The following is a 144179-nucleotide window of genomic DNA, read 5'->3' as shown; positions in this document are numbered from 1 at the left end:
CATGCAATAATATCATTTTACCTGCAGCAACAAAAAGAATTCCTGCCCCCAGGATGATGTTCCTTTTGCTCTTATAGAAACGACTAGCAGCGATACAAACCCCTCCCATCAGGAGTAGGATGGCACTGAGGATTGGGAAGATGTTGGAAGCCCTGACTACCCCTAAACAGAGAAGACAAAAATAGAAAGAAAAGATTGTTGACAGGTGGGAAACAATTTAACTAGCAAACCAGTGAGTGTATTCTGTTTTCTGAAACTCATTAGAAAGACATTGATGACTGTATTTCATATCAGCAACTGAAGTGAAAACTGCCGCTGCTGTGCACAGCATGAAATCAAATTGCAGTTTTTCTAAGAGACCAGCTGATCAATGAGTTCGCTCTAAACCAGCCAGGATTTCATTTAAAAAAAACCTGGCAATGTAATCCAAATACACAAAACTGAAACTAAAGGCCCATTGGAACTCTTCTACCTGCCGTATGTAAATGATTACATCCATATTTATCAAAATTTATAAGCAAAATTTGCATCTACATGCCCGCATAGGTCCTTTACATCAACTAAAGCACGACTCATTACGTTATTAAAATTGCGGCAACACATGTCCTGACTGCTGGAAGAAGTGTTGATATCATACATTAATAATGAACCCATATTAATACTGAACTCATTTAACCTGATGAGTACAAAAACAAAGAATTATCTTTTCACACGATGTAGTTTCTGAGAAAAATGATGTCCAATGATGTCAATAGAACACAATAAATTCACAATTGAATAACAATGTACAAAAATACTCATTGTGTGCCAGAACACAGAAGCATTTTTCTTGAGTACGAAAACAAAATGAGTAATCATGTTTAGCAGCATGGTGAATCTTTACTGCCACTATTTTTTCTAATATGACTTCCGTAACAAACATCAAACAATTTTATAAATATCTGAACAATATGTTAGTATGTGGACTACAAGCCCTTACAGAGGAAAATAATATATTGTGGTCTAGATGACTCAAAATATGAAATCCACATATATGGACACCAAGTCCTAGGAGGATACAGTATGCACCCATCAGCTTACTCATCAGTAAAATAGCAGCTCCCAACCATTGAAAAATAATACTGGCATCAAGGCCCAACAGATCACCTGTTTTTCCAGATATGCAACAAATTTGTGGGGGGGTTTATCCCAGCTCAAGTCCCATCATCCTACCAAGCTGCCAGCTAATCGTTTCTGTAATTGTTACGCAACCCTGCTAGCAAACCAACAAACCAAAAGACAAATGGTCACAGATGACAACATACGTCTCCGTGGTGGAGGAAAAAAAATGCTATGCTAATTATAGCACGCAGAATAATGGTCACAAAGAAAATAAAGAAGTGGACAGCTGTGCCATTTCAAATATAATAATACTCAGTGGAGACGTTTATATCTGAGATCTAGAAAAACCATTGAATAAAACTCATCTCAAGTGGCCCTCGGTACCATTCACACACACACACGCACGCACACACACATTAAAGCTCCTCTTGAAAATTAGGCCACGGGAGAGAAAATGCCACCTAAATGCCAGCAAAAGGCCTCATTGTAAACAGAACATAGCTTTTTTTCATGTATGTGCAGGCGCTCTTGTATCTTATCACAGAGCAGAGAGATACTGTATCACTGCAGGGCACTGAGTATGAACCAGGGCACCTCATCTCCGCTGGTTTTCAGCAAACATTGTCACATGTTTATTTGTCACAGAGAGGATCTTCTGCAGGATGAGGAGGTTTAGAAAGTAATGCAGTTTGCATCTTTTTAATGCTGGTTTTGACTTACGTAGAACATACTCTGCCCCATCATGGTCAAAGTCTGCATCTTCTGGGAAGTGGTTGATCTGAGAACACACTCCTCTCTTCACTCCTAAGGTATGAGAGAAGAAATAGGAGGTGACATGAATTCTAAGTGTTATGAAATAAGAACAGAAAATAACTTCCTTGTTGAAAAAAATGAATTGACACCTAAGCAGTCTGAAATTTGTTAGAAGTCGAGCCTAAATACTGGGTGATAAACCTCAAGTTAGTAACATGACATACTTGTGTTACACACACACATGTGTAAATACATACAAGTATACAGACACAGACAGACGGATGGAAGGACGCACGCATGATGATGACATCACACCACTGTTGCTGATGGGTGGATTGTAAGAAAGACGGATGGTGGTGATGGAATGAAGAGAGATGGAGGGAGGGACGGACAGATGTGGGATGAGCTGGTCTCGTTCTCATAACTATTCTATTTCCACAGGTTGGTCTGCAAAGAAACAGATGGAGGTACAAAGGGACGGGTTGTATGGATCAGTGTTATTATCTCCAGACACACAATCAAAAGGCTTCAGACTCGTGTGGTTTAATATATTCAAAGAAATTAGATACTGATGTGTTGCAAATGTACGTATGTTATAGTTTAAATTTCATTTTTATGTTGTGACACAGCTGTGCTGAAAGTTTGTTTAGGTTTGATCAGAAACAGATTTGCCTGCATTCCACGTTTGATACTGGGAGGAAGCCAGAAGAAATCCAAGGAACAGACTCAGGCATCCAGCTCAAGTACGTGTAAAATCTAATCACTATATGATATGAATTGTAGAAATATTGATCTGATCTTTAAACACACAGTGCAGAAACATAATATTATGGAGGCTGGGTTGACATTTCCACCACTTTCCACTAAGAGCTTTCCATATCTCCTCTGACTCCAGAACAAAGAGCTACATCATCTCTACCAGTTCCTCACTACATAACATAAGATTACACAGTGCAGCATCAGCACCACTGCAGTTTAAACTGATTTGCAAAAACCTGTTTTTATACATTCATTCTATCAACTCACTGGACACATTCCTATTGTAAGGCTTGGAGAACTGACAGCTGACAAATCTATGAGATCAGGCTTGACAACAAAGATTGAGATCTAACGTACTGTAAGAATAAAAAAAATCTCACAAAGTAGTCATGGCTAGAGACGAGGACAGGACAGGAGGCATCTATATCTACAGCATAATGTGACACCCACCCACGGGCATAAATCTTTTAGAGATAGCATGTCCTGCATTTCCAGTCGAGCTCCACCTCACTGCATTGCCGCATAACTATTGAGCATATTTTCCTGGTGAAATACTCCAAAGAAATCAAGGATACTTGACCTCTAAGTCATGCCAAGGCACTGTCAGCTTTACTGCATCCCAATATGAGAGAGGAAGACTGAAGGAGAGGAAGTACAAGGACGGGGAGATGAGGATGAGGAGAACCCATTGAAAGATTAAGTATAATATTTGGGAGAGTAACAGAAGGACAGTGAGAAGAGAAACTAAAAGAGTATGGCAATGGAGGAAGTGGGTGGGGGTGAACTGCGGCAGTGCTGCAAGGGCAAGAGCTTATCTCTAATTGGCTGCTTTGCAATCAGGAAGCTTAGAGATGAAGACAAATTAGCTTTGTACAAAGTCCAAGCTCAGGACGGGCTGGGGATGCTTTACAAGAGGAGCCAAGAGGTTTCCTGGAGACACAAGTGAGCGAGGAACTTACTCACACCACCTCATCGCCTGTCACTTCTACAATGTTAATGTCACTCCGGTCTTTACTGTCAGCTTAATGTTTAATGAATGATCATCTCGTGCTGCAGCGACAACCTGAAGGCTGCCAATTTCGGCAGCTTGATCCGATTGGAGCGACAAATCGATATGCTTCAGGGTAAACTTGGACCTTTTGTTCTAGGCTTCGGGTTAAATTTGCAGCCTGAATGAAATATTTTATTATTTAATTCTTCATTTTGAGTTACGGTTCAGTATCACATTAGTGCAATTATCCTAAATTGTTTTGTTGTTGCTACACACGGATCAGCAGCTACGAATGGAAAGTGTTGATGCAAATGATCGCTGATATCAGGGCTGCAGCTCTGTGAACAAAGAACATAAACACTAATAACGAAAAATATATTTCCACTTCAAATATTTGGCACAACCAAGATAACTAAGGCTTTCTTTCCATGGCAAGGAGTTCATTTCAGCGGCAGTTCATATCTTTATTTCTCTGGTACCTCTGGGGTTCAGCTGCAACCACTCATTTGGGTCATTGTTCAGCATTAAAATCAAAGGATTGCAACAATCCTAAAACAGAAATCTACGTTAAATCGCAATTTTCCTGCAAGATTCCTACATTTGTGTTAAATTTATCAATGCACTGCTCCTTCAGGAGACTAGTGCCAGGTCTCGAGTCGATTCAGTTTGATGGTAGAGGTGATCATAGGCGCAGATTACGTAACAATATCACCCCATTATCACTTAGCAAAACACATTTTCTCCCGCATGCATCTCCATGTGTCTTAATCCATTCCATAAACCCAAAATGTCTCCCAGAATATCTCCTTTACCTTCGAGGCAGCATATTCTCCACAGTCCAGAGTGGGTGAGTGCCCCAGGATCTTTCTTGTCCTTGTTATGGGGGTCATCCTGGGTGACGTTGGCTGTGCTATTGCAGATGAGGGCACGGGAGTACAGCCAGTAGTCCGTCCCTATTGCAACCGTCATCAGGCCAAAGGCAGCGAATGCCCCCACGGTGGTGAGAAGGATTTGGATCCCCTTCTCACACACCATGCCTTCATAGAGCAAAGACAGGAGGGAGAAAGGAGGGAGAAGTACAATAAAGTGATCATTAGTGGTGCATAAAAAACCAAACATGTATTGTGGAGATGGAGAATAACCAAGCCGATGCAGTTAATTAGAAAAGACAGCAAACATTCAGGTGAATGATGAGGGGTGGTGGGGAGGCAGAGAGGGAGGCAGGGAGAAAAATCAAGAGTGAAGATGAGGCGGATGTGGGAGGTGCACAAGTGGCTGTATGATGTGTCCTTGGAGGAGAGTTGGATGACTCTGCTGACTCCTCTTAACAAGACAGAATTGATGTGAAACACAATAGATCACACCCCCCCAATCTCTGTGTACTCTATATTCATGACCCTGACACTACTCTGTATCAGCAGGGCTGGAGATGAATGCATAAAAACCACACACACACACACGCACGCACGCACGCACACACACACACATACACACACACACACAGGAGATCTACCATGAGATCACCTTGTAGCAGTGACAGTCATTAGAGAGTGGGCTTTTATACAAACATCGAAACAATCATAAATAATCTGGTTCACTTAGATCTCCCCAAAGTTGTCCACACACGTGTGAGATATGTTCTCCCTTCATGCAGATGAAACTGATGCTGACCAAGACATTCTCATGAAGTTAAGACGTACCTGACGGCGAATTTCTATCCTTCGACTCAATTTTGAAATCTTTCTTTTCCTCGTCAGTGAAGAACGTGCTGTCCCCTCAATCCGGACAGCATCCATCGACTGTTTTCACCTGCTCCCCTCTGTCTTTCTTGCACTTGTTTTCTCTCTTTTCTCTTGTTCTCTGTGTGTCTCTTTATCGCAGGAAAGCTGTAGGTGGTGGAGGCTAAGACTCGGACAGTTGTCCTTCTCTGTGTCACTTTTGTTAGCAGAAAACTTTCACCATGGTCCCTGCTGAGTTGTGATTGTATGTGGAAATAGAGGAAAAAAATTGTATTAATTTAAAGGTAAGTATTAATCCAAGATATAACAAAGAAAATGATGCATGATGACAAGAAAACATTTTAACATTCATGTTTTTTTATTTTCATTTTAGAGTTTAAACTGTATTTTCACTCCTTCAGGGACACAACAGATATTTTTGTTTTAAATATTGAGTACAGATTTTATTCATTGACTGTTTTTTGTTAAATATTTGCTCTTGCTTCTTTTGTCCTCTGCACACAGGACATCATTGTTAAAGAGAATTACTGCTTTCGCTTTGCCACCCTGTATAAATAATGGTTGAAAGAATGAGAATGAATTTTCCCCATTAATCAACATATTGTTTATTCTGTGAGATTTCCTATGTCCTTTCTGATGTCGAGATGATGTCTTATCTTTGTTTATGCAAGCATTTATATCCGGGGTTATAGACCCATTAGCAAAAGAAAAATTGTTCAGGAGAAAGTTTGATATACACTGACTTGCACTGAACACATAGTTAACTGTAAAGAATATAAAGAATATGCTTTTATCATGTCACTGATTATGGTGTTACAATACATATATATACTGTGTATGTATATATATATATATATATATATATATATATATATATATATATATATATATATACAATATCATGTTTTGAGAAACACATTTAAAATTAAAAAAAATCTTTAAAGGTTGAAACGTTGCTCTCAATATTCAGGACTAGTGAGGAGGATTCACAGGATAATGTTTATCTGTAGTAAATTCATTCTAATTTCTGATGGTGCATTACTAGAATATCAAAACCACTTCAAGTAATAATATTCTAATATGCTTTTTCATTTGGTATTTATCTAATATTTAAGAAATTTAATATTAAAATTTCAATAATTATCATTCAACTACATATCTCAGGCCCACATCCAGGAGCACAAACCCCCAAGCTGTTCAGTTTCATGAGATAAAAATAAATCAGAATATCGCCAACGGACTAGATGCAACTATGTTTACTTTTGATTTGGCTTTTTTTTAAAAAGATTTTGAATTTACCACATTTAAAAAGGACTTTTCATAAAGTGCTCTGATCAGATAAAAATCAAAATTTGATTTGATCAAACACCAGCGAAACAAAGTACATTCTATTGGCTTGTGCAACGTGATTTATACTAGTTGTGCAACTGCTTTCATGGTGGCATGCTGTAAGTGGTGACTTAATAAAATCTGAGTGTTAGCATGAGCATGTTAGCATGCTGATATTAGCATTTAATACAAAAGATCCTCTGCACTTAACAGCAGTCGGCCTCACAGCGCTGGTAGCATGACCATAGAGCTCAGCTAAAGTGGCTTAAATGATTAGCCCTTCACGAGAATAGTAATTTTTTATTGAACATTAAATTAAACATCACATAATCCTTACTTTAGATTATTTATTGATTGGTATTCCTGTTAAAAGAGATGAGAATATTCATACAAGTCAGTGTTTGAGGCTAAAGACTGACTGATTCCATAGCTGGTTGTACTGCATCTAGCCTGAATAAGAGGAGCAAGTGGGGTGGAGGAAGAGAGGACCAACCCGACATTGTTACCATAGCAACATTGAATTCCAAAGTCTGGATCAGCATAGAGCAAGGATGGGGGGGAGGCAGAAGATAAGGGAGAAAGAGGCAGAGAGAGCAAAGCAGAGAGAAGACAGAGATGGGAAAGAAAGAGGCAGAAATGAGGGAAAATATTTTAAATCCCTCACATGAGCGTTGACTCTGAACCCAGAGAAAAATAAAAGACAGTCCACGGTGCCAATATCCTATCAATAGATTTGTGTGTGACCACAGCGGTGATCCCAGACACACAAATGTGCATGCACAGACAAACACATACAGTATGAGAAGAAGGCAACAAGCATCTGACGCTATGGGAGGAGAGAGAGGGGTAATCTCTTCGTTAGGGCTTTCTCTGTGTGACTTGAAGAAAAATATGAGGATGTTCAGTCATTATTCATCAAACATTATTTAGCAAACATAATGCAGTGCAGTGAAGTCTGTTAATATTTCATGATGCAATATGGCACCGTGATCAAAATAGGTTACATCCTGTTTGCATTTTGAGACCCAAAACTGAGCTGTCTCACAGACAGAAGGAGCGATGGAAGAAGAGTGTGTGTGTGTCTGTGTGTGTGTGTGTGTGTGTGTGTGTGTGTGTGTGTGTGTGTGTGTGTGTGTGTGTGTGTGTGTGTGTGTGTGTGTGTGTGTGTATGTGTAAGTATGTGCGTATGTGTGCATTTCCTCTCCAGTGAATCTGAGGATGGGTCTAGTCCAATCTTATGAATCCCAGCAATGTTCCCCTCAGCTCCCCCCAGTCAGACAGTCAGCCTTGCATTTCTGCATTCAGGCCCTTTATTATATAAACTGTCAAATGACACCACCGCTGTGAGGTTATTTTATACGTTGTGTGTTCATATGTGGAAGCGCGGACATCAATGTGATTTTGCATGTCTGCGTTTCTGTGTGTGTTTAGTATGACCTTCCAACCCTATCAACATCCTGCTTCTCCCTGAGGAGAGCACATGTCCCAGAGGCATTCCACTGTCTCCAAGGCCTGAAAGCTTTGTGCTATGAAGCTGTGTGTGTGTATGCAATGTAATATTTAATGAATGACCTTAACAATAACCCCCAAGTTATTTCCCTCAGCAAAAACTCCCCTGTGCAGAGAATCATAATTGTCATTTAATTATCAGTAATTTCTATTCTCCACCAATAATTAAGAGAGAAGGGAATGAGAGCAAGCGTGAAGGAAACTGTGAGTTAATCTAAATGGGTTAGACTGGGTTAGACTGCACAGAAACCGAGTTGGAGAATCAGGGTTTTGCTATTTTTCGTTCTTTCTTTCTTTCTGCAAAAGCCGCAAGGATGGTAGAGTCTCAGCTAGAGAAGGAGGAAGCAGATGATATTGTGATAGATGAGGAATTATTAAAGACGGTTCCCAAAAGAAAACACACTAACACAAGAACGATATAGTGAAGGAAATTGCTAAAGAAACACCTGAGACACCTACTGATACAAGTAGCTCTGAGACCGAAAATGACAACAGTTTGAAAAGAAGCCATAGCAGAAAAATATGGTTCGCAAAAGATAAAAAAATTCCTGCAAGACACAAAAGATTCAAGGGCAAAAGTAGAAAAACATTTTTTCCTGACCTAAACATGTTTCTGGATAGCGTCTTTTTTAATTTAAAAAAAATCCAGAAGTGACCAATCAGTTTTTACGGACCAAGAGGTTTTTAGATTGAAGAAACTAATGACAAAAGTAAAATGGATGACTGTGCAGAACGATTAGTGGTTTATTGAATTTTAAATTTTTTAAAACCTGTGTTTTTTTTTTAGTTTGATAAATGTAAAAAGGTTAGATGTGTTCTTTTTTCAGGAAACACACAGTACTGTTGAAAGTCCTACCATTGTTTGTTTTTGAGAAGTGAATTCCTTTTTGCGTGATCTCTTTTGGATTTGGTGTTAACGTGATTATCTTATAATTTGGCTTTTATGAATAAATGTGATTTTAATGGTCAAAAAAAAATTTTTCTTTCTTTTTTGTTGCAGGGTTTTCTTACATTTTTCGGCCTTCCCTCTTCCCTCAATAATTTAATGCTTACAAAAAGCAAACATTAATGTTGAACTTTTGTTGTATGCGATTGTCTAGACAACAGTATCGTGTATTAATGTGAACATTTGTGAGAAACAATAAGAAATGCTTTAACATGTTGTGGTTTAAATTTGGGGCACACAAAAACAGTCAGGCAGCAGTTTTAAATGAAAAGTAATGCTATAATCCTATCGCACTAACATAGGTGCTGGGTTTTGACAAGGAAAATGAAAGCATGTAATAAAAACATAGTACTTTATTATGTTTATTTATAAGACCACATAAAAAATGGCTAACACATAGAACATATGCAGCAGTGGTGCCTTTTGGGTATTCTGTAGTTTTTATCCTTTCATATTTGTCATTTTTGGGAATTTGTTTTTAGTTTTACTGTTTTAAGGATTGTGAGTTTGTCCAGAGTTTAGCATTACAACTGCTGAACTTATTTTCAAAAATTGTGCAGATGCAACTTTTGCCGTCTAGGAATTGTCACAATATATTATTTTATGCATTTCCATGACAACAATTTAGCATATTTTAAGAGTAAAGTCCTGGTTTTGTTTTTATGACACATCTTCACAGTTTGTAAATGTATTTTCATGAGTTTACATTAATGAACTTCAATATTGATTTTTGACTGAAAAAGATTTTATACATGCCTCTGTGACGTCCGACTGTTTTACACAGCCTGTTGAAGGCAGGAAAGTTGTGCCTGTAATTTACCTCACAGCTCTGTATAACTGGTCAAGAACACCTTGTGTAAAATTCAAACATGCCCAATGAGTTGTGGCTCCAATAATGCAGCCATAAATCACAGAGGAGATTTGAATTTTGTAGCAGCTGCTCCATTAGCTATTCATTGCATAAATCAACTACCAAACTGCTTGTTGAATAAATGATGACATCTGTAATATTTTCTTTCCCACACACATGAAAGGTAACAGACATGCATGGACATGTGGGAATAATCTAAATGCAGATACACAACACCAGTTTAACCGCAAGTCACATTAAATCGACTGTGCATGTCCAGAAGAGGAAATTCAGCAGGTGAAAATGACATAAGCTATTACTGATTGCTTGACCAGAGGGACACACACACACACACACACACACACACACACACACACACACACACACACACACACACACACACACACACACACACACACACACACACGGCACATAAGAGCTGCTTATGATGACAGCTCTAAAAATACAAGCAACATGCAGTTTTCTATTCTGAGTACTGGAAGACAGCAGTCAACATTAAAAGAACATGCTTAAAGATTCAGGGCAGTGACTCATGGATTCTGGGATGATTTCTCTACTTAATCAGGAGGAGCTACACACCTGAGCTCATTGCTGAGCTCCCACAGCTGGCACAGGCAAATATTTGCATGCATTATAAACACACACACACACACACACACACACACACACACACACACACACACACACACACACACACACACACACACACACACACACACACACACACACACACACACACACACACACACGCGTGCGCAGGTGCATAGAAAAAACATGTACAAACAAACAAAAACCTTGGCATACAAGCACATATGTAGCCTTAAACCCCTGTGACTGTCAAAATGATGACAATAAAAAGAAAAATATCAGAAAATAGGTCATCTTTAAAAGGCCCTTCAAAGAGCTGAATTTCAGTGAAACCCATGTGAAGAGTTGGGAAAGATCAGACCGTATGTGACCAAGCCTGTTTGAGCAGCACAGCCCAAGGAGGCAGTGGCAGTAACACCTCCATCTAAGAGGCTCCTAAAATAAATTGTCTCAAGATGACCTGATGCTCATGAACCCATGAACATATGTCTGAGCACATGCACATGTTCATGTGCTCTCCAGAAGTGGATTCAACTCCAGATCGCCCTTTGAAAGTATGTTTCCATACAGGACGAAGTGTGTGTTATTCTTCCAGAAAACAAGAAGAAATAAAGTGAGCATTGGTAGATCAGATGCTTCATGTGGTGCAGCTACAGATTGGAGTCCTCTTTCTTTTGAGTAATGGTTATTAATGTGGTCTGTCACTATGTAACAAATGATCCCAAACAAAGTCACATTACAGCCAGAGGCCCTCAAAGACATCAAATCACTGCCAACGCAGTTCTGTTTCCTCCACATGTTACTGCACCTAAGCAAAGATCACATCATAGTTTGACCTTCATAATATAACTGCTTGGCCAATGAAAACTTTCCTCCAGAATTTGGAATCACACCGGCATCATTATCAGATCTAGATCAGGAACCTGAATCAGTACCATTTCAGCAACAATTTGATCCTAGTCCCAAGTCTTTATTCCTATTGTCCTCCCCTGGTACAATGTGGGTAATGAAATTTTATAGAGAGCCTTAATGTCCTATATAGAATATTAAGTTTGGAAGTTACTGCTGAGGAACTATTTTACTAGACTTATGGTCCTTCATTCAAATTCTGGCTTGTGTGTATAATGTTGTTCAAAAGAACAAACTTTATCTCAAACCATCATGCACGTCATGTAAAGGTTTGTAATGCTTTTGATTTCTAGTATGTCTCAGTAACAAATTTTCTCTGAACTCTATAAATTTTAACAGTCTGGGTCAAATCTGAACTACTGCATAGATGCATATCGGTTTTAAGTGTGTGGCAGATCTTTTAAGAATGTTGCTATGTCATGTTTTTGCCCATATATTGAAGTTAGTAGCAATTAAATTACAAGCAAACCTCTAACAACTGACCACTCAGTGCTGCCACACCAGGGCCACTTTGTGGCTTTACCTATGGTTTTCGATCTCATTTGATGCTTTCTAATGATAAATAATATATATGACAAACAACCGAGAAAGCTCCTTTGAGGATAGGTGGGGAGTATGTTAAAAAAAAATCCACTGAAAGCAAATTAAACATTTGTTAATGAATGTGTTTGTGCTAACAAATCAGGTAACAAATAATTTATGTCACATTCATTTTGACATTACAGAGCCAATTTCTCTTTGATGAACCTCGTGTTGAATGAGCTGGTTTTTCTAACGCACAGCAGTGACTCAGACACATCTGCAGCTTTTTTATAATGAGTTTAGACAATTTGCACACAAGTTCCATGTTGTGTCTCCAGTCTGTTGAGCACATACTCCTGTCAGGCATGCATATCTGTGTCTGCATTGTGTTTATGTTACATGCCCCTGCACAGACGGGTTGTTTCAATGCATCACTCACATTATATGGTTCAATCACAAGCTGTTATAAAACTCTGCCCTCAGATGCACTAACCTGACTGGAGTACTAGAAAACACCAAACCTGGAGGTTAATTGATGCATGACTTAAAGCCACTGAATTAGAATTAGAAATTACACAGCGCTGGATAAAAGCCTCTGCTCACAGGATTTATAAGCAGGCTCGTGCATTGAATCAGCAAATACACAGAGTCAGAGTTTGACTTGCACTGCTTTTGTTAGATTTGAACTTTTGGTGTACAAAAGTTTGTATGGATGATATTGTTGCAATGAGGCTTCATTTGTGTAGCTGAACAAGTAGTATGAGGTGTTATATACCCTGAAATAATGTAAATGAATTCAGGTATCTGTCACTTCCCTTCTTGCAATGTTGGGTTCTCTCCAGAGGCCCCATTTGAAGAGGGGAGGGGACATTTTGAAATCGTATTGCGGACCATAAAGAAAAAAAAGCATTGATACAATAGCTGCATGACAGATATGATGATCTTTGCAGAATTTTCAGTCTCAGAGAAAAACAGAGGGAGTTAGAGAAGCACCCAACCAGCCATAGAATTAGACTCAAATAGAAAAAGAAAATAAAAAGAGAAGAAATCTTCAGAAGCCTCAGATCATCTTTCTGATTCCTCTGGACCGTTTCAGTATTTGATGATTATGATTTGGTCAGCACTACAAGACCACTACAGTCTGTGTGGGTTATGCACCAGTATTGACTGCAGTGAGTCACCTTCCAGCATAAACAGTGGATGATGGACTCCTTCTAGGGGTTTTGATGCTAATCCAAAATCTACGGAGATGATCATCAAGGCCACGCGGCGCTCACACAGGACAGACAGCGTTTAACCACACAGGAGGCGAAGGGGCTGGGTGGGTGGAACCGGCAGGCAGAGCGTATTACTACGACTCGCTGATGGAGAGGTGAGCAGTCTGACTTCACCCTCCACCGAAAGAAAACCAAATTAATTACCTCTGGCAGCAGGAGATGGGTGAGGTCATGTGATCGCCCATTTGATTTATTTGTTTGTTTGTCACCAAGATATCTGGAAATTCTTTAAACATTTCGTCCTGTGTAAAAGTGAATGCTATCTATCTATCTATCTATCTATCTATCTATCTATCTATCTATCTATCTATCTATCTATCTATCTATCTATCTATCTATCTATCTATCTATCTATCTATCTATCTATCTATCCATCCATCCCTCAACACAGGAATTACGTGCGAAGTCACGATGGTGTTCAACTCCTTCTGAAGTCCCTGCGTGTGACACCGCCGCCACGCCTGAGTGAACAAGTTGGATCTGCATTACAGCAGGTGCTGATGCAAACTTCAGCCGCCCCTCCTGAAGATATGCAGCACCTAAATCAAAAGCTCAGCTCTCAGGGAAAAGTTGTGCTGTAGTCACGCATGAGTCCACATTTGCCACTTTCACAAGACTATTATAAACTGTGATAGAACATTCAGAGCTGCACCTGTGATGGCCTGAAGTTCCAGGGGAAACAGGTATAATGCACCGCTTTTTTTTTTTTTGCTTTTGCTTTTTTTTAACAGTACATGGTGACTCCTGAATGCTGCAGTGCACTCTCCTATCCCCAATCCAAGAGTTTGCATCCCACCATTAGCCCTGATGTGATCCGATAATCAATAATTGATAGGGTGCCAGATGTTTAGTGCCCCTTTCCTCCAGATTCATCAGCTCATGTTAGTTAGAAGAGACAGTCTGCAGACTTAAAATAAATAAATAAATGTATTACCGGCTCCAATGTGAAGCTAAGATGTTGCACCTGGAGGAGTTCAGCTGCAGAAGGTTGTGCAGATCTCAGATCAGACACATCCAAGCAGAGAGCAGGGGAGCTGAGAGTGTGCAGAACTCCAGCATATGCGGACTGCAGTGCATTCATTAATAGAGTAACCTACACACATCACCCTGCCTGCATCAGCTCCACGGTGGAAAATGGACGCCTAGCATCATGCAGCCGGCACAGAGAACAACCAACGGGCTGAGACACAAAATCACGCGTTGGACACATTCCCAGGAATAGATGTGAACGTGAAAGAAGTCCAGCTGGCCATCTCAGAACATGCAGCAAATATTCTAGTCCCAGCACCTGCGGTGCAGATGCAGGGGCAGATTCAAACCAGCTATTATAAGGGTTTCATTTGCATAATAGACGTTGCAGTCGCTAATTATAGGCCTAGAGAAAGAAAAAAAAAACAAAAGGTGGAGAATTATCGTTCAGCGTTCATTCAGTGAGAATGAGAATTACTATCATTATTTCCTCCCCCCCCCACTACATTCCGTCTGCACTGCATGGAGTAGGCTAAGTTGAAGCAACGTGAAGCAAATGAATGTTTCGTTAAAGAATTACAGTAGATGAACAACGATGCGTTAAAACTGCAAAGTAAAAACAACAGTGTATTAATAGTCGTTACAAAGGCTTGGAGATGTCTTACCTGCAGGCTGTGATTTTTCAGCGATTCGCAGCGCGTCGCACTCCTGAAGAGAAGATGATGGGAGGGAAGAAGATAGGGGTCGGACGGTGGATGGGCTAAATAACTGGTCGATCGCAGCAAGGAAAAAAAAAATTTAAATAGTTGAATAAATGGGGGTGAAAGAGTTGATCAAAATAAGAAGCTAACGAGAGAATGGATTTTAATTCCGGTGAAGGAAAATTAAAAAAAAAAAAAAAAAAGCTAATCAGCCAGTGATTGAAAAGGGTTGAGGATGCATAGAAAGGGCTAATACAAAACACGTCACAGAGCACGGATTTGTCTACAGAGGATGCGGCCGCTGCTTGTGTGTACTCCGGGAGAATGCGTCTCCCCCTCCCCTCTGGCTCCAACGAGCGCTGGCCTGCCTGTCTGCTCCTCTCTCGGTTTCTCTCACACTGAGCCCGACGCAAGCAACTTGTCGCATCCCAACCAAAAAGCTCCTTATGATGGGGACGATGACGGACAGTGGCGCAGAAGACATGGGACGAAATCTACCGGAGAGTATGTCATAGTACCAGATCACCGGACGAGGGTTTAATAGCCTCCATAGTTTTACCCTCGTCTTTCTCAGATTGACAGAATTGTGCTTATTGGAGCGTGTGCCCCGCGCACAGTCCCGTGCCCGACATATATATGCCCCCCCATATATATATATATATATATATATATATATATATATATATATATATATATATATATATATATATATATATATATATATATATATAGTACCTAGCAGAGAGAGGGGAGGATCATTGAGTCAATATCTACAGATCAATATTTATACATCTTTAAAGGCAGGAAATCAACATGGCCTGTTTAATGACTAAAATATACTATTGTTGCATAATGGTTTAGTCCAAGGATTTCTGCCATGTGGAATTTCCGCCGATTATAATACAGCCTTAATTATGTCACACACAGATCTATAAAAAGGTTACACACAGCAGTTAGGATGCACAAAACTGAGCATACAATGACCTTCAATAGTTTTAAAATGGCTTTGCAGCACAGTTCACCCCCACCCCAACCCCGCCACACACACATGTACACACACACACATACACAGAAAGGGGTGAGGGAGAGCTGGAGAGAGCTAATACAGAGTGACAGGTCTTTCATGCAGTAATGGTGATGGTGAAAAGAGAGATCCACTCAACCCACACAGCCACACATGCACACACCAACACATGGGCATACACACGCACATATAGAGACTGTAGCACAAACCACTCACGCATACAGTACACACATCACCACCAAAAAAGTGGCCACACAACAATTTAATGTCAATAAGCTGTCAGGTTTCATTTAGTAAGAGAGATGCTTCACATACACACTTTTTCATATTGTCATTAAATGCTGTTCAGCTTTACTATTCAAGATTTTATTACATGTATGTTTGCTATATTAACATTATTATAATTTTTATTATATTGTTATTACATCATTATTATATTTTATATTATTATTATTATTGTTATTATTAATACTATTAATATTCAAACTAATATTTGTGCTAGCATTAGTGTTATTGGTAGTAGTATTAATAGCAGTAGTAGTAGTGGTAATAGTAGTAGTAGTAGTAGCAGCAGTAATAGCAGTAGTAGTATTAGTCGTAGTATCAGTACTAGTAGTCATAGTATTAGTGGTGGTGGTGGTTGTAGTAGTAGTAGTAGCAGAAATAATAGTAGTAGTAGCAGTATCAGCAATAGTAGTAGTAGAAGTAGTAGTAGTAGTAGCAGTAGTAAAAGTAGCAGTATTGACAATAGAGTGATAGTAACAGTAGTGGTATTATTATTAGTATAATAATAGTAATAATCATTATTATTATTATTATCATTAGTATTACTATTATTATGGTTTTGCTGTGAATACACCCTCACTTCAACTACTCGTCTCTCTCCTGTTGACCTTGACTAAAAGCAGGTAGTTGTTCTGTTAAGTCCCAGAAGACATTCACCATAGACGGGTTTTACTTTCCCTGCGCTGTTACAACTCAATCTGATGTCCCAAATGATATTTTTGGTTTACAAAAGGGCTGGTTATGTTTAACAATGTATAACCTTTGCAAATTCAGGCGTAGTCATGCACAAATATATACACATAACACCCTGATCAATCCTTGCCTTCAGGCTGTGGTGGTTTTGTGACTGGTGAGGGTGTTGGTCAACACCCAGCGGCTCGCTGCAGTGCAGGCTGCAGTCACTCACCATCACAGAGACCAGCCAGAAAAATGCTGATTTTCAGATTACTGTATTACAAATATATGTCAGACTCTAATCGCAGATGTTCAAAGCAAATGATTGGATTCATTTACACACACACACACACACACACACACACACACACACACACACACACACACACACACACACACACACACACACACACACACACACACACACACACACACACACACACAAAGTATACATACGTATACATATGATTCAGAAGTAGACGACAAGAGAAGGTAAACAGGACAACCTCCATGTTGAAAGTTTTATTAATTTTTACAGGAAAGTGACAGATGTCAGTACTTTAACAACAGTTGTCTTATAAAAATGCTATTGAACTTACGCACCAGTTCCATTGAAGCGTTGAAAAGCATTAGTTTTACCCATTTTATGTTGACAAAGACGGTCATGTGCAGGACTCTTAATGCGGAAATAAAGCACAGCTACGAGATTTTCATGTAACCGCATCAAGGCAAAGAAAGAGGGTGAGGATAGAGATAGAAACCCGAAGAGATGCCAAAGAGAACCGCTACAGTTTAAAGGGCACCAAATGTGTTTAAACTGTTCTATAAGTGAACAATGAACCTTGATTTTGGCTGCCATGGATGGGAAGAATTAGAAAGGGAAATATCTTGATCTTCAACAACTACTGTTGAGGTGACCTTGAGAAAGGCACTTAACCCCCAAACTATAACAGCTGACCCACAATAAGGAGGATGCAGTTATACTGGGCTTCACCTCAATAGGAATTTGTACAACTACGTGAAGAAAAAAGGAGTGTGGTTTTCAGAACAATACCCACAGGCTTGGTCAATGCGTAGAGCCGTGATGATATCTAGATGATCTCACATTTTATTCTGCCCATGCCACAAATTTCCTTAACTAGCGGTGTGCTTCCATCATTCCAGGATCACAGTGATGATGACAACCAGAGATGACACAATGACACAACGCTTTACTGTCACCACACACAAAACCATATGGAAAATGTGCGTCACTTAAAAACAAAAAGATAATTCCAGCTATTTTTGGAGGGAAAACCATAATCAAGATTGCTATGGTATGTTTTTGTAATATTGTCCAGTGTTTCTAGAGCATCAGAAAATAAATGTTACTAAATGAAAGCAATATAATATATCCATGTGGGATAACTGCCTGCAATGCAAAGAATAACTTCTTATCTTTGAGATAATGTAAACATCCAACATATCATTTAAAGTATGGATGTGTGTTCTGTAAAGCATAACTTTACTCATTTATAGCTGCAGCAACTTAATGGTTAATCAAGAAGTCAGTTAATAACTTTTTTTAAACAAAATATGGTAGAACTCATCATGTAGAATTTGATTGAATTAAATACATGAATACATTGAGCCATTTGACATTACCAAGGATATGTCCCACTGTATTTTTTTCCCCAATTCTCGCCATTAAAAAATCATAATAAAAAGAAAACTCATAATAATTCACCTTAAGCTAATGAGAAACAACCACATCTACTTCTTTGGCTTTCCAAAAAGCTGTTAAAATTTTAAATAAAGCTATGAGTTGTACTTTGTCTGCAACATAATAACAAAAACAAAACATAGCAAAACAGAGGACCTGGATTTCACAGACAGTGGTATCAACCATTGATAATTAGTTTCAAAAGTTTATTTTCATCACTTTTTTTTTATTCGAGATATACAAATGAACAGCGCCAAAGCTTTAAAAATAGTTTTAACCAGTCTGAAAATAAGCATATCCATGCACAGTTCAAAATGGCATGTCCCATTGCGCCTGACATTCATAATTCTTCCCCTGGATGGACGACTGCTCCCCCTCATCAGTGCTGCACCATCAACCGACACACAGTGCAGACCCCTGAGGAGGGACAGTGCATGAAATAAGAGTGAACTGGTCCAGTCAGTACTGACAGTGGCCAGTAGAGGGCGTCAGATGTCTGTCTCAGCGTCGGGGGGTCCCTCCTCCAACCTTGCGTGAGCAGCATCCTGATGATATGTATTTTGGTTGTAGTATGCCTGTTGCAGTCATCATCCAAAGCAGAGTGAGTCAGACATTTTCTTGATGTGCCAAAGCTTCATTCACAATTTACAGCAGCTATACTGAAGTCCTCGTGTGCAATTTTCCAGACAATAATTTATAAATTGTACAAATGTGTAAAACATTAAGTTGATTTCTCTTTAGGGTATTTCAGAACATTCACATACAGTCTTCTCATTTCAGGATAACTATTGATAAGCAACATCTCAAGCTAGTTATATTAATAATAATAAAAATAATGCCAATAATAATAAGTTGAAGTGACTCCTGTGACTTAATCGATGCAAAATGTAAAGAAGACAATAATGTGTCTTATATTTGGCTAAAAATGAACATAATCCATTAATTGGCATGAATGTTGTATTTATAAAACTGTTCTTCCTGTGTGTGTGATAAGTGTTTTACATCATATATTTCTAAGTGCATACCGTTTTCCTGCAGCACTGCAGTATCTTCCTTATCATACCGCAGCCCCTTGCTCTCCCTGCCTCACCCTCCCTCCCCATTCTCCTCTGTCACTCAGCCTAACCTCTACAGTCTTTTTAGCAAACAATTTCCCTTCTTTCAATACACACTGAATTCCTCTCTTTGCTTTTCCACTCTTCTTCTGTTTTAATCTTTCACGGTTCCATTTGAATCTCCATTGTCTTCTTAAAATCTTGAAAAGCTCCTTTGTCTCTGGTTCATATTGTTCAAACAGTTATACTCTCAATGTCTGACACTCTCCATCTTCCATAACCTGTACTCCAAGTTCATCATTGACATGCATCCATCATCTAAATTTACTGTATTCATGATTATGAGGAATCACAGTGTCTCTTCTTCTTTTACAAGTCTCCCTCTTCCTAACAGGGGGAGGCACTCATGTGCATGTGTGTGTGATAGTGAGGAGGGGGTACAGGTGATGGAGGCACAACCATTGGGAGAGCCTGTCCTTGGGGATGTGAGGAGTGCGACCTGGTCAGTGTGTGTGTGGCGGGGTAGCCAGCAGGCTGTGTGGCCATTTGATAGATCCCCGCGGAAGAAGGCCCAGAAGAAGGGGTGCCCTGACTACCGGTCTGGAGCTTGCCTTTGGGTGGCCCTGGGGGAGCCTGATTGAGCTGAATGGAGATATCGCTGGAGGCTTCGGAGGTGCTGCGGCCTCGCTTTTGCGGGGGCCAAGAGGATTCTGGATGGAGAAACTGGCCACTATAGTCGCTGCTCTCGGATAGGCGGGGATGGTAGAGAGCTGGGTGGGGTCGGTACATCTCTTCCTCGGCGTAGCGCTTCATAAACAGATAGACTGACATCACCCCGGCCCCCTGAGACCAGAGGGGTGAGACGAGCAAGCGGAAAGAGACAAGGGTAATTAGGATGTGGCAGGAAGAGAGGGATTGTGTTGCATCAAATGAACTGAGCACTAAGACAAATACCTGTTCAAAGAACTAGTAACAAGTGATGGGTGAAGATATTATTAGATCAAAAGTGAGTGATAAAAAGGAAGAGTTAAGTGAAACGTACAAGTCTGAGAGATTGTGGTTTTGATGGCTGAGGACTCAGAAGGACGAGGGCATCCTTTGAGCTCTTTCAGGCTCATAATAAGGATTGAAAAGGAAACAAAGACGAATGAAGGACACAGGAGAGCAATGAAGAGATGGATGGAAGAAAGAGAACAGAGGAGGAGAGTTCACACAGAAATGTCCACTGCAGCACATTAGGAGCAATGCTGCTGATGATGGGAAGAGGCAGAAGGAGTGTTGGGTGGAGGGAGGGGGGGGGGGGTTTGTTAGGTGAGGCACGCGTGCACACACACACACGCGCACACAATGCACACACATGCACTCACACAAACCCTGCAGGTCTCCATTATTGATATCTCCGTTGTCCACAGAATAGTAATCACCTTACCTGCTGGTGCATTTAGCATGTAGCATATTATAAAAATGCAAATACATTCTCTGAGTGTGAGCTTATGAATACAAATGGACAGAGAACCCCCCCCCCCACAAGTCTGACCTCTTTCAGCAAAAAGGAGGAGGCAGCAAAGGCGAAGGACCAGCCGTAGTGGTAGTTGAAGAACTGCTCGGGCTCCCTGGGCCGGTTCATCACCTCATCGTTAATACTGGAGATGTAGAGCACCAGGCCCACCACCAGACTGAGGCCTGCACACAGCACATTAACAGCAACAGTGAGCCTGAGAGAAAATGAAAAGCCGATAGGAGAGAGAGTGAAGAGGTCATTATATAGCAATTTAGCCAGGCGAGGAATTTAAAGAGACCGAGGGAGCAATGGGATGTGGCGCGACCACTCGAAGCAATTAGCCACCAAAACTCCATCATTAATAAAGAGATGGGAGTGAGACCAGAGAGTGTGTATATATCACAATATATCACAATAGATTAAGAGCAATGAGTTGCAGAAAGGACAACTTCTTTAATGCATGGAGATAATTAGGAGAAAGGCTTCAGGAGGATAAAAGACAAAAGATTGGTTATAATACAAAAGAAAAACATTCAGGACTCTTTCTTTAATAAAGTGAAGAACTGTGAAACACTTCCTGAGATAAACTTCTGTTGGTGTAAACTTCTCCTTGCATTCTGTATGACTTTATCTATATTTGAACAAGACCACAATGTTTTCCTAATCTTAGCTACCTGCATTAACATTTTATGGTTTGACAGTCTGATCCTCATCGGGTCAAAAACGTGAAAACATTTCCTCTACATGGTCTTTTGCTATTTTGAGTTTAGAAACATTTAAATTTCTACCTGACAAGGTTGTCTTGAAACAGCCTATCTATCTGAAACAAACTTTTGTTTCTTAAGTTGACCAAAGAGAAATGTGCTTTTATTTTCATAGTATATTTTTTGATTACTTACTGAGCTTGTGCACTTATAATAGAAGGTAAAGACTTAAATAAATTTGTAAAAATGTTCAAGTGGCTCTGCAATGCTGAAGACCATTTCAGAAGAAGGTCCATGCCGCTTGCATTTGTCAATGTATTAAACGTCTCTTCACTGGAAAGCAACACATACATTAAACATCACATACTCACATACTCTCCTCCTGCTGCAGACATGTTAAATACATGAGATGCAACATATGGACATCGCTGAAAAATCAATATTCAAAGAAAGCTGCATGCTGTCAGCAGCAAATATGAGTATTTTTAGCTTCCCCTGCAATATTCAAATGTAGCACAGGGCAGTCAAGCAGTTACGCTTTTACATAAACAGCTAGCCTAAGAGGTTGTGCTGTCAATTTTAAAGTTAAAAAAAGGGAAGGAAATGCAGAAACCTTGCTATTGTCAATCATGAAATGGAAGTACATCTTCTTCTAAATAAGTAACGCAAGTAAACTGAGGGAGACACACATGCATGTGCATGAAAAGAGCAGACAGGGAAAGAAAATAGAAGGGAAAGATATATTTAAATGATGTGCCTACAAGTGCGCACGCATATGCAAAATATGGTTCGAATAAAAGAGCAGCAGCCACCTCTAACTATGGTTCAACAACTGTAGGTCGGTCTTGTGTTTGACAAAGGAAGATTAAACAGAACAGAACAAACCCAGAACAACATTTACCACCTTAAAAGGACGATAAGGTCCTAACACTTTCAAACCACAACGCCGCCACCACATTCAATGATGAATGATGAATGACGAGCAAGGGTAGTGCACGGGTTTGAAGCAGAATCTCAACCACTGAAAAAAACACACTTGTTATACTTATTATCAAAATGCCTCATTAAGTAAAACAGTGTGACACTTCCAGCACAACAAACATTATATAACCCCCCACCCCCCATTATATAATGCCTATTATTTTCCTACACTCTTTATCAGCAAGTCCCTGTTCTGAGGATTCGGAGCTGCAGACTCTATTTGATGCTCCTTTGAGCTCTGCAGCGCCGAGTCTCCTCTAACGCGTCGACTGAAAGTCTTCGGAGAAGACGAGCTCCAGTTTGGCTCCTGGCAGTCTTTACCACACACACACACACACACACACACACACACACACACACACACACACACACACACACACACACACACACACACACACACACACACACACACACACACACACACACACACACACACACACACACACACACACACACACACACCATGAAATGGGAGCATTGCAGCCACCTGCTGTTTCAGAAGGTTAACTACACTAATGCAGAAACTCATGCAGAAAAACCCTGTTGGGACATTTTGTGTATTTTCACTTTTCATTCTCAAATTGAGAAATTTGCTTTTGAAAGCGAGCACAAGATCACTCTTTAGCTCCAAATGGGATGGAAAGTCAAAAATAGAGTAGAGGAGACATCTCATTAATAGTCACCTTTTCAGATGACAGCATCAGCGCCTGCATCACACACTAAAAATAGCTCTGCCACGGAGTGCCTCCCTGTGTGACACCGGACAAGCCGAGCTGTTTAATCCATCACAGAGCGATGGGGGGGGGGGGTAATGAGTAATGGGTCCCACCTGAAAGGATGAAGAAGATCCCGGACACGAATGCGAGAATAGTGCGCTGAGGTTGGATGTGTCCTATGTTACTGATGATGAAGGCGGTGAAGACGAACAGCAGCGACACCATTGGGAAGGGCGTGGCCGTCCTTACCATCTCTGTAGGGAGGAGAGGCCGCAGTGTCAAACACAGCTAGGTGAAGTGAATGATGACATTTAAAGGCAATCAGGGTCAGTTAAATAAAACTGCATTATGAGAACCAGTATTCACAGTGGTGGAATGTTTAAATAAAATCTATGGCATTTGGTAAAACATCTGACTGATTTGTAATGATGGGAAAAATGTAAGATATGTTGGAAAAAATTATAATGAGATATTTATTTCAAACTCTATTCTATACAGACCAAATGAATAAAACTTAACCTAAATCTGAATAAATCCCTCACATCCATTCAAGAATTTATTTTTTGGAACAAAGATTGTGCTTTCTAAATCACCTCAGTGACATTTGTCTGTCTAAACCTGTAATATTAATAACTGTAGCTTACTTTCTTGACGTCGATGATGTCTCTTAGTACTAACAGTGAAGTTAATTATCCCTACAGACTCTCAAAAAGCAGATAATGAGATTGATCTTTCTCTTACTGAGGATATTTGCAGTGTTTTCAGTGGTGATCTCTATTTCAGGTTCTGTGAAGTACTCTGACGCAACACATCTACCGTTTTCTGATCCTGAGAGGAACACACACACACACACACACACACACACACACACACACACACACACACACACACACACACACACACACACACACACACACAGAGAGAGAGACATTATTTGTTGTCTGTTCGTTAAAATATGTGGTGTTTTAATCTTCTACAGTCATAATTTCATCTTTGAACGTGAATGTAAACTGCATCATCCTACCAGCCACAAAGCAAACTCTCCACAGGCCTGAATGCAGAGCCATCTTCACCTCCATGCTCTGGTTCTGTTGTAGGATGATTCCCTCCACCATGATAAGCCAGTAGTCCGTGGACACGGCGACCCCCACCAGCAGGAGCCCGCAGGCTCCAAACACTGTGGACAGGATAGTCAACGCACGACTGCTACACGAACTCATCTGGGGGGCAGAGGGGAGAAACTGCATGTGCAAAATGCAGAAATAAAGATGTCGGTGCATTTGGAAGCAGGGTAAGAAGGGGACGTGATACAATAATAGTTTGTTCTGCATGAGGAGGATCATCACTGTTAATGCAGCTGGTTTCCATTCGTTATTTCAACTCTTTCTTTCTAGCTTCAGTTTTGCTTTAACCATTTTTATGCATTCATGCAAGAGTTTTCATTTACGGACAAAAGATTAATATTGTTCCTCTTGTGCATCTGGCCTTCTTTTAATGAGGAAAGACCGGCTAGAAGATGTGAATACCTACAAGTCCTCCAGCAGGATCTTGGCTGACAGCGTCTCTCTGGCTGCAGATATTTCACTGGTGGATGCTTCCTATGATAATACCTGATATCTCACAGACTTAGCAGGTCCTCTCAGCACAGTGAAGTCACTCTAAATGAAATGTGACAGCGTAATAACTGGCTGGAGGAGGCCAATTATGGCCATGAAGGAATGCACCTGCTCTCCATTGAGGCATAAACACAAACTGACAGTCGATCCTCGGCCATTCAAAAAAAAAAAAAAACACACGTGGTCTGATGAGTAGAAAGAAAACTTTTCCACCATCATCACACATACTGGGCTGTTCAAAGCCTTATTTGGAAAGAATGAAGGTTTTATACTAAAGTGTGACTCTAACGAAATAGCTGACATAAGTCAAGGGAGGAAATGTTTTCAGAGTAAAGCAGATAGAGTATCAGTATCTACAGTAGAGTACTATCAGGGATAAAGGCTGAGCTATTATGTGTAAAAACAGAGCGATGAATGATGATTCATGGCACGTTGAGGAACAGATTGAGGTCTTCCTGCAACAGTAGATACAAACAGCCACAGTAAAAGATTTGTGCGAGTAGCTAACTCTGTTGCTGTCACATTGTAAATGATCTTTCTTTATTATTTTAAGTCAATTTTTTTTAAAAGTCGGCTGCGTCCATAGATGACGTGTAAAATTGGTGTCAGAGAGTTTGAGGAAGGGTGAGCTTAAAGATGAGTAGGGGTCAATCGCACTTTCCAGGAGGTGAACGATGTGCATATGTGGTCATGAAGGCGTACAAGTTGCGACAGCAGAAATGTAAGCGCCTGAGAGGCTCAGGCAGACCGGTTCAGCACCATGGACAACACCCTCAGCTCTACCAGCGGCTGCCAAACACAAAATACAACCCTGTCTGAATGATAAATTATGCTTACTGATTTATGATAGAAGTGAGCTCAGATTAAGTATTCATTTTGCTCACATCACCCAGTACTTTAGAGAACTAGTACTGCTTTTGGAGGCCTTGAAGACCTGGGATTGAGAATGAAGGGGAAAAGAAAAGCTTTGTGATTACAGTACCGTTTGAGACAGGCCCCCCAACTCCCTCTCCCCGAAAGTAATGAACCAATTGGATTGGTTAGATAGGAGCCACATAGGGGACAAAAGGTTTAATTCTCTCTAATCTGTCACAATCTACAGACTGACATCACCTCTAAAGCTCAATGAGATGAAATATACTGAAGAGGATGATGTGTGTGTGTGTGTGTGTGTGTGTGTGTGTGTGTGTGTGTGTGTGTGTGTGTGTGTGTGTGTGTGTGTGTGTGTGTGTGTGTGTGTGTGTGTGTGTGTGTGTGTGTGTGTGTGTGTGTACATAGCAGATATTGGTTAAGCGAAGAAACCTTGCCCCCCAAAAATGGAAGGAGTATGGAGGAAGGACGCGCATGAAGGGGACGATGCGCCCATACCTGAGTGAAACTAAGCTGGTTGACCATTAGGAATCTCAAAACGACCCTGAGAGCAAAACCAAGAGGGGAAAACGAGACTTTTTAACGATTAAACGCAGATGTCGTGACTCCAAGGCTTGTTTCATGATTTGAAGCATTTCAGCTGCGCAGCCACATTTTGGCTTGGAATTTTTTTATTTTATTTTTTTACACCTAAGGGACACGCATTTCAAAATTCACATCCTGTAAACTCTTTTAATGTACCTTAAACTGTGTATATATATATATATGTTTATTAGTGCAGGGCTGACAGCGGTAAAGTGCGCACAGGGTTTGCTTTCGAAGCCTCCTCCTCTCTCCTGCAACACGCGGAGTTTGGAGATGATAAACAGAGCAGAAAACATGTGAGCGACCCTCAGCCGAAATTTAGATGGAATGAAAAGGAGAGCTGCGACAACAAAACCGACTTCCAGGTAACATTTAACTGTGGCGTTCCTGTGCGCTCTCAACGAATTGTTGAGTCTTTTACGCTGAGCGCCATACGAGCACACGTTGTGATTGCAGTCCTTTTCGACAATCACACAATCACACAATCACACACACACACACACACACACACACACACACACACACACACACACACACACACACACACACACACACACACACACACACACACACACACACACACACACACACACTTACCGTTTGAAACGAGCGAGCAGCTCGACAGAAACGCATGACTGTAGTTATTCAAAGGGAGAAAATACTCACCCTGCCACGGAAGTCGTGCGCACACGTCAGTAGCCAAGAAACCTCACAGCGTGAAGGCTGGATGGGTTTTTGCGCTCTTTCACTCCCCCTCGCTCTCTCTCTCTAACTCTCTCTCTCTCTCTCTCCCTCCCCCCCCCTCTCTCTTTCTTTCTCTCTCCCCCTTCTCTCCCTCTCTGTCTTGCGTTTTCCCCTATAAGCCCCTCTCTTTCTCTCAGTGCGTCCTAGACACTGCGGTGGATTGGTTCATCGAGCTGCGTTGGCTACAAAAGAGATCTAACGAGAACGCAGGAGGAAGAAATGTTAGGGAGGGAGGGAAAGAGAGAGAGAGAGAGAGAGAGAGAGAGAGAGAGAGAGAGAGAGAGGAGAGAGAGAGGGAGAGAGAGAGAGAGAGAGAGAGGGTGTTAAAACACTTGGAGAATTTGTCATCTAATAATTTTCTGCATAGATTTTTTAAGTAATCTGTTTTTATGTTTGTTTGTTTTCAATCCAGTCGATAATTTTTTTTTCTGTCGAGAACTTTTCAAACAAACTTGTGAAAAGTACCAAAAAAAAAAAGATTAGATGGAATTATTGACATCACCAAAGTCAGAGGTTAACTGCTGACCTCAACAGTTTATTCACTCAGGATCAAGTTCATCAGCTGAAATTAGATATACTGTAAGGTGAAATGGAAAAGAAAAGAGAAGGGATGGTGAGGTAGAATTGGGTGGGATGCAGGTTCATTAAATAATCAAAATCAGAATGAAATACAAGCAGGAAACATCGGAAGCTTTTTTGTCATTGCAGTTCATTGAAAGCTTTCCTTTGACTCCACGTCACAAGTTCAGATGAACAGCAGCTCACAACCTCTTTCTTCCTTCCTCTCCTCTTCCTCTTGTCCCCTCCTCCTGTATCTTCTGTAGATCATGTCCTTTGGTCTATTTTTAGGTGACTGGTGGAAGAACCCTGTATTTTTAGCAACAATATCAATAGTCTACAGCACACTCTGACCTCAGGGCATTAGTGAGAGAGGAAGGCAGAGAGAGGTGCACTGGTAAGAAAGAACGATTGAGGGGAGATAGAAAGAGATACGTGGAGAGGAAGAGGAGGTAATAGTGAAGAAAAGGAATGATATCATGTCACAGTGACAGTGAATGATGGATTACACACACTGGAAGTGTACAATGACAGACAGATGAAGGTTGTGATGAGGAGTTTAAATCCAGATAGGTGTTTGTCATTTCAAACATTAGAGATATATAATAATAATGATAACAAATTATAAATGGAGGATATAGTTTTCTTTAAGATAAATCGAATATCTTGCTACTCACTACTTTTTCCACTACTACAGAATATATCTGTAGTTATTTTTTAAAGAAAAGAAGAAAAAAAAAGTCACATTTATCAATAGGATAAGAAACACAGACAGCACCAGCTCATGTTTTACCTTCAAACCTGTGGAACAAAATTCTGGAAAGCAGATATAAGATGGTCATCACCATCACCGTGCTTGAAAAAAAACAACTCAGTAGACAATTTACACCCAGAGTAAAACAGACCATAACGCTGGTGCAGAGGCCATGCTTGTACTGATTGTGAGGAGGGGGGTACTTCAGAGAGATCATAGTGACAACAGTAAATACTGACCAGATGATTCATAGAGAATTACATCAAACAGTGCAGTAAAATATTTCAGAGCGGTGCCAACAGAAAACAGAGAGGAAGAGAGCGATGAAGGGCAGATAGGGAGGAAGAGGAGAGAGGGGGGGGGGAGTGGCAGCAGGGAAGTTGATGAGATTTTACGTGAAGGTCAACTTGTTATAACTGAGATCTCTGTGGGGCTGTTAGTCCCACAGTGATGCTGGAGCCTGAAGGCATGGGGGGTGGGGTGGGGGAGTGGGGGGGTCGGCCGCTTCAGAGAGGGAGGATGGAGTGAAAGTGAGACGCCTGAGATGTGGTTTTGCTGGTTCGACAACTAGAGCGTTACAGTAAATAGAGAGGTCAGCATCTTCTCTGTGTGTGCAGGCGCGCGTGTGTGTATATGTGTGTGTGTGTGTGTGTGTGTGTGTGTGCACGGTTTAGCATTTTTGAGCGTGAGCATGTGTGAAAGTGAGGGACTAAGCGTGACTGAGAGGCGTGTGGAGAAGATTAGCAGCTTCACACAAAATCAACAGAGCGAAGCATTTCACTGTTTCATGATTTATTTCCTCAGTTTATTTTCATGTTCTTCTTTCCAGCTCACAGAAACAGACAGAACGTCAGCTAACAGACACACAAGTGCATGTTGTGTTATCTATTATTCCATTCAAACGGAGCCGTGTACATAATAACTGCTCTGACCTTACGGCTGACTACTATGACACACACACACACACACACACTCACCACAACCAATACATCCTAGAGACGTCTGAAAGGACGCCAACCATTCTCCGTTTGAAACGACCTCCTGGTTTTGTTAGATAAAAGTTCCTGAAATGGGATAATTTAAGTGTATCCTCGGAGTCAAGTCCCGATAACGTTTAATGGCAGCGCTGCTAATATTTTTCCGTGTATTGAACCGTCCCAGTGGGCCTCACTTTTAATTACACCAAATCAATGCAGCGAGTGCATCATTACATAGCAAAAGGCTTAATGCTCTACGCCACAAAGAGAGAAATCATGCAAAAACGTATTTGTGCAGCTGCACAATGTCCTTGAGGAGAACAGAGAGGGTGTGTTGTGATGCAGATGAGCATCATTCTACAGTGTGTTCAAGAATAATAGAGACAAAATAAATAAATAAATCACGGCCTAGACAGAAATATTCTGTTCTCCAAACCTGTGGCAGAGACGAGAGGATCGTCTCTGAGTGGGAATCGACTGGAGGCAGCACCGTTGGCTTACAGTAGCTGCCACTGCATTAACTGCACCCACTGCACTGTTTTAATGTCTCTGTGGGTCACGTGGGGTCACTTCTGTCACGCTGAACTAAAAAGGTCGGACCAGGCCGCTGGACTGGGTTCGCTTTAGGTCGCGTGCAAACGCTAACACACACACACACACACACACACACACACACACACACACACACACGCACACACACACACACACACACAGAGTGAGTCATGTCGTACTGGCACAGATGCTGAGATTTTATACACTGTGTGTTTATGAAATGTTTGATTGCAATAAAACTACAAAGTAATGTATACACTTGTGTGCCTGTGAAATGGAAAAGTATTAAAAAGTAACTCGATTTAGCTACTGCTAAGCCTGTACGGCTATATGAGAGCAATCTGTAATAACTTCTCACAGCACAGGATGATGGGGAAGCTATAAATGAATCCTTTGTTAAGTTATATGGGTACATTTTTTATGAATGCTCTATAATCTAAAAACAAGGGTGGTGTGTAAAAGCAATTAATTCCAAGAACTGCGCATGCAAAGGAATTCATTTATCAGGCTGATTCTACACTAATAAATCTCTAAGATGGAAATCTACATTAGGACACTGGTTTTATCTGCATCACTGCAACTATCAGGAATAAATAAATACATAGAAGAGAGTGCATGAATATAAAAGTATCTTGGCATTTTCTTGTAAACTTCAGATTTGTGTGAGGCACATTCTCACGTTTGAATTCTTTTAGATAATTACTACAAGAGCGGTAACAGACTAGTCTGGGTACACTTCGAGGGGATCTCGGAGCAGCTTTGGGAGCCATTTTCAAATGGAGGTGAGAGATGAGGTGGCAAAGTCTGGGTTTATGAAGGAGAAGCCCTGGAAGTCCTCCTGGTTAATAGCTGCTAGGACGTCTGGGTCGGACGGAGTGAGAGCCGACGGAGCTCCCGTGAAGAACTTGTCAAAATTTTCCCCTTTTTTTCCACCCTAGTGAAGAAAGAGAGCAGATTAAATGTGCATATTCACACAGTCGTGGTTCATACTGATTATATTCACACCATCATCAGTCCCCTGAACAAAATATATTACGTCAGGAAAGTCATTAGAAAAAGGCATCACCTCCATAACTCTTTTTCTCACTCAATGTCTCTCTTTCTCTCTAAGGAGTTTTCCACCACATCTACTGTTGGAAGAAAGCTGCTCGTATCTTTTATCCTGCTCCGGTGAATGACAGTCGTTCTGCTGGATAACATGAATCTCATTTTGCTAATGGGCCTGGCCTCTAACCTCTGAGTATACTCATCTCACTAAAGGCACAGCCTCAGCATCGGCCAGCGGGGCTGAAAACTGACGTACTGCAAGCTAATGATGGCATGCATTTGCATATGGGAGAAATCGACAGGTAAGGTCAAGGGGTCATGCCTATTATGATTAGACGGTCTGTTCCTGAACGCTCAATGCCCATCACTTGGAAACAGCAGAGGCGTTAAAAGAAAGAAATGACAGAGGAGAATGTGGGAGAGGAAGGGAGTGGCAGGGAAGTTTAAACAGAGAGAAGAGGCGATGAAACGATCAACGCAACGTGGATGATCGAGAGAAGTTTGGAGAGAATTCAAGGAGAGCAAAAGAGACTGAAAGACAGATTGGGGAAAGTTACAGCTTTAACGTCCTAAAGATGTCTCAGTGACAGAAAGAAAGATGGGAGTGGCAGGAAAGAAAAGATTAAGTAGACAGACAGAAAGAGAAAAGTAAAGAAAGACAAAAGAAACACATGGAGCCTTATCCATCTGTTCAACTGACAGTTCTGGGTTTGAAGGGCGGCTGGATCTCCAGTCTCTCCAGACGATCCCAGTCAATCCAATGGAAAAACAGATGTTCCTTAATCTCCGTTTCCGCATCCACTCCTCCACCGAGCCGTTTGGCCGGGTGCTTCGTCAGGAGCTTGGGTAAAAGTGATGAAAAATAAGGAAAAGTGTCGAGAAAAAAAAGGAAAATATTAAGGTAATTATGGAACACAGGTGAGTCTTGTTTATGCTTTGGTAAAATGGACAATAATTTGTGACAGAAGCTTTACTCCATTTCCAAATGTTATTAAACTGCAATGACATTTAACATTTTGGCATTTGCATAGTGATTACGTGTATTTTAAAAAGAACAGTTTGACATTTTGGAAAATAAGCTCGCTTTGCTGAGTTATCTCTATGCTCACTATGAATCTACAGGCAGAACGCACGAGATAACAGCCCGCCTGACAGAAAGAAAATAAAAAGGGTAATTAGTCTTACTAATAAACAGAAAATGTCAAACCAAAAAGTAACTACTTATGGTTTTGAAGAGCGTTATAACGTGAAGCGTTACTTAGAAAAAAAGGAAATCAATCTGCAATTAGCTAAGAAAGTGAAGGAGGAGTATTTTTTTAACAATGTGCGTCATTACGTAAAGCTGTACTTTAATGTTTTTAACTTTTCATTATTGGCTGTGTGTTAAACACAAGATATATTTACTCTGTGTGTGTGTGTGTGTGTGTGTGTGTGTGTGTGTGTGTGTGTGTATGTATATATATATGTGTGTGTGTGTGTGTGTGTATGTGTACATATATATATATATACACACACACATATATATATACATATATATATATATTTATATTTATATTTATATATATAAAAAAAAGGAGGTCACTCACGCCTTTGCAGATGGCGACAGCTTCACGAGACAGACTTTTTGGATATGAGACACTCTGCTCCATGATGGACTGAAACAACTCCTCCTCGTCAATACCATCAAACGGTGGCTGGAATGAAAGTATAGAGAGAGAGGAAAAATAAAAAAGAGAAGTCATGAAGCCCTATGAGCAAACTGAAAGCATATGTATTGAAATTACAGCTCAGTTGTGTGTCTCTTGATTACAAAGGATGCAGGCTTACAGTCCTGTGCTCAACTCTGTTAAGAATAAACTGAGAATTACTTGTCCTGCCAGCATTTCATACAGGAGCACTCCATAGGACCACCAGTCCACTGCTTTATCGTAGGGCTGATACGCCACAATCTGCAAAGGATGCAGAGAAAAGACGAGAGGATAAAGGAGAACAATGGTAATGTTAAGATAAGGAAGAAAAGAAAAGACCAGGAGGGTGAGAGCGAGTGCAGCTGCAGCAGTGTGCTGCTCAGATGACATGCTGCTATCACAGGCAGCTGGAATGAAAGGCAGAGAGAGAGGAAATTCACAACCAAATATATCATAAGTCTTCCACAATGGCAGATGCAGGGAATCAATGGGAGTTTACATAAAAGAGTCAATACCCAAGGGGCTTCAGAGGAAGGTTTACAATATCAAAGACGTGCACAGCAGTCACTTTTTCTCAACGTGATGCAAGTCAGCAAAAAAGAAAGAGCTCGATATCACCTTCTCTCTGCCTCTGAATACTATTTGTTTATGATGACTCAAGAGTGAAATTCAAGTATAAGCATTTCAAATCGTTTTTTAAGGTAAACACCATCCAGATTTGATATTTTGCATTTCAAATAAATGTCAAGCAAAACCTCCTCTGGTCAGATTTATCGGTCAGGTTCGGAGAAAGGCAATTAATATAAGGTCTCGAAAGGACAGCCGCAATTTCTTTGCTAAAGCAGAAGCGCACAGCTCCACTCACTGAATCATGTGAGGTTAATTATTCAAAAAATGCTGACAAGGTCAGAGAGGACTGGGATGAGAGGAGCTGCACACACACACACACACTTTGGGGAGGGGGGCGAGGAGGAATGTGAAATCTACAGGTCAAACACGGGGGGGCTCAGGGGTCAGGTTAGAGCGTGAAATAAGAATGGGGTTGGCGTACCTCAGGGGCGATGTAGTCGGGCGTGCCACAGAAGGTGCGCGTGGTGTCACCCTCAAACACGCCCTCCCTGCACATGCCGAAGTCGGCTATCTTTATGTGGCCCTCGCTGTCCAGCAGCACATTATCCAGCTTTAGATCTCTGAGGAAGGAGGAGATCGATCACACAGGACGGACTCAGTTTGACAGGCGACATCTTTATAACAGTCATGGGACACAAAAGACATGACAGATCTGTGTCTCCTCTGCACAGCATCCGACCAGCGTATGATGGAGGAGCAGGTTTCCTCTCTACCTGTAGATGATGCCTTTGCTGTGGAGGAAGAAGAGGCCGACTGCTATCTCTGCTGCGTAAAACCTGAAGGGGGCAGAGAGAATAGAAGGGATGAGCGTGTGGGAAGGGGGAGGGGAGGCTTTATTTCTCAGAGAATTGGCCAGGGTTTTTCTTTATAGTGAAGATTAAGGGAATGAAGCTCAAGAAGGTGATGAAAGAAAGAGTAACCAAATAGATGAAAGACAGAAAGATGAAGAAAGAGAGCTGGAAAGCAGCAACAGAGAAAGAGTTAGTTAGAGATGATTGATCAAAAAATGATTGTAAAGATGGACCCCAGGGGGGGATGAAAGATGGGATGAAAAGATGAGATTAGTGGGTGGAGAAAATCAGAAGAAAAAGGAGAGGGTTTGTGTTTCTGGTCATTTTAGCTTTCAAGAACCGTTTGGGATGATGAACAAATCTAACAGATGTGTGTGTGTGTGTGTGTGTGTGTGTGTGTGTGTGTGTGTGTGTGTGTGTGTGTGTGTGTGTGTGTGTGCGCAAAGAAACAGACAACAAAAGGAGGGCAGCAAATGAGACGGGATTGGGATTGAAGGAGAAGAGAGCATCTGTTTGACTACATACGCTGCATGAGGCTCTTTGAACTTGCCAACTATTTGAATGTGAAACATCAGGTCTCCTCCATTGACGTATTCCATCACATAATAGAGGCGTTCCTGCAGAAAACACACACACATACACACACACCCATATATAGAAGCCCCTACACACTCCGCACATAATCACCTCTTGTACAGATTAAAAAGCAGTCTGTTAAAACCTCTCCTGCAGGATGGAGGACCTTGTTAAAGAAAGCAAGTTAATTATTAAATTTATTCATCAAATCTCTCAGGGAGGACCATCAAAATGTCAGCCAGGATTATGGACAGTTTAATGAAAGTTGAGTGGTTCAGGATCATCTTTCACACAAAGAGACCAACACACACCTTAGTCTGGAAGGCACAGTGGAGAGATGTGAGGAAGTGAGGGCGAGAGGGCAGCGCCAGAACCCTCCTCTCCACCATGGCGCTCTCCGTGTCCTCATCCTGGAAGAGAACATCTTTCTTCAACACTTTCACCGCAAACAGGCTGTCGGTGCCCCGCTCCTCTGCCAGGAGAACCTGCAGGGACAAAAAGAGGAGATAAAATTATTTACAGAAGCTCTTTATCCTCAACAAGACTACATTAATTTCACCGTTAAAGAGCACTGAGAGCGCAGACAAAACTGTTTAAAACTGACCAACCTGCTTTAATCGTCACTGTGGTGCAGAAAATGACACTGATGCATTTTTTAAAAAAATCATTGCAGCTTAAAAGAAAGATATTTATGAATGAGTGTGCATGTGTTTGCATGTGTATGTGTGTGTGTGTGTGTTTATTATTGATGAACTGAACTGCCAGTTATGGGAGGCCATCCAGGGTGAAATATGTGTAACACAACCATTGACACAGCAGAGCAGCACAATAAGCCTGTGTATATATCCAGGGAAAAGATACACACAGAAAGTGTGCACACTCATTCATACTTTCTGTGTGCATGCACACACAGAAAGTGTGCATGCATCTATCCACCCCAACAGTGGTGCAAAATATTTCTAGATTACTTGGACGTTATTCAGTGTGACCAGTTGACAGTGAAGGTTTTCTTTTATCTTTATATATATATTTTTAACATAGTCTGGTCAAAACATGGAGTACTTAATAAAAGTGTAAACTTTTAAAGAGTGAAATGTATGTTGTGTCAGTTTAACAGGAAATCATGCGAGCGCTGGGAGCTACATAACTCTGTTGTTTTTTCAAAGATGACAACGATTATTTGTACTTATTTTTGAGCTCATGATCAGACTCGAGTTAACTTGTATTACAATGATTAAAAAAATCACTGAAACACACACACACGCACGCACGCACACACACACACACACACACACACACACACACAAGGAGTTGGGGAGTGGATGTGCACGTTTTCAGTGCATGTGTGCACATATTTAAATATTTTTTGCCCTGCACAGCCCCCCACAGGCCAGTCACTGAGGAATCCCGTCGTCCTCTATGATCTTGTCTCCTGCTCTTCCCTGTGGCATCAAACAAATTCTCATTCACCCTCCAGTATATTACAACTCATATTCACACACACACACACACACACACACACACACACACACACACACACACACACACACACACACACACACACACACACACACACACACACACACACACACACACACACACACATCTTTTTTTCAAACTCTTGTTATCTAAATTTACTTTTGGTCATTTTGTCACTCTTGCAGAGTATTAATACTTCCTCTTTCTCACTTCCTAGCAGCCCTAGGGTCTGTCTCTCCTCTCTTGGGTTTTTTCTCTCACACATCTTACATAAGTCAAGTCTATTTCTCCTGTCCTCTGTAGAATCTCCTCTGACAGTTATGAAAGAGCACAGTGGGGTTTCAGAGGAGGAAGAGGAATCTGAAACTCTGTCCTCTTCATTATGGCTGATCTGCTGGGGAATTAAAGAAAAATATGGAGATCAGAGGCTCCCTTGCAATCAGCACATTAGGAAAGAAAGCTTGCCTGCCTGGCACATAGGAATCCAGCCAGCCTGAGTTCACGACCACTGACAGCAATAGAGAAGTCGCTAAGGGTTAAATGAGTCATTCTGCAAACAACGATAATGTTGATATGAAGGAGGATTTCTTCTGAGGATATTCTGATTTGCTCTTGCCAGGAGCTGCTCTATGAAATGTCACTTAAAGGTCAAGTCCATTAATAGAAGAAATTATCTGAAGCCAGGAATAATTTCAGTTGTTTAAACCCTGAATATCCTCTCTGATATCACTCACAGCTTTTGGAAAAGAGGTTGCTGATTGTGTGCAGAGAAGATGACATTTGGTCTCAGCGGATGCTGTCTTTACCTTGCCAAAGCTGCCTTTGCCCAGTACCATGAGGAAATTGAAATCATGGATGCCCACTTTGATTTTGGCAGGGCCTGGGGTTTGGATGGGAGGACAGGATGGCGCAGGGGTTGGGGACAGGGCCACAGGGAACGGCTCCGACAGCGGGACAGGTATTGCTTGAGGCAGAGAGGGCAGTGTGGCAGCTGGCTGAGGCTCCTGGAGAAGCGTAGAGGGAGGATTGAGAGATGCATGGTTGGATTCAATCCAGTTCACACACACACACGCATACACACACACTGAAGACAAACAGCACCAACCCCCTCTTATATATCTTTTGGATTTCGATACGACAGAACAATCCTGCACCCTGGTGGAGATGGAGTGAAACAGTCAGGGGAGGGTACGCCATCATTTGTTATGTAATTATTTAGCTAGAACAAGACATAAATCTTAGACTTTTTCTTTTCCTCTGATTGAACTGTAAGCAGAGAATTGGTTTAAGATAATGACCAGGTGTGAACAGGGGCAGCTGTTTTCCATTACATGTATGTAATTACAGAATTAGCTGCACCAATGGTCATTATTTAAAAAGGACTAAAAGGCTCCTCCACTCTGCTGCAAGAAAGTACAAACACCATCACTATTTCTGTTTGTCCACCTGGTGGAACGACTGGTTTTCTGTCTGCACCTGAGCAGGTTTTCTTACCTGAAGATCAGCATCCGGCACAGGGATGTTGTAGTACTCGCCCTCATCCTGGGCCAGCAGCTTGAACCAACCACTGATTGGACGCCTGAAGATCTCACTCACTCCAAATGACAGCGCTCCCATGAAGTCGTTCCTGGATGTACGGTCCCAGTCCCAAACCTCCACCGACAGCCGCCGGTCCCACTGGTGACCGCGCACTGAGCTGGGGGAACAAAGAGTGTTAGCTCACCGTGTGAGCAGCACAACACTGAACAAAGACAGAAGGACACTGGAGTTGCTATTAATATCCAATAAATAAAAAGTAAAAATGGAAACAAAAAGACAGCAAAGGATGAAATAATCAGACTCCGTCCTCTAATCTTCATCTTTCAGGGTCCGTGTTATGGTTTTGTAATTCCAATCTCTGATATTTTATTTTACTTGGAGCACATCTTCTCCCAGACCGGTGAAAACTTTAAACCCTTGATTAAATTTCACAAGGACTCACAAGGTGAAACTCTCATTCCAGACAGGATTGAGTGTTGAGCGGATGGTCTTGGTCTTCTGTTTGCTGTGGCTCTTGGGGTCTGGAATCAATTTCAGCTTAACATAGGGGTCTGATAGTCCATTTGGATCCATCGGCATGAGATTACGAGCCTCTCGCACTGGGATGAGAATAAAATTGGATGTATCGACAAACAAATCCTGTATTAATCATTTAATCCTACATGTTTTTTTGTTTTTTTTAAATAATTGCACGAAATCTAGCAGATCCCCACACCTGAGACAAAGACATCCTCCGACTCGCCTCTGATGGTCAGGTGGATCCTGCCTCTCTTCTCCGTATGGTCTAGGCCACACAGACTGGGAACGCTGGTCTCACATCTTCTATGAACATTCATATCACAACCTAGCAGTACAAAGATACAGACTACCATTTAGCAAAATACAGTATAACCAAACAGGCATGAAGCAGCCAAAAACAACTAAAAAAAGATGACCATAAAGAGAGCACTCAATAGGAAACATTTAAAAGACAAAACTAGCTATATAACGCCAGAAACCACACAGACCTGCTTTACTGGACAAGACCACATAGTGTACCAGATTTTGATTCGGATTAATTCAAGTACACAGATTTATGATGTTATCTTGAGTAAACTCACCGGAACATTTCATGCCCTGGTGTATGAGGCCGTACAGCAACGAGCCACAGTGGTCACAGAAGGTGGGACTGGAGTACGTTTGGACTTTAAATGTGTGTCGACTCTTCAGGTCCTGAAACTCACAAGAAACTACGTTGAAGTCTCATGTACTGTATACACATACACACACACACACACACACCCACACACACACACACAGACACACACACACACACACATGCACGCACACACACATACACACAGATTGGCCAAATACACATTTACCGAGAGATGGTGAGTTTCATTTTTGGACAGGCTAATTAGATTCCTCCATGAAAGAGAATGTATAAGAACCCATCCTAGCCGTGTGTGTGTTTGTGTGTGTGTGTGTGTGTGTGTGTGTGTACGTGTGTGTATACTGCACTCAGAGGGATGAATCATTTTTATCTCTCCTCAGCTCATCAGACCCCATCACCACTGCTCTCCTCACACACCGTTCTCTTAAACTGTTTTCCCTCCCTTGTCTCTCTGAGTGGCCATTTGAAAACACCTCCTCCCTCCCTCCGCCTTCCTTTCACTCACTCATCCTTTTTCACTCACAAATGTTCCCCTTGACCTCATTTCTGAGACACTTTATTTGGCTGTGCAGAAAATAAATGTGAAGAAAAGACAAATCTCCTTGAAATCCTTAAAATGCCACTGAGAGAAGACGGAGCAGTCTGCTGCTTGCTCACCCTATATCTCTCCCTCTTATCAACCCCCCCCCCCCCCCTTCTATCTGTAGCTCCAAACTCCCCATCTCTAATTCCCTACGTCTGTGGGCCTTATATGGTGATGAGATGATGATGATGACGACGACAGTGATGAGTGATTATGGGGTATATGGCGGAAAACAAAGTCATTAAACTCCCATTTTATGTTCTTTATTAGCAAAATATACTTTTCATATTGTTTATCATGTGGTTGCAACAGCTAAGTCAAATAAGGACATTTTAAGGATCACAATACCACAGATATTAGAAGTGTTTTTCCAGCTACAGAAAGAAAAGGTTATTTTACTGATGACCGCCATCTCAAGATGACTCACTCACTGGATGAAACATGTCTCTAGGTCTCTTAACAAAGTCCACAGCTGCCATAGCCTGCTGTAAATTTGATGCTAGTTGATGTACAAAGGCCTCCAGTTCTATAATATTCTGAGTTTTTATGCTGCATCCAGCTCCTTCAAGTCTGATGAAAGATTTTCAGCCAACTTTGACGACCACTCTAAAGTGATCCAGGGCTTCTTCTGTGAACAAGACTCGGTGCGCACTTTGAGGTATGTCTGTGATCATTGTCATTTTTGACTGCCTAATCGTGACTGATCTTTATATTCCTAACAGATGAGGAGATGTTTTGTCTAGGAATTCCTGATACTTCATGAATTCCATCGAGCACTCAAAATTACAGCAGCTGAGCAAAATGAAGTACTACCATCCTTCACTGCAGGTACCATGATCTTTGCGGCATATACTTCCCCCTCATGTAAATTGGAGCATTACCAATGTAAAAACTTTGAGGTCTTCAGCTAAGTTAAGTCTATGACAACAACATCTTATTTGTAAATGTGTGTTCTTGAGAAGGAAGCTACTCAGGTGGTGAATCATTTTGAGATATGCAGTAAAAACAAGCATTTTTGTGCTGGATCAGGAAAAAAATATCCACACTCTTCTTCTTTGTTGATTTAGCTTTTGCAAACAGCTGAATTTTGTACATTTTGCCGATAAATCAAAAGTAAAATGGGGTGGAACAACTTCTCTATCTCGACTAAGATGGAAAATAAAAACACAAGTATTTTTCTACATCTGCTCACATCTGGTTTGGGGCCTGTCACAGAGCCAGGACAAGTGAAGGTCACAAACTCGTGACATCTTTTGTGCACCACAAAACTGCAGACTGTGGAAAACACGGAGAAAAACAGCCTCAAAAATGAATCAGTCAGATTGAAAGAATCATCTGAGAAGATGAAAAGCTGCAGTAAAGGGAACAAAAGCGACTTTATCTTTACCTTGACATTGGAATCCCTGTTTACCGATGCCCCTGAGTGAAAAAGTTACATGGATTAAGACAGAAATGCAATCTCCTCTACTCTGTTTAATATTTTTCTTTGGAGGCTGTTTCTCAGGCAGGAGGGTAAAAATATCTGTCCACAGATGGAACGAACACTGTTGCATGATTGCATACTGTACGTAGACCTGCAGACAAACTGAGAACAACCTTTGTCTTCCTGAGGAACAGGCTCCTCTGGCTGCGTTAGAGGCTAACAACTTAGTAAACAACACCATTATTTCATTATTTGTGAAGTATGAAGTTTTATTTCCAAGCCACATAGCCAACCACACACAAGTGCATAAACACAGTTCTCCTGTTTCCAGAAGTGCGGCGTTTGGCTGGGATCCAGGAGCTCCTTAGAGGTTTAATTGAATAATTAAAGCAAGCGATTGACTGAAGAGTCAGGCTGTGGTTTGTATTCTGTGAATCAAGAGGTTTAAAAAGGCAAGATGAACAAGGCACCGCGGAGAGCTCCTCCACAATCAGACTGGAGAGGCCTAAGGGTTCACAGGAAACTGACCATAATAACTAATCTAAAATCAGTTCACCATCTGGCTGAGTTCTAATTAAAGAATGGGGTAGCAGGGGGTAATCTGATCCTTGATCAACATTCAACGGAAGCGCAGCACGGTATGAGGCTACTTCAGCCTTTGACCAGCAGAGAGCATTAGAGAACCAGGTATGGGTTTGGAGAAAATCTATAATGTTGCTTGCTGTCCAGGACTCTCAGGGAACTCTTTGAATTTTAATATGCCATTTAATAAAAAGGTGCCATGAATAAACATCTGAAAAGGTCTAACAAGCCGACCAGAATACTCAAAAACGTTGTGGATTATAAAGCATTGATTATAAATGAGTGAAAATTTAATTTTGCAATGGCTGGATTTCATTTTGGCTTCTTCAGGTCCTCAGTTTAGTGAGAGCTGGTTGACTGTCAACCTCCGACAGCATATTAAGACTGTTAATGGTACCATTAACGTCAATTTTAAATCTATTCAGAGTACCACACATTCCTTCTTGGAGACATAATAAATAAGGTATTTACATTTCTTCAAAACCCAGGCTGACATCTTGAATGAAGGAAAAGCATTTTGACTTTGAGTTAATTACTGCCTCCACAGTTGAGACAGCAGCCAGTTGGAGAGCTGGCCTGAAATCTACCCAGAGGCTGATGGCACATGAGCAACCCTGCATCTGACACACACCCCCAGCATATGCCCAAAAACAAAAAACAAACAATCACACAACCACTTACATGCACTGTCATAACTTCATTGGACAGAATAAGAGCCTGGCCTACATGACAGAAACCTACATTACAAAATACATACACTGAGTCAGTGGTACTAGAGTAATAAAATTTTTTTTCTGTTTTCACTGCCTCACCATTAATTATTTCCTCCCCTGAACTCACCTTTATATACATTCCTGATTAGTATTTGCAAAAATGCATAAAATGTTTGTTTTTTTTTAAAATATATGGCGTTTTTCATTATTGTCATGATTTATCCCACAACCACCAAATAGAAAAAGGAACAGAGTGTGTCTGATGTATTCTATTTTTGAACTTGGCACTGTCAAATACTTTCCAATAGAACATTTTTATGTTGTGGGGTTCAAATAATGATAAAAAAAAATTGACTATACAAATTTCCCTCTTTATGTTCTTTCACACATTATGACTACTATTGCCAATAAAAACATCTCCATAATGTCTTTTGTAGTCCTGGTGGTGCTTTCCAGAGTCTGAAAAGTAACTTCTTGATGACCTGATGGCAGGACCTAATGAAAGTCTCTACTGAGTTGCATTATGGGAAAGCAGAATCTGCTTTAAGCTAGGACATCTTGGCTAATTTGGAACGCTCTTGTTTTAAATTGTCCTCTGTGAGTCCCTTTGCTTTATGCAAGAAGCATAATAACTGGCCAGTTCTCCTTTAGGAGCTGAACAACTCCTACACTGTTACGTCTGCATGTCTGGATGTTTGTATGGGATCTAAATCTGTGTGTAAGTATTGTTTCTTTAAAAATGTGTCCTTACTGTGTGTATAGTCTATGTTTTTATCCCTCTGTGCATCTGCCTGTGTGTGAGACATCGAGTTTCTAAAGTAGCTCCTGTGTTGTGTGGGTGGCACTGTGGAGGTGAGGTGATGTGATCACATTAGGGCAGTGTGGTGGCTGTACAGTGTAGGATGTTTCTCCAGCAAGCAGCTGGATCTGGTGAAGGAAAGAAAAAGCGCACGAAAAGTCAGTGTTAGACGGAGCAGTGGGCTGCCTAAGGAGGCGGCTTATGAACTGCCAAGGTTGGTATTTATGAACCTGTGTGTGCGCGAATGTGTGTATGTGTTACCAGATGAAATCAGTGCAGTGGCTGCAGAAGGTGGGCTGTTTGAAGAAGCGGGCTGTGAACTGGTGGTCTTTCACCTCAACAATCCTCTTGTGTTTGAGTGCTCCCTTCCTCTGGAACACTGGAACCCTGGGTGGAGGGGAGAAGGGTGAGGGCAGCGGGGAGGTTGCTGATGTAGGGGAGGCCAGGGTCAATGGGGAGAGAGAGGGGGAAGGGGAGACTGGGATTGACATGATGCCTGGAGGACATAGTGGAAAGAGGAAAGAGGGATGGAGACGAGTAATATATGAGTGTCAGTAAGAAGGATATAGAGTTTTACAAGGGAAAGACCTTGAACAGGGGGGTGGGGGGAGGAAAGGAAACAAGGATAGTGAGGATGAGCAAGAGGAGGAGGCGGAAAGTGCGGGGTCATGATTGATAAAGGAGTCGTATTGATGGCGCTTGGTAAATAGTGCAGGAAGTGGTGAAGAAGTGACAAATTAGAGAGGGGAAGATCAAGAGAGGATGAATGGGACGGAAGTGTAGCAGGAGATGGAGGGAGCAGGAGGACAGTGACAGGCATGAGAGTAGAAGAGAAAAGAGGGTAATGAGTGTGACAGAAAGGTTAATTTACACACAGAAACAGAAGTCTCTTAGGAGACTCCATGATGCTAAATGACTAGTACAACTCACAGTGTCCCACATACCGCCTGTCCATTCTACCCACATCTTCCTCACTCTGTGCCCCCTTTCATCGCCATCTCCACAGCAGATATGACTACCCACCCCAAACCAGTCCATGTCAACTGTACCTCCTGTTGCCATGTGAACAACACCATCCAATACCTGCTCCAATATTAGAACTGATGTCCTCTCTTGATGTCCGTCCTGCTCCTGTTAGCAATTATTCCCATTTCTGTAGTAAAGTCCTGACCCCAATATAACATAACCGTCTGTATGGATAATTTTAGACAGGGAAATAATGTGCAAGAGTTGTGTGCTCTAAATGGTGAAGGACATATGAACAAAGATCTAAAGAATAAATAACTTTACAGGAAAATATAATAATAATAATAATAATAATAATAATAATAATAATAATAATAATAATAATAATAATAATAATAATAATAATAATAATAATAATAATAATAATAATAATAATAATAATAATAATAATAATAATAATAATAATAATAACAATAATAATAATAATAATAATAATAATAATAATAATAATAATAATAATAATAATAATAAACCTTTATTGTCCCACAGTGGGGAAATTTGTGAAAATGTACAAAAAATGATGAAATATTGGTGTTTCAGCATAAAAGGAGAAACAAATCAATTAAATGGATGAAATAGTGACGAAGAAAATGTTTCAGAACTCAAAAATTAAAACACAAAAAAATTGTAACCCCCCCCACCAAAAAGAATGCACCCAATACCTGAATTTGTTGTGATTGTGGCGGACAGGTTCAGCTAAAGGATGTCTTTCTTCTCTTCCTCTCCCCCTTCTGTCGTTGGGCTCACTTCAAAAGAAGGCTTAAGGTGTCACACTTGTAGCTGGTTACCACAAAGGAAGAAAAAACAAAGGGAGGAAAAAACAAAAAGACAGGAGCAGTACTGCAGTTGATGGAAACAACCCCCTCACCCCATTAAAAAAAAAGAAAAATCTATTAAATTCAAAAAAATGAAGCAACAAATGTTTCGAGAGATTCAGGCTTTCTAGGAACCGGAGACAGAAGTGTAAGTTGTATATATCCGTTAACCCAGAGGCAGGATAAGGAGGAGGATGAGATAGAAATGTAGTATCCTCTTTCCAAGATTGATTCTCTTTTTATCAAGAAGAGGGTGAGAGATGGAGAGAAAGGAAAAGAAACAGAGAGAGAGTGAGAGTCAGAGAGAGAGAGAGAGAGAGAAAGAGAGAGAGAGAGAGAGAGAAAGAGAGAGAGAGAGAGAGAGAGAGAGAGAGAGAGAGAGAGAGAGAGAGAGAGAGAGAGAGAGAGAGAGAGAGAGAGGGGAATGCATAGCAATTCATTTAGAAATCTGGGTTACTTCTCTCAGGAGAGGGTGAGGGAGGAAGAGGAAGGAGGACGGATGAGACGCAAGCTGCCATTTTGCCACCACCAGTATGGAAAAGCAAGCACCAACTGTCCCTCACTTCCTCCGGTGCCAGACAGAGAGAAAATGGAGAGAAAAAGAAAGGAGGAGATTGTCTGTGTCTATCCATCCATCCAGCGAGAAGTGGGGTACACCATACACAAGTTGCCCGTTCACCACAGGGCCGACACAGAGAGACAAACAACTAGTCAGACTTTTAAACCAAGTTACAGCCACTAATTCACCTACAATAAATGTGTGTCTCTGAACTGGGGGAGGAAGCTGCTCTCTACTCTGCAGCATAAGAGCAGAGTGCCTTAGAGATGACGAAAGTTGAAGAGGTGGCTGGTTAAGCCCAGCTAAAACTGAAAATGAAAATGAACAGTCAAAACTCCTTCTACTTCTCAGGAGATCCAGGCAACTGAAGGATCAACAGCTCAGCCAGATAAACAACTGTGTAAATCATCTCAGCAACAGTGTAGCTACCAGTGTTTTCACAGCATGTGCAGTTTGTTCTGAGATCACAGCAAATGGTTGCATAATAAGGCTGCTCCATGGTGTACTAAATCCAGGTCAGCCGCTGAACCTGATGGGAAGCGTAGTTCACAAAAAAGAAGATGTGCTTTTGTATATTGATTGCCTATATAAACACATGTACACACACACATGCACATACATATATACAACTTTTTCCAACTATTCCTATACATGCATAACATTAGGTGATATAAATAAAGCAAATATAGTGTAATGCAAGATAACTATATAGTGAAACATTGCAAACAAACACAAGCACTTTAAATTTCAAATAATGAAATTGTTCCTTTGTTTTTGCTATTCATCTAGCTAACATAAAAATACCAAGAGACCAAACATGTCAAATTAACAAGTGCAACACAAAGTAAAACACATTTAAATAAAACTTCAGTATTAATAGTATTGTGTCCCTGAGGTCCACAACTCTGGCCTGCCTGAGCGTTCATCCCCTAAACCACAGGCAGAGAAAGCCTAAAGCAGAGCTAGATGTGTAGCGTAATGGTTCTCCCTAGTGGGGTATGGGTTTTTAATCTCAAATGTTAGGTCATAAAGTTACAATAAGAATAAATATTTATTCCTGCAGGGTGAGTAATCAAGCAGTAGGATGCATAGACATACAAACCCAATTAATCACACTGTCTGGCCGCTGGTCTACCAACTATCCTGACAGTGGTGGACCTGACAAAGGTGTGGATTGGAGTGGGACGGAGAGACCGAGTGAAGGAGCAAAGTGTTAAAGGTCTAATTAATGGAAATGTAGGTTATTAGTCTCCTGATGAGGACACTGGCAGAGAATTAATTAACAATTATAATTAGCAAGATTATTAGACAGCAAAATGGTGTCAACCCGCAAGATAAGGGTGAGCTAGTGTGCATGAGAGTGAGTGTGTGCTGGAGGCGGTTGTTATTATACATGTGTGGTTTAAAAAACACACCTGTACATACGTGTCCCATTCAAAAATGTTATATGTCATGTCAGCATTCGTCATGCAGAAGTACTCTATGTGCTAAATGCTTACTGGACTTTCCCATCACACACAAACACCATAAAACCTTTCTCTGTACAGAAGTGTCCTAACAGTCTTCTTTTGTCTGGCCCGTAATTCTCACACTCTTCATCAGTGTTATCTTGGATGAGTCATGTTCTTGTTTTATTGTCACAAATGAGGAAGATGTCCTCTCGTAGTGAAAGAGAGGGGCACAACAATGCGAGCTGTCGACCATGTACTCAACGCTAATTAGGACATTGAAAAACAAAGCACATAAATGGCTCACAATGCCTCCCCGCCATGTGATGTGATGAGTAAGCACTTGTAGCTCCGGAGTGCCTCTATCAGTGCATATTTGCGTGCCTACTGGTGCATGCTTCACAGACTTTGATCTTGGGCCATAAAAACCAGTTGGTCTGGAACCAGCCAGTGATACATAGAGGCTGTAAACTAAGAAGACATATGTGCATGGCTGAATGAGACAGAAAGATTCAGCCTATGGGATTAAAAACAGAAGGAGAACTAGTTTGGCAATAAAGACGATATCCCGCTAAACCAGAATAATCTTACATGTCGGCCTGACTCTTAAAAGAAAGAGAGATCATGTTTAAATAGATAAATAGGCAAGTAAAGATGAGAAAATGATTCTTTCACCAATGAAATACTGAGAATTACTCTATGTTATGAGGAATTCCTCACCTTGACCTTCTGGCTGTACCCAAATTTAATGAGTTCTTGGTCCGCTGCCCCACACCTCCGCAAAGTTTTATGAAAATCTCTTTGTCAGTTTTTGAGTAATCTTGCCGACAGGGCAGGCAAATAAACAATCCAACAAAGGAACAGACACAGGTGAAAAGATAACCTCCTTACCGATGATAATGATATGAAATACAAATAGAAGCGAAGATGAAAGGACAGAAATGACATATGGCAGCAGAAGAAAAGACAAGCAAAGACTGGCCGATGAAAAAAAACACAACCTGTCTCTTTATTATGACCGTCTTTACAATAATCACTTACAGTACTGGAAGTCGTTGCTTCCATTTCTGATAATGAGCATTTCTCCTCCAACCCCCTCACTCTCAGTCTACTGACGGTATGTACCTTATTATTTTTGACCATGGTTTAATGAAAGGGAAAGCTCTCCTCTGGTGGAATCTTTTCGGGGGAGCAATCAGCACTTCCCCAATTACATGCATCCATTATCGTCTGACAAGCGCTCACTCGCATCCAGCTCTGGCTTCAACCTGGCTGGCTGGCTGGCTGGCTGGCTGGCTGGTTGTCCCCTCCAATGAAATTAAAGCAAATGGACTTGCCTGACTACAGTTTGTGCCTGAGGTAATCATATCTGCATGTTAAATTTTTCCCTTCAGTAACAATTGACTCATTCTACTTGTATTGGTTTTCTGTTTGAGTTTCAAATCAGGAGTGGGCCGCTGTATAATTGGAAAAGATCACCAACCCTCCACACTTTTGGCATGCAATAGCACCCATTAACATGACCCAAAAACTCATAGCCCGAAGAAGAAAAAAAACCTGCACCCCAAAACAGATTTCCTAATGACCTTCATCACAACAAGGAGAAAACTACACAAAAAAATGAGACAGTTCTGATTTAACCCCAGTCTATAAAGGATTGTTTCAGTGGTTATGATGTCTTAAGACCAATTTAGGTTCAAACCTTTTGTTTATGCATGTGAGCCATTTTTGTGTTGTTTTTATATTTGTCTGTGAATCTCCCACCTGCAGGAGTAGAGGGGTGTCAAAGGTTCAGAGGTAATCAATAGAAACGCAGCGGTGTTTGTTACAGGGCACACACAAACGTAAAGAAAATGGTAAGACAGAGTTTTTTCTGGTATAGATCAAGAAATTATTTTGATTGGAGAGCTGAAAAATAAATGCATTACTTTTGTTGGAAACTGTCAAATAAATGTCTCTCATAATTACAAAGGAAAGATTAAATAACAGATTTTGAGGCCACTTTTATGCACAGGAAACAGACTTCAGATTGTGTCTCTTTACTCAACCAGTGACACAACACTCACTGAGAGTAGCATTTCTATCTCCCTTTAGATTTCTGATATTAACTTTCCCTTTACCTGTTGTTGTCTCTGGGGTCAAATTTGTCTCTTTATCCTCTAAGTGGTCCACTTTGTTCAGGAGCCAGTTGCTCATTATGTCTGTTATCTGGTACTGAAGGGGTTGCAAACATTACACATCAGTGAGAATGAGTCGAAATCATAATGCTACAGCCCATAAAACCCAAACTAATGTGCTGAAAGAGAGTAACACTTGATTGAGGTCAGGAGAACCACAGTGTCAATAATCCTCTGTGGTTTCATCACTTCAAGTGACCTGCTTCACACATAAGTATTCATGTAATGCAATATTGATATGAAAATATGGTCTGCATTATGGCTGCTTTAAACAAGAGCAGTACCATAAAAATTAACAGAGTGTTTTTAGTGCATTCATTATTATTTATCTAAATCAATAAAATATTTGTGTTTGGCAGGTCTTGTTTCCACTGAGGCCTGTGAGTATATTAAGTCTGGGATCGAGGTGCAGCAAATAGATCCTCTACCAACAGATATGTGAGCTGAAACATATTGCTATTCATAGTATGTACAAAATACTAACAACAACCCAAAGCATGAGTTATAAGCTGTAAAACCTACTGCAGGGAGGAAGGGAAAGTTGTGAACAAAATGTGCTCAAGGGGAGGGATGAAAGCAGGAGGGCAGGGGATTCAGGGTAAGAGGGGCGATTGGATAATGAGGCGAGAGGAGAACAAGGTAAAGTCTAAGGATATCTTAATCTTCATCCCAGTTTTCTAGGATGAATTCCCTCTGGTAGGCATCATTACACACACACACACACACACACACACACACACACACACACACACACACACACACACACACACACACACACACACACACACACACACACACACACACACACACACACACACACACACACACACACACACACACACACACACATATACACACACACACACACACACACACACACGCACACTGAGGCAGACATGGATGTAGTGTGAACAATTATTATGTCCTTTCTTCAAACACACTGGCTGCAGAAAGCGCAAACGTCTGTTCCTCAGCTCTGGTCATTATATCCTCTTTACACTATGACAAATAGTGGCTAAGAAATCCCCAAAGGCAATTCAATTCCAAATCAGTAATACAAGTCTTTAATTTGACCTGTGATGCTGTTTATCCATCTACAACGAGTTGGTGTGGTTTGAGAAGTTGTGGAGATTTCAGGTGCAGAGATTTTTGCCTTCTTTACAGTCAGACTAGCTGTCACTGCACTTGTAGCCCTAAAACATGAAAAACTCAGCAGCAGTATCTGCAGAAATTATGACATCATTGAAGACAATCCATAAACCTGACACATTTTTTTCTGCATCACTGACTTATGGATGAGAGGCCAGGTAACAAAGCTAGCCAGGCACCTTCATGTTACCGGTCATATAAGCGCAAGCATCACGTTGATGAGAGAATGCATTCTGTATGATGATAAGAAGACGTCTGAATGTGACACCGGGTTATAATTTTAGTAGAAGAACTCAAGCAGTGATATCTACTTCCAATATATTAGAGAGAAGGCAGACATCTCTGCATCTCTCATCTCCTAAACTCAGCAGCTCACCTTGAAACCATTAAGATTGGATAAACAGCAACACAGGAAAGAGGAAGAAGGCATTCAAAATATTGGGATGAGCTGTAGTACCTCTAAGCAATCAAATACTAAAATGATGACAGGATATCTATACTCTATACTCAAATGTTTATTTGATTTTTAAGAGCAAAATTATAAAACATTCTAAATGTATTTATTCATTGCATTCCTTGGTTATATCTGTGATTTCAGACTGTTGGTTCAACTAGCTAAGCACTTTTGAAATCCATTTTATGTGTCTGATAAACTGTATAAAGAATAGACAATGCATCTATGTGACCAAATTGACGGTAGGAGTGAACATTTGTTTGTCTTTCTATGTCTTGGCACCGTGATGAACTGGCAACTGATCGGCCAATGTCAGCTGGGATGGGCTCCAGCCCTCCTGCTACCCTGCACAGGATAAGCGGTTGCAGAAAATGGAAGGATGGACAATGAATCTAATTCATCAACAATGACAAAGAGCATCCATAATAGTCATAATCGCTAAGCGCTGGAGCAAGATGTGGTATAGACCACTCTCAGAACAAACATGACACAGGCCAAAAGACAATGCTATAGCTGCCTTAGTTTTTACAGTAGCTGGAGTTTAGAATGCCGCAGAGATCATAGTGAACCAAATTAAGTCAACAATCTGCATTATAAATGTGTTTGCATTATTTGTTTAAACACTATAAGCTCTACGTTCACTAAACAAACTGGCATGGTGTTATAACTGCTGCTGCTCAGATAAACGTAACAAGTCAGACTACATTCACACACTCACACACACACACACACACACACACACGAGCACACAAACAGACTGTGTCTTTTGAGCTGTGAGTCGTTTAGCTCATTTGTCCCTGGTGGTGGTCCATTGTGGTTCATGTGAAAATGGAGGCAGATTGGCTGTGTATCCGGGGGGAAAAGCCTGAGATGAAAGAGTGTTTTTTCAACTTCAGAGATCAAGCAGATGAGTTGTAGAACCCTGTGGCACTGCACACATGATGAAAGAGAAACAGCCTTCTTCTTCCACATGTAAACCCACTACACACGTGAATAGGCGAGGTAAAATGACTGATATACTCACACACATGCGCACGCACACACAAACATACACACACACAAAGACTGACAGACAATTAGTAAAAGATAGTTATATAGCTAGATAGACAGATAGATAGACAGACAGACAGACCTGGTGTTTCTACATGTACACTTGTTTCATTTATGTTTTTTTGAGAATGTGGTCATGAAATAAACCCAAAGAACCCTGAAAAAGGTAAACCTCAATCATAAGATCATTTACTGAACAGTCTGATTACTTTGTACTGATATATCTGAGGCAGACGATCACCTCATTGATCCAGGCTGATTGCAAGCAGAAGAGAAAAGGGTTAACAACCATAGGGAAGACAAGATTACATCCTAGCTTTTAACGCAGCCCACTTAATGCCTTCTTAGATGCATGTTCTTGTAAAATAATTCTCAAAACGGTTGTAAAAAGTTAATGAAATGTAAATACAGTATTGCATAATTGAGCCAAAACATAAGGAACTCACTATCTGAGCTGCAGTGTTTTGATGCTGCATGCTCCTCCTCTTTCTGCAAGCTGCTCACACATGGTCACTGTCATCCTAATGTAGTATAGATTTCTTATCCACGTGCACGACAAAAAAAACAAAAAATGGTGTCACACAGTTTTGGATCAAACAATAAGGAGATTGTCAATAAAAATGTAGTCTAAAGGAAAATCCACAGGGAGGACAGAATGATTTTTAAGCAAGGGATAAAAAGAAAGTACAGCCAAGCAAAGAATAAATGAAATGACAGAATCAGTCAGAGGTAACAGAATTGAAAGAAAATCAGAACAGAAAGATGAAGGGAATTTGTTACTGGTAGAATAGCGACAGAAATTGAGGGTGAGAGGGACGGAAATATGAAGACCACTGAACTACCTAGCAAGATGCAACACTCGTGTTGCTAGAGAGACAGAACGGGAGAGATGGTCAAAGACAGACAGAGACAGACAGAGATGCCCTGCAGACTAGACATGCATTACACATCCCTGGAACCTGGTGGCAGATCAGTACAGGTTGGGTGTGTTGTACCTCATCAGCACATTACCACAAACCATTCATGAGCATGTGTGTGTAAGTCACACTGAACTCTAAGTGTGTGTCTTCAGTCAGTGGAACAGAAGTGAAAGAGAAGAACATGGAGTGAAGGGAAAAACCGGGCAGGTGGGAAAAGAGCATAGCTGAGCAGCATCAATCCAATACAGTGTCTGCTTCATCTAAAAATTCTATTCCTCTGTTTGATCTGTAAAAAAAACAATTTAAAAAAATGAAGACATGGACCTTTGAGCTACCATGTGGATGATCAAAAGTCAGTTTATTCATTCCAATCTCTCATCATAACCAATAGATTGAAAAGCATAACACTGACCTCAGATCAGTGTTTGGGGACACCACGATCCAACTGCCTGTAACTCAATCTTATTAGAGCGTTAAGTCATTACTCCATGTACACACAGAGGCCTCAAAATGCAATTAGCCATTAGCCCATCACACTGACAAAGCATGGCTAATTAGCAGATTGCAGGCGCGCAGGGAGCAGAACAAAACATATTTAATATCCCCATCAACACCCTTGCAGACTATCATATGTCAGGTACTGTTTAGATGTTTTGTCATGCTCGGCTGAGCAACATTTTAAAAAAACAAGTTTGGAAATACAGTGAAGGCTAGGCCAGAGAAGCAATTAAGAGAGTTTCTGCTGAGAAGACGGAGGTCAAACCCATTTGGTTTTGTATGTCTGGGTTTAACATTATTTGACTTTAGCTATCCTGGATATAATTAATGCTGTTTAGGAACATTACAAAAAAAATAATACCAAAAACTGAAAGCTATCAGTGCAAACATGATTTGACAAAGGTCTGTGGATGCTGCACCTGGGTGAGGTTTCTTTCAAATTCTGTTCTAATCAGCAAAAGCATATATTTCTTGGAGTGAAAATAGAGCCGGTCTGGTGGTTCTGACTTAGCTGGCGCTGGCTGAGGTTGAGAGTTGAGGTGGAGTGTTAAGTGTGTTGCTCTCTTTAAGGGTAAAAGAAGCGAATTATGTTTGGTCAGCTCCGGCCAGATCAAAGCAAAAAGTCTGACAGGAACCAAGAAACCTCTGAGAAAGATATGTGAGGAAGAGCACACACCTCGGCAGAGGACTGCCTGACGGAGTGCCAAAAAGAAACTACACTTTGAGCTCTTCATAAATTCACTTTGAAGGAGTTCTGTCTGAGTAATAGCTTGTATAGAAAACTGTGTTACAATAGAAAATACAAGCACGCACACTTCGCAATCATGATCTCAAAGCCCCTTATTTATAATCACATTTGTGGCAAAAGAATTGGAAGGAAACACAGCACCACTGGTATTAATTAAAGATAATCATATTTTATGAAGCATTTCTCAGGAAGTAAGTGCAGCACTGACCCCCCAGCCCCACCCCAGAGAAACAATGTCAAATAAAGTAACACATTTAAATTAGGGCATAGACCAGACCAGTCTGGGCTAAGAGCAACATCACCCTACTAGCAACCTGCCTTAGCAACCCGTAAGTAGGCCTATAGTGTTGGCAAGGTTACTAGAGCAGAACTGGGCCTTGTACAATGCTGAAAATACACACTCACACACACACACTGGTTTCTGTGGGTATATGTGCCCTATCACTGGTGGGATCACTCTCAATGAAGACCCTAGACCTGGTGAGTAGAACATGTGGCACCCCTGTATTTCCTTGATATAATTCATGGCTGGTTCAGCCAATGAAGACCCTGTTTTAACTCTGAAGCACCACAGGTATTGCTTCCCAGGTAACGGGCCGGTGGGATCACGGATGAGCTTGATGCTGTCTTAGGATCCACAGGCGCTGGACTAGCCTGGAGCACACTGCACTAGGCTGGACTGGACTGTTCAATGCATAAAATTTGAACAGACAGTAAATCTTATAAATCAAAGTAGATTAAGACAACAGGGAAAATCAAAAGACAAGCAAGTCGGCAAAGAAAAATAAACCGAATCGATGACTCTAAACAGGAAGTGATAGATCAGAACAGGCAGGACAGTGCAAACAGAATCATCATTATAATGAACGCAACTTCTGATACTTGGTGAGAGCTGGAGGAAGATGACCACCACTGGCTGAATGGTGTTCAGGTTTTATGTTAATTTCCACATGCAAATTTAAAATGAAAATTGTGTGTGTGTGTGTGTGTGTGTGTGTGTGTGTGTGTGTGTGTGTGTGTGTGTGTGTGTGTGTGTGTGTGTGTGCGTGTGTGTGCGAGCATGTGTGCGTGTGTGTGCGTGTGTGTGTGCATGTGTGTGAGAGAGAGACAGAGAGAGGAGAGTGAGAGAAATAGAGTAGCAGGAATATGGGGAGATCACTATAGAATCGTGCTGCACAGAGGAATTTTACACATGTACATGCAAAACTGATACACGACATTTGTGTCATAAAACACACACATTCCATAATACAAATGAACAAGTATAGGCACAGATACACGCCTCTATCCTGACTGACTTGAGACTATCCATGATATGCGTCTTTTGGTTAAACATGCAGGCTTGCACAAACTAAGGATTCCAAATTTTGTGATCAATATATCAACAAGTCATCATAACTACTTCAAGCTAAAGCAGTCCAGTCTAGATCAGTGTGGACAGCAGACTAGTCACCCCCATGTTGCTCCTCAGCCCTCTCCCAAAGAGAGCTTTTAAATATTTCACTTCCTGCTATTTAAGATCAGGCCTGAGCCAAGGGGAGAAAAGCAGCTATTTGAGGAAAGGATGAAATTATACTACATTACCCAGCAGGCACCAGGTGGTGGTGGTGCGGAGAACACCATGGCAACGCCATGAGAATGCCATGGCAACACCTTAGCAACTGTGGCCTCATTTGTTTGCTGTTGGTGTGGTACAGCCCAGATGTGCTACAGTGGCATGGTCGTCAGATACACACTTCAGTCACATCAGAATATTAACACTGTTCATTAATTATTTCATCAATCTGTTAATTGATCATCATCGGCATCATCATCATCATCATCATCATCATCATCATCATCATCATCATCATCAACAATCAGTCAAAAGGAGCAAGAACACAGTATCTACTGGTCTCTGTTTTTTGCTAAGTGAGAGACAGACTGAGGAATGAGTCAACTTAAAAAGGGAGTGATCAGAGGAGAAGAAAAGCAGGTCAATGGATGGGTTAATTAACAAAGAGATGTGATCACCATAAAATGAACATTTTAAAGAGGAGAGGAGGAGAATGTTCATAGCTTGTTAATGAAAACCAAGAGAAAGAACTACAGAGGAGGGCAGGAGAGAGCAAAAGAGACAGCAGACTGTGTGAGAGAAACATACTAATGCGGAAAAGCAGCAAGTTAAAACGTGATGTTAGGTAGTACGAGAGGAGTGACAGACTGATAGTTATAGATACAGATGAATAGAGAGAGATTAGACTTTTACTTGTCTTTTTTGTCACAGGCACTAATGTCTTCACAGTCATATAGGAGGAATCGAAATTCAAAAATGATTTCAGTGTCTAGAGTCGCTACAAAGCTAAAACATTTAAAACTATTTAATCTAACACTTCCTCCAAATATACCAAACTTAACTAATGTAGTGTATATATATACTTGTATGTATATATATGTATATATTTATTTGTACATATATATTTCTTTATAGATAAATGATCTTAAATGATAATTGAATACAATAAAATATCTCAGTTAAATCACAGTATAACATGGTACATTCTCAAAAACATATTATATTTTAATATATTATTTTTTTCTGAGCATAAAATAAAATGAATGAAACAAAATAAGCCAGAGGGTTTTCAAAAGTCACTTCTGTTCATGCAGTCACAGACTTAAGTATTAGCGCCTCAATAGAAATCAATAATGTTCAATGACATACCAAGTGTAAGCCCTCTTCATTGGTTAAAAATGGATGTGTTTTACTAGACAGGAAGCAGACGAAGTGTTGCAGTTGTTTCCATTGATTGGGGTGCAGAGTGGAGCAAGATTACTGCCTTGCTCAGAGGCAGTTGCCCTGGGTCTTAAGCATTTGCTACAACTGAACTTCACAATCCTCCTTCCACTATTTTTGAGATGTCATTCAGGAAAAACATGCAATGATTTTGGGGCTTTGCAATGAATGGAAAATGGCAAAAAGTCTTTCTCTAAAGGTAAAGACAGACTGATCTAAAAATCGCCCCACACAGACCTAGAAAAAAAGCAATCCATATGCAGGTACAAGGTACAGTTTGCCCTCGTTGAAAGGCAAAAGAGTTAAAAGGGAAATTGAGAAGGTCAACTAACCTTTCGATCTGTGACGACATGCACAAACACAATGCACAGTCCCTCAGCAGGTAAGCCCCATTTCCTTTTAGCCATTATCAACAGCATCCAGAAAACTACAAATTCTAAAAGTAGGTGTTCTTTTGCTACATCATTTCAAAGCTACATTCAACTACAGTAGGAGAAGAGCTGGGCTGTGGCTGGTCTTAGGGTGAGAAATGAGCTGGATGTATTGACCTTATGAAAATGGAGGGTATGCATCGCAATTTTGGCAACATTGGCACAGTTTACACAGTAGATGGCTTTTGGCACAGCTCACAGACGGTATAAAGTTAGAGTTCACTTCTCACTCTTGAACACGTTTCCTATTCATATTAGTCAGCCATAGCCAGGTTCTGTGGTCTTGAACTCAATTATTACAGACACAATTTGACCAAATTAAATGACACCTCTTCCACCTTACAAGAAAATCACCAAAGATGAGGAACATCTGACTCTGGCTGACAAAAATTATCTTATCTTAAACGAGAGGAAATACAATTACAATGTCTCAGATGCTAACAGATATGTCACTGCATCCCTGTCACATTGAGGGTTGGAATATTGCTCAAAGTCAAACAGTCGTGTGATGAATCTCGATAACAGGAGTTATTACTGACTGCATTCAGTGTAGTCCATCATATATGTACCTCAAATTGGAACTCAAAGCATTCACAGTATATTGTTCACTCTTTTTTTGCCAAAAGGAAAAAGTCTGAATATGAAATATTTCCTCGGCAAATGTACCTCTGGAAGTTTGTTTTTTGAACCTTTTTTTTATTTATAGTGAATTTCATCAACATAAGTCAATGGTTTTCCACATACCAGCAAAATATGTTACCTGTAGATTGTGCTGTTACAACAGTGGCAAGCATGTTTGGAAAATATAATGAATTGTGCTTCGTATAATCCATCATTTACAAACTCTGCCAAAGTACAGTATAGTCATGAAATAAAATATTATCCTAAAATACCTTTTGCAATACACAGCACTTAAATCCCATTTGCTTCTTCTGAAAAAAGGCTTATTGCCACTTTCACATGAATAATAAAGTTCACAGCTGCACGCCTCTGAATCATATAGGTAGAGTAATTAAACTCACAGGAAAGCTCTTGTACAATTGCCCACAACTTATTTGAATATTATGCAGCCATCTAGTGCCAATTAAAGATATTGCACCAATCATCCCCCTTGATTCACTTACATGATGATGACTTTTTTTTTACATGTGAAAAAAAAGACGAGGCTTTATCTGTGAAAATAAATTACTTGAAAACCAATCTTGCTTAACAGCTCTTGAGTGGAAATTTGGCACTACTGTTAAATCATTCCCACTTCCAACACAAGCCACATCCAGCCTCTTCTTTAATAAAACACTAACACAGTGAGAGAAATATAGATAGAATAAAAAAGAGTGAATGGGGAGAAACATCTGAAAGAAAAGACAGATATAAAAGAAATCTGCTACATGGTTTTTTTTGTTATAATTGTTATTTCTATTTTACAGTTCAGTATGTTGTTCAAATACTGTGATATTCGACTGTGTTCAAGCTCTGGTTGAACCAGAGGTAACATGACAAATTCCAACAGGGAAAAGGAGTGATTCCTGTTCAATTTGATTGGTTAAAAGGTTTCTAGTAAAACATGACATCATGTACATGGTCCTGGGGTAGAGCTAGATGGGTCTGATGGTGTTATGAGGTCACCGTGGGCAAATAAATAGTACTGTCCTCACAGTCCAGTGAAACATGATCAGGCAGACAGATTGCAGGAGAGAGCTGACTGCATTGCTTTTCATATCAACTGATTTACAAAAGGGAGGAAGAGGCAACAGTCTCTCCAACACCAAGAAACAGTTCACCAATCCAGCTCAAAAGCCAACAGCCAATGAGGACAAGGATTCAGTCTATTGACTAATCGCTGGTCTCTTTTGGGAGAGGGTGGGTCAGTCCACAACCCACCGAGGTGAGTTCTCAAAACCAGAGGGAGGGAGACGTTTGGAGCATATATCTGTGTGTTTCTGTGTGCTCGTGCATGTGTGTGTTTGTGTGTATAAATATGACATCATTACTCACACATTGAAGACTGTTACCCACAGTTGTTACTTGGGGAGGGGAGGAGAATTGAAGACGACATCACAAAGCTCAGTTCTGAGCGTAGAAGAAGTTCAGGAGCTGCAGTCTCCACTGATGCAGCCTCGCCTTCACTCACGTTGTCATGGGAACCATTCAAACGGATGTAGCTCACCCTGGTGTGGCGTCTCACTGTTGCCCTTACCAGAACACGCACAATGGAGCTGGTGGTGGTCGTGTTGCTCTCACATGGAGAAGTGCTGGCAGTAGAACTACTGTCCATATTAGTATCTGCAGTGATGGCTGATTGATCGCCAATGGTTACCAAGGCAGCCATATCTCCGGTGTCATCTCTGGCTCCAGCTGCCATGGCACCACAGTTCTCAATAGCAGTGTTGTTCGCTCCCACGTCTCCCTCTCTCCTCTCCCCCTGTCATACCTCGCTCTCCAGACTGGAGAAGTGGGCCGACCCTCGGCGTGAGCACAGACTCTTGGCTTTGAGTGGCAGGTGGGGAGAGTAGAACCTCCGTGGCTGTGGCACCGAGCGCAATCTCTGATACTGGAGTTTGGCGCTGGCCGAAGCCTGAGCCTGGCTCTGACCAGCTATCCCTACCCCTGCTGGTGGTGAGACAGACGATGATGATGGTGGAGGTGGGATAGGCATTGGAAGGGAGGTGGGAGACATGGATGGCTGCTGGGGTGGAGATGGTGAAGGCTGGGGTGGATGGTCTGTGGGCTGTGTGCTGTGGCTGAGGTTAGATTGACTGCCTGATTTGGCCTGACTGGAATCTGGTTTGGGGGGTAGGGGCTTGGGACGAGAACCCCCACTGAAGCTGTGGCAGTGGGGTAGAAGTTCTTCCTGGCTATGGGAAAGGGCAATGGCACCACGTTTGGAGCGGGAGGTGTGTGAGCGGTTGTGGGGATGTGGGTAAGGATGGGGTTGGGGGTAAAGGCTACAGGAACACAAAGTGGTGCGTCCTGTTTCTTCCCCTCTGTCCCTAGCTTGCCCTTTACTCTTCCCTCCCCCGGTCTTCCACTTTTTCTCTCCCTTCACAGGGATCTTGTCCATGGACCAGTATCTTCTTGGAGGTGGGAAGGCTGCAGGGGGTGGTGGCCACGGTGCACCAAGCCCTCCACTTCCTCCCCCTGATCCCCAACCTACTCCTGGCCCTGATCCCCAAAAATCAGCACCTATCCACCCCTCTGCACGAGTTCCGAGTAAGGAATCATCCCGACTGTTAACACTGCCACCTTTCTCTCTGGACGGATATGTGCCAAAGAACCAACCTCCTCCACCTATGCCCCCTATTCCAGTGCTGCTTCCCCCAACACCTCCTTCCCAGTATCTTTCAAAGCGGCCAAATTCTCCTGATGAGCCCTCATCTGAGTAACTGTCCTCTGCCCTCGCCCTGTCCCTCTCTGACTCGGAGACTGCCCCCCGACCTGCTCTCCGTCCCCTCTCCTCCACTCGTTCTCTCACTCTTTCCCGCTCCTCCTCTTCTTCCTCTTCATCATCTTCATCATCCTCAGAGTCCCACTCATGGAAGGATAGCCCTTCTCTCGTCTGTGCTTTCTCTTTCTCATAATGCATTAGCAAAGGGCGCCTCTCTCCAAGTCTACCACTGCTTTCCCTTTCCATCCCTCCACTTCTTCTGCGCTTGGAGGATGGGAGGAGTGGATGGAGAGATGTTGGAGGAGTATTAGAATCATCTCCTCTTCCATTTACCCAGAATTTGACTGATGCAGGGAGTTTGTTGAGGTTAGGATAACGCTTACTGGGTGTATGATGTCTGGAATGAGAACGTGACGATTTAGGACGTCTTTCTCTACTTCTGCTACTGTCTTCCTGCTCCCTGTCATTCCCATCATCTCCCCCTTCTCTCCTACCTCTCTCCCGCTCCCCTTCCCATGAATCCCGGCCCTTCTCTCCAAATGTGCTCCGGTACTGTGCAGAATAAGAAGAGTAGTCTTGTATTCCTCCTTCCCTCTCTCCTTCTGCTTCTCCTTCCCTCTCTGGCTCGACATCTCCCTCCTCTGGCTCAGAATGTCTACCTCCAGTTGATTTCTTTCTTTTCTTTGTCTTAAGTGATTTCTTTTTCTTCTTTTTCACCTTTCGACGCTTCCTTTCTCGCTCTCTTTCTCTTTCCCTTTCTTCCCTCTTTTTCCTCTTTTTGTTCTTTTTCTTTTTCTTCTTCTCTTTCTCCTTCTCTTTTCTCCTCTTCTTTTCTCTTTTTAGCCTTTCAGCATCTCCACTGACTCCACTCCTCTCTCTTTCACTCCAGCTTGCCCACCATTCCTGGAGCTGAGACAGTTGGCTTCCACCTCTCTCCCTCTCTCGTTCCCTCTCTCTGTCACCCCAAGGTGTGCGTGGTTTCCTGGGGGGTATGGGTGGTGGTAGACGACCATGACTAAAGGAACGAGGCCGAATGATTGAGCGTTCCCTCTCCCTCCCTCTGCCAAGGAGTAGACTTGACTCCTCGGTCAACTCCTCCTCATCATCATCATCCTCTCCTTCTATTCCCCCAGTCCTATCTCGTGTGCTCCTAGAGGAGCTATAAGAATAGGTAGGAGAGGTGGAGCGAGAAGAGGAGGCCGTCGAGGATGTGGACGTAGTTGAGGTGGTTGACGAAGACGAGGAGAATGTATAGTGCAAGGACGCAGAGGGAGACGGAAGGGTGTAAGAGGGGCTGAGGGGCACCGGCACAGGCAGAGAGAGCGGAGGAGAGACAGGGCGTGCCCTCCTCCCTCCTCCCTCCCTCACACCATCTCGTGCTCCACCTCTCCGCCCCAGAGGCAGAATGTTCTCGTAAAGTGGCCCTCCAGGCTCTTTGGGTTTCTTGGGCCTGCGCTTTCTCCAGAAGGATGAGGGGAGAGGGGGAGAAGGGTGTGGCAACGGGGGTGTAGGAGGCAGAGGCGCTTGACTCTTAGGTGGTAGTCTGGGAGTGCCAAGAGATTTAATACCACCTTTCCCCTGACCTCCGTTGCCACCTCCTACTGCCCTCTTCCCCACCCCATGGTCCATGGCCTTCTCTGAGTAGAAGGCCACACTGGCTGGAGGGGGCTGGGGGTGGCCCCTGGGGATAGTCTTGGGGGTCTGAGTCCCTGCTTGCTGCTCAATGCAGGGTCCCAGTCCCTCAGGGTCAATGGGACCATAGTATCTTTTGTAACCATCAAGTCCCCCACCCCCTCCAGCCGTTGAAACCCAGTTTGGTTGAACTTTCTGGGAAAAAGGTCCCATGTCAGTAATGGCCCCTCTTACAGTCAGTGGGTTAGCGGCTGTAGCAGATTTGGGCAGCCTCCATCGATCCACTACAGCCAGTCTTCGGTCTGGTCGAGGCAGAAAGGTGGAGCAAGGAAGGGGTGCACCAGCAATGGGGGTGTTAGAGGGACCCAGTGCTGTTCCAGAATGCACCACAGTGGGAGGAGTGCCTGGTAGAGGTGTTTTGTAAATGGGCTGTGGCTGCTGTGGTTGCGGAGGTTGCTGTTGTTGCACCATGGCAATGGAGGGGTTGGTCATAGACGTCGAAACAACGTGCGGCTGGGATGGGACCGTCACCATTGCTGTGTGGAGATGAGTGGTCAAGGATTTAGCTCCGCCTGGTGCTGTTTCATCCTCAAAGCTGCAACAGCTATACATGCCCTGAGAAAAATATATCAAAATGAGACACAAAGAGGGGTTTATGTGTAAAATAATATGAAAATATACAAACTGTCTTCCTTGATTATATAGCTAACAGTACAGAAATATATTGGGTCAAAATATTATACAATTTATGTACAAATTTCATATATGGGCAAACCTCAGTTTCCTACCACAATTAGTTCCAGAAGGCTGTTTGAATACCGATTTGTTTGAATTCCAAATACATTTTCTCATTACAAACTATGTAAATGGTCTAAATCCGTTCCAAGATGCTAGAAAACTACCTTTTTTCATAATATGTTATTTCAAAATGTCATTTATATATCAAATTGTATAGTAATGAAACATATCAAAGAAATGTAAAAGAAAGAAGAAAACACGTGAAAGAAAAAAAAAAACATCGACGTAATCAGGTAGTCAAAGGTACGAGTTACTGTCGTCTTTTGGACAGAAGTTTACGGTACTGTAACTCGCACCATTGGCAATGGAATGCAAATTAAGTGAAAAATTATTGAATACAGTAAACTAAAATAAAAAGCACATTAGCGTCACATTTTCTCTCGACTTTTCTCGCCTTTTCTCACTCTTGGTGGCGAGAAATAATAATAATAATAATAATAATAATAATAATAATGATAATGGATTGGATTTATATAGCGCTTTTCTGGACACTCAAAGATGCTTTACATTGGATCTATTATTCATTCACTCCTCATTCATACTTGGTGATGATAGACTACGTGTGTAGCCACAGCTGCCCTGTGGCAGACTGACGGAGGCGTGGCTGCCAATCTGCGCCTACGGCCCCTCGGACCACCAGCGGACCAATCAGACACATTCACACACCAGTGAGTGCCCCACTGGAGGCAAGGAGGGTAAAGTGTCTTGCCCAAGGACACAATGACAAATGACTCATCGGGAATGGGATCGAACCGCCGATCTTAAATCAGTGGACAACCTGCGATACCACTGAGCCATGGTCGCCCCAAAAAGGTGTTTGTTTCGCGTTCGACTTCCAAATTTTGTTCGACTTCTAAGACAAAAAAATTGAGAATTTTTTGGTCTAATTCCAATTTGTTTGATGTCTTAAGCGTTCAAAAACCAAGGTTTGCTTGTATTTCCGATATCATGCTATTCCGATATATGCCTATTAATGCCTTTTCATTTGTATATTATTGGTGGGTTAGTTTTATTCTTTCTAGGTGTTCTTCTTTCTGTGAGCTTTTTCTGTGTGCTTTTGTGTGCTCACTGTGCTGTGTGTACTGCAATGGGGAAGTAAATTTCCCTGACGGAACCTCCTTGAGGGATCAATAAAGTTCTACTCTACTCTACGCTCTATTCTATTCATAGACAAAGATTTTATTTCAGTTTTCAGAAATCTGAAATTGTTTTGGTTTTTTTAAATTTAAAACATCAATTCCTATTCCCAGTAGAGTCGTACATTATTTTATTTATAAATTGCATAAGTAAATCCATATGGTGTATCCACACAGTCAAACAGAGTTTGAATTATTATCTGTGAAACTATAATAATCACATCCATATGTTCTGGGCTGGTTCTGGCAAGATCACTGTCAAAGAAACAGAATATCCAGGGTGTGAGCAGAATTGAATTTATATCTCCCGAATCAACTGAATGGATTTGAAGTGACCACAGACCTCTTACTCACACTCAGCAACAGATAAGGCCACATAGGCAGGCACATACAAGCTTACATGTGTGTGTAAATGCTACACGCGCTGCATTTTGATTATGATTATGTAATCCTATTACAGTTTCCACGCATTCAGTGTAGTGGGAAAATAAAAGATACCAAGAGAAAAAGTGTAGGCACTGAAGGTGCTGAAACACAGTAGAACATTTAAGGTACCAGTATAGAAACACCACACACAGAGACAAAAGCACTTACTCTGCTGATTGCCAGGAGAAAATCCAATTTGCCAGAACTGGTAGCCATGCAATGGCGCAGCTTCCAGTAGACCAAGTGTTCCCAGGCAAACACCAACAAACTGAGACCCATAGCTACCAGTAGCATGTAGAAGACCCCGGCCATGTTGTCAATATCCAGCTTACTGCTCATTACCTCAATTTTGTCATTATGGCAAATACCAGACAGCCAGAGGCGCTCCAGCATCTCAATCTCATCTGGAAAAAAGTAGAAAGGTTTATGTAGAAAGGAGGGCAAATATTAGAAATGAGAGAAGATAGATGAAGAGGAAGGCTGAAATTCACGATACAAAAAGAAAGACGGGATAAGAAAAGACATAAAGAGGTTAAGCGATGAGAGAAGAGTTAATGTGGCATATGAGAGGGATTAATGTATGAAGGCTACTGTTGATTTGAAGGGTACACTGGGATAAATGACTGACTGACTGATTGACACAAAGGACACTAGATAGTGACAAGGGACACAGAGAGACAGACAGGCCAATTATAAGCACTAAAATGCAAGACTACAGTATCGGTTGCTGTTCGCCCATTATCCAAGGTGACTTGTCAAGGTCAAAGGTCAGTAATTCAAAATACATCCCCATGTTCAAAGCAACAAAGAAGAAGCAGACGGAGACAGACAGAGAGAGTCCAAAACAATGAAGTGGCCCTGAGAAGTAAAATGGCACTGACAACCCAATCTAACAGTCTGGCCCAGTATAAATGAGGAAAGGTGGAGAAAGGGAGACCAGGAGTCACAGCAAGATGGTTGTATAGGTCGAACAAGCATAGAAGTGAGGTAGAACGCTAATGAGAGAGTTGGGAAGAATATTTTAGAGAGAAGAGGAAGGGAGCAACATCCTTTCTTTGTCCACAAATGAGTGAGTGGAAATGACACAGACACAGATAAAGGGAGTTGGAGGAAGCTGGAAAAAGGGAAGCAGAGATGGAGGACAAGAAGCCGAGATTGTGTTATTATGACAAACAGTAGGAAGGCTTCTCAGGTAGAATGGGATGAGAGGAGAGAAGAGGGGAAAATGGGATGGGAGAGAGAACTGATCGGAAGGGACAGAGACAGAGGGAGAAGGAGAAGGAGAAGATCATAATCATTTAATTGTGCTGGAGGGATGGTCAGAATCTCTATCAAGGTGGTAAGCTTTGGGGGATTCAAAAATTTACAACCTACCAGGAATCAAACAAACCACTTCATTCACCACCCTGCCTTTGAATTTGTGATCTCATTGGCCTAATGAATCCAGGCTGCCCTGTTAAATTGGCTATAGGGTTGCTGGTGTAACCATAGTGATGGTCAGGGAGATGATACAGCCTATGATTCACAATGGAATGAAAGAGGTGTTTTCTCCAACATAACTCCGAATGAGAGTGTTTTGTTACACCAATAGCAAAGGCAGGACCGGCAGCTCTGCAACAACCAGGTCTGAAGGCTCTTTATTACAGTAGATATTACAGCCTAGGAGCTATTTTTGGGTCAAAAGGCGAAAGCAGAGTTTAAAAGCTGCAACGCATGCATACACTTCTATTGGCACACTAGTCTTGGACAACCCGAGTTTAATATTTTCATACATGAAATCATTAGCCGTGCTTGCACAGCTTAAATGACGCAGACTCAGTCACGGTCTGGTTAACGTGTCTCCTGTAGAACATCATTAGCCAATCAGCCGCGGCCTCCAGTTACAGCAACGGATGGATACAGTGCTACTGCTGCATGGCCACAGGCAGGATCAGCCTCCCCTTCTAAATTTCACTCCGTTTTTAAAAGAATTTATCAGCGTCATTGACCTTCAGAATCAGCTGAGTGTCAAAACAGGTGCCTGCTGTGAAATTAGTAAGCGTGTTAGTGAATAGTCGGATAAGTATGTCGTCTGGTCTTTATTCCACTTCATAAGCACTGCTCAAATATTTTTTTTCAACCTTCGAGCTCCTGTTTTTTCTGCTATTTGACTTCATCTTGGGCTTGTTGTCTCCCTCGTTTTCAATCCCACTCTTTCTCACAGTTCCTGCTTCTTCCCTCCCTCAGACCTTTGTGATGGCAGTTGTCTCTACCTCTGAGTCGTAGCCAGCTCAGGCCTGCCAAATCTGACAGGTGTGTAAAATCCACAGTCTACCTCTGTTGCTTCCTGGCAGGTCGGGTCAGGTAGAGCTGGCACACTGCAAACACAGAGCTGGCATGCGCCGTGAAGACATTATTTAATAAAATGACTATATTTGTAAGTCTCTGTGTGTGCTGTGTGCTTTGGACTATACACTATACAGTTTGCCAAATGTGGCATAATGCCAGACGTGCCCAGAGATGCTGAGCACCACAGTAGTTGCATTGTAAACCGCGGTCTGTACAATCCCATGCTTTTATCACCACACGACAAACCTCTCAGCACTGATAGCTAGATTAGGGAAAAAACGTCCCTGGAAGCCAAGAGCAGCAAACTCACTGTCTTCATTTTTTACATCTACTCACTGAATAATACATTCTTGGAATCAAAATCCCGATACTATGCAAAAAAAAAAAAAAAAAAAAAGCAGTGGATCCGATCGGTGTGAAAATTGAAATCTTGCTACTCAGCAATTTTGCCTTTATCTGGAGGCAAATTGTAGTGAGAGCAATGGAGCATGTTCTGATCTGTGGTATGAATTACTGAAGGTGACAACAAGGAGAAAACAGTCACAGGCTTAACAAAGCTATGGTGAACATCTCTGGTACCCTACAAACTTCAAATGTAGTCAAAAATCACATGTTTACAACATTAGTTTTACATTGTGACTTGTTTTTATCTGGCTTAAAGTGTGATACCAAGTCTCTCCCCCCCCCCACTTTGTCTTCAACAACATCCAAACAATCTAATCCTCTTCCTTAGTAATCCACTCCAATAATTCCTGCCATGCTCAGCATTTACCACTCAGTAACTAGATCCGTCCAGCACCCAAACCCGATGTTAACGGCTTTTTGCTACACGGACAGAAGCAAGGACAAGAGGTACACCTTGAGTAAAAAACAAAATACAACAAGCATAGCATGTCCAAGCAGTCTGGTCTTTTTTATACACAGACAACCTTTCCAAAGTCCCATTATTAATCTCCAGACACTAGTCTTAATAGATCTTGGGATCAAATTGGAATTATCAGCATGCAAGCAGATAAACTGAGTATTTAAGGCAGTTGAAGGTCTTTGTCCAGCACACCATAAATAAAGTTGGTTTAAAAATTGAGGAAAAGCTCAACAAACAGCATATGATTGAGACAATAAATGCACAATGTGGACTGTGTATAAAGACCAAGATAAATAGTAGAACTGTAGTACTGGCAAATACGTAAGTCTTTCTCTTACAGAAGGTAGCATACACTCATGTATTAATTCAAGACACAGCTATGTGTGGGAGACAGCATACAAATAACGTGCCAATATTTATCAATTACTCAATTAACTTATTTCTTCTCTGCATTCTGTGCACTCGTTCCACACCTTGCATTCAGGGTATTTTCAGGTGTTCCTCTTTGAGTTTTCTTTTCTTACCTTTCCAACTCTGAGTCAGTCTCAGCTAATCTGTACTGAGTGTAAAGATGTCACGGCACCAGTTGCGGTAATCCTTTTTTTACAACTATGACTCACACAAGTAAATCCTTTTTTCTTTAACCATCAGGAAGGAAGCAGGATGGAGGGAAGGAGTGGCATTTGGATTGATTGAGAGGACTGAATAGGGGAGGTGTGTGTGCAGCTTCACCAATATAATTGTGACATTTTTTTTCAATTTTCCTAAGAAACAAATAATACTTTTCTGGCTCCCGCCATTCCCTTCCACTTAGCAAGACTCGCAAACCCTTCTGCCATCACCATTATCCCTCTTAAAGACACCAATATTCTCCTTGTCACACTCAACATGCCTTACAACCATTGTCCTCTTCACACCTTAAAGCCCCCATGCACCACTCAACATCCTCTCGTTCATCTACCTCCCACACATTTCCATTCACCCCCCACCCATCTAGTTGTCTGTTGTTTGTTTTTCTGTCTCTTAACCTTCCCTTTGCCCCTCCATTATCCTAATTACTTTGTTCTCTACCCACCCCTCCTCACAGCTCTTACCATCTCCCACCAACTGCAACAGGGCCAGGTCAAGAGGACGTTTCCAGCGTGAGTTTTTGTGCAGGGCAATACCGTAGCCTGTGGTGGCAAAAACCTTCCCCGAGCCTATGGTCATCACCTTGGAAAAAGGACAACGTGCAGATGTTAAAAAAAAAATAAAAAAATAAAAAACAGACCTAAAGGCAAACAAGTGTGTTGAGCTTGTGAGTACAAGTTCCTGTGTTTTGATCCTCACCTTACAACCTTCGTCCTTCCTTGCCATATAGTTCAATACCGCAGCATCATAAATAAAAGCATCCAGTTTCCTGTAAAGAGATCAAGGGAGAATTCATTTACCATGGACAGAGGGGATGTAGGGACAGTAGGGATGGAAGAACTGGCTGAGGCAGGAGAAAGAAGGAAGTATAAAGGTGGATCTTTGTAATGTGCCCGGGAAGAGGCAGACAGGCACACAAAATGATAGCAAGGGCATGAAAAGTTAAATCATAACAAGGGAGGAGGAAGCTGGTGGAATAGTAAAGCAGACTTGCCAGAAAGAGTGAAAACACAAGGAGAATAAAATGAAACTGAGATCAGGGAAAGATGCGTGAGTAAGAGGGAGCAGGAAGGTGGTGGAAGATGAGGAGGAGAGGAAAAGGATTTATATGGCGCAAAGAACGCAGTGACAGGAAGAGACAGAGAAGCAGGGAGGGGGCGCAGATTTACACACTTCAGGGGAAAAGACATGGATAGAGCCAGAGAGAGATGAGGATTATAAAGTTTAAATACAGACACACTGGGAAAGTACACTGGGAAGGCGAAAAGAGTGGCCTGAAAAGAGTGTGAAAAAAATGGAGAAATGCTCAGATAAGAGAACAGATGAGGAGACAAGAAGGGAAAGACAAGCACCAAGGGGGAAAAAAGACAGGATGATGAAAGCAAAAGTTGTGCATTTTAACACATAGCTGTAATTGTGGTGTCAAAGGAATGGGAATGGAGAAATGATGACAGAGGCTTAGTATAAAGTTAACCAGGGATTAACCAACACATGACGGGTGATGGAGATTCTACTACAGAGTGAAGAGGGAAATTCTTCTTACACTGTGTGTGTGGGTGAGGATAGCATCGAAGAGAGAGTGAGTAAAGATGAGAGAATCTATGCAAGAGAAGCAGGAAGCTGTGTCAAAAGATGGAGTTTAAAACAATGTCACCATGGATGATGAACTGCTCGTGTAAGAGGGCAAAGCAAGAAGCACGACTTCAAAAAACACAGCAATGGGACATTAAAATGTAAAAGGATGTTCAATGACGTTACTTGATTTGAAATACAGTTCGCCCTCACGCCTTTTCGCATCAACGCTTACGACTTCACCTCATCACGGATTTTTGGTAGACAGTTACGAGATACGGTACGTACATTCTGTTGGATGACAGCATGCGGAAGTGCATTCAGTTCCGTGAGTCTCGTACTAACGTGAGACACAAAAGTGCTTTAAACAGTCTATCAGAGTGGGAAAAGGTATTACAGAGAGAAGGTGGTTTAATATCAGTATGGGGAGGGTTCATAGACGTTTAAATTACCGTAAATATTAAGATAAATAGTTTGTCATTCTACTGCGGAATTCATTAATCGCGTGTGGTTCCTGGAACGCATTAACCGCAAGGAACGAGGGCGCACTGTACAGGAAGTAGATTTTGTAGAATGGATGATTTGATGAGATTTTATTGTTGACTGATGTTTCAAACAGATTTTGAAACTAAGCCTTTAAACCACTACTGTTTAAATTCTACTAAAATTCACTTAGTGACGTAATATTTAATCAACATTGCATCTGAATGGCATATAACATATATATAGATGTAACCGAGTAGTTAGTGTTAATGCTATCTTTTCAGCTTTCTGATTATAGAAGAAGAGATGTTTATCTGAGGATTTTCTTAACAATCAATATCAATCACATCACCTCAATATTACCTAAAGAGACTGCTACTTGAAAAAAATAAGGAATCATCATTTGTCTTGAAGTTGGCAACAGATTTTATGTTCATGATCACGTTGACAACAGACCAAACTCATGTGAACTGTGTACCAAACTGTTTGTTACCAAAGCATCTTGATTTCTTTTTCTGATTTGTAATCTTGTAGAGCTAAAAAGATTTTATAACTCATGCAAGTAATACAAATGTATATTTTTCTGAGGAAAGTCTCAACATTTTCTAGCTGTCTTTCCAAAACAAATCTGTAACGGTAAAAAACATAAAAAGCAAGAGGTGGAAAATGACAGACCCAATAGGATACATGTAAAAGTAAGCAAACTCATGTTGCAGCAGACAAACCCGGTCTTGAGGTTGACAATGGCTTCCTCCACTCCTCGCTGGTTGTACTTCCCCATATACTGGTGCATATCTGGGTAGTTGGAGCGGATGTTTTTTTCTGTGCTCCCATTGGGCACTGTTCCAAACTTCAGAGGTGGGTACTGCTCCTCGGGATGCTGAAACTATCAGAGCACAGGGACAGGGACAGAAAGGGCATGAGACACATCGGGCTGCTCACCAATCTGTCTGACCTATTTCTGTCCACTTTCCAATTAACACTCTGTGCACAAAGAAATCTCAGAAAAGAAGTACTTGTGGGCTTAAAATAACATTAAAAATATAGCAACTATCTTCTCAGTATTCAACTTTGGTAAGCCACTCATCTTAAATGAGCTTTAATTCATTTCTAAATTCCTGTGCTTTAATCAATATATCATACAAATGCATGGGATTTGGCTCGTTCTAAGACTTTAATTCCTCTTCTGCTTTCACTTTTTTAATCAGAATTCAAGAAATGAGCTACCTTCTGGTCTGAAAGGCCTGACACTGTGTCAATGTATTCTTCCTGGATCATAAAGGCAGCCAAGTTAGCGGTGTAGGATGCCAGAAAGATGACAGCAAAGAAGGCCCAGATCAGCACCATGATCTTGCTGGTGGTTCCTCTCGGGTTCTCCACTGGCACAGAGTTGTTGAAGACGATGGCCCACAAAAGCCATACAGATTTCCCTATGGTGAATGTAGACCCTCCAGCTTCTGGCCGAAATGAGTGAGAAGAAAAAAGAGAGACGGAGAGAGAGAAAAATAATTTCTAAAGTAATGAGTGGTTGCTATATTGGGCATTCTTGTAGACATCAATCCAGTCAGTAAATCTCACAATGGTGTATTCAGCAGCTTCTGAATGCACATGAAGCAGCCTATTCAAATTAAAGTTCCCTGAATGATGGGGGGGAAATGGGTTTACTGTGTATGGAAATACCTATCAGGCGTTGTGACATTGAAGTTCATAAAACGGTGACTATATGTTTCGAGGATGGCAGCTATCAAATCAGCCGCTATATGATTTTCTAAATAATTCAAAGGGCTCAAACACCCCTGTCTGAATGTGACAGGAGTAAAGGAGTAAAGAAGGAGAGATATCAGAGTGAATGAGAGTTATATATTGGAGGATGACAGAAGTAAAATTATGCAGTGCACAGCAGTCATACTGTAAAAGAGGCGGGTCAGTATTGGACCGAGGCATAGATTATCAGAGGCTTATGAACTGTGGTGTTTAATTATAAATGGCTGCTTCAATATCAAGGATGCTTGGATGCAGTTCAAAATACTAGAGGTATAATATCATATTCATGGCAATAGATTCAAAATATCTTGCAGTGCATTCAGGCTGTTGGGGAATATAAACAAAAATGTATCATAGCAAAATGTTCCACTTTGATTTTTCTAACCACATTCCAGGAGTGTGTTCAGCGTTGGCCCATTTGATCCTCACTGCAACAGCAATGGACCGATCCATCTATCACACTGGAAAAGACAGACAAGCTCAGACCCATAACTCACTTTTGCCTGTCTGGAGACTACGGTTGTAGCCCACAGGGCTGAAGAACTCAAAAATGAAGACGGTCACAGCCACCACGGTCAGGCACATGACGAACATCATCACCCACACAGCTGGACTATAGGGCTCTGAGAGGGGAAACAAAAGATTATTTTACTAAATTAATGACAAAGAAGCTTATTAAACAGTTTTGCACTGCATGATTAAATCATTATTCTTGGTGGTGTAATTATTATCATTAAACGAGCAAGGAGGTTAAAAACTGGTGCAGTATAAAATATATACACATATAGACAGAGGTGTGACTCATACACAGGGAAAACAGAAACTACCAGTGTATATTCGTCCATAAACACTCTCTTTTTTTTTTTTTACAATCATGTCAGCGCTTTGATAGACCAATAATACCGTTCTCCCGCTGGAGTGTTGAGTCTGCTGACAGGGTAAAACTATAAGTTGGGAAGACACGAGCATCTAAGGAAAAGTAATGGCTAATCAAGATGTAAGGACCAGCAGCCAAAGACTGAGGCTTTTAATGCAAACTCAACACTTTGCTATTAGATTACCTTTTGTATGTCAGCTAACTGCCGCACAAAACACAACCTCTTACCTAAGAAGGCGGATGGAGACACTGTTCCGTTGCTACGGGAGACCATGACACTGATTCCCGTCTCCACAAAAGGGACGGAGAAATCCACGACCTCTGATCTCTCTTCATTTATCGTCAGTGAGCCAATGGCCATGTCAGCTCGCTTGTACACCACCTAAAGGGGATAAGAATCGCTGCTAAGACAGTAATGTCATGCAGAATTCCTGCAGCAGCTGTGCATAGACAGGACAATATTTTAAAGGTCTGTTTTCAGGTGGGATACTGACCTTTCCCTACCTTTACACTTTTTTAATGTGACTACATCTGGTACAAATATTGAACACAAAATATGCATGCATCTCCTTAGCATACAAAATGAACTAAGGACCCCCCCCCTCCGCCACCACCTTGAAAAACCTGAAAACCGCTGTGTCTGCTGATTGTACAAGTGAAATGTTAATCTACATTAGACATGGCACTTCCACTCTTCAGAGCAGATCAGCAGAAAAATGAAGCGAAGCGAAAGCAAGTCGCCCTCCCCTCGACTCTGCCAAATCTCTGGATTACCTGATCAAAGAATGGCATGCTTTGGAACATCTGATCAAACAGCAGACATTAGTTTAGAAAACAAAATCTACTTGGCCTTTGGATGTGAAAATAGAGCTGACAGACAGCTATAGCCCAGGCTCAGGTTATAAATGATAGAGCAGGACAGCACAGTGGAACTGTTTTGGAACCTGTGACGAGTGCCATTTGGCAAGTTCCCTCTGGGACAAAGATAGAAACAGCGGGGTGCTTCAGCGAAACAGCAGCCTCAACATCAGTCTCAGTTTGGGTGTGAGCATTTCAACATGCCTTTATGTGTGTGTGTATGTGTGAGTGTTTGTTTGTTTTTAGCATATCTTGTCTGTCTTGACGGGGGATCATGAACATCAGTGAGTATTGCCAAGAAAACATCAAGGACACAACCAGCTACGGGGTGTCTGTCAATGTGTGTGTATGTGCTTCAGTGTGTTTTGTGTGTCCCTTGGAATCTGTCCCTGCAAATAAATATACTATAGTGAAGTGTTTACAGGAGACTCATCGCCACATATGTTAGCCACTACAGTCACACACATCATTTGCATAACCACATTTTTTTTAACCTCAATTACAATGTATTTCGCTACATATTTATTTGTGCGTGTGTGTGTGTGTGTGTGCGCGCGTGTGTGTGCGTGTTAGTGTGTGTGTGTGTCCACGTATGTCCATGTATCTGTAACTAATGACAATTGCCTGCCTGTTGGCTATAGGTAAGTGACCATTGATGTGGCGTATAGCATTCAACTGGTCACCTAGGACACATGAATATGGGCTGATGAGAGCTATTATGGCACATGTTGACACACAGTATGCACAGGCATAAATATAAACTCACATAGAGACACATACCCAAACCATTCACACATTCAGAGTGACTTGATCTAACACTGAAAAGATATTAGTCACACTAATGCACAAACATCAACTAAGACTTGCCTCTCCAATCAGGCCATTCCAAACTCCATCAATTTTCTTCCCATGTTTCCCATTGGTCACTAAGTAAAGGTCATAGGTGAAGCCAACGATATTGGCCAATCTCTTAAGGATATCAATGCAGAAGCCCTTGCAGCATTGCTTCATGGGAACCACCCCCTCATGGATGGCGCTGTGAGAATAACAGGACAGGGAAGGGAAGGGAAGGCAAAGGTAAGGAAAGGAAAATTAGGAAAAGTGTTCACACAGAAAAAGCATGATTGTGGCCGAGTCAAGGTGACAGGTTTGATCGACCAGCGTTAGGTGCTGTCATGCCTTAGGAAAGCTGATGAACCATAAAGCCCGACTGTGGTCATATCTGATTCCAGACCTCTAAGTCATTCCACTGATTCCTCCAGAGAGCAGGCTGTTATTGATTATAGTCAAGGAGTGAAGAGACCACAGCTTTGATGGGTGACTGATGTCCTAAATTGATGGCATCATAAGAGCTTAGGAGCTCTTTTATATTAATAAAAGAGGCTCCTTTTGTTTTGTTCGATTCATTTTTAGTATAAATTAATTTCCTTTCAGTACTCTTTAGAAAATTGTATTTTGGATGTAATGTATTTATATTAACAAATGACATTAAATCCTACAAACAATTATCAATGGAAAAGACATAGAACATTTGTATTGAGGTGGCTGAAGAAAAAGGATTAACACCTGGCGTTAAGGGGTCTTCTGCAGGGCACCGAGTCCCGGATGCAGGTCCCGGATGCAGGATCTGCCAGCTCCACGATGACAAATGGCCTTTCCTCCAGTGTGACAACACGCAAGTGTTGGGCATCATCAGGGGGTTTAAGGAACGGTCCATAACGGGACCAGGCTGGGTAACGAAGCCTCAGCACGCCATTCTCCCACCAGCCTACCTGAGGGAACAGACAACAGAACCGTTAGAAAGAGATCCCACCACCACTGATGGTTTTTTATTTTTTTATTATTAATTGGTCTTTAAGGAAGATCATCTTTGGATTTACATCTCAATTTTTAGGGAAACATGGACATAATAACACAGTAATTTATGGTACAATGAATAAAGGGTATAACACACACAACTAAAACAAACGGCAAACTGTTAAAAAAGTAAAACATAGTAAACAGAAATGACAAATGCATAATGTAGGACAAATCCAGCTCAGGAATGGCAGTTTATAAAAGCTTTTATTTCCCCCAAAGCACATAAAGTTGAGATGAAAAGGGTTCTAAAACATATTCAGTGATAAGACCAAGATAAATAAGATAACATGTTTAGATAAATAAGACCAAGTTCTGAGGCGATCTGGTGGCGTTGCCAACTAGTGGAGTAAAACTTAAACCATCAATTTGTGAGTAATGGACAGGTGGAATTCATATGGTTGATTTAACTTCACAGAAAAACACACACCAATAATCCCATCTCTTTAGTCCAGGTAAAGGCTAGAAAATAAATCACAAACTACCCAGTGATTCATACAGGACAATGATAAGAGTCATAGCGACAATAGTCTCTTAGTTTTCCCTCTGGAAGCTGGATGGACAAAGTCAGAATGCAATGCCAAGACACAACCTGTTTTCCAGCAGCAGGATACGAGTTTAAATGTATTTTTGCAATCCTACAGATGTGTCCTGAATGATGAAACTGAAAGGAACCAAACCAATATATTTTCACAGACTGCACCTGCTACACCTGCTGGCGCCTGTGCAGCAAATCTGCAGCTAATACTAACCAATTAAACGCCACACTAATGTAGCCTCGGTTTCAGCAAACAAACACAGCAGACAAAAGAGGCATGGTGGATGGAAGCAGATGCTGATTTCACAAAAATCAAAACAAGAAAGGAAGCATAAGATATGCAAATACCTCTAAAGAGGGTAATAAATATGGAAAGATGTACGAAAGCTGAAGCTTTCTCATGAACAATACTTCTGGGACTGTGGTAAGCTAGCTGTTGATGGTCTGTCTATAAACATTTTGGAGAGTCTTTTTGGTAATGCTGAGCTGATTTATCTTTGCTGAATGAGTATCTGGTTCAAAAATATTAAGCAACTATTATTTGACCTGGAGAAACAAAATGAATCATGACCAGGCTTGTTGTATGGAATTATAGAGACTCCAAGGCGACAAGGGATGTCCTTAAAAGACACAGATGCAGATGGCGTGTATTAGTCACAAATGTATTGTCTCTGGCAGTTTTTAGCATTGTCTACAAGTACTTTACTCTGTTCAAACACTCTTCTCAACATATTTTTGAAGGACGTGTAATAAATATTAAAGCATCAGCAATATCATCAGTGTTATACTGGTAGGGAGCTAATGTGATCAGGGAGACAGGTAAGAGTGTACTTGGTGAGTATTTGGTGTGTCATCTGGAAGGAAAGTAGATAAGGAGACTTGGTGGTGGAATGAGGAGGTACAGGAGTGTATACAGAGAAAGAGGTTAGCCAAGAGGAAGTGGGACACTGAGAGGACTGAGGAGAGTAGACAGGAGTACAGGGAGATGCAGCGTAAGGTGAAGGTAGAGGTAGCAAAGGCCAAACAAGAAGCTTATGATGACTTGTATGCTAGGTTGGACAGTAAGGAGGGAGAGACTGATCTGTACCGGTTCGCAAGACAGAGAGATAGAGATGGGAAGGACGTGCAGCAGGTTAGGGTGATTAAGGATAGGGATGGAAGTCTATTGACAGGTGCCAGTAGTGGGATGGGAAGATGGAAAGAGTACTTTGAAGAGTTGATGAACGAGGAAAATGAGAGAGAACAAAGACTAGAAGAGGTGACTGTTGTGGACCAGGATGTAGCAAAGATTAGTCAGGATGAAGTGAGGAGGGCATTGAAGAGGATGAAGAGTGGAAAGGCAGTCGGTCCTGATGATATACCTGTAGAGGTTTGGAAGTGTCTAGGAGAGGTGGCAGTAGAGTTTCTGACTGGGTTGTTCAACAGGATCTTAGATAGTGAGAAGATGCCTGAGGAATGGAGGAGAAGTGTGCTGGTGCCCATTTTTAAGAACAAGGGAGATGTGCAGAGTTGTGGCAACTACAGAGGAATAAAGCTGATGAGCCATACAATGAAGTTATGGGAAAGAGTAGTGGAAGCTAGACTAAGGGCAGAAGTGAACATTTGTGAGCAGCAGTATGGTTTCATGCCAAAAAAGAGTACTACAGATGCAGTATTCACTTTGAGGATGTTAATAGAGAAGTACAGAGAAGGCCAGAGGGAGCTGCATTGTGTTTTTGTAGATCTGGAGAAAGCTTATGACAGGGTGCCCAGAGAGGAACTGTGGTATTATATGAGGAAGTCTGGAGTGGCTGAGAAGTATGTTAGAGCAGTGCAGGACATGTATGAGGACTGTAAGAGAGTGGTGAGGTGTGCTGTAGGTGTGACAGAGGAGTTCAAGGTGGAGGTGGGACTGCACCAGGGATCAGCTCTGAGCCCCTTCTTGTTCGCTATGGTGATGGACAGGCTGACATATGAGGTTAGACAGGAATCACCATGGACTATGATGTTTTCAGATGACATTGTGATCTGCAGTGAGAGCAGGGAACAGGTGGAGGAGAAGCTTGAGAGGTGGAGGTTTGTCCTGAATAGGAGAGGAATGAAGGTTAGCCGCAGTAAGACAGAGTACATGTGTGTGAATGAGAGGGACCCAAGTGGAAGAGTGAGGTTACAGGGAGAAGAGATCAAGAAGGTGGAGGATTTTAAGTACTTAGGCTCAACAGTCCAGAGCAATGGAGAGTGTGGAAAAGAGGTGAAGAAGCGTGTCCAGGCAGGATGGAACGGGTGGAGAAAAGTGTCAGGTGTGATGTGTGATAGAAGAGTTTCAGCTAAAATGAAAGGAAAGGTGTACAAAACTGTGGTGAGACCAGCGATGTTGTTTGGTCTAGAGACAGTGTCACTGAGGAAAAGACAGGAGACAGAGCTGGAGGTAGCAGAGATGAAGATGCTGAGGTTCTCTCTGGGAGTGACCAGGAAGGATAGGATCAGGAATGAGTACATCAGAGGGACAGCACATGTTAGAGGTTTTGGAGAGAAAGTCAGAGAGGCCAGACTGAGATGGTTTGGACATGTCCAGAGGAGAGATAGTGAATATATTGGTAGAAGGATGCTGAGTTTTGAACTGACAGGCAGGAGGCCTAGAGGAAGACCAAAGAGGAGGTTTATGGATGTAATGAGGGAAGACATGAAGGTAGTTGGTGTGAGAGAAGAGGATTCAAAGGACAGAGCTAGATGGAGGCAATTGATTCGCTGTGGCGACCCCTGAAGGGAAAAGCCGAAAGGAAAAGAAGAAGTTATACTGGTAGGGAGTCACAAAAAATTTGATTTTTCGAAAAAAGATTAAATAGGAAAAAAAAAAGACTGATGACTGTAACTAACTTTACACATTTATTTTGTCATCCAGAGAGGATAAGAAAAGCAAAACCGCACAGTAAATCAACAAACACTATATGTAAATATAAATTCAGTGCCATAAACATGCTGTGCAGTAATGACTGCATTAGATAGCTTCATTTTGTCCATCCTTGTGTTGTACCTATAGGAAAATTGTACTTTTTTCATTTCTTTTTTCAATTTTTCATTCTTTTTTAGTTTGATTTGTAAAATCTGGGGCCACATCGTTCTGCATCCACCATTGACCTGAAAATGTCGGTCAGGCTTTGTCATTGTTTTCCACCTTCAGTTTGTGTTGTTTGTATTCACCCTGGCTGTCCTGAATGTGGCGTATTCAGACTTTTGAGAGCAAAACACACCCAAGAAGATTCGGTGCAGTCTTTTGGGATGGTCACCTAATAAAGGTTTGTCATACCGTTGTGACACATACACATACTATACAGAAATACATAAGATACATAAGTAAAGTTATAGGTACATACTGGTATATAAAAAATACACATCAGAATCTGAATGCCAAAGCAGATCAGTGGAGTAAAGTTTTCGTTGCTTTGTGCAGTCTGACAATGCAAGTGTTGATAGAAAAAAGAGCTTGAGGTGGCAGTAATGACAATATTTCAAGTGCACTTCGACTGCAGCAACATTCAATCAAAAAACAGACAGCAGACAGATACAGCTTACGGTGGAACACACCACTCCCTTTCAGAAAAATACCCAGAAATACCACACACAAGCATTTGGAAAAAATATCACTTCAGGCTTTGAAATAGCTGGAAATATTTTGGGGCAGAGAGACGATTCTGGTTGGAGCAAAAGATGGAGGACTTCTTTACATTAAAAGTTCCCCCGTTAGCAGCTGTGAATGTTGTTAATAGATGTTCGTTAATTTGTGGTCATATCCTGGAACATGGAGCTCCCTATGCTGAATCTGTTGCTGAAACAAGACATGCTAATGCTTGACAACCTTCTGTACTAGTCTGCAGTGTTTCAGTAAGCTAAGCTGGATGCTCCAGGGCTCTAGGTAATGGTGCAGTCATTGTAAAGAGAACATTAAATATTCAAGGAGCACCAACAGCGTAGATGTGCATAATAGGCAGATGCAGGGGTCTTATCCTCAATGTGAACGTGTGTGTGTGTGTGTGTGTGTGTGTGTGTGTGTGTGTGTGTGTGTGTGTGTGTGTGTGTGTGTGTGTGTGTGTGTGTGTGTGTGTGTGTGTGTGTGTGTGTGTGTGTGTGTGTGTGTGTGTGTGTGTGTGTGTGCGTAATAGGGTTTATGCAAGAAGGGTGTAAGTATGTCCCTCCATTTGTGTGAAAACCAATGTGGATGTCTATATGTATATTATTAGTGCGTGCGTGCGTACGTGCGTGTGTGTGCATGTGTGTGTCTGTGTGTGTGTTTGTATGTGTGTATGTGTGTGCGTGTGTGTGTGTGGGGGGGGTGAGTGGGTTTCATACCCAGGGTTTGCACAGTGTCGAAGGATCAGTGCAGGATCTTCTAATTGAAAGGGATTTGAGGGATATGGCAGGAGTCAGCATGTTACGACACGCTGCGGCTGGACTCTGGTGGGCTGTTAAAACCAGCAGGAGGCTGAGAACCACCAATGCGTGTGTGTGTGTGTATGTGTGTGCTTGTGTGTGTGAGCCTGTAGGGGTGCATCCGTGTTTGAATTTGCATAATGTCTGTGATTATGTTCGGTTGCAGGTTGTAGATTCTGTTATGTGACTTTAGGAGTGTACAGTGTGGTGTTGACGTGATGATGTGTGGTTGAGAAAATGAGAAGTCTGTCTTCTGATATGGATAAAATCACAGCACATCGAATGGAAAACATCTTTAACAGGTAACAAGGCTTCGTATTAAGGATCTGTGAACAAACCTCGGCTTTATAGAATGTGCATGACATGCAGGCAGCAGGCTTCTGGTGGTTGCTAGACATGCATGCAGTGACAGTTTGAAATCCACAAAACAATGGTGAGTCTGACAGTAACGACACATAGAAATCCTTAACACCAATTATATCTGCATTTCTGTGAGGCCATTATTCTAGTAAAACAATTAGCAAATGTGTTTGGAGAGTTGTGAAATCTCTAAATCTGTGTGCTCACAACGAGCTTTGAGAATTTGCAAAATAATCTCTAAATGTGTGCAAGATTTGTCAATATGTAAATGAATTAGCAAATGTGTTGCATAATAAGATTTGTAAATGTACAAAAAAAATATCCATATCTAAATTAAGATTTAGAAGTGTACTGAGATTTTTACAGAAATGTGAAAATGCGTGGACAAATCTGTTAATGCATTCAGTAGCAGCAAATCTTTTTGCTCCATAAGCTGGAAATCTAAACATGTTGTCATTTAGATCTCATGCAGGCCTCTCGATTGGCTCTGTTGTTACATGTGATTTTCACATCCAGCCCTAAAACCATGGCAGAGATCTACAAGTGCGGACGTCGGTCTGTGTGTGTGTGTGTGTGTGTGTGTGTGTGTGTGTGTGTGTGTGTGTGTGTGTGTGTGTGTGTGTGTGTGTGTGTGTGTGTGTGTGTGTGTGTGTGTGTGTGTGTGTGTGTGTGTGTAGATAGTCTTTGTACACTTACCTCTAATCTGCAGCAACACATTTTGGTTTGGACTGCAGTTTTTATGAACTGGAAAAATGTTCTGACAGTTACATTTATCTAAAGGCAACAATGCTTTGTTGGAGCCACTTCTAACCAGGGGTTGTAATCTATGTGATTGTGTGTGACTGCACCTGTTCAGGATTCCATATATAGTTTCAAAATATATGTAGGTGTTTTGCAGAAATAATGGTAAAACATATTTTCAGGTTGTAATGCATTCCAAAAATGACTGATAGAATGTTAAAAAATCCACACAAAAAAAAAGGGACAAATAAAATTCTGTCCATTTTAGACGCTGATAAAATGTTCACGAACTTCCTTCATTGATTCATTGACTATCCAGATTGTGAAGATTATATTTTGATCACATCTAGTCATTTAAACACTAGTGTATGAGCGCACATGTGTGTGTGTGTGTGTGTGTGTGTGTGTGTGTGTGTGTGTGTGCGTGCTTGTGTGCGCGTTTGAGAGCAATTGTGTGTCCAATTGTATGTGTTAATAGAGACAGAAAATGAACAGCAGGAGCCCACAAAGAACGGTCAAATGGTCAGCGGCCAGCTCCTCTCCTCTGCCTCAGGCACTGATTGTGAGACATAGTGAACTTTACGTGAAAATGAACCATGTGACCCAACTATCCTTGCTTGCAGCTGTGTGTTGCTATTTCAAATGCCAATTCAGCACACACGGTCGCCTCCAGCTCACATGGAAACATAAAGAGTCGTAAAAGTTGCTCCGATCAGCACAAAACCTCCACCTTTTTACATGTAGTTATTCAGAGAAGACAAAAATGCAATTTCTCTGGAAACCCAAAACTTAATCATTTCAGACTTAAGACTTTAGAGGCAGCAAAATGTGAATTGTGTAAACAGGGGCATCAAATGGCAGTATCCATTCCATTATTAATGACACTCATACCACAGGATTATAGAGGAAGAACTTACATCTTCCCATCCACGTCCAGGTGTCCAGGAAATGACATCCAGGAAGGGGTTGGCCAGATAACCATCACTGTTGAAGGAGTAGTCCCGGCCACCAAGTGTGATGTTGCTGAAATACCTGCATGATGATAATGGATATCATCAGAAGGAGAAGGACAACAATAAGAAAAGATAAAACACAACAGTGTTTAAGTGTTTTCTGGAATGGATTCAAAAGGATGTAAACAATAGTAACCCTGCTCTGTTCTCTTCCTGTGTGAACCTCCATGATGACAGCGAGGCCTTGTCTGTTAATCAAATCTACACACAAATGATCAGATGCACAGAACTGTCAGGACCTTTGAAGTCAAAGAGCTGCTACTCTCCACGATGACTGTGAGCTCTATAGTTTGCCTGATAATCACAAAGGACAAAAGCACTAATTGTCTCCTCATGTCATCTTGCTGGCTTCAAAAAACACAAAACCTCAAAGGTTTTTCTTTTTCTTTTTTCTTCTTACATGGCTGAAAGCCTCATATGGGGTAGCAGCTTGTAGTTACAGACAGTAAACAGCAGGTAGCAGTACAAAAAAATGCAAATGAAAACATCTCCCCCCCAGACGGTTCACAAAGAATCCATGAATCACTTCCCCTTTAAGTACAGCATTGTGTTGCGCTCCATTGATGAAAATCACTGCAAATGAACTACTTAATTACACGTTTTTGCTGAGTTACACGCTGAACAATCTCAAAGATGTCTTTCTAAAGATGTTATGTGTCGTATGCATGTGGATCAAGAATGAGGGGAAGTAAAACTGAACTGGGACAACAACCTGAACCACTTGGGCGACCTGTTAGAGTGCGCTGCCTTTTTGCACAGACTAAGAGGAATACATTAAAGCCCACTCATTAATACGCATGAGACATGGTCCGCTAGCTGCAGATGCTGGGGTAATTTTGCTAACTCATAAATACACGCACCGAAAACATCTATTTTGCATGAATGATGGCCAGCTTTAAAACTGATATCCCCTCTGGGCCTGATCTCTGACACCAGATCTACCAACTCTATCCACTTATTTTCCAGCTCATTCTGGAACAGAATCAACTCCTTTCATAAAACACACCTCGCCATGTCTATTGCTTTTACTTATTTGATTGGAGCCCACCAACTGGCTTGCCCTTCCCCGATGCCTGATATTTCTCCTTCTTACCCCCTCACATCATCTTATCTTTCTCTTACCTCATCCTACCACGCAATCTCTGGGTCTGATTGGCATCCGTCATGCAGTTGGTGACAAAGTTTGGCCCACCAGTAGTCCCATAATCCTTGCGTGTTGCCACTGCCCCATGAGTTAGCACGGACACTCCCCGAGCAATCCTCCGACGAGGTTCGTCCCTCCAGCCCTGGGGCCTTACAGCAAAAAGAGCCCGAGGCAGGTTCTCCATGCCCAAACCTGAGAGAGCTGGCCCCACAGCAAACCACATGTGCGAAGCTCCGGCCTGACCGGCGGCCCAGGCAGCTCTGAAGACCAGCTCTGCCTCTTCCTGCGAGCAGTACAGCAAACGCACCTGCAGAAAATCAGAAAGGCAGGGAGGGAAAAGGGACAAGGGGAGACACACATACAAGCTAGTGAGATAAGGAGGGGACAGGGGAGACGTGGAGAGAGACAGAGGGTAGGAGAAGTAAGGGGAGAAAGACAGAACTGGAGAAGAGGTGCACCTGCACAGAAGGGCATGAGGTTGGACTGGAAAAGTCATATTGAAAAAAAAAGCCAAAATAAAACAAAGATGTTGGGGAAGGTAAGAGGAGACGGATTTGCAAGCTGGTGTGTTGAAGCCCATGGGAGATGGGCATATGATCAGAGGCACACAAACCAGAGAGGGAAAACTGCATGAAGGAATGTGATGAGCGCTAATCAGGGAGTGCAGAAGGCAATTGGGGTCAGTAGATAATGAGCTTGAGCCTGATGCAACAAGTGTGAGCTATGAATAATGAAAACAGGAGTCATACAAGAAGAAAAATGAAAGAACTGTAAGTGGTGGAGCGGATAAATAGAGAGGCAGAGAATGGGAAGCAATGGATGGGGAGTGCAGTAAGAGACCAAACACACCTCAGGGAAAACAAGGGGGAAGAGGTTAAACTCTGACATATGTTATTAAAAGAAGGGTGGAGAAAAGACCTGGAGACAACAGGAGACAAACGGTGGGAAAAATAACTGATGAAGGGAAGTAATCAGAGGTGGGAAAACAGAAAAGTCACTCCTCTGAGAACGGAAAGGAGGGAAAGCAAAGGATGACACATTCTGGTGAAATCAGAGCCTGAAGAGATGAACGATATTTGCAAACGGAGGGATGGGGTGATGGAATGAGACTGGGGAGGAATGACAACATTTAAAACATCGGAAAACAGAGCAATGAAAGTATAAAAGGTCTTTGTGTTGAAGTGCTGCTGTAAGGTAGGTGTGGGCTGGAATTGACCAAAGAGGGGTATAACGGGCTGGAGGGGAAATGGAGAGAGAAGGAAAGGATTGACAAGAGGAAGATAGAGCAAAACTGAGCAGGTGGCATTGAGATGTGGAGGTGGAGGTTAGATTCTGGCAAATGTGAAGAACGAAAGGAGAGTGAGATCATTTAAACTTAAAGACACGCATAAATAATGACGGAGGGAAGAAAAAAGACAAAGGGGAATCAAAGGACAAAAAAGATAAAGACATCACTTTCATGGAAGGGGGCCGAGGGCCAGGAGAACAGCCTGAAACCGCATTCTGAGAATTGTACTGACATTGAATTCTGAACTGTAATGGCTCAGCAAAACAATCCTGCCTGTATACCAATAACCCTCCAGTGAATTAGACAGATAATGTGAGTGACAGAAGGGGAGGAGGAAGGAGAGAAGGACCGAGAAAGAGGATGGCAGACAAGAGAGGGAGACTGACTTGAGGAGGGGAGGAGGAATCAGAGTTCTAAACGGACGCACATTAAATCTAAAGGCATGAAATGAAGAAAGAGAAGAACAGAGAAAGCGAGTGAGTGGATGAGAGAGACAGAGAGCGAGAGAGACAGAGAAGAAATACTGACGAGGGAGAAGCTGGAAGACAGATGGAACAAAAGATAGACATTGAGAGATTCGGATAGGAATTGACCCAGAAACCTGCATCAGGCCATCCGCAGTGTAGAAGGCCGCAACCACATATATGGCAGAGAGAGAAAAGGAGTAGTGCAAACACACACAGCACTGAGCACATCACTAAGTAATCAAAAGCATTTATAAGCCCCGCAGTGGAGAAAAAATAAAAGATAGGACTTGTTGTGAAAAGCAAGAGGGTTAAAAAGCAAGAACTGTGTGTAGACACCAAGCTGCAGGCGGTATGTTATATCAACAATGACACTAGCAGACTGGAGTCTAATGAATCCAGCACACGCGCACACACACCGACAGAGACACTCATGTACACACTGAGCTGCAGTGACCATGCTGGGACATTAGCGATGACATTGAGACTCAGACTAAACTAAACCAACGGAGAGCAGAGTCTGCAGCCGGAAAGACGTGAAGCAACAGGGGCGGACGAACGGACGAGAGGAATGAAAGATAGCCTTAGAGAGATGGAGGTGAGCAGGAGCGCAGCAGAGGAGAGTGAGCTTGTCTCTAGGCAAAAAACACAGGAGGGGAGGCAGAGAGGGAAGGAGGGAGAGGGAGTTAGAGTAAGAACATGGAGATGAGAAATATGTTTAAGGGCAAAAAATGATAAAGAAAGCAGAGATGAAAAAAACAAGTTAAGAGGAGCAGTGGAGTGAAAATGGAAGTTTGAATTAAGTAGGGAGAGGACAGAAAATTGAGAGAGGCAGTGTGGTGGGAGAGGGAGCAGGCACGCAGCATGGAGGAGGACAAACTGAAATTACAAGTCATCCTGCTCATTTAATTACACTGAGAACCCGTACTTGCTGAGATTTAAAATCTTAGATCTGGAAACATAACATTCATTTTGTTTTTAAAGCTATTTACTGGATTTTTTTTTTCTTGCCTACTTTTTTCTACACTGAAACTTATTCTAAAATTTCTTGACATATAAAAGGACAGAAAATTTTGCAAATATTAATGAATTTTCTCCAGAAAGGGAGTCTTGGTTGAGTCACCAAAATAACTAAGAAATAATTGACGCCATCAACACAACATAGAAAAGATGTAATAGGATAGAAGCAAATGATGAAGACATGTGAAGGAGTGAAGGAAATAAAGAATTTCTGGTGCGAGGATCGATTGAGAATAAAATTTTTCATTATGTACTCAGATTGTGTAGCTAAACATTATTAAATCCTTTCTCTTTGTTTTAAATGGGAGTGGCATATCAGTTTTCAAAGATATCACTTAGGTTGTATTAGTGGTAAATTCTAATGAAGCTGTGAATAGTTTCTCAGGGTAAACATTTACAGCAGCTTCAGCTGCAGCCAGCTGCTCTGGAAAAAGACAATTTTTACAACCTTATACGGAAAAGCTATTGCTGCTGAACGCCTTTAGCACCTTCAACACAACTCTTACACAGTAGCACACAACAAACAGGCAGCGAATCAGGTTGCCCTGCGTTTTTTTTTTCTTGTTCTATGAACTCTTTGTGTTTCGACAGATGGTCATGTACGAGAAGAACAGAGGGATAGGAAAGGGAGGGGAGAGAGATGGAGATGTGGAGGGACAGAGGGAAAGATGAAGAAGGAAGGAAAAAGCTGGGAAGCCACCTGTCAAAAAAAGGGGGCTCCCAATGATCCTGGCAGCACTTCCTCCCCTTTCCTTTCCTCTTTCCCCACTCTCTCTCCCCCCGTCTCACCTGCGCCTCGTTCTCCTTTAGCAGCCTGCGAGTGCGCGCTCCCCCGGGGTCGTCGGTCACGTTCAGGATCACCACACTCTTCTTCTCCCAACCGATAAACGAGCCATCGGTCAGGCCCTCCACCACAGACAGGAAATCCTGGTAGCCATGGTGACGCGTGGACACCACGGAAAAGGCTGTCCAGTCATACTCCTCTAGCACCTCAAAGATTACCTCCAATTGGAGGGCGGTAGAAGAGCTGAACTGGAGAAAGATGGAACCTGATTCCTGATGTGGGAAAAAGAGCGACAGGTCTGGTTTTAAAATCTCACTGTAAAAACGCTTTGTAGTTATAGTACGTCTAAAGTGAAGCCACCGTTCAGTGACACAGCACTTTCACGACAAACAGCAACAACTCTGAGGACTACTCCATCTTTATGCAGATCATCAAGGCATCACGGGGCTTGAAGTATTTATGGAGCAGCAGTACTAATGCAGCCGTAGGGCTAAAACAGCAAGGATTGTTGCACAAAATCTCTTATGATGTCCAGAAGGGAGTGTTTCTAAAAAGTGTGTTCAGAGATGGGAGGGGATGAGAACTAGGCGAGGGTACATCTTCAAAGGCAGTTCATTAAAGTCCTACAGTTTAAATTCCTCAAGAGTAAATGGTTAAAACAGTTATTTGTAAGCACAAATGCAGCACTTTTTGTTTCTTTTCATCCACAATTTGGTGGAGAAAAGCTTGTGGTACTAGTTTCTCTGTTGGCTGCATACCAACTCACACATTTTCTCTCACCCTCTCAATCATGCACACACCCATGTCTGCTCATTGCCCCCCCTCCCTGGAACATCAGAGGCGGAGTGACAGCCCCAGTTGGTGCCATTTACAGATCAAACACTGCAGAGTTTCAGCATATCGGGCAACCGTGACCTTCAACATCCCTTCCATCCCATCAGCACGTCCCAAAACCTTTTCTTCCAGAGAGGATGCCCGACATAGAGATATTGTGAGTTGTTATGGCGATGCAAGCATCTCCTTTAATACTTCATTCATGGCGCGCCATGCTGCGTTAGCATACACTCCTCATTAACATCATTCTACTCGTCCTCACATTCGGAGCTACACAATCACACATCTGGGACACTGGCTTTGTTATGTTCCTCTCATCTCCTCTTCTTGACACACACACACACACACACACACACACACTCACACACACATCCTCCCTCCTCGTACCTGTGGCATCCTCCCCAGCCCCGCTCCCCCTCCTACAGCCACTATGGGCAGTCCTGTTTGTGCAGAGACAAACTCCAGCATGGGGGCCAGAGGACCCCAGGCTGTGCGAGGCGGCCTCTCCTCTTCGTAAACCAGACCCTGCAGTGGCCTCGCCGCCAGCAGCTCACACAGCTGGGACAGCACTGTTTTAGGACTACTGTCATTCACCTGGGGGGGAAAGGATAAACACGGGTCAAAGAGGAGGGTGACCATGTAGGGATGTGTGTGTTTACTTTGGGTTATTTATATGGAAAGTGCCAGTATATATATGACAAGTCTGAATAAAAATTTAAAGGGTAGAGCCAGCCGCTCGTTCATTTAGCAGGGTGAGCACAACTGCAGCAGTGTTCTGCCCATTCAGCTCAAATAATGAGAGCGAGTATGATGAATAATGGATGGTCATTGTTATTTCCTCCCTTCAAGTGAAGCTGAATGAACATTAGGTAGAGGAGACAGTGCCCAACCTGTAGCCAGATGACGTTAGCAGAGCCCCACTGGGTGACCACGCTCTCCCCCAGGGAGCCATATACCCGGCCGAAGCCAGGGTAGAGCACCCTTCCCCCAGGCCCTGTCATCGCCCCCTCCGCCTGCAATGCACCGGCATGGATCACGGCGATGTTGAAGTTCATCATAGCCCCTGCATCACGCTCCCGCGGGCTGGGCCGGAGCAGGAGGTGGGGGGAGGCGTCCACCAGACCTGCCCACTCTGCCAGGACCAATAGGAGAGAGAGAGTAGGTATGGCGACCATGGCAACCTGCCGAGGGGGGAGGCAGATATATGTCCCACTAAGAGAGGGTGCCTGAAAAACAGGGATAGCAAGAAGTAGAAGAAGATAAAGAGAAGTTGTCCTCACATGTTTTTTCAGAGATGTCCAATGCAGAAGACATTAAATCAAGAGAGAAAGGGCAAGGCAAGATTATTTATATAACACCATTCACACGCAAGGAATGGATGGTCCTTTGCAGAGGCATAACATGAATTAAAAAGAAGACATTAGGAGCATCAAAAGAATTATAATGCATTAAGAGCATAATAAACTGTTAAAAACAAGACATTAGAATAAAGTCAAATTGCAAATAAAAGACAAGAGTGGAAAACAGAAGGAGGAGGTGTAGACGGGGAAAGCGAGAGGGGAGAGAAAGTGAGAAACTGATCAATCAGAGATTGCATACAGGCGAGGCAGAAAAATGAATTCTGAATCCCATTACGGGGTAATAAAAGTTAGCTTTGACTGGAGAAAACGCTGGACGTGGAGTAAGGAATGCAGAGGGAAGAATGGGGGGAAGGAAAAGAATGCGAGACAAAAGAGATAAAATAGGTGCTATTTAGGCTGCGGGCTGAGAAGGACGAACACGAGGAAAAATAAAACTGACGTAAGACAGAAAGGGGAGGAGAGAGAGTAAATAGAAGATGGACACAAAAAGTGCGGGTGGAGGTGCTTATTGTGAGGCGTGAACGATAACAACAATTAAGATCACTGTAAACACACTCATCTTCACACAGCTGCACCCACGCACAAACACATGGATGGAAGTGTGCAAACACACACACACACACACACACACACACAAGCACATGAGGTAAATGCAGGACTAGAATACTGTATATCTATAGAGCATAGAAACGTATGAGGGTTGATACACAAACACACAAACAACCACATGGGAAGATAATGACTACCTGGAAGATAGCAGGGTTAATATGTGAACTGCCCACACACACACACACACACACACACATACACACACACACACACACACACACACACACACACACATACACAGATTTTCAATTTGCTTCTGTTGCCCTCCTTCCATTTCTCCATTTTCCACTCCCTTTCTCCCCATTCCGTCTTCTGCTATGTCTTTTCATATTCCCCATCTCTTCTTCCAATTTTCATGGCTTCAGAAACCAAACACAATTGCATTGATTAACGGGGGCTCGCTGACATAGTATTCCCTCTAAAGTCACTCTCCCTTTCCACTGCTCTATTTCCCCTTCCCTTCACTACATGTTTTTCACTCCATCTTCATCTGACTTCTCTTGTCTTCTCTTTGTGACAGACTGCCAATTCTTTGACCATGATCAGTCATTTGGACAGAAAAAGAAAGTGGCACAGGAAATAAGAGACTGGAGGAGGAAATAGTAACTGCAGAGTGGAGGAAAGGGGGTAAAGAGAGGAGAAAGCTGTAAAATGAGCAGAAAAGAAAAGAAAGGAGATGTAAATAAAGGTTATGGATTGACTGAAAGGAAGGAAAGAGGTTTTGTTGGAGATAGGGGGACAGGAGGAGTAGAAGACAAGGCGAAAAGGAGAAACCGGATTTCGGTAAGATGGTGCAAAGTGTGAAAAGAGACAGGAAATATGTGGGGAGAGAAAACAGGAAAAGACATTGATTACCAGGATGGATATACGTGTTTGGCATAAACAAATACACCTCCAAACCACGTGCCTTGAGTGACAAGGCTGTGGATGTGTGTGTGAGAGAGAACAGGGGAATGAGATGGAATGAGAGGGTGAACGAGGGAGGTGGACGGATAGAAGCAAGAAAAAGGAGATTGAGGTACGGAGATATGGGAAGAGACAGACCTGTTAGTGGGAAAGAGGGAAAAAGAGAATGTAATGATGAAGGGGAGAGGGAGAGAAATAGTCTTTCTTTCTTTTCTTTTTTTTTGGTTTGTTTGTTTTCTTTAAGGCGAGGAATTTGTGACAGGAAAGACTGCGAAGGACACAGACAGAGAGAAAATGAGGGAGCCAAAGACGAAGCGGCGGGAACATGGTGCATCACATCATTTGGTGGAGCCGTATTCTACGGCGTTGTGCTCCCACACATTAAGGCCTGTCACTGTATTTCACTCTCATGAGGTGTTTGCGTTGCACTGCTCAACCAGCGTGTGCCATTCTATCTCAGTCAGGCTTGTAGGGAGTGTGAACACAGTGTATTATTACATACAGTCAACACTTTTCCTACAGAGTGTACTTCTTTTACTGCCTGTACGTCTCACCCAGGTACCCTGCAATACTGCAAAGTGCAAGTAAATCAAAATCAATTCCTGAGCTAAATATAACTTACTATACAGTTCATTATGTGTTCCAATTCTGCAAAATGAATCATTAAATTCATGTAGTGAGAGGCTTCACAGTGGACAACGATGAAACGCACATGCAAAGAGAAAAGAAAGGAGTGAGGGAGAGAGTGAGAAATAAAGATTACTGTTTCATTTCATTTGCTACCATAATTGAATCTTCTTCTTTTTTTGTGTGTGTGTGCCAGCGTTCACATGCCAGTATATTTTGCATTTGTTCTCATTCTAGCTTTGAAAAAAAAAACAAAACAAAAAAAACATCATCATGTTTGGAGCTGCTTCTAATTTAATAAGTATAGAATAAGTGCAGATGTTGAAAAGCACATGCCATAAATGTTTTAATGAGGGATCAATAAAAGAAATTTATTTGACAAGATTCTAGGTAAGGAATCCTTAAGTTATCGAGACACATGTCTGCAACATCAGAAGAATTCTCAGGATCTAACTGTCACATATCTACAGTATCTTACAAACCCTCTTCATTCCATGGGACATTTGTTCCTCACCAGCACCATCAATATTGTAATATATTATTTTCTTGAATGCGACTGCGCTGACTATAAAAGACCGAGGATGGATTTCAGAATCTTTGAAATTTTTTAAGAGTATATTTTCTTTTGATGATACTTTTAGACTTGAAAAAACATTGCTATGGTTCACGCACCTTCAAATCATCATTTCCTGTCGAAATTATATCATTATATCATATTATTTCAGCACTTAAACTAAAACATTTTTTATCGCACGCTGTTGATCTTTCAATTTGTCAATCACTGTAATAAGCAGCTCAGTGAATCCGCAGTCTAATTATTTTTTTTCCACTGAGCCTGTTAAGTTTGTCTTATTAAACAAAGAAAGTGGCATTTACAGCACCACAGAAGCTTTTGGCACACATGCCAGCGACAGTTAGAAGCAAACTAAAAACACCTTCAGGAATATTTACAGGGTACTTAAGAGCGGGAATATTCTCAAGCTGACAGAGACAACTAATCAAGAGGATGAGAGTCTCCTTCTTTCTCTTCCAAATTTTTGCCTGCACTCCACTATCAAAACACACGTTATCATACCACTACTTCAAAATTTCATGCACTATGCATCCTGCGTTCGCCGTGACTGCAAATGATTTCCAGTAAAAATAGACGAGGACTGTATGAACAGCTTTTGTAATAAATAAATTCTTCACAGACACATGTCATTTAAAAGCTGTAAAAAAAAAAAAAAACAACAACTAAATGTTACCAACTCAAGCATCAGATATTCTTCTCCCTCCTAACTGTGCATGCTACAGCTGCAGCAAGTGCCTGCAGTGAGTGTAGAGAAGTGAAGTTGCAAGAAAGGAGGGAGACGCTCTATGTAAAAGCCGGTTTCTGGCATCCACGCCTCTTTGAGCCTCTTCTCTCTCACTGAACTCCAGTGGAGGCAGCGGGCCAGACCTTGTGCTGCATTGGATCAGCTGGGAAAATGTGAATGGGAAAGGAGGCTGTGGAGTCTGGAGTGTGGAATTGTGGAAGTGCATCATTCAACGTGGTGTTTGTCCTCCATCAGGGCTCTGCTGTTCATTCCGGTCTGTCATGCAATGTAATGGACCAGCTCCCTGCTCCCTACTGCACAGGCGTGAATCAGCCCAGGAGGTTTTACACAGCCAACACAAAACATGTGAAAATCATGAAGGCTAACACCTAAATTACACCACTACAAAGAATTGTAGATTCACTGTGCGTCTCTGTGTAACACCTAGAATAAGAAACTCTCCCGTGAACAAGATTCTTTTACTTCTTCTTTTTTCTTTTCTTTTTTAATTCATTAACATTTAAGACTGCAGTGTGCTGGAGAACACTGCTGTGTGTAACCTCTATAATTTCTTTGGGTCCATAGCTGTGCTATAGTAAAAGATAAGATAAAGTGGCAGCACAGTGTGGTGCCCACAGCGTGCATACATGTGTGTGTGTGTGTGTGTGTGTGTGTGTGTGTGTGTGTGTGTGTGTGTGTGTGTGTGTGTGTGTGTGTGTGTGTGTGTGTGTGTGGTGGTAACATGGCAGTGTGTGGGGGAGTGAAGGAATGAAGAAGAGAGTGCAGCTGGAGCTCAATGCTCTTCGTGTTAATTGGCCCATACTTCAATCACAGCCACTGGAGTGTGTCCCCTCTGACGGAACATATCCTCTCTCCCTTTCTTTCCCCCCTTCCCAATCTTCCTCCCTCTGTCCTCTTACACTTGTTCACCCGCTCATTCACTCATTCACACACACACACAAACACACACTCACACACACACACAAGCATGCTTGCACACACATCCCCTCACTCGTTCTCTCACTTCTTCTTCATCCCTTCATTCGTTCATCCCCACTCCTGCTAACTCCTCTTCTCCTCTTTCTTCCCTCCCTCTCCTCAAACAACTCGGCCTGTTTTCCCTCCAAGCCCTCTCCCATTCTTTTCCTTCAACACATATCTATGTCCTCCACGTCTTTCACTCTTTTCACTTCCTCCCCTCCCTCTCTTCTTCTCCTCTCCCTCCATATCTGTCTTTCTCTCTCTTTGATCCCTGTCGAGCAGAAGAGCCACCAGGCAGACGAGCGGTTCTTGTTTCCATTGTGAATAGTGAGTGTGCAGAGTTATCGGTGAGCAGCGCAGCATGCAGCAGCGGCTCATGCAGCACTGTGTGCTTTTACTGCATGGCTGTAAACAGCAGCAACAGCAGCTCCCTCCCTTGCTCTCCATGGCTGTGGCTATCACACGGCATTCCGGTGACAAAGTCGGAGCCATCTATCAAACCACACTAGCCATAAAGGCTGCTGCCCGGGAAATACAACACACCTTTTTTATTTTTTTTTAAATGACACATGCCACAGGCAGCCAGATTAAACCCAGTCACTTTTAAATATGACACCCTGTTTTATGTGGAACAGTTCAAATTGATGGGGTCGTTCATGTGGAACATGAAACATAAATTACGTGCTTAAGAAATGGGAATGAAACAGAGGACAATTGTGCACACACATAGAAGTACATGGAATCAAAGTTTGTATTCTGAAAACGTGGTTAAAATGATTGCTACCAACTGATCACTACTGCAGGAGGTGTTGGAAGTACAGTGTTGTACTTCTGCCTGCCTGCCTGTCTGCCTGCAAGTTCCAAAAAAGTACTTTATGTTAACCGAAATATTAAAGGGAATCTCTATTAGCTCAGCACTTCGTCCTTGTTGTATTTTATGAGTCACCTTGATTTTTTTTTTTTTTCCAGATGTGTCCTCACTGCAAAAACAGCTTTTCACTCTGGCATTTCAAGTCTCCATAATTTCCACGTGGTCATACATAACACGATCCACTCCAAGGTTAAGAGTATCTTGCCTTTAATTCAAACACTTTCTTATGGTTTCAGATTAAACACTTCTGCCAAGAGAGAGTGCCGATTAATTTGACTTCATTTCCGTACATTCAGGGGATACATTTCATTACATGAATGGGAGAACACTCCTTGTTTCTCTTCCCTCCATGGATTGATGGAAATGAGATGAATCTGACCCTGGACCCTTCCACAGCATTGTACAGACAATTTTCTGACCTAATTTTTCCAACAAAAAAAAAAAATTAAAAAAGACCACATCTTCATCCTGCTACATTCTGTGGCTTCAGAAAAGCAGTGACTGGAAGTCACACCCATTAGGGATCATTGTCATTGAAATATTTGATTATCACGCGTCATCTCATCTACTCCTGACATTCAGCTCAGAGTGTTTAATTACCTAAGTGGAAAATGTGTTTCATTTTGTTAAAATACAACCCTGCATGTGTGAACTCCCTCCTGAGTAAGTGTGTGTTTTATCTTTCAACCCCCTGTCATTGATTTTTAGTCTCAGGACACTGCAAGCTCAAACATACGCTGTAATTTTACAGAGATACACCCTCCATAAAAAATATCAGTCGGTGCTTGAATGATGCGCAGGAATAATTCTGTCTTCTGCGTTTCATCATCTCTCTCTGTTACACACATATCCATTCAGAAAACATAAACTACAAATGGTTCAGCACTCTCATGAGTGTTCAGACATAAATATCAGTGAGGTCATATGCTTTCATGTGGAAAGGCCAAAGTGTGGAGAACCTGCATTAGCGATCCACATACCAAAGGGTATTATATTAATAATTGTACTGTGCCATGTACTGGATTTATAAAGAGACCATCCACTGTAGATTTTATTATAAGTACTCATTTCCAAAACTGATCTAATGCAAAAAAAAAAAAAAAAAAGAGTAAAAGTGTGCTTCCTGTCCAGTCCACTCTGCTCCCAGATTAGCTCTATAGTCGTCGTTTCTTGAGTTGAATGTACATTTATTTTTTCTGGAGTTGCTTTTCTTCCATAATCCTTTGTCAAAACATCCTTACAATGCGCAACTTGGAGGATTATTTTATTATGTTTTAAAAGGAATAAATTCTCACTTCTCAACCTTTGACAGGCATCCAGACACTCTGAGGGCTTTGTATTTGGAAAAAATAGCATCAGTATCACAGCACTACCAGCGTAATGCTGGCATGTGGGAATATGCATGCATTCATGCATAACGTACTGTACAGCCATGAATTAAAATGCTTGAATAATTGTTTTTTTTTTAAAAAGGAAAATGAGCATTGAGATTAAAATCAAATTGGATAAAAGACTTCCAGCAGATGTGATGAGGCAGTAGGAATACGTTTGGGAATGTTCAAAATGCAGTAGAATTAAGATGAAGCTTGATTACAGTGAATGCTTTGCTTTCTACAGTAATATTAAATAGATTATTTCCTCATTCCTCTCTCGAGCCAGTAGTCTCAAAAACCCACAGTTTTGCTTCACTTTGTTAGCACCAGTGCTTCCATTAATTCCCTCATTGATTGGCCGGACACTGAGATCACCTATCCAGATCTAAATCAGTCACTAATTGAAATAGCAGAATGAAAAGCAGCCGAAACAACAACCCTCTAGGACCTGTAAGGTGAAACTTTCTATAACAACCACAAACTCAGAATCTGTTCAAGACTCTGAGCTGAGAAAAATCACCGAGCTCTGCAAAGTAATCGTTCACTATCTAACTCTGAGGATTATCAGATTAATCCAGTTTAGGAAACATTCACTGGTAACTGTTGTATGTTATGTATGATCACACATTCAGGTGCATACACGTCACACATGTATACTGTATACACACGTGTTTGCACATGCAAAGAACACACAAGTTATCCACATTTTCCTGAAATCCAGATTGGATCCTGTCCACTTAAAATCTGATGTTGCAAAGTTGAAAAAATGTGCTCACAGTCCATCTGACTCTGCCCTGCTCGTAACCAAAGGTGTTAGGAACACTTCGTCGGTGGATTGTTTCAGTTCAGGATAGGCACTCTCATGCAGGCATGGGCCCAATAAAGGAATGGAGGTTTAAGGAATTCAAGCCAAGAGGGTTTTTTTAACAGAGACTCAGATTATTTTTGAGGTTAGCAATGAGAATGCCAGAACCCCACAGTGTCAGCTCCACACAAACAAACCCAAAGCCCACTAAGGATGTGATGTTTGTTTCACAGAAACAAATATAAAATATCTGACACTTGAAGCACCAGTGTCTCATCAAAAAATTATTTGGTAGTCTGAGATGGCCACGGGTCTTTACGATGGTTGCACACCATATTCTGCAGAATTTAATAACGAACAGCGAGGAGAGAGGAGAGGAGGAAAAGACTGTTCTTTCCATGAGATATCAAAATTTCTGACAGCTTAGATTTCCAGCACAGAGAAAGGAACTGCTTTAGTTTAAAAATCAAAATGGCAAAATGTCTGCGAAGCCACCATTTTTGAACATCTGATGATGTTTATTGCAACGGATGATATGAGATATTTTAGTCTTTGGCACTTAGACTCTTCAGGGTGACTGAGGGGCATGTGCTCTGAGCATCAGCAAGATAAACCTCCCACCCCTCTCTTGATGAAATTTCAGAATTGGTTGTGGTGGCTGATGACCCTGCTGAGATGATGACAAGGATGAATTTGTTGAATCTTGTGGGCAGTGATGCTGAGGTGGAGGGTGTACATCACAGCAACGTAAATGAGTTAATGTACAGAAAGACTAGCTGACAGAGGATAATAATGCAGGTGTTTAAAAGTTTTATATTGTATACAAACTGACATCCCCATACAATGACAATATGAAAGACCTAGTGTTTGTCAGAGGTGGGATTACAGGATACAAGAGACCATAACTATTGTGTACACTAATTGTGCAGTGAGACCACCTTTCTAACAGAACTTTCCCAGGAGCTTCATGACAATCAGTTTACCTTGTCGCACTAATGTGTTTGCTAATGAACTGCTAAATATGTATATAGCTAAATAAATACACTTAATTTAGGTTTATCTTCTTTTTTTTTTAGAATCTGGTACGACTAACCATCTTGAAATAATATGTGAATTCACCAGTGTAATGTTGGAATAATGAGAGGTTTTATTGCTCTTATGACTCTGCTAATATGTCATGAATGTACACACATGAATGAACAGATGAATGATGAGTCAACAGTTAAAGTCTCCAAAATACACTCACACACACGCGCGCACAGACACACACACACACACACACACACACGCACACACACACACACACACACACACACAAGGGCATACAATATGTGAGCATGACAAATGAATGCACAAAACAGTATCTTTAACAAAGTGACTCAACCCACAGAAAAATCGTGCGACAAACTTTTACTGTAAGTGTGGACAGAAAAAAACCTCCCAGCGCCAACAATTGATCTTATTTTCCATCAAGAAAAAATTTAAATCCCGAAGAGAAGATTCCACATTTAACACAGAACAGACCGCATAGCAATCAACTTGATAAACACGATCAGCAACAGAACAAGGTGGCAGATATTTACTGTCCCATTCAAACAAACAAAAAAAGATGGAAATTACTATTGATGGATTTTACCTCTAATCACCTCTCAGGAGATAGACTATAGTTTGGATCTGATGAAAATGTCAAATTTGAATAATGAAACCCCACAATCTTAACTGAGAACAAATTGATCCTGACTCTGAGGCAGAATTCCTTCACTTCTTCCTTTCAAATGTCAAAAACAAGGAGAAGATCTACCAGACTGTCTCCAATCACAAGACCAGTTTTAGAAGGTGAGGTCATTTACATACAGACATGAGGCAAATTAATAACCACGCCCATGGAACATCAAAGTTCATCATCAGATGATTTTTTCCATCTGATGTTCTCTCTAACCTTCTTGTTATCCCATCCTATTGCGACGGTAGAAAATATGCATTGGAAATCCCATTTAAGTGCAAACTCACATATTTGCATTTGCAACAGGTAGTCAGCACCTATTCAATGAGGAATTCCATATGCAAACAGAAAACAGAAAAATCTATATTTATAAGAAATGATAAAGCAATAAAATGGGTTCAGCTTTGCATTTGGCACTTGCACAGAGTAAATCTGGCAAAGTCACTCCAGTCCAAAGCCTGCAATAAATGCCAGCTGCTGGGATCCTTGAGAGGAGAGTGACAAAGGGTCTTGACAAAGCTGGCCCTACATGCTCACTGGGAAGTCTCACAGATCGGGAGGCATTACACAGCAGTCCAGGTTGACATGGTACACTGGCTGTAGACATGGGTAACAGGGTTTTTATGAATGCCCCCATTTCTTCCGTTTAATAACCATTTGTGCTTTTTGTTGCTCCATCCATCATCATGAATGACCAAACTACGCCGATGCAAAATGCTGTGCAAAACAAAACATTCATACACATCTCTGTATTCTATGTTTTTGTCTGTATGTGTGTGTGTGTGTGTGTGTGTGTGTGTGTGTGTGTGTGTGTGTGTGTGTGCGTGCGTGCGTGTGCGTGTGTGTGTGCACTCAATGTATGTATGTATGCAGTACAGTTTCTGTAAGCGTGTGAAACCCATGGGCAAGGTCCCAAGGTCCTCTCTCATCCAAAAATGTGACTGGTTTGTGTGCAATAGGCATTGAATGTGTATTTGTGTGTTTGTGTGTGTGTGTGTGTGTGTGTGTGTGTGTGTGTGTGTGTGTGTGTGTGTGTGTGTGTGTGTGTGTGTGTGTGTGTGTGTGTGTGCGTGTGTATAACTGCATACCCATGGGTATCTGCCTGAATATACTTTCTGAGTGTGTTTCAGACTGTGTATTGCATGCAGCAATGTGAATCTGTGTGTGCTCGGCTGTTGCCTCTAGACTTGTATTCCCAAAACAAGCCTCAGGGCCTTGGCTTGCATGTTTCTGTGTGTGCATGTGTGTGTGTGTGTGTGTGTGTGTGTGTGTGTGTGTGTGTGTGTGTGTGTGTGTGTGTGTGTGTGTGTGTGTGTGTGTGTGTGTGTGCACCTGTTTGATACTAACTGTGTGCAAGGATTGCACTCTAAATTCTCCCTCACTGTTGTGTGCTTTCGTACCTGTCTTTGTGATTTTGTTCATGAATGTTTCTGTCTCCCAGCCTGTCCTCCTCTCTGTCTGTTTCCATCTCCACCTGTGTGTTAAAAGAGTTCATGTCATTCCATCTTCACTGAGTGTTTTTACTTTGCTAGTTCTGGTCCAGAGTTTGGCCGTAACCATCTCGTGGTTGCCAGACCATAGCAGCTCCCACCTCACACAAAAGGAACTCATAGAAATGGAGTTCATATGGTGCCACAGTGATTCTACAGCCTATTACTTATGATGTTGATCGATTTCTTATTGTATCATACTTTATTCTGTAAATTTAATTTTTCATTACACCCAAAGCAACATTTGTAGCTCTCCCAGGAAATTGCGATGATTGTCATTCAGTGTGTGAATGCGTGTATCTCTGAGACACATAAGGTGTGGTGAACCAAGCAACACAAATGATGCCATGTGGGTAACATGGAACTGCGAGTTGTCAGTTAATTTGACAGCTGTGACATAATCCTTCAACAGAGATAAGCTGTACCTGCAATGATGTTACTGGAATGGTTTTTCCCTCATTTAAGTTACAGATCATGTTTAATTAATGCATGCAGTCATGCCATTTAAAATAACTAAACCGAACAATAATCGAATTTTGCAAATTTTTTGAAATTTAAAGCAAATTGATGCAATAAATAAAATATTTTCCATGCTTTTTTCTTACTCTTCTTTACTGTATATAATCCTACAACTTAAAACAAAAGGATGCCTTAAAAATGTCCATCCATCCATCCATTTTCATTACTTTTTCTTGGGTGTGGTTGTTGTGGCAGCGGACTAAACTGGGGATGTCCTTGTCTCAAAGCTAGTTCTGAGTCTGATCCGGTGTCTCCACTCAGTTGGATGTGCCCGGAAAACCTCCTTAGAAAGGCAGGTAATGCATTCTAATGAAGCACCTCAATCGGCTCCTTTTGACGAAAGGAAATAATCACCCTTATGAAGAAAGCTCTTGGTTTCTTGTATCTTCAATCCCAGAGGCCTTGACCTCAGGTTAACACTTAAACAAAGATTGATAGCTTTGCCATCCAGCTCAACTCGATGATCTAATACGTCACCCCCATTGCTGTTCATGCCAGAGTGAAACACCTTGTATTCTGAAGCTCCCATGACTTTTTTCCCCATCACATGTAAACAACCCAAGATGCTTGAACTCCTTCTCCAAACCCAGAGGGAGCAGTCCACAAGTCCCTGGCAGAGATCTATGGCCTCAGATTTGGATGTGCTAACCATCATGCCAGACGCCTCACGGTTTTAATTATTTGAAACTGAGAAAAACAGAAAGTCCTCACTTTGGAGAGATTAAAAGCCCAAAATATTCAGGATTTTAGAGTTTTAGTGTTGTTGGTTTGTTTATTATTTGAAAAGATTAATTGAATCTCAGATTTGTTGCTACTTTTTCCTCCAACCAGTCACTTAATTGACTAATAAACCCAAGATGTCTCCACAAAGGTCTGATCCACTTGACGCACAACAGCAAACAAATGTTAATAGCTTTGTTACTCCAGAGACCATTAGCTACCTACATTTTTAGATTTTAAGAAGGCTGAATTGTTATTTCTTCACTCATTAAAACGGGCTGAATGTACTGTCAACTGATTTTTTTTAAATTGCTTCTTCAGTTACAGATGTCTCAGACTGTCTTTTATTATTTTTACTGCTCCAATAAAGTGATGCAATAAATATGTCTGCACTGGACGGTAAAGAAGAGACTGTCTGATTGATTGTCCCTCAGCTTTGACATGCTACCCTGAAATTAATGGATTCATTAAATTAACGCTATTCAGTGATGTCATTGGAGAAAAAGCAGTTGTAGTTAATGACTTTGATTTTTTTTTTTTACAAATATTTTATTCATGACACCGTAGTACATTCACATCATTGATCACAGTGTCCCAACTCACCACATGCACTTCTTGGTTTGCCACCGCTCCAGGCCACAGTGAAAATGTTACACAGTCATCAATACGACTGAGAGTCCAGAGAAGAACATAGAGGGGAATACCATAATCACTTCAAAATACCAGTCTCTGATCTTGTTAAAGACCAATTGATGTTCTATACGTTAACAAGCTTTACCTTAATTAGAGGTATTAAGAAAGAACACTGGTTGCAACATGCAAAGAGACGGTGGGAGAGGGGTTTCAGGGAGGCCGCAGGGTTGAGGAAACGATCCTCCAAAGTTGCATCAAGATGCTGATGAAAGGGAGGCGGGAGAAAGAGAAGGAAAAGTAAAGTGTGCAGAGGAAGTCACAGGTTGCAGGGGTGAGAGAAGAGACGGAAAGAATTGAGGCAAGAAGAAACAGGGGGATTGGCAGATTTTAAAAAAACGAAGGCAAGCAAAGGTGGGGGTGTGGAGCTAAGCTGGGATGGTGTCTGTGCAGAAGTGGGTGAATCAATGAGGTGAAATTGATGAAGAGCAGGGGGTTGGAGAAAACAAGCACACCAATGTTGACTCTTCCTCTCATCTCCTCTCCCGTGCCCACCACCAACGGCCCCGTCTGCTATCCATTTCTTTGCGCCCCTACTCGCTCGTCTTGCTCAGCCTCCTTTCCCGAGTCTCCCCCCTTGTGCCTTCTCGCCACCTCCTCTCATCACACCTTCTCTCATCTCTTGCTCACTCCACACCTTCGGTCTCTCTCATCACTTCTTCCTCTTCCTTCACCCTCACCTCTTGTCTACCCCCACTCACAGCTGGTACAGTATCTCTGTGGGACAATGTAGATCGAGAGAGAGGATGGCTCTGCTAACACGGAAGGCAACACTTTATGGGCAGCAGTGCATGCAGTACTACTGCAGTACGCCTGCGTGTGTGTGTGTGCGTGTGTGTGTGTGTGTGTGTGTGTGTGTGTGTGTGTGTGTGTGTGTGTGTGTGTGTGTGTGCGCGTGTGTGTGTGTGTGTGTGAACAGAGGTTGTCACATATGGGTGGAAAAACCTGATTGAAATGGATAAGAGATAGAGTTCTGCTTTGAGAGGAGAGGGCCACCAAAAAAATGAGCAACACACAGGATTCACACAGAATTGAATTTCCATTTGGATGAATGCTTTCACGGAGCTCTCAATGCAGACCAATGAATTTGATCTTGCACTCCCAATCACTGCAGCAATTCTGCAGGAGACACACGGCTGTGGCTCTCCATTCTACAGGTCAGCTGCATGAAGTCCAAGGCCTGTGCTGTCAGTACTGGTGATGATGGGGGGGGGCGGGGGGGCGTTTGTTTTTGTGACTGTTATTCACTTCTTTCTCAAAAGCACTGCAAGGCAGAAAAACAAAAGTTTTTTTTTTTTTTTTCTTGCCACCCCAGGTGCAAATTTACAAATCCACTCAGAAAGTGAAATCGCTCACACACTCTCCATCACCCAAGTGGAAAAATCCCGCCTGTTTGTCTGAATGTTTGAGGCAAAGTCAGCCCGTTGGGGAAGATTCCTCGGTGGCAACAGAGGGGGTAACTGCGCTGCCCAAATATTCAGCGTATCCGGATATAAATAGATCAAGAGGAAAAACTGATAGGCAGTGTTTTGCGAGGTTAGTGGCGGCAATGCGAGACAAACAGATGCACGCACACACACGCACACACACACACACACTCACACACACACACACACGCACGCACGGTCGCGCACAAGCATTGACCACGCAGCTTGAGAAAATTACCATCAACAGATATGATCGCCTCAGTTAATACATCCGCAGCAGAGTGAGGGAGAAACTGCAGCCAGCGCCGGTGTTTGAAGACTTAAACGGAACCAAAACTCTGTCTTTATTAATAATGCATAGAAACGACAGACAAAATCATAGCCTTAAGGTTCAGTATGTGTGATTAATTGAACGGCCGGTAATGTGTGCGTGCGTGTCTGTGCGGGTATCATTTTGGGGAGTATTTAAGCCGGCTGCTGTTGAGGGGGGGACCAATGCGTAAAGAAGAGGCTTGTGAGTTTTAAGGCGCAGCAATGACAGAGGGGTCAAAGCCCCGGCGCGCCTCTCCATCCCCGGCCGTCCGCCTCTCCGACCGTCACAAGCGGCTGTACAGATGCCGACACCCGAGTCCCCCCCATCCCTCTCTCAATGACGCGGAGCACCCTCTCACTGCCCCAGCCGTAATTAATCAAAGCGGTACAGAGTCTGTGCGTGTGTGTGTATGTGTGTGTGTGTGTGTGTGTGTGAGCGAAGAACCTCCGCACTGCATATGATAATAAAATTAATGTACTTACTGTTTTTCACCAGCCTTTCCCCCCTCTTTTCCTGCGTCCCTCCATCCTTTTTCACATCCTTCCGTTTTGAGGTATCCGTTTTGCGGGTGTCCCCCCCTCCCGCCCGCTACCGGCGCCGCCACCGCACACACACACACAGACACACACACACACACACGCTGGGAAAATATATATCTAAATATATATAAATATATGTATGTTCTACATGTGTTCAATTTTCCCGATCTCCCTCTTCACCTCTCTCCCTCCCTCTCTTCTCTCCTCTCTCTCACACTCTCTCTCTCTCTCTCTCCCTCTTTCCCTGCTCTTTTGTTAAAATTCAGTATATGCGCCCCGTCACCTAGCAACCATCAACCTCCCTCCCTCTCTCTCTCGTCCTCTCTCTCTCCCTCGTTTCCTCCCTCCTCCCTCTCCCTCCAACACTGGCGACACGTGTTGAATGCTAAACTTAGTGGTCCGAAATAAAAAATAATAAAAGGCGCTCTACCTATACATCCCGCGTTTTTCTGCCTGCTCCCCTCGCTCCCTGTCGTACCGCAATATAAATATTTACCAGAACCACTCACCCCCCGACCAACCCCACAATTCCAGGCTTGTCTCCCTCCGCATTTCCCCTCCCTCTTCCTCCCTTCCCTTCCCTTCCTTCCATCCATCCATCCACCCACCCATCCATCCATCTATCCATCCATTCATCCATCCATTTCTGACTCTCTCCCTGCATCCCACCGTCCTGCCCCCCCCCCCCCCCCGCGCCTCTTATCGCCTCTTTCTGCTTCCCCAAGCAAAACGGAGGCGCCACACCAGCGTCTGTGGATCCACATGTGAGTGTCACCCTGCCCGGTGCGTCTTTTGCATGGACAGCTGCAGTGTTGCGCCAGCGTGTGTCTGCGGGAGCGTGCGTGCGTCAAGGCGGTCGTGCGCGTGGATGAGAAATCTATACTACAGTAGGATGACAGTGACCATGTGTGAGCAGCTTGCAGAAAGAGGAGGAGCATGCAGCATCAAAACACTGCAGCTCAGATAGTGAGTTCCTTATGTTTTGGCTCGATTATGCAATACTGTATTTACATTTCATTAACTTTTTACAACCGTTTTGAGAATTATTTTATAAGAACATGAATCTCAGAATGTGTTGAGTGGGCTGCGTGAAAAGCTAGGATGTAATCTTATCTTCCCTATGGTTGTTAACCCTTTTCTCTTCTGCTTGCAATCAGCCTGGATCAATGAGGCGATCGTCTGCCTCAGATCATCAGTGCAGAGTAATCAGACTGCTCAGTGAATGATCTTATGATTGAGGTTTACCTTTTTCATTGTTCTTTGGGTTTATTTCATGACCACATTCTTAAAAAACATAAATGAAACAAGTGTACATGTAAAAGGCATGTCTGTATGTCCGTCTGCCTGTCTGTCTATCTATTTCTATATGGAGAGACTGCATATACTGTATACTGTATGCGTTTTCCTATTCATTCAGAAGGAACAGAGCTGTGTGACATTACAAAGAGACAGTTTTTCTTTTATCCTGAAGCATTATCCACTGTATTCCTGTGTGTGTGTGTGTGTGTGTGTGTGTGTGTGTGTGTGTGTGTGTGTGTGTGTGTGTGTGTGTGTGTGTGTGTGTGTGTGTGTGTGTGTGTGTGTGTGTGTGTGTGTGTGTGTGTGAGAGAGTGTGTGAGTGTGTGCGCACGCGCGTGAATGTGTTTATTCATATCACTTTGTATACAGTTTTAGATTTTACATCAGAAAGTTAGATAAAATCCATACCGCATCCATACACATTGTTTTGCTTTCATTTGTCCTTAATTTTGAGGTGAAATTCACAAATTCATTAAATTTTTATTCTTACAATTTTAAAAGATAATATTAAAATATTATTATGTATTATTACTGTTGCTGATCCACAAAACAGGTTGTCAACGGTTTTCAGATTTCCTCATTAGAAACTGACTATTAAAAAAAAAAAACTTGACAGTGATACTAAATGGCAGAGAAGGCCATAAGAAAATATACGCAAATTAAACAGGAAATATTTTAATGGTTGAGTATGTAAAGATTTTTTTTTTTTTTAAAAGAAGAAAAATTTATTTATTCTTTCATCTACTAAACCTGCTTTATCCGCCGCCGCGGGTCACAGGGTGCTGGAGCCTATCCCAGCCGACTAGTGGCATGAGGCAGGGATCTCTCAGGGAGCGATGCCAGTGCACCGTGGAGCACACTCACACTCACACTCACACTCACACCTAATTTGGAACTGTACAGTTCACCTGAAGTGCAGGTGGAGGTGGGGGGGGGGAGCTGGAGAACCCGGAGAGAACACACGCAGACACGGGGTGAACATGCAAACTCTGCACAGAGCTGGACAGAAGCTGAACCCAGAACCGCCTCGCTGTGTGGTGACAAGAAGAAAAATATTTTGTTGAAATAACCCTTTAATCTATGCTGTTAAGAATGTGATCAAAAACAAATAAATTATAGGTCTTTTTTGATACGTGCAAAGTGATAAACTGTTGCTTTTGTAATTGCAGACTGTCTCTGAATTTGATGCCGTGTTTTCACTAAACTGAAACAAGGGCGATGAAGGACTGAAATTATTGTGGGAAGCTCAAAAAGCTTCTGTTAAACAAGTAAACAAATGATTTGTGCCATGTGATCACATTGTATTGACAGTATGTAATCCTCACATAAAAGGATATGCAAGCTGTTCTCTGGTCCGACAGGTCAGGAACAATGTTCCTAATATTGAAGGACTTCACCTTCTGCTATCTATAATATCATCAAACAGTTAATTAAAGCAGAAAAATCTCTGCACATAAAGACAAATACAAAAAACATTATTGAATACCTGTGACCTTCAGTGGCTCAGACAGTTAATGCACTGAAAAAAAGACTAGAAGGCTGTTTGATTGATACTCAGAAGACAACGCTTTGGTCTTGATGCACACAGTGATTTCATTATATTTCTAGTGTTTGATGCCATCAGGTGGCAGCTGTGAGTGAGGAGCTGGTACATGTCACATTAAAACTTTTTTTTTTTTTTTTTTGTAGTCTACTGCTGTAAAGAGAAGGAAAGCCAGGTTAGGGTTAGGCGTCATTAATGCCAATGGGTCAGTGGAGGTTATTTCTGGTGCCAAACTGCTTTTTTTCCATGACGTCTGAGCCTTTTACAGGAAGACATTGCCAAACCACATTTTGCCTTACAAAAGTTTGTCCAAATCATTGTCTGCCTCGCAATATCTTGGCTCCCAAATGAAAGGGTGTGGAGATTATTCTAACTGCAGTTCTTCTTTGGCTCCTACTGAACATGTGTGTTGTACTTTGAAGTATGAAATTTGGCAAAGGAAACGCTGCACAGTTGAGGAACTGAAACAAAATGTGAAACAGTTTCACATTTAAAAGTTCAACAGCAAAAGTTCACATAACCTCCTTGGCAGAGATATTCAGTCTGTATTTACAAAGAGAGTTTATTCAATCAGTCAGTATGTATTCATTGGACTGCATTCAATTCTAATTTTGTCCTAAAAGGTTTTTCGAATATCGGTTTATATCTTACCAAGGGTTCCATTAATGTTGTTACCATGAAGTTGGATTCTACAAGTGGAAATACTAATAAATCCATTAAACATACAGGCTTGGATATACATGCAAGTCGACAAAGGAAGCAAATCCATATCACAGTACTTTCATAATCAGAATCAATCAACCGACTTTTGAATAGATCGAAGAAGACATTGTGCTAGTTTTGCCAAACTGTGGTTCAGAATGTAGATAAGATAATTATAAGTTCACAGCGCAATGATTTAATACATAGAAAAACAGAACGTTGTCACAAGTAGAGAGCAGAATTAAACATTTGGAATGCAAACAGCAATTATATTAATTGAAACAAATTAATAACTGGAGCTACATCTGCAGAGCTGCTTCATGCACATATATCAGGGAAGCTGCTCCAAATTGACATAAAACACAACATGGAAACATCATTTCCATTAGACATCATCAACGCACCCGCACAACCGGGGGACTTTTTTAGGTGCAACAAATTTAAAAAAATCAGCTGCTAATTGCTTATTATATACAATGATCTATGTTCAGTTTTAGGACATTTTGTGTGGCAGTAAAAGTTAAGACCCATTAAGCTGATCTTTGTGTCCCAGCCTGGTTATTACGCTCCTGATGATGCAGAAATGGATATGACCGCTGATTCTGGCCCACACATTGTGAAAAGAGATCCGTATCTGGTTCAATGGTCCATTCATTGTCGGTGCCGTAGTTTTGTGGGCCAGATACCCATCAGCTATTCATATTTTCTGCTACAGTGAAAAGGTGAACCAGCTGCTGTGCTCTCCATATTCCTCTTGTTATCTGTATTTGCCACATGCATTCATCTTCATTTGCATTCATCAATCAATTCATCATCACAGCTTGCAGTGTGTCGCTCTCTCGCCTTCCTTCCTGGCTCCATGGCAGTCTCTTGGTTTTGCCTGGAGCCTATGTAGATATTGGAGTGGCAACATTATGGTTTATGAACCATGTGATGGTATGCGTCATTAATGTGTTTACTCCGTATGTGTGTGGGTGTGCGTGTGTCAATATGCACCTGCACAAAAACACAAAACAAAACGTGTGAGTACATTGCCATGACAGTTACAACACAGGGGTGTGAGGTTTTCTTGTTGTTAGACATTAAGGTTAGTTATCATTTGAGGCATATTGTTTTTTTTGCACTTCAATTTACTGCCTGTAAAAGCGTGTGTGTGTGTGTGTGTGTGTGTGTGTGTGTGTGTGTGTGTGTGTGTGTGTGTGTGTGTGTGTGTGTGTGTGTGTGTGTGCTTGTGTGTGCGTGCAAGAGTGAGAGAGACAGTTTGAATATTGTTGTTTAGTTTGACTGGCCTCCCCTATCTTTATTTACGCATCTGTTTTGCTCCGAGCTGACAATCAAATAATTTCTGCACCCCACCCCACCCCCCTTACGCACACACACACACACACACACACACACACACACACACACACACACACACACACACACACACACACACACACACACACACACACACACACACACACTTGCTTTGTATACAGGCACACAGAAACACAGAAAGTACTCATGACATACTGGCCCATGATGACGCTTATATCTAAAACTTCCACTGTCGTGGGTCACAGGGTTGCTGGAGCTTGTCCCGGCGGACACTCCAGACGCGACGCCGGTGCAGCCACATTTATTGATATAAAATGAAAAATGTACTCAATGAAGATTTTTTTTTAAATCTCCCGGATAATTCTATAAGAATGAATATATTGTATTATTACTGTTGTTGTTGCTGTTGTTATACTAAAAACTGCTGAACCAGATTGCAAAAAATAACACCACAACCAAAAACGTTCATTTTCCTTAGTATCATAAGTAATTGCGTCGTCCTCTACATGTAGCTGAAAGAGTGGGTGGGAGGTGCCAGAAAACCGAATCCAAGTGTGTGTGAGGATCATTAGTAGCTTTGGGTCTTTATACAAAAAAAATGATGAGTGGATCTGGAACCATTCTCCATTCATTATATTATAATAAAGAAATTAAGCTATTAAAATATTTATATTTGTTTTTCTGGTGTCATGCAGCCGTTGTGCCCTAAAGAGACTCTCCACACATTCTCCATGCCTTAAACATTAAAACTAACTTTTCTGTATAAATGAACACACTCAAAGGTCTTATAATCATTTTGGTCTGCATCCATTTTCTTTAGTGTTAACGTTTCCGTCTTGTAGGTTTCTAAAGCTGGAATTAGCTTCTTCTTTTTTTTTTTTTTTTTTGAGAAAATGGCATCAGAAAGAAGAAACAGAAACATTTCCAGTGTAGATTTTTTGAAATTATGACACTAATGCTACAACATAAATTGATATTTACAGTAAATTAAAGCCTCGATTATTTTTGCCACTCCACGAATATTCATCAAATTATGCCATCACTGAAAGCCTCGGCAACATTCCTAATTACACCCCTGGATGCAAATGAGGGAGAAATATCTTTCTGACTTTTATGTCACTGGATCGCTGTTGTTTCTGTACTGAAACACAAACAAGGCCGGTAAAAGAAAGTTGACCATGATTAGTAGGAGGCAGGCTGCGAGATGGCTTCAACTGTCTCCTAGGAACGGTGTCAGACTGGAAGTATATCCTGTCTGAGATGTAATTTGACATGTTCCTACAGGCCAAATGGTAGCTTGAGAACACATTTGACTTTTGACTGCAGCGTGTGAAGGCTGGGCCACTGAACAGACAGTATCCAACGGCGTCGTTCATTACATGGAGCTTTGACAGCGTCTCAGAGAGCTGGTGAGAGGAGATGGGGGCAGATTCTGAGGAAATGATTGAGTAAATAAGAGTGAAGGGGTCACAGAGCGCTGTCGTATTATAGAGATGCCTTTTATAGTTAGAGCCGGCTTTTTCACACTTCTTCAAATTCTCCCGCGTTGCATACTGCATCGTACGTACGCATTTGCTTTGCATTGATTCTGTGAGTCTATCGCTCTGTTCCATTTCCACACACTCGCACACACCAAGCAGAAAATGAGGGAGAGAGGCAATTGAATTTCCATTCAGTGACGGAATGCAGAATCAGAAAAAAAGTTCAGGGCCACAGTGTTAGCCTCTATCTCATGCAGACACTGAGCGCAGCCTTAATCCATTCCTCTGCTCTTCACTTTCCACACATCCTTGAATCCAAATCCCTTCCACTCCATTCCTGGAATTAATTATTTCATTTCTTTTCTAGTCCCGGCATTTTTATTTTTTTATCCATGTCTGTGTTTCATTCCATCTTGTGTTTCTGTGAAGAGTCCTGATGAATGTGTGAGGCTAACACTCTCTGATCATCCCTGCTCTAAATGCCTTTAGATACACACGGGCTTCTTGCTGCTTCCAGGGCATGGAAGGTCTCTCTCTCCCTCTCTCTCTCTCTCTCTGTCTCTGTCTCTGTCTCTGTCTCTCTCCCTCTCTCTCTCCCTCTCTCTCTCTCTCCCTCTCTCTCTCTCTCTCTGTCTCTGTCTCTGTCTCTCTCTCTCTCCCTCTCTCTCTCTCTCTCTCTCTCTCTCTCTCTCTCTCCCTCTCTCTCTCTCTCTCTCTCTGTCTCTCTCTCTGTCTCTCTCTCTGTCTCTCTCTCTCTCTCTCTCTCTCTCTCTCTCTCTCTCTCTCCTGTCCTCACCCACCTCTCTCACTCTCAGTTTCACAAACACACAAAAGAACAATGCAAGCTTTGGAATAGATCTGAATCCTTCATCTTTTTTCTTCAGACACACAAACTCTGCGGAGACAAAAATATATTTTCCACCCTCCTCAGAGGATATGAGCTGGTGCTGTTGTTCCTTGTTCAGATTAATGGTGACATTTAAGAACATAGAGCAATTTCAAATAACTTCAACAATTCATTTGGGAACATATGCTCAACAATGTATGAAATTCAATCTATATTGCTGAGCTCATGAATATGAAGAAAAACTGCAAATGAATTATTCTTTTTTTTTTTTTTTACAATGGGAGTCTCTGGACTTGATTACCAGACCTAGAAGCCTTTGTGTGTATGGCGTGTGTTCAGGGGGACTTAATGAAGACGGTTGTGCCAACTCTTGCACCAGCATGTCATGTTGGGGTGCTGCGCTGATTGGTGTGGCCGGACCCGCTGTCTGGAGCCCCTAACGATGTTGGATGAGACCTCATCTTCCCCACTGGCGTGTGAGATTTTCCCAGCGGGACGTGACTTGACAACAAGAGATTGGAATTCGATAAGGATAAGTGAGCACTGTGTTTCATTCAGGTCTCCCCGGGATTCACTTCTATCTTCTAACACACCAAAAAGCACATATATACAGTACATACGCATTGAGAAACCCCACAACCCCCCAGGCGGGCAGTCCTCCAGTGGTATCAATTAAGTAGCTGGTCAAATCAATGTCTTAACATGAGTCTGATACTCAACTACAAGGAGATTATAACTAAGCTTACATCTTAACACAGAGGAGACAGCCACACAAAACACACATTACACGTAGTAACACACAAAAGATGTTGGTACAACAACTAGCGTCCTTTTTGTTTGCTGTGTCACTTGTAGCCGATAGCTTTTGTGAGTAAAAGTGGAATCTTTGCTTTCTTTTTGTCTCACTATTATTTTTCCCTCCTCTTGTCTCTTCCTTTTGTTAAGCTAAAGTCTGACCTCAATACTTCAGCTTTTTGATGATGGGGCCAAAATGAGATCAGAGGTGCCCGGCGGTCTCATCTTGACTGTGGATTGGGAAGAGGAGTAAAGCCGAGAATCCGGACACTCACAGAGAGATGCTGGTACTTACCACACTTCCTAACTATACAACACGCAGCTCAAAAACCAGTCACACCTTATCCCCACAGACCGCTGCATTCGTAATCTTAAATCTTACCCAAAGTCTTACCTCTCACCTTGCTGTGAGATAAAAAAGCTGCAGTATATCACTTGAGTGCCCTCCAACCAAACCAGCACTAATCCAGGCCCATCATTCACACGCTTGGAGCAGGACACCGGAGAACCTTTGACCTTGGCTGGTGACCACACCTTGAGAGCCGGTAATGCTGCGATGGCAGCTGGCCCTCCAGTTAACGATCTGCTTTTGTCTGTTTCCAGGTTAATGCAGATCCATACACACACACACACACACACACACACACACACACACACACACACAGAGTGATACACTTTGTCTTTCTCCCAAATACTCACTCACATGAGTGCTGTCGGGGCAGGAAACATAGAGGTCAAAGAACGCCTCACCGGTTTTCTAAGTGCACCCATTCATTTTTCATTTAATGATATGAGGGGAAGTGATAGATGTAAAAGCAGTGATGAAGTCCCCTTCAAATCCATCACCACCTGCCCCACAGCCTTGCAGGACACACAATAAGGATGGAGCACTCCTCTGAGTGCCTCTGATTAGCTTAGTACTGTTATTTTCATTAAAAAAAATTTCCAGCACTTCACAAATAAAATAAAGACAGCTAGAATTTTTTGTTTTATTATATTTATCATGCAAAAGAAAGTTTAAATTCCATTACATTGACACCTTTAAGCTGATTTGACGACCGAGAGACTTACCGTCCTCAGTGAAGCATGGCATTTTATTTAATTGTAAAATTGGAATCGGCCCTTCTGGCTTGTGAGTTAAGAGTCAAACATGAACTGCTATGCCTCAGATTGAATCATTTAGAGCACAGGTTAATTCAAGGTGTAGAAGCCTTGTGATCTAAATGAACTCAATCAACTAGGCCATATATGCAGTAGGTGCGCTAATAGAATCTCAGTTGGGTGAATGTAAACTGTGCAGTTTGACGACATTCATAAGCAGCTAATATCCACCACGGTGAACAGAACTCTGCTTCTGATGATGTTTCTAAAATGAGGAATATGAAAATAAAAAACAAAATGAATTTCTTCCCTTGATCTGGGACATTTTTTTTTAAATGAATTTGCATATTGAATCAAGATAATGGGAATCTTATTAATACCGGGTCCCATCTATCTGATGTTATGATCCAGATAATGTAACAGATACAAATCTCATTTTAATACCAGGTGTAAGTGGTGCTCTAGTGGCAAACCATCTCCCATTTCTCTTCTCTCATCCCCTGTCATCTTTTCACTTTCAGATCTTTAATTAAGGTGTAAAAAAAAATACACAGACAAACATAAGAAAAGGATCAGAAGCATTTCAAAATACTTTTACCCCTGACTTTGATGTTTTAAAGAAGGCACAGGATGACCGCGGATCTGTACTTCACCCATTAATCCATGGAGAAAATCTTTTTGATCATCAGTCATTCAAAATCCCCTACCATTCCTCTACTTTGGTGGCACAGTTTTCTAACCCTTAGGAATAATAATAACATAGTCACTCAAAGTGATCAATACCTTGATCAACTGCTGGATACACATATAAGTCCCCACCAATCAATTTTTAAACTGTGTGAGTGTCGACGTCCAGCGAGGGTTAAAGGCAGACATGAGTGATGCAACAGTGGTTTCCCTTCACTGGCAACAATACCTGTCTGTCACTGTCACGTCCTGCTCAGACAGCAGGAGAGTTCATGAGTAGCTCAAGGACAAACACGGGCTAAAATATGTGAGTGCTTTAATCACACAACTCATCGACAAAACACAGATTCAATTCAATCCAGTTGAAGGTCATGAAGTAATGCAATATTGGCAAATCTGGCGTTGCGCTTGATGGAAGTTGTGTTGTTCCTGTGATCTCTAATCCGGTGGCCCTCCCCGAGGCCCTGGTGTAGAACCTGAGCGCTGTCATTATCTGAGAGTTCAGAAGGAAGTAAAGGAAACATGCTTCAAATTCAAAAACTAATTGACACCAGTGACAAACTGGGCTTCTCATTGTTTCCAGAAATAGAACGATGTTGTTGAAAATAGTGCTCGCGACAGAGACAGAAGACAGATAAAGATCAGAAAGAGGAAGGGAGGGAGGGAGGAAGGGAGGGAAGGAAAGGGGGAGGGGGGGTTACACAGGTGAAGAGGTAGTAAAGTACAATGGGCGGAGAGAGGGAGGGAGGGAAGAAGGGAGGGAGGGACAGAAAGGGAGATAAGGAGGGAAAAGCAAAGGAATTTGTGAGTAACATGAAAGCAGCGGTTGAACGGAAAAAGGGAGGAGCGCCAGGCGGACAGCAAGGTTACACCAGAAGTCTGAGGAGGAATTAAACAAAGCAAAGAGAGGCACGGAAAGGGACAGAACAGGTAGAGTTGGTTAGCTCTCCGTTCCTACCTCGCAGCTAATTACTACTTCCTTGGTGTGGTGAAGGAAAACAAACAGTGAGAAAAGCTGCAAACGGAGAGGGCAGCTGGGGCAGAAAGCAGAAGTAGCAAGAAAGGGAAGGAGGAAGAGCAGTTGAAGTCTGGTTTAGGAGAGAGACAAACAAATAAAGGGATAGACGAGGCTAGTGGGAGTGAATGAAGGGCAGGCAAAAGAGAAAAGACGCAGATACTCATTGACAGAGTGGTCTGGACTCAACTTCATGGATTACTGACATCAGCAAAACAAAGGAAGAGGAGCGTTAGAAAAGAGGTCACTGCAGTCCAGCCGCATTGTAGCTTGTGTGAGCCTGTGTAGTATGTAACTAAGACAGCTGAGATAGACAGACTCCAGCACAGACACAGTCCAGACAGTCCTCACTGTAACAGCACCATGTTGATGAAAGAGTACCGCATATGCATGCCACTGACTGTGGATGAGGTAAGTTTGTTTGTCTTTCCCATGCTCACACATATAAAACAAACACACACACGCATACACACTGACACAAACACTCCTGCACCTTCAAATTAATGAACAAAAGAGAGGGTTTTATTTCAAATGAGAATGTGTTGGTTCCTTATGTAATCTTAAAAGCCTTAATACACTGATAAGAGAAGTGCTGAGCACACAAACCTCCCGAGGCTCCTATGTGGGAACTTTGACACTGGAGGGGAAATGAGGTAAGGAGAGCTTCACCAGCCTGACGCAGGCAATGTGCAACAACCGATCAGCAGCATCATAGCATTGCTGTTATGTTTATTTTGTATACAAACTTTCCTATCCCCTATGCCAATGCCAGTCTCTAGCTGGATGTAGCACACCTAGCAGCGTTCAGAACTCGTTGGACTGGTTACAGCTCCAAGAGACATAAACTCAAACAAAGGTGTCAATCCTGCAGTTTTACAAACAGGAGAATCCACAAGAGAGAAGGAAAGCCAGGCAATTGGGATGTGCTGATGTGCCCTCCAAAGGAATGTCCTCATCACCTGTCATATTCTCGTCCCCTCCTCTTCATCTCTATCTGTTAACACAACAATGACAGTGAAAAATACTAGTTCGAAATGGGATTTACAGTATCAGCGCAGGACACACAGAGAAATGAAGGTTGCAGCAAATCCTCTTTTGCTTGAATGCAATTTAAGTGTTAGTATAGCTTATTTGAAGCAGTATCAAATAATGACAGGTACCACTCGAAGACATTTAAATGGCACTAACTTATATTTCACTTTTAAGGGAATAGTATTGAATTTAAGGCTTGAGCTATTTAGTTATGCATGTGCAACACAATACGACACATTAGGGTTGAGGAATGTCCACCATTGTGCTTTTCTGTGGGAAAAAATGGACAGGTAGAAGCTTTGAATGGGCGGTGGTTTGATATTCAGCTCCTCATGTGCACATGCTGGCTCTGCCCTTGAGCAAGACACTGATCCCCAGTGTTAATAATACCGCCTTGTCCCATCATCAGGCCTGTAGTGTACATGTTCAGGGTGTTTTAATCAGGAGAGGCCAGTGGATGAAGTGAAAATAATTATTTCTTACATCAGATTATATGTGATCGGCCGTCAGAATGACTTTCAATTAGCCTCTTTGGGGAAACTGAGATTGAAGGGCATCAGCCTTGAGCAGCTTTAGTTTGTGGGTTATATCCCGACTCTTTAGAGCAGACATGGGTGGTGGTGGTGGTGGCTGATGACTGTGACGAGGATGACGCAGGATGAATTTGGTGAATCTACAAAGATGGAAATGATCACTTCAATTTATTTCCATCGCACCATATGAAGGCATTTTTACAAGAGGAGCAGTTTTATACTGAATTTTACAATTACTATCACAATGACAAAACTGATAACAATACTGACAGCGACAATGATATGATCAATGATTGTGTGTCCCTTTGCTATTGGATAGATTTGATCAGCTGCTGGCAGGAGCTGGTTATGTAACAGATACCATGACAGAAATTAAGACGTGTGCATTCATGAGAGGTGTGGATGATATCATTGCACAATAAATACTCTATGACCTCAGCGTGCAAAGGTTTCCATTGATTGGAAGTTCTATGTATGCTCGTGTTCACCTTCCCAAACATTGTTCGTCTTCATTGAGATAAATGTTTTGAATTCATGAGTATACATGTACACTGTTGTTTATAGTATAGATGAATGTATAATTTGTAGGTACAACTATTGTTTAAGTAGCATGCTGGCACGTTTGACTCATTAAGAAATAGAAAGAGATTGATGCAGCTTCAAATCCCCCTCTTTCTGTTCATCAGTGTAACCCTACCTGCTTGATATACAAATGAAATAATAAAATGAAAAGGTAAAGGACATTTATTAGCGTTTTTTTTCTCAAAAATATCTGGAGTGAATCTATTTTAAACAGCACATCACTGAGTTTAAAAAAAAAAATTAATATTGTGGGATTATCTGTAAAATAAAACTGTTGAATTTTAAGCAAACTCGATTAAAGGGTTGGGAAAGTAGAATGGAAGAACCTGTAAACAGGAGTGGATCCAGGTGAAGGGATGGAATTACAGCAGATTATTGAATGATAGGTCTTTTTTTTCAGATGGGGGTGGGGGGTTCTGTTAATTTCAAATAAACTGCATGATGAGTTCACATAAAATTGTCTGTAAAAGTGTCACAAACGCCAAACCAAAGGTTATAGTTTCAGAATGCTTGTTTTAAAAAATCTCTGTAACATAGTCATTGTTGTTCAATGTGTTTGGGAACACGGGAAAATACGACTTGTATTTCACTTCATTGAAGGTGGCATTTAACTCATAAAGTTCTACATGAATCTGCATTAAACTTTTATCAGACAGTAAAAACTAACAAATTTTGGGAAGAATCAGTCCAGTGAAATAGAAAATACATGGATCCAAGTTCTAGGTGAATATTTTCATGGTTAAATAATCTTTATAAAGGTGCTGCATAATAATAGGAATGTAGGAGGTCCCTTAGAAGTTTCAAACGTACTTGGGCTTGTTTTGTTTGTTTTGACTGTTTTTTTTTAGGTTTCTAAATGAGAGGGATTTTTAAATAAGTCTGTTCATACTTTAATTTCCAGTTCAATGGTGAAAAGCCATTGTGTCCACAAACATCTGCTGTTTACATTGGCAGATAAGAGAGTCCAAAGATAACTTCTGAAATACAGTTAACCAAATGGAAATCACACAAGGTGGATGAATGTTTTTTTGTAGTCACCACTTCAAGAGACATACACAAAATGGTTATGTTTTGGAGCTGCGTACACAATCAGATGCAAATATTTAATTAAGCTTCTTGGATGTGTTTTGCAAAAATAGTTTCATTTTCTTTGTCAGCGAACAGAGTCGGGCCTGAAAAACACACTGAAGTCTTCTGAGCCTCGCGTTTAATCACTGCTTACAAAGAAGAAAAATAAAAGAAAGTAGCTTTGAGATTTATTTCCGTTTAATCATAAAATCTTTCATTTTCAGTTGCCTTCATGCTGACACAAGCAAAGGAGCTATATTTACACCCAGCAATGTATGACAAACTCATTACGTGTAACCCCATCATCAATTTTAAGACAGTGGGAGGAAAAGTTTGTAAACACATCACTAATCTAAGCCACTCAGAGGACAGAGCAGTCATTCCAGGATGGATCTTTAGAGCCTACTGCTAAAATTAGTTTTCTAGAAAGTGAACAAGAGTCACAAACCTGTGTGGGAGGAGTTATCTGCTCAGAGATCTGCTAAGCACCCACTGCTTTGATTAATTAAATACCATGGATACTCAGTAAGTACGTATTGAATTTTGACATTCCAAAGTAATTGAAACAAGAAGTTGAGATGTCATATCGATGTGCGGAGAGCAAAGTGAAGGATGACAAACTGAGATCTGGCCTCCTCTTCCTCGTTTCCTCTCCATCTTTCTCTGTTTTGTCTTTTAATTAAAAAAATTCTTTACTGACACACCAATATAGGGCAACAAAATGAATTGCATCAAGTGGCCCCGTCAGAACACTTAAGTTGTTTATAGTATAAGTGTATGGCTTTTTATTAGCATTTAACATTACTGAGATTAGAAAGTTCCCCACGTGAGCATTATTAAAGGACACACAATGCTGAGGAGAAACAGACAGAGCGACAGCAGCATCAGTGCAAAGACTGAAGTATTCTTGTGGGAAGCGTGTGATTTGTCAAGCACTGATTCTAACAGGCAGATGCCTAAAGGCCCCGTCTTCTTTGAAATATACACTCCTGCCTCATCAGCGAGGAGCACAAAGTGGGGCAGGAAAGAAGAACAATTTACATCCACCCATAATTTAGTCACCATATATTCACACTCAATGGCCAAATTAAATTTAAAGACAAATATGGTCACTTGAGGGAAATCTTTACACACAGCAAGCAAGGTTTTGGGTTTTTTTTTAAATAAAAAGTAAATGCAAAGCTTGGGCTTACATGGCACTGAGTAAATGCCTGTCGAGGCAAAGAAACTATGACTGAAGCCGTTGCCGAGAGATTATTCTGTTCTCCTTCGTGGAGTGTGCAGTTTATTGATTAGATGTGACTGGATTTCTGCTTACTGAAGTTCCCAAAATTCCTTATTACCTTAGGGCCACCAGTGTGACAGATTTTGATAACTTTAATTAAACTCTTTCTTAAATATCAAGACAAGTCATTTTTCTTTATATGGCCTAAAATCGTAAATTTGCCCCAAAGGGCTGTAAATTTTTTACAGAATACATCCCACGCTATCCCTCAGCTTTCTTTATTTGCTTTGGAAAGAAAATACAAAAAAATTTTATTAAAAAATGTAGAAAGTTTCAGAAGACATGCAACAAATGTATAGAGAGAAGAGAGAAACAATGATGGTTGTGTTCACACTTGCTGATATGAACGTAACATTTTCTTTCGCACCAGCATGTGGGGACCATTCTGGATGCTAAAATTCTGTACAACAGTGGAAGAAGTAGAAATGACTTTGCTAACAGCAGCTGGCATTGATCCTTGTCAATCGGTTTTTGATTGATTTTTTGGGGGGATGTCAGGACTAGTCCAACAAAATCCATTACATTTTGATGGGGAGCTGGATCACCTCTAAATCCAGAATCCTTGTGAAGGACTTTTTAGCATTGCAGAATAACTATGAAGCTGATAATGATACCAATATGATTCCAAATTCTGGAAGGCTTCAAGTTGGGGAGTCATGAGAGTCAGACTGTCATGGGATTACTGCACCAAAGGCCAAAGACGTGATGAAACTGAGCCGCTTACTGTTTATATGTAGAAATGTGTGTGTTCAGTAAAAATATTACATCAAATAATGGTAGGAGATAAACATGAAGGTCATGATTAGAGTTCAGGTTTCTTGCTTAGTTGAAATTTTCTTATATGGAGGCCCACAGTGAAAAAACACTTGATGAATGAAACGCACTGGATTAGTAAAATGATTTTGCTGAAGATTTTCTCACCTTTTATCCTCATTTTAACCAACACACAACCAATCTCAAACCTCTGCTCTGCCTACAGTACAGGATCGGGCAGTTGTACATGATCAGTAAGCACAGCTGTGAGCAGAGTGGTGGAGGAGAAGGGGTGGAGGTGGTGAGGAATGAGCCAGACGTTCACCCCCAGTTTGGCCAGGGACAGCTGACCGAGAAGCGAATCTACCTCAGCAGGTAAGAATGCAGCTTGACAACGCTGCGTAACTACCGGTACTGACGTATTTGTGCTTGTTATTCCGGCTATTTGCAGCACCAGCATGGAAACAGATTGTGTGTGATCTTTGATTTCTAAGATCACTGCAAAGTTGTGTGGCGTGTGGGTTCAGGTTCATGTAACACTGCTGATAAGCAATAAAACGTCAATTCAACACTCACTGCAGCAGCCTCAATTCAATCCCAATTCCCTCAATTCAATTCAAGTACAATATTTGTAGTTTGAAAGGTTTGGAGGTCTGCTCTGCAGAGGCACTAAAAGAAAAAAACATAAGTCAAGGTATTAAGTGGAACTTTCATGAGGCATAATTGTGTGACTGCATCCCTATCATCTGAGTAGGCACCATTAATTTAATTTTAGACTCATAAATGTCACTGGAAATGTTCAAAATATATTTCTGTTGCAAACTGAAAAAGCTACTAGGACTGTTGCTCAAAAAAATATTATATTACATTCAATATCTCAATTTATATACAAAGCAAACTTTGTAGTGTTGCTTGATTTCTTAAAGTCATGTTTAAAACACTTATTTTAGGTGTAAGTTGAATAAAAAAATCAATATCTTACATTCGATTTGCTTGTTGGTTTAAAGGGTTATTTGTTTTGAAAAAGTTGCTTGGCAATCAGTGGACAGCATTGGAAGTTACTATTTGAACCCTAGATACAGTTGAGCAGGTAACCCTCCATAAAACAGAGTCCGACGGCTAGATTCTGTTACTTCTGCGCAAACGCAAGCTGGTCCTTTTTCCGCCAGTATCTGCAGCTTCATATTTAGCCCAAGCATTGCATGAGTCATACACAAAAGTTTGATGACAACTACAGATATGCGACCATAAAACAGGAAGTAGATGAAAAATGGAAAGACTGAAATGTCGTGTCTGTCTGTGACAGATAATATCTCGTTTTTTTGGTTTGGTTGCTTTTCGTTCTAGGTTTCAGTCAACCAATCTGTTATGGTGTAAACACACACTAAAAATAACTGGAGTATTTCATCCATCTAAATTCCTGCCTAACCTAGAACTAACCTCAACAATTATTCTAATCATAAACTCAGGGTGTGATCACAGAATCACTAAAGGAAGTGGATTTTCTCACCGTTTCCAAATGGCTGTGTGACAGTGAGGCATTTGGTCCTGCTGATGATATGCTGGAAACTATCCATGTACATATATGACACCCACGCAGGTACGGTGACTGGAAAACATATTCTATCTCAATCGTGTTCTGACATGTGACCTAGAAGCTACAGTAGAAAGTCATCAACGCTGGAATAACACAAATACAAATGAGTCATAAAATGAAGGCTATGGTAAAAATAGCCAACAGGTAGTTGAGCTATAAATAAAAAGCACTCAGGATCTCTCTCTTTCTCTCTCACTATCTCCTCTTTTCATCCTGTTTCTTTATTCCTTATTTCTTGAAGCAAACTGCCATCCTGGGCGAAGGCGTTAGTCCCGCGATTCTTCTACGTGACAGAAAAGGCCTGGAACTTCTACCCATACACGATCACAGGTGTGTGTTTAAGTGCTTCTGTATGTATCAAACATCAGATTCCTTTCACCTCGACGCGTTATACAAAATATATTTACTTTTAGCAGCTGTTTTTCCGAGTGCCATCAAATATTTAATATCATGTATGCATTTATTCCAGTGGGATGAGGTGTGTGTTTGTGAGAGAGAGAGATTGTGCTCTCATGCATGTGTGAGTAACTAATGCTGTTTCTCCCTTTTCATACTGAACATCACTGATGCTGCAGAATACTCAGTAAGTATTCTCTCTCACACATCATTTACTGTACATGAATACCACAGCACTCATCTCCCTCCAGTATCTGTGGATCTAATCTGCAGCCTGCTTTCACTCCATATCTGCTCTCAACACTTTCTTTTTTTTTTTTCAACATTTGTACCTCCCGCCACCCCCCGTAGGTATCATTTCTCCCCAGGTTCAGCATCCGCATTGAGACGAGATTTCAGAACAACAACGGCGATAACAGCAATGTGAGTATGATGGAGAGGGAGCAGGAGGTGAGAGTGATGGAATGATTAGGGAAGGGGGGAAGACAATGACGAGAGAAAGGAGGGAAATTACAATTTTCTGTACAGCTCCGAGCAAATGTTCAGAAAATTGATGTGACCATTACAAGCAAAACAAGCAAAGCACAAAATGCAGTATCGGCAGGTCTATTAACAAAACATGCAATGGCCTTGAGCATGGTTACTGCACTGCATTTTATCCAAAGCTTAAACATACACACATACACACACACACAAAGAACTTCACAAACAATTGCAATTCTCTCTAGCCTTTGTGTTTGCATGTCACCCTGGTGTTTCCATGTTGTAATTAAAGGATCAAGCCAAGTAGCAAGAACCGGCATGTCAAAAGAAACAGACGTGGATAAAAATGCAGCAAATCTTGTTTCATGTCATGCAGTTTCTGGTTGTATAAGATTTTACTAAGCAAACATGCATTCAGAGAGAAAAGCTTCAAGGCTCAGCCTTGGAGAGCACTTTAATATTTCCTTTTTATGCCTCTACATCAGGTTTCACAAGTAACAGAGAAGACAAGAATTTTTGTTACAGCTTAAAATAGTAGAATGTTTGATGCAATGAGAGCTGGAACAATTAAATGACTGAAATTAAGTTATTATATCAATCTTTTAAGATCTTTTCTTAAAAGATTTTGGGCGATTTGGTGTATTTTATTTTAAAATAGCAAAGGTATAAAGTCACATAGAATTACTCAAAACAAGAAAAACAGTATTAAAGTCCTGCTTATAAATTCATAAAATGTAATACCAAAACAACCGCAGTCATTTCTGTCTAATTCTTAAATGTATAAGTTTGGGGCAGCGGTAGCTCAGTCCATAGTCTTGGTTTGGTGGTTCAAGACCCGGGTGGGCCAAAAATATTTGGATTGTGAACTGGTAGTTCACCTCCTGAGTGCTGCTGAGGTGCCCTTGAGCAAGGCACGTACCCTTTCAGGCCCCTGTGGGCATGTTGGTCACCCGATGCGGCAGGAAAGGCACAGTGGTCAACACAACAGTGCTGGTGTTCATTTCTATAAATAAATATTTGTATTTATTTGATATAACACTATTTTTTTCTTACATGCTTTTAAATTTGAAATATACAACTGACTTACTTAATCTTTAATTTTCAAATTTTATTTTAAATTTAAAGGTTACTTAATCTTTAAATTTTAAATATACAACTGACTTCATTGCTGGTAATATTAAGATGTGATCGTACTGGAAGTCATGACTTCCAGTAATACCAGTGTCAAAGCTCTTTTATGAATGTGTGAATAACCGACTAACAGTGAGCCAGAGACTATAACAAGAAACGTTCGAGTTTGTTTCGCCCTGAGCACATCGTATAATACAACACAATACATCCAGCTAATGCAACACATTCCATTTTAGGGAGCAAGACCTTGAGTAGACACACACCAGCAACAACACCACATGAGCACAGCAGGCTCTTATCTCATGGCAGAGCTTTTTTTTTGTCTGTTAGTTTTCTTCTGTGAAATAAACAACTTTTAGTGGGCATTAGAACAAATTTCAAACAAGGTCAGATAAAGTACACTCTACCAAGCTTCCTTCCATTCTCGCCAAAAGAGAAGTATATTCAGCTCTCATGAATCCTCTTTTTCCTTCCTTTTAATATCCCCCATATGTCCTTGTTTTCTTTCATCTCCCCCTTCTCCGCCGTCTCTGTCTCTTCTCTCATCTCTTTGCTCCAGTGTGATTTGCTCCAAGGGCCTCAGGGTGAGATATGGTGAGAAGTGTTATGGTGTGTGACCTCAGTTTTCTACCCAGTTACTCATCTACTCCCTTTCCACTCTTCACCGAGCGAGTGACTCCATGTGTGTTAGGGGATGTGTGTCCATTCTCATTACACTGTATGACCTCCTCCATCTGTTTGGCTCTAGGTGTTTGGGGACACTCCGACCCCAGAGGAGAACGTGAGTTTCCTGGATATCCTAAGTGACCCCATCCCCGAAAAGCACTACAAAGAGTCAGAGGTGCGTAGCAATGGTGACAAGTGCACAAAAGGCTAAAACAAATGATTGTGGCAAACCTGTGTCAGCAAAAGCTGTAGGATGACATTAGCTGAGTAAGCATAAATACGGTTAGAGAAACACGATGAATAAGTGACGACAGTCAATGTCTGATTATTACATATTGAACTAGCATCTGAAATCCAGTATCTTCACATAAAGATTGGAAACAGGCATAAGAAGTTGCCAAGTTCTGTTCAAAATTAAAAACAACTCCGATTAATATGATGCATCATGTTAAATTCACACCCAAATGAATATAAATGATCAGAGGCCTGCTGTTACCGTTTTATCTCTCTGTAAAATCTATGTACCATTGTGAATGCAGCCAGGGGTGGCAAATTTCCCAAAATTTTTATCATTTTTAGAATCCAGATGTGTTGAAACTGGCACACAAATGTAAAAACAACAAACTTTCTTTTCTTGACTTCAATTCACACGCTTTGTCTCGACCATCATTCCATCTCTTTCAAGGTTTCACAGTTCTTTTCTCTTCTCTAGTCTTTAAGGACAGACATACTTTACGGGTCTGAGCCTCACAAGCATGAAGACAAACAAATCAACACAGACGCTCGTGCAGCCACACAGTCATGTAGCTGCACATCTAAAAGGTCACAGATAAACTCCTTAGCATTTTGCTGAGAAGCGATCTGCTCACACCTCCACACACACACACACACACACACACACCTCCACGCACATCATCACACACACGTGCAGTTCACACATACACATTCATAGTTTCACCCTGAAGATGCCTCACGGGGCTGAAGTTTCTGTGTGTGTGTGTGTGTGTGTGTGTGTGTGTGTGTGTGTGTGTGTGTGTGTGTGTGTGTGTGTGTGTGTGTGTGTGTGTGTGTGTGTGTGTGTGTGTGTGTGTGTGTGTGTGTGTGTGTGTGTGTGTGTGTGTGTGTGTGTGTGTGTGTGTGTGTGTGCGTGCATGTGTGTATACACACAGTTCATTCCCAGTTTTTCTTCTGTACAGGACCTGAGTCGCTGGAATTCAAGTAAAACTGGTCGGGGGCCCCTCGAGGAGGGCTGGAGGGACGACTCCAAACCCATTATGTGCTCCTACAAGAGGGTGGTGTGCAGCTTTGAAGTGTACGGCTTCCAGACCAGGACCGAGGAGTTCATACACAGAGTGAGACAGCTTTCATCAATCATCAAGCATGGCTTTTCACATCCAGGTTGGATCAAGATATGATCTGCAGTTAATGTACTTGTTAAAGAAGGTATAAAAGTTCAACCTACTGCTAATTATATTCATTAAATCAATCTGCTTCATATAAATCTTTCACTCCTTCCATTTACAGTAAAAATGCAACAACCCTGATACGTAGTCATTTGAATAATGATAATAATAAATCACGTTAGTATAATAACCATGACCAAATAGTTTTACGCAATCCACTGATACGGGAGATTCACAGGGAAATACACTACGATGTTTTTGCTCCACAAACCGTTAAGGTCTGTTGAACTGATGATGAGAAGATAACTTCTAGTAACGATGCGTGAAGAAAAGTCAAAAGCAAAAAACAAAAACTAGTGATTGATATTTTCGACCGTTTGCAAAAATGCGGTTTAGTTTCGACGCAGGCTTGCATGAATGACAGCTGAGATAAGTTTCCACTTATCATGAGGATGATCTCTTTCATTTGGAGTGTTTGCGCAATGGCAATGACATTAGTTTGACAATGACATTCTATAATGTAACACAACCCTTTACATGCACACAAACAGTCCCAACTATGTGCAGAATTAATCTTTTTTGACGTCTTTCTTTTTCTGAAATTACTTCAGAACATCAGGGATATTCTCCTGGTTGGCCACAGACAAGCAGTAGCGTGGATAGACGAATGGCACGGTGAGTCAGACATACCGTTCACAACGTGAAATTTTACATATCATAGATAAATAATGAACTATTCAGAGCAAAGGAGTTATACTTTGTTGTATTTTTTATGACTTAACCCTCAATTTACATCCTGTGAGATTCAATACATATTTTAAACTATGTTCTGATGCTGTGTGCGCTTCACGTTTCCCACAGGGCTGAGTTTGGAGGAGGTGAGAGAGTACGAGCGGGCAATGCAAGAGAAGACCAACAGCAAAGTCAAATCCAGCCAGAACAACACAGGTAAGGCTGCAGCGCCTGACCTCCACGGGACTGAAATACCACAGAGGATGGAATCAGAGTTAGTGTGTGTGTGTGTGTGTGTGTGTGTGTGTGTGTGTGTGTGTGTGTGTGTGTGTGTGTGTGTGTGTGTGTGTGTGTGTGTGTGTGTGTGTGTGTGTGTGTGTGTGTGTGTATTATAGGCGAAAATAAGGACAGGACATGGGGAAAAAAAGCACCAAGTTAAATTGCATATTTCTGCTCCACTGTAATTATTCTTCCATTTAATTTTCAAACAATGCAGCAGTAGATCTACGCAGACAGGGAAGATACTGCCCTGATTCCATGTTCATAGATCATAAAGAATTTACAATCTGAATAGGAATTTTGTGTTCATAAAGTTTAATGTGTTTATCCAGTGCCAGGTGCACAATGTAAAATAGTATAAATATATAAATAACTGCATTACTAACAGGCTGTAGAAGAATCTGGTTACACCCTTAGTGTCTGTGATGTGGCCTCCTAGCACCCAAATGATTGGAGTCTGTCTGTGGGTGAAAATGAAAAGGGGAGAGCAGTCGGGAAGCGTTTCACAAGACAATGAACGGGAGGAAGGAGAGACAGGGGGTGCATGTCCAGAAAAAGATGATAGAAAGGTGCTGATGTAAGGGAAGAGAGAGTCAAAGCCGGTTCATAAAGTGATAATGCCATTGCGTCGCGCTGATAAATGATGTAATGCAGCAACCTGCTGAACTGTCCTCATTGTCAGACCTCCAATCATAAATAACCAGTCTTTGCTGCAAATGTCAACTCTGTGTGTGTGTGTGTGTGTGTGTGTGTGTGTGTGTGTGTGTGTGTGTGTGTGTGTGTGTGTGTGTGTGTGTGTGTGTGTGTGGTCACCCTGCCCCCTGCTGGTTGCTCTGGTGAACCTCAGCTGAGCATTAGAGAATTCAGAGGTAGATTTCACAGGTTGGCCGGCAGCCTCCTGCTGCCGCTGCGTTCTCTCTGTCTGTCTCTCTGTCTGTGTGTGTGTGTGTGTGTGTGTGTGTGTGTGTGTGTGTGTGTGTGTGTGTGTGTGTGTGTGTGTGTGTGTGTGTGTGTGTGTGTGTGTGTGTGTGTGTGTGTGTGTGTGTGTGTGTGTGTGTGTGTGTGTGTGTGTGTGTGTGTGTGTGTGTGTGTGATGATGATGAGAGGCATTAAGCTGCAACAAATCTGCAGTCATTGCTCAACCTGCTGCAGCTCGCTGCACTGCCATGAGCCCCTACAGGCCAAACGCTGTTACTGCGTCTGCACACAACCAATAGTCATTGTGACATTAATAGAAATGCGGTAATAAAATTAAACAGAGAATTTTCTGTCTATCTATCTATCTATCTATCTATCTATCTATCTATCTATCCAGCCTCTCGTCCAGCGTTCTCTCGCTCCATCTCGGTGGCAGACGAGCGTTCCCTGAAGAAGATGGGAGTGACGACAGAGACAATATGTGACCCATCTGCCTCACCCAGCACCTTACGCCTCAACTCCCATCCTGAATGATACCTCAACCTCAAACACACACACACACACACACACACACACACACACACACACACACACACACACACACACACACACACACACACACACACACACACACACACACACACACACACAGTGAATGCACAGAAATGTTAAACAGTGACATTATCATCATAATTGGAAGATTTTGACATTTTGAGAAGGAGCCTGTTCATTTAATGGGTCAAAGTCAAATCAGTACTTTCACATCTACAAGCAGCTGCTAATTAGCTTATCTTACCCTGTCTGGGGACAAGGGGTGGGGTTGCGGGGGGGTTGGTTTCGGCTGCTGTGGTTCTGGCCATCTGAGCACCTCTACATCCCTCAATAAGACTTAAAATCTTGTTTTATTATTCTGTACGGAACAAAAAGTTTATAAATGATGACTTGTTCAATGTAAAATTGTAAAAATCTGTTGTTAAACTGTTAAAAAAAATGTGGATTTAATATAAAACGGCAATCAGACATGATGGTATCGTATGTGTATTATGGAATCACCCTGTTATTCCATCTTTTCGGTCTTTGTCCTATAAGTTAAGTAAACTGGCTGCTGTTGAGGGTTTCTGAGAATGAATTTAAACATTTCCACAAAAAAATATTTATTATTTCCTCTGTACATGGAGTTGCTCTCTAGACTGCATGTCAAAGCACAAAACAAGAACACTTAAAGTTTAGGATTATTGGTACTTTTAAAGGCTTTCCAGTGTGTTTTCCAGCCTGCGGGTAGGGTGGGTGATGATGCTTTGTCTCTGTTCCTTGGCAATAACGAAGCTAAGCGACCACCAGCAGGGCTGTCCGATTGTTTCCTAGCCCCACGGCCAGCAGCCTACAGACAGATGCATAAGGAGTTTAATAGAGTGGATCTAATGAAAGGGAACAGAGGAGAACTGGGGAGGCTGTCGACATTATGGATCTGATCTCCTCACCACCTCAGCCAATAGGTCAAACCAGGTGTATTGACAAATGGCGGTGAGGTATCGTATTGGTTCCTCGATCGTTCTGCTGAGAGCTGCAAACAGGTCAAGCCAGGGATGAACTTCATTTATGAGTCGATGTTGATGATGGCATTTATAAGACTATTAATGTAATTTCTTAACCTTCAAAGGAGAATGGGTTTTTTATTCATCAGAGATTAATGGTGAAATAATAAAGTTTACTGGTGCCTTATTTGTAAAATCATTCATCTTGAATGAGATAAAAATTAATCTGGTGGAACATATGTATGTAAATTTCACTCTCCAGTCTTTCGTGATTATTTTTGTTATCAATAAATACTACTGTTTTCCAATGAGAAGTCTCACCAGAGTCCTGATATCTGCTCAGAAAAACAACTGCACACATTATTAGGCCTGTTGATTGGTATCGACGTGTAAAAGATGGACAAGCTGGATGTAATCTATACTCACAAATTTCATAGTTGTGGGCCACGAGGACCCACCACCCCCAGCAGCAGCAGCAGCAGCAGCGGACATCCAGCCAGATTCGCCTTTGGAGCTTGGGACAGTTTTATCTCTGCCAGGCAACAGAGAAGAATAATAGATGCTGAACAGATGCAGCCGTTGTGTGTTGGCTGTGTGTTCATGTCTGTCATCACCATTTCAATTTGTCGTTCAAGATATTAGGACAAAAGCCCACGCGTGCCATGAAGAGACTCGTTGGTTGGTGTGACTGACAGACACGGCACCTTCCTTCAAATATCGTGCTGAATAGCTCGCATTATGGGGCTCATTATGGATTCTTTTGCTGAATACAAATCAAGAGCCAGCATGACAATTTGTTAATAGCTTTCCCGACAAAGGGCTTTGTGGGTTGACATACACACCCACAAACAGATAAATACCCGCACACAAAAGTTTCTCTCAATGTCTCTTTTTACAGTAGCAGCAGGAGGCTGATATGAAAGAGCAAACGCTCAACACAGCTAGGAGTGTTCACAAGTACTGCAGAGGGAGCACAAACAGCTTTGCTATTAGCTCTTTTTCTTTAACTTCTTTGTCTCTCCATTAATTTCTCCCTCTCATTATTGCAGTCTCACCTATTTCCCTCCACCACTTCTCTCCGTCCATCCTCTTCCTTTATTCTCCCTTGATCTCATTTTCTTTCACTCATCTTTATCTGTGTGTCCCGATCTCCGTTTCTCAAGGGGCCCTCTAAAGAAGATGTACCGTGTTCATTATATGGAAATGTTCCCCACGGTACATTATCATAGATCCTGACCCCGTAGCGCTGAATCATCCTGCTATTCCCTGTTCACCCGTCAGACCTCACAAAAGATCGCCAGCGATGCAACCAACCAACCTCCTCTGTCTCCTCCCCTGTTTTCTGCTGCTCCATCACTTTATGTGAAGGCATGGGTTGGACACCTATGAGCACAGAAGAATGAGAGGGAGAAGACAGCAGAAAGACAATGGAAGAAAACAAAATAGAAGATCAGAGAGAAGATCCAACAAGAGTAATAAAGAATTCAACTTACAGCTTAGGTCAAGACGTTTTTAACAAGTAGGAAGTTGGGTCAAACTGGTTTATGCAGATGAGCAGAAATGGTGTGTGTGTGTGTGTGTGTGTGTGTGTGTGTGTGTGTGTGTGTGTGTGTGTGTGTGTGTGTGTGTGTGTGTGTGTGTGTGTGTGTGTGTGTGTGTGTGTGTGTGTGTGTGTGTGTGTGTGTGTGTGTGTGTGTTTACGTCTGTGCGTCATTTCTCCTCCACCTCAGTGGCATTTTGCCCAACCACACTGATGTATGAGCTTCTTTTCCAGATCAATACACACTCTCCATGCACCAGACAGACAGTAATGCAAAAGCCTCATTTGTTTGATGATGAGGGCATGTGTGTGTGTGTGTGTGTGTGTGTGTGTGTGTGTGTGTGTGTGTTCATGCTTTTCAAATCAGTCCCCATTTCCTTGCTGTGCAGTATTTTTAACTCAACCGTTAAAGGAAAGTGACCATTAAGCCACATAGTTTAACATGCCACTAACTTAATCGCTTAGTCCGCATGGCAACATTGATCTAACACAAGTGCTGTGTGTGTGTGTGTGTGTGTGTGTGTGTGTGTGTGTGTGTGTGTGTGTGTGTGTGTGTGTGTGTGTGTGTGTGTGTGTGTGTGTGTGCGTGTTACTATTCCACATAACCCTCTCAGAATGAGTATTAAGCTAATTACAGGGAAGCTTAAAGCTTAATTGTGATAGTATTATAAGAATATTTTCCTCCCGCTGTGTAGCTATCTGACTGATATGGCGTGAGTGTGCATCAGTGCATCAGTGTGCGAGCACGTGATTGTGTGTGTTTCTGTCACCAGTTGCCTAAGAGTAAACAGTGAGGTCTAATGCATGGGTTCCCTCATTACAGTGTCAGAAATACAGTTTTTAGCCCACTCAACCACATAAATGACTCCAAATCCTGTGTGTGTTAAGCCTCACCGCCGGGAACCCAATTTGTAACCTCTGCCCAGTAATATTTTAACCGGACTTTATCTGGGGACAGGCAGAGTGTAAAATTCATACAGTATTTGAGAAAACTAATTGAACCGATTAAGGAAGTGAATATGGATTACTGTGAGACTTTGAACACACACATCCCCTCTGGAATGTATTTTGCCACCACTGTTTTTTTGCACAATAATGATTGTCATTACAAATTGATAGTAGAACAGGGCCTCAACGTGCTGCACCTCAACTCTTCCAGAGTCGACTGCGTATTAATTTCCTTTGCAGCTGATCCCAGGGCTGCTATTCTGGGCAGTAATTAATTGCATGCGGGTAAAAGAAAATTCAAGGATAAGTGTTAAAACATTTCCTTGCCTATTGTGCGTGCTCTCACATCACACACGCAAACACAAAGGCATTTCTCGTTTTTTCACACAAAAATGTGTTTGCTAGAGGAAACAAAACGCAAATGATTATAAACAAGAAGTCATGCAGAAGCTTGCAAAAAAAAAAAAAGAGCCTCGGGCGCTTGAAGCTTTAAATATCTTAATCAGCAAGCCCATAAAGCTACCCAATTTTAATTGCCCCGCCATAAGTATTAATTACAGCCATTGCAGCCAGCATGCCCATATGTTTGCTAATAGGAGAGGATGGATTAGAATAGTGAGTGGAATGCATTAGGATACAATTGTTTTTATTGATCTACAAAGGTAGAATTACATCTACCCTCCAGGATGTATATATTAAGCGCAGCATTTTCTTGTGAACTCCAAAGAATGACAGAAATAAGTGGCAGGAGATAGAAATTATTGTTTACAGTATTATAAAGAAGACGCTTCATTAAAAAAAAGATTACCGTACTGTAAAACAAGAAAGGCATCAGCGGAGAAGGAAAACAAATCATATCAATGTGGGAAAAAATGTCTCATATGTTGCTGGAACATTTATTTATTTATTATTTTTGTTTGTGTTTTCATTTATTATTGATCTTTTTCTAATTCTACGTACCGTATCTCGTGTTGTTCTAGTCTCTAAAAATGTACATTACCGTCTAAATCCATTGAACTTCTTTTATTTCACTGGTGGCTTGGAAAGTTCTTTGAATTACATGCAAAATGTTTGAAAGGTGTAAATAAGGTTTAATTGATTGATGCTGCTCTTAGTTTCAAACAGTGATTCATAAGAGACAATAAAGCAGAGATTACACAGAATTGACTGAAAATTTATTTTAATCTCTAATGCTTTGCATAAACCTTTTTTGGAATAATTACATCTGCTGTGATATTGAAACGATGTAAGCAGTTGTGTTATTATGTTAAACCATTGATCACCAAATTAAAAGAAGCCATAAATGGGACTAGTTAGAAACTGAGATTGAGTTATCCCAACAACCTCAGCTAGATTCTTACTATCTCAAACTTTAAACATAAATCTCTAAAAGAAAATGGGACACTTTTCAAGTTTAACAGCACAGATTTCCCCTTTTTGATTTATTTCCATCTGACAGCAGTCATATACATCTAATACATCCTTCACATGTATCATGTCACATCAGAATAACAAAAGCCTTCATGATCTATTATGATAGTCATTATCATGTCATTGTCAGTTTTGAAAAACTAAGAGAGGTCAAGCACATGCTCAGAGATAAGCTGTGCAATACAGTTTGTTTTTTTTCATTTTGTTTCGCATTGTTGATTTTATGTCCTCTGGCATAGATTGAAATTAAAGAATGTGATTGATTGCAGAGCATCTTTGTGTCTGATTGTGCAGCGGGATGCAGGGAGAGACGTTGTCTGCAGGCGGTTGGTTGTTGAGTGAGTCGGAGTGGAGGGGCTCTTCATCGGCTGCTGAGCTGCCCTTTCTTTTCACTTTGGCCTGTTTGTGTTTAAAGGTCAGATTTATGTTCTGTTTTCTCCAGACCCCCGCTGGATTCTGTTTTGTTTGCATTTCAAATGGAATGGGTTTTTTTTATTGTACAGTATAATTTTATGTTTCCTTCCCCTTATTGATTTTCAAATGAAATTGTAACATAGTCAGGTCCACTCAAGAGTGTGGTGTGTGCTTTTATGAATTTGAACTGAAATTAATAATTTAAAAAATGCTTTTCACATCACGCTTTATGTTTTGAGTGACATACAGAAAAGTATTTTTATCAACCCACTTGACAAGCAGTTCACATTGTACTAAATGTGCACCACAGTATATCTATTAATTTGAGGAAAACACAATGTATCCCTCTGAAAAGCTGTCTTAAAAATGCCGTAATGACTAACTGAGCCTTAATTCTGTATAAACGCCCACATGCTTTTTATTCTCCCTCTGCTCACACAACATCTATTACAACTTTCCATAGCTTTAGGCCAAGCTGTCCTCTTCTCTTTCTTCTGACCCTCTGTCTTTCTTTCCTTCTCATCTGTGCTCATTTCCAACTTTGCCACAGCAGTCTATTTTATTTCCAAATCAAAGCGCTGAAACGGATCTTCGCCGAGGTGATTTTGTTGCAAGCAAAGATGGAGCTGTCATTACGGCGTTGCGTGGAGGGGACTGCAAGTGATATCAAAAAACAGGAGGTGAAAGTGAACAAAGATACAAATCAAACAGACACAGCTGCCCAGCTTATTTAACTTTAACTCCCATCTAGATCTATGTATGTAAATTCACCTTTGAAAACTATTCTATTGTTAGATACAATCACTGGGTTCAGTGAATTGCAGGGGTTCACTTGTCAAGGCATGCTGACATTTTTAGTACAATGGGTTTCTCCCCATTTTACTGACAAAAACTGCCCCAAAAACATACATCTAGGAAGAAGCTCCATTTCATTGATTCTGAGGAGCTGTTGCTAAAAAAAAAAAAATTCTTAGCACTATTGACCTAGCAAGAAATATTTTGATCCAATGGCACATAGTGAGTTTCTGGATTGTCGTTCATGGTGAAGGAGACTAAGAAGAAAAAAGCCTCCACAGAAATGCTTGCAGCTCCATCAAGCTGCTCTTTGTTTGAAGCTCTATGCTAATATATATAGATATTAATAATGCTAATATGTTGATATCATGCTCATTGTGTTAGTTTATCCTGTTAGCATGCCAGCGTTTTTTAAATTTGCACGTAAAACAGAGTAGAGCTGTCTAGTGTGGTACTGGCAAGTGTTTGGTTATAAAACCAAAATCTAAGAAATTAAAAATGTGATGTAATGTTGGAAACACTACATGAAAAGTCAGAGGATCTCCAGAGACATTTAAAGTCATTATTAAATTTCATAATAATCCAATTTAGTGGAAACCAATGCAGACCATGCAACCAGATGGACAGATATTACCATTCCCAGAGCAGTGGTGATGCTGGGGTGAATTTTTTTTTTTTTTTACAGTGGATTTTTTTTTCTTCAAGTCACATTTGTTATAAACAAGTCACTGGAAATAACAGATGGTGCTATTTAATTCATTAAGTGAAATTTCTGTAAATTCCCTAAGGCTATCAGGAAGGAATGGAGCCTGAGAGCTGTGGGCCGCTGCTTTGTACTGTCGTGTCTACCTGCTTCACGGGCCTATTATAGAGACATCAGCAGAGTAACAGAGGCCGACATAGACAAACAGGTCACTCTTACCTGGGCTGCAGGATAAACGATTTCCCCCACTGCTTCTCCCGCTCCCTCCTCCCTTGTCTTCCTCCCTTAATTTTCCTTTCTTTCTACATTCATCCCTCCATTCACTGCTCCATCAGCTGTCCTCTCCCTTTATCTGTCTGCTTTCTTACTGCTTCTTCTATCCTTTACCATGCCCTCCCTCCACCCGCCTTTCCATCCTAACTCCATTTGTGTGCCCCACCCTCAATCCCACCTTCCCACCCACCCAACTACAAAACAGAATTAGTATTAAAAATGTGGCTTTGTGTGCGCCTGGAAAGGGAGGGGGATGAGGAGATAGAGAACAGAGTGTACGATGACCTTACTCTCAAATCATTGCTTCATGTACAGCATGCATGTCCTTGTTGTAACACCATAACAGCGCTGAGTCCCAGACCGCAACATGGAATAAACAAACAAACATCCTGACACACACAAACAAGGGGACTGAATGTTTCCCAGTATACCTCTCTGCAGCAGTGTTGCATGCTCATTATGGCATTACCACCCTGAAAAATTTTGCCCATGTTACTTTGTTGACATATAAAAAGTATGTGACAATTAATTCAAATATTGCTCCATTCTTTCAATGTGCTCTTGCAGCTGAGTATAACATGGCTTTTTGGGGTCTGACATCTCAGTCACGAGGTATAAGGAGGAAGAATGTGCCTGCAGCCTGTTCCTGTTTAACTGTCACAGAAAGGGACAAATGATGTCAGACTATTTTGTCATTGCTTCAAAGATGTGCATGTCCTTTTTAAAAAGCCTTGGAGCTCTGGCATTTAACATTAACAGAAGACTGGTCACGTTATGCATTCAGCACAGACTTAGAGTTTTTGCCTATTTATGCATGCAATCTCATCCACAGATGTACGATCACGTGCATACCGTATGCATGGCAGTATAGGTGTGTGTGTGTGTGTGTGTGTGTGTGTGTGTGTGTGTGTGTGTGTGTGTGTGTGTGTGTGTGTGTGTGTGTGTGTGTGTGTGTGTGTGTGTGTGTGTGTGTGTGTGTGTGTGTGTGTGTGTGTGTGTGTTTGTGTGTGTGTCTGTGATGCCCTGGCATAAATCATTGGAGCTGAGCAGGGGGGCTGGTGCTGCTCCCTCCATCTGTCTCTGTCTGCAGGGGTGAGGTATTTTACACTGATGACAGGGCGAACGGAGGGAGGTGAGACAAAGTGAGCCATGCTTGAATCTTGCGGAACGAACAGAAAAATAAAAAGCCATGTTAGGGCGGTTGATAACATTGACATCATGCAAGTATGTGGAGAGGTTTGAGTGTAGGGATGTGTTGAAGCCTTTGGTTCTCTGCAAGGTTCGATACTCACGAGCCAAGAATTGCTTCTGTGAAATAGAACTCTGAGAAATAATTCTGGACATAATATCTCTACATCCAGCTCTCCCTCACCTATACATTGCATTCTGGATACTTATTAATGAATGCACCTGAAAGTAAGTCAGTACTTTAAGTAATTCAATGAGCTATATGTACTTTCTGTCACTATGCAATGTGATTTTAAACCCTTGCAACTGGCTCAGTTGGTGGGAGAGCAACTGCCTGTCCACTGGTTACCTCCATTCCATCTCTCCTGCTCACCTCATCTTAACAGGATAAACTGAAGCAGAACATCTCCCGAACAAATATATCCAGCGCTTCCTAATCAGGTTGTCACACTGACGAGGGAAGACAGCTTTCAACCATAAGTGCAGAGATTATAAGTACTGCGTGGATCTTGTACGGCTAAAGTGTCCTTGAGCAACGCGATGAATCCCTAAACCGTCCAGATATTGTTCCCAAACTGAACTAGCAGAAACATTGCAATTGCGCAGAAAATTTGCATGTAAAAAAAAAAAAAATTTCAGCTAGTCTGCACTTCAAAAGCCAATGACAGCTTCACCGGTGGACACTTTGTACCTCATTGAGTAGAAAAACTGTCGAAGCAGACTAGAAGAAAAAAAAGCTGGAATAGTTTTTGAGGTTTTGAGTTTCTTTCCCTTGTCCTTCCAATCAATTTAGTTTACAGAGTTTTTGAGAACTGTATGACAAAAACCAGACATGAGCAGAGAGTATGGGCATATGTGGGTCCTCCATTGAAGGACAGGGGTCATGCTTGGTTGGCTTGGTTGTTAAGGTAGAGGGAGCAGAATCTCTCCTGACAGACAACCTGCAGCAGGATACACAGCAACTTTTGGGTTCTGGGTTCTGAGATTAGCTCAAGCATAGCAAGCTCTCTATGAAAGCATCCTGGGTGGGTTTGAAGAGGCAGCCACCGAGCAGGAACACAACCATGGCATGAACAAAGCCACTGGGAAATTATCGCACAAACTCTGGATACTGCTGTTGCATGACTGTTGCTGCAAGCCATGCAGGGAGATGACAGGATCAATTACATCCTGCAACTGTATGCTGAACTTGAATGCACTACTAGCAGTCGGTATCATAACCTTAATCCATCCAATCTGCTATTTTAAAAACAGGAGATATCTAATGTGTTTAAGCTTCTCCTTTTTTTAAGGGAAAAAACACCATAACCCTACAGTGAGTTTCTTTACTCTTCTGTTTTTGTGCAAATTAAACAGATTTGTCACATCATTTTTTGTTAGTCTTAGTGGTGCTGCTCAGCAGATTTTGTTTATCTTTGGACAGATCCAGACCAGCTGTTTCTTTACTTTCTAGTCTTTATATTTAGCTGAAGCAACATGCTGCTAACTGTAGTCTCACAGTTAAAACAGACATATGAGTGGTGTCACATCTCTCACCCAACTCTCACCATGAAAGAAAGTATAGTCTTCATACTGTCTAATTCCTCTTATTTGTTTAGGACGATGGTTGACATAAAAATGTACATATATCAGAGCTTTGGCACGCCCTTGAGCATGCATGTCAGCTACAAAGATACATATTTTTACATGCAGAAGCACAAACTTGACGATATCGATCTAATCTGTGCACGCCCACGGTCATAGTCAGAACATATGCAATAAGAATGCAGGAGGTAGTTAATCCCTACAGTACCTTTTCAGCATGTATGACCTTGGAGAGATGGGAACCCTCACATCCTCATTAACATGGATGAAGCATTTTTCATTATTACAGTGCGATCAGCTGGAGGTAAGGTTGGGCCGTGTTATGTTGCAGCTGTGCGCGAGGTTGGCTGCCATTGACACTCGGCCTTAAACATAAGTCTTTCCTAAGAAGTGCAGCAAAGACCCAGCAGGGAGCAAGGATGGGGGGGTAGGAGGGTGAGGAGTCAGCCTACTCTGGAACTCAGTTGTCCTTTGCATAACAAACAGACACACGTTCACATACGGTACTCAGTCAAACAGACACAAAACCGCAGGTGGTATCAGCTTTGTTTCATCAGCTTTGGCTGTACTGTAATCTTGCTTTCACAAATCAATAACTCAAAAGGATGAATCTATACTTTAAGGATTTTTTATTAAGAACACAGCTAGACTGAGACCACTTTGTGTTATTTTCTTTTAGTGACTGCTTACTGACTGCTGTGAGGCATCCAGTCGCATGTCTTTTACTCTACACTGTGTATCATGTGACTGCACCTTACAGCAATAGTCCCGGGATCTGACTCTGTAACCATGAAAACCAACCCAGAAATTGGAATTATATTAGTGTCATTATTCTTCTGATATATTATTCAGAATTTAGCTACTAAAAAACAAATAATCAGACAAATCACAACATGTGATGATAATACCATTGTCTATCATTTCCTGTCTTTCCATCCATGAAAAAAAACTTCAGCCAATTAAAAAATATTTAGTCGCATATTTTGTAAATGTCTATTTTAATATGAATCAGAGACATCTGGTTTCTCTCGCACATCCACTGATATTCACATCTCGTTTGGAAAACTTGTTTAACATGCTGTCTAAGCTGATTATTGATGAGACTTTACAGATGTTTCTGATGGCTTTGTTGGATTACTGTCCTTTATTATTAAGATTTTTGTTTTAAAAAATTATTAAATTTGATTTTAAATCATTCCAAGTTGACACACAAGGCCAAACTTCTAAAATTAGCATCATTGTTATGCAAAGTAATGTGATGGAAAGAAATTCAGTTAGAATCACCTTTGAGGATTTACGGCACTGCAGCGGTTATTTTGTGTAAGAATAAACCACATTTCTGTTATCTTTGTTCCTTTCAGCTTTGCTAATTCAAAAGAAGAATGTCTTAACCTGTTTGTTTGTTTCTTAGGAAATAAAGGTGACCTCCTGTTTGCTCTAGTTATATAAAACTAACTTTTTTCTGAGTGTTCAAGTCAGGAGATTCTGACTTCAACATAGCTGAGCTCATTTATGATCTTTTTTCCCCCTAAAGCTCAAATTAATCATTAATTTGAAAAATCATTGCCAATCCTTCTGTCCATATTCTCATTAAGTGTTTCAAGAGATTTGGGCTTTATCACATGATTTGAAAGCTGTTGAAAATCTTATCACAAGATGCTACTGTTTTGTAGTTGTGACAGGCTCACTTTATTTGATTAGCTGGTCATTTTACAAGACTTCAGAATGAGAGAGAACGGCACCGGGATGCAAATGGGTGAGTGAACCTCATTTGGATAACAGATAATGTGCTCTGATCCGATAAGAACAGCGTCCAAATATTTAAAGTGATAGTCATCACTGGCTTCCTCCCACACTGGCCTGTCGTCAGAACTGCACAATTCTCCAAACCTGGCAGTGCCTATAGAGATTTATGACAGTGCACTTTAATTACCATTAAACATATTTATATTTAATGATGTTTTAATAATGCTTTATTAATTTATTTTGTTGACTACATATCATGTCATTGATAGACATTTTCTTTTAAAACTTTTATTTTAATTATTGCTTTGAATTCAGAGAGGTTGGCGTGTTCTCCCTCTGTCTGTCTGGATTCTGTCTGATCGCTCCAGTTTCCTCCCACACCCCCCTAAAACATGTAATTACAGGTAACATGATGGTTATAAATTTCCCCACAGACCCTGCAGCACAGCGGTTATAGAAAATGGATAGATGAAAATGTTATATTAAAATATTTTAAGAAGGCTTCTCAGCTTTAAACATTATAATGAACCGCTGTAATGGAAAGTGCTGTCTGTAATTATCAAATGCAAAGCCTACAGCATACTTATAAGATATTTAGGAATAATTACCAAAACCCCTCAGGGTGACTTTTTTATTTGCTCAGTGAAGTCATTTTGGACTGATAATATGAAGCATTGTAGCAGCAAATTATGAAAATGAAGCACAGAATCACCAGATGATCCTCATGTTCTGCAGCAGAGATGACTGACATTCACATAACACACTTCCTGCCTTGTCTACAGAGAATTCAAGGCATTTTATGCTTGTATTTCCCTCTATCTTTTCGATGTGAGTTGCTGCGATGGAGCTCTGGAGTCTTTAGGAAGTCTTTGTGAAGTCTTGGAAAAGCAACTGGATAATTAAGACATTATGTAAGGTAACAAAAACCCCTGAAAAAGCACAGTTCAGAGAGGGACCGTTAAAAGTTTCTTTCATCTCACATAATAGTTTGCCCGCCTTATCCAGTGACCTAAAAGGCTCGACTGGAGCGGTTTAGGTTCTCGCTGTTGTGGCAAAGCACCAGTATAACACACACACGCACATACACACACACGCACACACACATACACACACAACTACCTTCCTGCTTTTGCTGCTGCACGGATCCTAAAAATGCTATGGGTTAGCCTTGAAAATGAGTCTCTTTTCTTTGTAGTTCTTTTTTTTTTCTGCTGAAAAGAGGCATCTGTGGCACAGAAAGACTCTTCAGTCAAGCCTTGTTTTGGTGCTAATTAGTCCAATTACTCTTCCTTATCTCACACAGTATAAAACAAAGATGACTAGCAGCTCTGCTCAGCTTCACCAGCCCTGCATTTTGATGTGTGGTGGTGCTGAAAAGCTGCAGAAGCCTCTAGTTACAGACGCAGATGCAGGCTACAGTTTCAGGGCATCCTTGCTTCACAGGATAAAACTGCACCATGCTATGTCTTTGAAACACCCTGTGTACGTCTCTTTAACGAGATTTTAGCAGAGGAACACGGTTTTCTGCAGAAGGAGCCAGACTGCAGTATGGAGGTCAAATTCCCTCAGTTGTAGTGTCATGATTAGCAATGCTGGAGTGCAAGTTCCATTTTGGTTGCGTGTGGTGTGTGATAACAGTTTTCATGAGGAGGTGTGAGGGAAACAGTTAGATACAGTGGAACAGAAAACTACAAGGAAATTAGTCATAGCGAACATAAGAAGAATAATAAATCATTCCTCAACAAAGCAACTTCACACAAACAGTTCATCATTGTCAACATGAACCAACCCACATCTTCTCTCAATCAATTCTCTTTTATAAATACAAATTATGCTAATTAATGTTTGAAAAATTATATGATTTTATAGAAATAAAGACTGCCAACTCACACAACATCATCAATTACCGGGGAGTAACTTTTGAACTTTTCAAATATTTCCTGCTTGGGGCAGAACGTCACAAATAATTTACACCAGAAAACAAGATTTTCTGTAGTGATCATTGAATCCTTGTGTTTTATGTCCAAAGAGGAAATTATGCATTCAGATATTTTTGGTTTTCTTTGTGAAGACTTTAAGGAGCAATCAGAAGCAAAACCAAGGGTGCACATAAAAATGAAAAGCCGAGACACTGTTCAACTCCATGGCTGTTCAATGGTTATCAGTGTTTCAAATACTGAACAAAATGTATGTTTGAAGAAGTATAATATGTAGAATGCAAATAATCATTTAAAAATCAACATACCTTTGTTATACAGTATATTTTATTGAGTAGTGGATTACACTATATGTTTTATGCAACCCAGTGGATGTAGTTAGAGATAATAATATTTATATTTTTGCTCTCTTCTGGTCGTTATATCTTATTTTGAATGAACAAATAGATCAAATGAGAAGGTGTGGAGCTTAAACATCTTTTTCTTGAATTAGAAGTTATTGGCCTGAAATTACTGTAATATGGATTAATCAGAAGTTTCTACATTTGTTACTTATCAGAAAATGTCAGCAAACAGTTTCACAATTGAGCTTCAGATCAGTGTTCCTTGTTCACCAGAGTAAGTGAATTATTTACAGTTCTTCATAAATATGACCCAATAAATACGAAGCACATACACTGTAGTGGTGAAGAGGTGAGGTGACGTGGCTTTCACGGCAAACACAACTTTATATCTTTTCTTTCCTTCACTCTTAAAACGCTTCGTGCTTGTAATATTTCTGCCTGTGGTTACAAGGATTTTTCACAAATTTGTGGGCATTTTTCACACACAGTATGTAACAGTTCAGTACACACACAAACACACATATATACATTCAAACTGAAGCTTAAATGAATTAAACGATTTCTGTGAAAATACCATGCTACTTTTTTATTTCAAAGGCTGTGGGGAAAAAGACATGAATGTAAATATTTCTGTACTTTAGCATGTTTGTACAGCAGATATGATTATGAGAGAGAGAGAGAGAGGAGAGAGGGACCGAGAGAGAGAGAGAGAGAGAGCAGGTGGTGGTGTTATATCTTTGGTTTTATTTTGTTCTTAAATGAACTGACACTGTGAAGCTGGATGATTTATGCAAATAGACACAGCCAATTTTGGTGAGCCAACATGAAAATATGTATTCAGCCTTGCGACTACATTATTGCCAAAAGCACTCGGCTGTGTGAAGATATTTTACAGAGGTAGGAAGGAGATGATTGGGTGGAAGAAAATCTAACTAGCAGAAGCAACAAGAGTTCAAGCTGTAACTCGAGACTGCAGCGGTTCTGAGCACCGTTCCCCAAATAACTGAGCTGAAGACATTTTACAAACTCAGGCAGAAGTGAGCTGACGTAAAATGTAGCCGATGCAGAAAGGATAAGAGAGAAGTGTGTGTGTGTGTGTGTGTGTGTGTGTGTGTGTGCGTGCGTGCGTGCGTGCATGTGTGCTTCTGTCGGCAGCTATCTGCTTTGCATCACAGTTGTAATACAACTGGGGATTTTCATTCATCCTGCATACAAATATTGACACACATTTTCCTTGGTTTTTCTCATCCTTCTTCAAAATATGCAATCCATACTCATTGCAGCTGTGTACTCAACTCAACCCCAATGAGCAACATG

At 41.5% G+C, this 144179-nt stretch overlaps 5 protein-coding genes across 7 annotated transcripts in view; 1 reads left to right on the top strand and 4 right to left on the bottom strand.

The window, feature by feature from the left end:
- cacng8b (calcium channel, voltage-dependent, gamma subunit 8b) overlaps positions 1-15367 on the bottom strand; it is a 16368-nt gene extending 1001 nt beyond the window's left edge. The window contains exons 1-5 of the mRNA XM_068323616.1: positions 14929-15367; positions 5305-5574; positions 4417-4641; positions 1822-1905; positions 22-162 (exon numbers count right to left, since the gene is read on the bottom strand). Of these exons, the coding sequence (XP_068179717.1) occupies positions 22-162; positions 1822-1905; positions 4417-4639 (448 nt within the window). The 5' untranslated portion in view covers positions 4640-4641; positions 5305-5574; positions 14929-15367. The remainder of the gene's footprint in view (positions 1-21; positions 163-1821; positions 1906-4416; positions 4642-5304; positions 5575-14928) is intronic.
- Positions 15368-18698: 3331 nt separating this feature from the next.
- Positions 18699-27467, bottom strand: cacng7b (calcium channel, voltage-dependent, gamma subunit 7b). 3 transcript variants are annotated; one of them, XM_068323617.1, is made up of 6 exons: positions 27345-27467; positions 24632-24827; positions 24349-24435; positions 23721-23861; positions 21243-21388; positions 18699-20548 (listed from the first exon to the last, which is right to left on the bottom strand). In XM_068323617.1, the coding sequence occupies exons 2-6, from the start codon at positions 24825-24827 to the stop codon at positions 20093-20095; spliced, it is 1026 nt and encodes a 341-aa protein (XP_068179718.1). In that variant the 5' UTR covers positions 27345-27467; the 3' UTR covers positions 18699-20092. The 3 variants fall into 3 exon arrangements, with proteins under 3 accessions (XP_068179718.1, XP_068179719.1, XP_068179720.1); XM_068323618.1 differs by having other exon boundaries at positions 24632-24848; positions 27345-27461; XM_068323619.1 differs by having other exon boundaries at positions 24632-24784; positions 27345-27431.
- A 2086-nt stretch (positions 27468-29553) lies between these two features.
- Positions 29554-44970, bottom strand: prkcg (protein kinase C, gamma). Its single transcript, XM_068323323.1, has 17 exons — positions 44958-44970; positions 43531-43765; positions 41140-41171; positions 40945-41027; positions 39114-39225; positions 38729-38857; positions 38456-38612; positions 37969-38170; positions 37281-37478; positions 35307-35480; positions 34945-35036; positions 34342-34404; positions 34050-34188; positions 33179-33259; positions 32897-33004; positions 32011-32151; positions 29554-31197 (listed from the first exon to the last, which is right to left on the bottom strand). Exons 2-17 carry the CDS (start codon positions 43758-43760, stop codon positions 31036-31038), a joined length of 2103 nt encoding a protein of 700 aa, XP_068179424.1. The 5' UTR covers positions 43761-43765; positions 44958-44970; the 3' UTR covers positions 29554-31035.
- A 14775-nt stretch (positions 44971-59745) lies between these two features.
- LOC137601472 (glutamate receptor ionotropic, NMDA 2D) lies at positions 59746-89534 on the bottom strand. Its single transcript, XM_068323664.1, has 16 exons — positions 89415-89534; positions 88912-89118; positions 87696-87962; positions 84113-84441; positions 82895-83009; positions 75641-75846; positions 74942-75110; positions 73445-73598; positions 72837-72962; positions 71803-72032; positions 71301-71461; positions 69220-69289; positions 68985-69102; positions 64866-65101; positions 62385-62952; positions 59746-62276 (listed from the first exon to the last, which is right to left on the bottom strand). The coding sequence occupies exons 1-16, from the start codon at positions 89523-89525 to the stop codon at positions 59746-59748; spliced, it is 5598 nt and encodes a 1865-aa protein (XP_068179765.1). The 5' UTR covers positions 89526-89534.
- A 25823-nt stretch (positions 89535-115357) lies between these two features.
- pitpnc1b (phosphatidylinositol transfer protein cytoplasmic 1b) lies at positions 115358-130271 on the top strand. Its single transcript, XM_068324732.1, has 10 exons — positions 115358-115977; positions 121046-121194; positions 122658-122746; positions 122992-122999; positions 123164-123235; positions 125175-125267; positions 126289-126444; positions 127107-127170; positions 127357-127443; positions 128822-130271. Exons 1-10 carry the CDS (start codon positions 115930-115932, stop codon positions 128956-128958), a joined length of 903 nt encoding a protein of 300 aa, XP_068180833.1. The 5' UTR covers positions 115358-115929; the 3' UTR covers positions 128959-130271.
- Positions 130272-144179: the final 13908 nt, after the last annotated feature.

Source organism: Antennarius striatus, chromosome 9 (genome assembly GCF_040054535.1).
Source record: "Antennarius striatus isolate MH-2024 chromosome 9, ASM4005453v1, whole genome shotgun sequence".
NCBI lineage: Eukaryota > Metazoa > Chordata > Actinopteri > Lophiiformes > Antennariidae > Antennarius > Antennarius striatus.
This window is presented reverse-complemented; position numbering and strand designations above follow the sequence as displayed.

Excerpts from the sequence above, each read along its gene's own strand:
- cacng7b (XM_068323617.1), bottom strand. The coding sequence starts at position 24,827 with ATGAGTTCGTGTAGCAGTCGTGCGTTGACTATCCTGTCCACAGTGTTT. Across the intron at positions 23,862-24,348 it reads AAACACTGCAAATATCCTCA|AGATGGTAAGGACGGCCACG; the intron begins GTAAGAGAAAGA and ends TCCTCCCTACAG. Across the intron at positions 21,389-23,720 it reads GATCTTCTTCATCCTTTCAG|GCCTCAGTCTGGTGGTGGGC; the intron begins GTGGGACCCATT and ends TGCTGTGTGCAG.
- prkcg (XM_068323323.1), bottom strand. The coding sequence starts at position 43,760 with ATGTCAATCCCAGTCTCCCCTTCCCCCTCTCTCTCCCCATTGACCCTG. Across the intron at positions 41,028-41,139 it reads ACAGGGATTCCAATGTCAAG|TCTGCAGTTTTGTGGTGCAC; the intron begins GTAAAGATAAAG and ends TGTTTTCCACAG. Across the intron at positions 33,005-33,178 it reads ATGAAATGCTGGCAGGACAA|CCACCGTTTGATGGTATTGA; the intron begins GTAATTCTCAGT and ends CTTTCATTCCAG.
- pitpnc1b (XM_068324732.1), top strand. The coding sequence starts at position 115,930 with ATGTTGATGAAAGAGTACCGCATATGCATGCCACTGACTGTGGATGAG. Across the intron at positions 121,195-122,657 it reads AAGCGAATCTACCTCAGCAG|CAAACTGCCATCCTGGGCGA; the intron begins GTAAGAATGCAG and ends TATTTCTTGAAG. Across the intron at positions 126,445-127,106 it reads CCGAGGAGTTCATACACAGA|AACATCAGGGATATTCTCCT; the intron begins GTGAGACAGCTT and ends AAATTACTTCAG.
- LOC137601472 (XM_068323664.1), bottom strand. The coding sequence starts at position 89,525 with ATGACAGGGCCTGGGGGAAGGGTGCTCTACCCTGGCTTCGGCCGGGTA. Across the intron at positions 69,103-69,219 it reads GGAAGGACGAAGGTTGTAAG|GTGATGACCATAGGCTCGGG; the intron begins GTGAGGATCAAA and ends CCTTTTTCCAAG. Across the intron at positions 62,953-64,865 it reads TTCTCCTGGCAATCAGCAGA|GGCATGTATAGCTGTTGCAG; the intron begins GTAAGTGCTTTT and ends TATTTTTCTCAG.